This window comes from Vigna unguiculata, chromosome 3, assembly GCF_037176805.1.
Source record: "Vigna unguiculata cultivar grain cowpea cultivar isolate G323 ecotype 2 chromosome 3, ASM3717680v1, whole genome shotgun sequence".
NCBI lineage: Eukaryota > Viridiplantae > Streptophyta > Magnoliopsida > Fabales > Fabaceae > Vigna > Vigna unguiculata.
In genome coordinates, this window is record NC_140794.1 from 54,640,885 (window position 1) to 54,785,063 (window position 144,179).

Below are 144,179 nucleotides of genomic sequence, written 5' to 3' on the forward strand. Positions count from 1 at the left end.
GGGTCGGAAGCAGAATAAAATTACCTTATCTTTTATTTTATGTTTTTGTTTCTCGTATAATTATATTTTTTTATTTTATTTTAAGAGTTATGATAAAATTTTATTCTATCATAATATTAATATTAATTAATATCAATATTAATAATTTAAATTAGATTGCATTGTCAAATAATATTTTTAAAAAAACAAATAATTCTTGACCAGATGATTTTTATAAGTATTTTCGTTTAGTGATTTTTTATGAAGACTTTTTTAGCTCCGATCATATAGGTTAAAGTAAAATTCAATCATCCAATCAAATTGACATGGCTAAGATAAATAAATTTTTTTAAAACTTCACAATTCTAGGATAGATTTCAGTTTTAGATGTTTAAATTAATTAGTTACCGCGAATTTATTTTCTTTTTTTTTTTTTACATTTACATCTTTAATCTGGTACTAAAATATATTTTACTTCTTTTAAAATCCCGTGTTAAAATACTAGTTTTGTGTATACAATTTTGATTTTTAAATGTTCAAACGGATAATTTATGATGATAATTTCTAAAGAATCTTGAGATAACAAGTATCTTTATATATAATATAACTATAGATATTAAAACCTCGACGCTGTGATAGATTAAAGAAATATATCACAAAACAAAAGAGATATTTAAAATAATAGCACGAAGAAAAAGGTAAGAACAAATTATATATAAAAAAAACAATTCATGCACGTGTGTTGTATCATTACTGTCAAAAGAGGTTCTAACACGTGTTATTAATTGTCTCCTTTTATTTTTTTTATTTTTCACAAATTATTCAATGTATCTGATCCGCAAATATTATATATCATTATTCAAATGTTGTTCTGATATAATATCAAACCAAGTAGTGCATATGGGAAATCATTCAACTTAATATGTAAAAGTGAAAATCAAAACGTAAGTGACTCGAGTTGTAGGGTTTATATCGTATGTTTCACAATTATTTTATCAATGTTATTATTACTATTTGTTTTTGGAAAAATTAACGAGATTCAATTTATTAATAGAGAAATAAAATAAATACATAATATTTTTATTATAAAAATATAAAATATAAAAATAATTAAATATAAATTTAAAATATCTTTAACTTAAGACAATGAATATTATAAATTTAAAATCTATTATTTAGTTATTAAGATGAGACATTTCACTAGTCCAATGGTCTTAAATAAAATAATAACATAGTTCACTTAAATTTATTAATTTTAAATAATATTTTAACTTGTAAAAAATCCTATATTCAATATAAAATATCTATAAATGTTTAATTTGGAAAAAAAAATTATATGTACGAAATGAAATGTTTATCTTTTCTCAAATGGGAATATATATATATATATATATATATATATATATATATATATATATATATATATAATACACTAAAATCATTTATAAAAAAAACGTCATATATGATAATTTTTTGGAACCGGCGAAATTCGATAATTTCGAAATATTGACGTTCCCTATATATTTAGTGCGGAAATGTTACACAATTTATTTTGAATAAATTGATTCTATAAAATTGATTTTAAAGTTACGTAATTTTATTTAAATATTTTTATTGTAAAATTAATTAAATATCAAAATTTAATATTTTTTTTTATATAAAATGAAAGTTATTGAAATTATTTCAAGTCAAAATCCGTTATGTAGTTTTGATTTTTTTTTTCAAAATCAAGTACGTTAGGTTAAATCATGTTTAGACGTAATTTAATAGTATCCAATCTGAAACCAAAATATCATTCAATAACAAAATTTAGAACAACAAGTTCACCAATAAAAGCGAACACACTAAACTACATGGACCAATTTTCTAAATTATATTTACTACATTCAAGTCTCAAAATATTTTATTTTAGTGTTGGTCTCTACAAATACCTTTCTCTTTCTCTTACGATTAGAAAAAAAAAATAATTCATTCTCAACTTTGTTATTTTGCTATATTTTTAAATAAAATTTTTCATTAGTCTTTAAAATTGTTTATGTATATTAATTAGTAAGAGAACAGTTTTATATTAACTAAAAAATATAAAGTTAAATGGTATATACGGAAAAAACATCCGCAAATAAAAAGTATTAAACTTTTGGAATAAAGATGATATTATATATCATTTATATATAGATAACTCATGCTTTATTAATGATGAATTTTTTTTAGTTTTTCTGGTGAAAAGATTTCTCAATAGTGGTATCATAATTGATGATAGATTCAAATAAAGATAAATATGTTTTAAGAGCACATACACCTTTTTTCATCCATGTTTGGACAATCATGTCTTGAGTATAAGGTTCTTGTTTGAATAGTCACACAATTCTATACAAATAATATTTGTCTTGACCTCTTTCTCAATCAAGTTACAAGTTCTTACTTAAACATGCATGTTGGTGCTTCAAATACCGAGTGGTACATGTAACTAATACCACTTGAGCAATATAACATCATTTTTCAAACCATATTAATGAATATAACTACAAATTTAACATCTAAATTGTACTCATATTCATGTAAAGTATCAATCATATTGATAATCATTTCCAAATTAATTACTATTATTATACACATTTCATATCACTCTAAAAATCACAAGCAAATGTATGAACAACAACTTTCATATACATCATAAACAAACTATCACATTTAATGTGATCTTGAGAAGGCCAACAAATTTTAATTTTCTTTGTACTTTTTATTATATTTTTAATTATGTAGTTGAATAATGGCATGGGAAGATAAAATCAAGAAGATAAACCATTCATGTTTCATAATGACAAATAGTGAGAGAATTAAAAGACTATTGGGAGTTACTTAGAGTGAAGTGGACATTAAAAGTTACACAGTAAGAACTAATACGAAATGTAATACAATTAATATCAATCACATGATTTATCACTTACATTATCATCTAAACAATAATTTTATTAATTAAATTCCAATATTAACTCCTCTTATCTAAATTGTAACATTCTTACTTACACAAACATTTCTTTTACACTTTCATAAATTCAAAAAGCTTTAAGTAAAACACTAAATATAAAACCCTACCTCAATAATATATCATCTTTACAAATACTAAATGAAAAGAATAAGATAAATAAAATAATTAAAAGAGATTGAAAAAATTAAGAGAACCTAACTTTGATTAACCCAATAAGATTTTGGTCTTACTATTTTTTCTACAACAAATGTAAGATTCTAGAAAATACTTTAAGTAAGATAGAGATTTTATAATAGACACCCAATTATTTTATTGTTAAAAATAGTATAAATATAAATTAGTTAAATTTAGTTCATTTTTATAGAAAGCTATCATCCCTCTAAAAAGTTGAACCTTCTCATTCCTCTATGTTATCTCTAATGTTTCTGACCTTCTATCTGCTTGTTTGAAGATCAGAGCATATTGTAAGACTTCTAGCTACGAAGCCTAGATTTCTCTATGATCACTTCATTTGATAAAGTAATTTCCCTTTTGCATTTTTTAGAGTCGCTAGTTTTGGGATTTGCATGTAGAGTCCTTGGGTTGCATGCTTGGTCTTAGAGGTCCTGATGAATTTTTGTTCAATTAGGATTGTTAGAGTATGATCAAATCATTGCTATAAGCCTTTTTTGTGCAAATAGTGTCTTTCTTTGTGATTAGAGGTGCTTAGAGACAAAGGAGAATGTGTTGTGCTATTAGTAACATTAAGGAATTTATTTATTTAAATTTTATTATGTTTTGGTATAGAATTGTGGTTCAATTTTGAATTGGACTTGCAGAAATTGATGTATGATATGAAATAGTTGGTTTTAGAATGTGATTGGGTGTTTGGATTGAATCAATGATTTTGGTAAACTTTGATATGTGTAATTGTAGTTGGTAAGTCTGGTTCAATTGGTTTCAGAGGGTACATTTTATTTGGTAACATTAGTTTCGACTTGTGAGAAGAAAGAAACAATTATCGTTTGAAGACAAGGAAACAAATTCACCAATATGATATCACTTATGAATGATGTTGATTCATTGGATGAGTGTTTTACTTTCTGAGTGAGAACATAATTCACAAAGTCACAGAGATAAGGAAGGATTCACTTATTGGATAAGTAATATCCTTACTAAGTGAGAATCTAATTTATAAAAGTTAGAAAAACATGAATGTCTTACTTTGTTCAACGAGATTGGACTAGTTAGACAAATTTATACAAATTATTTTCGGTAATCCTATTTGCTAAGCCAATTAGATACTCAATTAACAAATATTGAAGAATTTTATTTCTTGTTGGACAAAGCTATGATTGAATTGTTACTTTATTAGTTTTATTATTAACGAATTAATATGAATTGAAATTACTAAAAGAAAACACTAAAAATATAAAAAGTTTAAAATAATATTTTATTTCAAATATTGGAACCAAAAATAATAATATTGGCAAGGATTTAAAATTATATTTTATATTTTTATTCTTTCTTAGAGATAAAAAGATAAATGATAACATCAAATCACGACTTTAATAAGTAAGGATTTTTAAAATATATCGGCAAGTTTTAAGCTCTTTTTATTCATAAAACTTGTTAATATGTTCTAAAATATAAAAATTATCTTATATGACAAGTTATCGTTATAAAATATTGTACGCTTAATTATACGGCGAATCTTTATTTTATAATCAATCCTTAAACAATTAAGAAATTAATGTTTATCACGCAAAACATATCTTGGTAGTGAGTTCACTAGAATTAGAAGGTTCAGTCACTGCTTTAGTTTTCTTAAAAACATTAATTTATTAATATATTTTATTTTATATCAATTAATTTTTCTTTCCATTATTTAAAAACTCACTTCAAATATTTATAACAATTGAACTGGAAAAATATTAACCATATCCAACATGCCATTTAAGAATATATTATTTCCAACATTTTTATTTTGTTTATTAATCCAGTTAAATTGCTATTTTTTTGTACTCCTAACACGATTTTCAATTATAAAGCATTTATTGGCTTTTTACTATTATTTCAACATTAAATAACAAGTATGAAATTGAAAGTAAATTCCTTAAAAATGTAATAAAAAATATTAACAATATTTAAAAAACTATTGGGGCATTTGCATTTTATTATGATAGTATATGAAAATAAATAAATCATTTGTACGAAAAATATATAATTTAATGAATACTAACATAAAAGAATTCAGCCACCAATACAAAATGATTAACAAGAAGATAGATGGAGTGACAGGATAAATTTAGGGTGAAAAACAGTATGAAAATAAGAATTATAAAAACAAGAAAAAAAGAAAGCGACAAGGACAAAGAAAGACCCCACACGAAGACCCCAAAAACAAAAGAGAAAAATTTAAAAACAAAAAAGAAACTAAAGGGCAGAAAAGTGAGGAGCGGCGCGTGTTCCTTACTACCCAATCATCAGCAACGTGGGGGTCGGGTTCCCGGAAAGCTGTTTCCCACGCGCAGACTCCCGCGCGTGAAAAAGCGTCGCCCTTTTTCTGTCATTCATCTGAGGGTGGAGTAGCCGTACGTGTATCTGCTCCACTCTCATTCGCTTTGCTATTTCGGTCTCATTCACTTCTTCACTCACTCACTCACTCTCTCACACAGCACAAACCTCTTTTCCCTCTCATCATCATAAGCCATCTTCTTCTCCGATCGCATGGACACTCGCCGGAAACTCAAATCCCGGCCACTCTCCGGCTAAATGCTCCCTTCCCCCGAGTCCCGGAGCGACGACGACGACGATGATGCAGAATACGTGATCGTGATCATCCCTTCCATTCCAGAGACCACTGTTTCCGTGACAATCTCATCCGCACTCTCTCGCAATGGCGGCGACGAACGCCGGCGCGTTGGTGGAGTCGTCCTCCGCCGACGAAGCGGCGGCGAAGACGGCACAGAAGCGCTACGAGGGGCTTCTGATGGTTCGAAACAAAGCGATAAAGGGAAAAGGCGCATGGTACTGGACACACCTGGAACCCTTACTGGTTCACAACACCGAAACGGGACTCCCCAAAGCAGTGAAACTCCGTTGCACCCTCTGCGACGCTGTTTTCTCCGCCTCCAACCCTTCACGCACCGCCTCCGAACACCTCAAACGCGGCACGTGCCCCAATTTCAACTCCGCCGCCAAACCCATTTCTTCTGTCTCCCCTGTTGTCGTTCCTTCTTCTTCGCCCTCTTCAGCTTCTCCCTTTTCGGCTCAGCACAACCATCGCAAGCGAACAACGACTTCGCCTTCTGCTTCGGGTTCCGGTTCGGGTTCCCTCTACCACGCGCCATCGCGGTTCGGGTCGGCTTTGGTTCCGCAGCAGCCGCATTTGGTGCTGTCAGGTGGGAAAGAGGATTTGGGGGCTTTGGCCATGTTGGAGGATAGCGTGAAGAAGCTGAAGAGTCCCAAAACTTCTCCTGGGCCCGCTTTGAGTAAGGCCCAAATCGATAGCGCGATTGAGTTTTTGGGCGATTGGGTATACGAGTCTTGTGGCTCCGTGTCTTTCGCGAGTTTGGAGCACCCGAAGTTCCGAGCTTTTCTGTCACAGGTTGGTTTGCCGGCGGTGTTTCCACGAGAGCTGACAGGGGCGAGGTTGGAGGCGAGGTTCGAGGAGGCTAAGGTTGAGTCGGAGGCGAGGATCAGGGATGCGATGTTCTTTCAGATTGCGTCTGACGGGTGGAAGTGGAATGGGAATGTGAATGAGAATGGGAAGAGTTACGATTCTGGGTTGGTGAATTTGAGCGTGAATCTTCCGAATGGGACCAGCTTGTACAGAAGGGCGTTGTTTGTTACTGCTTCTGCGCCTTCCAAGTATGCGGAGGAGGTTCTGTGGGAGACAATAACTGGCATTTGTGGGAATCTCGTGCAACAGTGTGTTGGGATAGTTGCAGACAGGTTCAAGGCCAAGGCTTTGAAAAACTTAGAGAATCAGAATCATTGGATGGTTAATCTCGCTTGTCAGTATCAGGGCTTCAACAGTTTGATAAAGGACTTCGCCAAGGAACTCCCCTTGTTCAGGGCTGTGGTTCACAATTGTCTCAAGCTCGCCAATTTGTTCAATTACACCTCGCAGCTGAGGAACAGTTTCCACAAGTACCAGCTGCAGGAGTACGGCCACACCTGGCTCCTGCGGGTTCCCCTGCACGAGTTTGAATTGGGACCTGTGTATGCTATGATGGAGGACACGTTGAGCTCGGTTCGGGCCTTGCAGTTGGTGCTGCTGGATGAGCCGTTCAAGATGGTGGCCATTGAGGACCAGGGCGCCAGGGAGGTTGGGGACATGATTCGGGATGTGGGGTTCTGGAAGGACTTGGAAGCCGTTCATGGTTTGGTGAAATTGGTGAAGGACATGGCTCAGGAGATTGAGGCAGAGAGGCCTCTGGTTGGGCAATGCCTTCCCCTTTGGGATGAATTGAGGGCAAAAGTGAAGGATTGGTCCTCCAAGTTCCACATTGCAGAAGGGGTGGTGGAGAAGCTGGTTGAGAGAAGGTTCAAGAAGAATTACCACCCTGCTTGGGCTGCTGCTTACATTCTTGACCCGCTTTACTTGGTGAGGGACACCAGTGGCAAGTACCTTCCACCATTTAAGTACTTGACACCGGAACAGGAGAAGGATGTTGATAGGCTCATAACTAGGCTTGTTGCTAGAGACGAAGCACATATTGCTCTGATGGAGCTGATGAAGTGGAGAACAGAAGGGCTTGACCCGGTATATGCTCAAGCTGTTCAGATGAAGGAGAGGGATCCAGTTACTGGGAAGATGAGGATTGTGAATCCACAGAGTAGTAGGCTTGTGTGGGAAACTTATTTGACTGAATTCAAGTCCTTGGGGAAAGTTGCAGTGAGGCTAATATTCCTTCATGCAACCTCATGTGGCTTCAAATGCAATTGGTCCTTGTGGAGATGGGTTTGTGCTCATGGCCATCACTCCAGGACTGCACTCAACAAGGTGCAGAAGTTGATATTCATTGCAGCACATTCCAAACTTGAGAGAAGGGATTTTTCCAATGATCAAGACAAGGACGCAGAGCTGTTCACCTTGGCAAATGGTGAGGATGATGTGTTAAACGAAGTTCTTGTTGATACATCCTCAGTGTAACATTTTTTTTTATTTGCCCCCTTTTTTTTTCTTTTTGGGTTAATTTACTCAGTTAGGAATTTTAATTTTTTAGGATTTATTGAATTCTTTCCACTACCCTTTTCTTCCATCTTTCTTTTTCACCCCTCTGCATTTTGAACACTCACTGGAAGGACTTTGAGCAACTCTCCATGTTTATTTACCCTGCCATGATCGTCAAGTTGTTAAATATAGGAAAGCGGGAAAGATTGTAATGCCCGAACTGGAAGGATGTTGTAGAAATTTTATTCCTCTTGTAGTTTGAGATAAATAATATTTGTTAAGGGGAAATTTTTATCGATTCTCCTTTGATTTTAAGACCTTTTTCCCTCTCAAACTTTCTCACAGTGTTTGTAACTTAAGAAGCATGCTTGCATGCATGCATGCATGTTGAAGAGTACTTAATCGTGAAAACATTGTTCATCTGTGATCGATGCCTGTGAATGCATATTTAGTTGTAGTTTGTGTAGTCTTTGGCGTTAGAAATTGTCTTGATGGGATGTGTGGTTTATTTATGTCGTGTTTACGTAGAATCTTCAAAGGTGTCCACTGCATTTGTAAAATCTGGAAAGGTGCTTCGCTTTCAAGCACTCCTACATTGAAGTCTGTTCATTCCAAAGGCAATCAGCTTTCTGTCCCTAAGTCAAAGTTGAGAATGAATCATCCTAATCTCCTCTTCAACTCGCATAAACCATGTGATGCAACTTTATGGTCACTTAATGAGTCACCATGTTGATTCCTTAATCATCTTCCATGTCCAGATTTTTTGTCAGCAGAATATAAAGAAGCTAGGCACTAAGATCCGTCCTCGTTTGTTATCAAAAGCTGTTGTCCGTCACAAAATAACTTAACTTTCGGCTGGAAAAAGTCTCCTGAATTCAGTTTACAGGGAATCTCATACAAGGATATTAATCAATCTTTATGGGGTTGCTAAAAAAAAAACAGTGCCGTTTCTTCCTGTGATTTTTCTTCACTCAAATCATTTTTGTCATCTAATAAAGAAGCAAAACGTGAAGGATTCTGTTCTACTTTGAAGTATGGTTAACCACTGATTTATGTTGCTATTATATAAACAAATTCATGGATGTAACTTAAGGGAACCACATGAAAAAAAGAAAAAAAAAGCGTTGTACTTTGGAAGAGGTTTCCTATTTAGGTGCAGAAAAGAGTGACTAGAGAGGCATGGAATTGTTGGTTGGTGGTGGAACTCATTGGACCATTATCAAGAGGAGTTAACCAAAAGTATCCGATAATGGAATTGACTTGAAATCTTTTTGGCACTAAGGAGTCCTTACCAGTCAAGCGTCAAACAAATTATTCTCAAACTCAAGAGAAAAGGGTTTGGTTCCAAGTGGCAGGTCTACCTAAATCTTTCCAATCTTGCTCTTCTGGTCTCAACTATGAACCCACCTTCAAACAAATTAACCAAAAATTATTACGTGTTCATGAAGCACCCATTAATGCATGCTTTTTTTTAAAGTATTATATACTCCTCCACGTAGATTTTAAGCACTCATAACTTAAAATTAACGGTGGAAGATCTTCTTGAAACATTTACTTACCTGTTGCTTTTCCGACAGTATTTTATAAATCTATCATTTCTCACACAAAGTGGTGTAGTCTTTTTCCAAGCATTGCTTGTTATACGTTAGATATCAAAGTTTTATTGAGTCAAATCATTAATTTTTGTGCTTTGGCTAACTTCTTCTTTAAACATTCCAAAGGTTTTGAGGTTCATGCAGAGCCATTGGATGATGAATGAATCCCATGACCATGATATTGTGAGAAATGTTCTGAGAAAACCTACAAGGGAAGAGTGTCGGCATGAAGCAGCACAGAAGATGCTGAGGAGCATTCTTCAACAACGAAGATTACCAAAGTTCCTTCCTTTTCGTTTTCCCTTCTCTTTTCTCTTTCAAACGCTTATCCCCACTTTACATGTGGTTTGTGGGGTTGAAAGAAAATTTATTAAATTCATTTGTCTGCTAAAGTTCCATTTCTTAAAGTCTTAAACCGCTTTCAAAAACTGTTTGTTGAAGGAGATCAAAGGTGCTCGTAACAGTTTTATAACAAAGTAAAAGGGAAGGACTTATGTTGTTGTTATCGCATGTATCAAATCAAAGGACAACAACATAGAAAAAGATAAGTCCAATACGTAGATTAGTTTTTATTTTCTGCTTACAAATTCGACAAGAGACTTGAAGATTTTATATCATTTTTCTTCTTCCCTCCTTTAGGTTTGAAAACTAGGCTGCACTAGATTCAATACTGCAACCAAAGTAGTTAAACTGGCTTTATGCTCTCCTTTTCATTTTGTTTATAGAAATTAAGTGATTATTTTTTTCAAAATAATTTAAAACGAACGTGGAAACAAAATTGATCAATGGAAAACGAGCTCAACTCAGTTCTTTGTTTAGTTAGAGGTGTTAAATATAGCAAACCCATCTTCATTAAATTAGTTTATATATCGAAACACACAATTTTGTATTCAGACTCTTCAAACTAAAAACAATGGAGCATGCATGCAGTTAGTTTCAAATTAAGGGAGTTAACACAACTTTTGATGAGGGTTTTGTTCCTAAGCACTGCAGTTTTTTATCATTTAATTCTGTCATTAGGTTCGCTTAAGTGGCTTAAAACAAGAAAAAAACATTGATTATGTGTAATAATTTGATGATGTGCTTTGTATGTGTTCCTTTTGGGTAAAAAAAGAAAGGCTAATTGATAGTGTACTTATTATGGTCATATGTGGCAATTATGCTGCCATCGATAATGGCTGAGATGGACCCTCTTTTCTTTTTGGGAGAGTGGATTTAAGTTTTCGATCATTTTCCCTCATGAGCAAAGCAGTTACTCATTATGGAAAAGCTGCCACTACTCTATTTCACTCTTATTTTCCACAGAAAAATTCCTGATATATACTACATATACTTCTTCTTCTTCCCCCAAGATAAAAAAAAAAGAAAAAAAAACTTAACGTATTACGTCGTATAAAGAAGTAAAACGAAAACAGAAACCTGACAGACCCTCTATTCCATAATGTCATTATAGTCATAATATATATCATCGGAACTGTTGGAAACACGAATCTCTCTTTTGGTTGATGGTTTTCACATTCACACACCCACCACTGCAAACAGTAAAAAGGTGAAAGGATTAACCTAAGTGGGGGAGTCTTTAACTTTAGGAGAATATTGTAACAGTGGTGTCATTTAAACATAAAAAATGTTATAGTAAGAGATATATATGTAATATTTTGATTTAAAAAATATAGCTAATGTTTATAAAAGGCGTTGGTGAATGAAGTGAGTAGAAAAGTAGGTATATAGAATGAAGAAAAATGGAGTGATATTGTATTATCTTAATGATGTGTAGTTGTAATTAGTGATTTAGTGGAGAGACAGAAATGATTGTCGGCAAAGGCTTAGCAAAGGTAAAAGTGGTGTAGAGGTTGAGGTTTTTGACGAGTATGGTATGCATTGTGGTTTGAAGGGAAAGGAAAGGAAATATAATGATTAGTATTGGACGACAGTGTCTTTATACGAGAATCTTCTCCTGTTCCAATGCTCTAATTATGCAACCTTTTTTAATCTTTGGTTCCCCATTTATTAATTATTATTGTTGGTTTTACTTAATAGCTGACTTTATTTGTATGTCCTTTTCCTCTCGGAAGAGCATTGATGCTTGACAGAAAGGAGAATGGCGTTGTGACTTGTGCTTCAAGATGGGTACCCACACGAGCTACTACTATAGCCTGACATCTCTTAGTTTTAATCTTACTAATCATTCCATTGCAGCCTTTGTTTCGTTATTTTTCACAAAATTTAATGTCTCACCCCTTTTACCATTTCCTTCTAATTCCTCACTTTCATCCATCTTTTAATACTTGCAAAACTCCCCAAATTAAGCAACCACCCCATACCTTTTCCTTTTACTTAACATGGCAACAAACAACTGCATCAAAACTATAATCTGCTTCATTAACTTCAACTCTCTCTCTCTCTTTCTCTCTCTTTCTCTGCATGCAATTAAGGTTTCAACTTTGTGTTCACCGGGAGAAAGAAAGAAATCAAGAAAGACATAAAAGGAAAAGGTGCTTCGCTAATTATAATTGTTCATTGACTATAGATACAAGAATCAACAGTAAACAAGATTTAAATGGAACCATTCACGTCTTAATTAAGTTGCATGTCCCTATATATGAATTGAAAATGGTTCAAAACAGTGCATGAAGGTGTGGACCACCCTACAATTTTTATTTATTTACCATTCAATACGCTCTTTCCGTTCTTAGTCAAAACTGGACATATATTTATAACCTGAATTGAAAATGCTTGCTCTTTGTAGAGAAAGATACGATTTGAACTACTTGACTACTTGTTCACTGTTGTTTCACATGGAAGTATGGTACACAGTTTTATAGTACCTTTGGCTGAGAAATTTTATTTTTCTCTCTCTCTCTCATAAACACGAGTCCGAAAAGTCTTGGTTCTTTTATGTATTTTCGACCACCCCAGACTGAAGTTGGTTTTCCTTATACGTCTTTGCTTTGATTATGTTTATATTATATTATATAATATATTTGTCTGTGGTCCTTCCCCTTTACGCTCATGTACATATATATAACACTACATTATTGTACTATTGCTCCCTCCACAGTGACTAGTCAGAATTAATTATTGTTCCTTTTAACCAATTCTAGCTAAAATTTTCAGGCTCACAGCAGCAACTAGCAAGCATGAATGTTTTCCTACTCAGAATGAGATGAGAAGTATAAAGAAAACCAAATGGCAGTTCCTTCAACAGATTGGATTTAAGTCGTGAAAGAAACACTTGACCTTTTTTTCTTCTGTTCCTTTTTCTGAATCTCTTTCATGAAAGTAACCCCTGTTATGTTTCCTTCTCTATCTTGTCGTTTTTACACTTCTCAATATCATTTTTTTATTTATTTATAATTCACCAATTTTATTATAAAACAAATACTCTAAAATATAATTATAATAACGGTTGGAAGGGGTGTTTAAGTAAAATCATTGATGTGTGAGAAAGTGCTTATGACTCACTTTTACGGCTTTTTAAAACCTTCACAGACCTAATTATATGGCGTACATATCAGGCTGGCCCTCAAAATTTATTCGCACCAGGTCTTTCTTCTTTTTGTAAGACAACCTTTCTTTGTTCTTAACATCACTTGGACTCAACTTAATTAAAATTAATTTTAGAATTATGAAAACAAAACCTCTCTCACGTGCTCAGATTTGTCAAGTTAACCAAACATAAAGATTCCAATAAAACAACACCTTCTCTGTCCGAACTATAATCGAGATCAACAAGACACATATCCAATTAATTAATTGGATGAGGTATGTGTCGTAATCACTCAAACTGTGTTAAACAAATGCTGAAAATATTTTTATAGCAACTTTGTGTGGGTCGTCACAGGTTCTCATACATTAAACTAAAGTGGTAAATTATTATATTATTATAGCAGTATAATATGGTAGAAGTGTGTAATTGTAGAAGTAGATATAGGGCATGATGGGTGGTTTTGTGAAGTGACGAATGTGGGCTTGGTAGAATGGAGAATCCAATGCAACGAGGGAAAGGGTGGAAAGTGTAGTTTGGGTTTAAGAAGAAGTCTTTTTATGGGAATGAAATTGCTTTTGTTGCCTGTTTGTCTCTGTACAGAATCTCAAAACGAGATATGGTGGGTACGAGTATGGCCACTTCATTGGCTAGCTTAGTGCTAAAGAAAATTTTGGTTGGATTAGTTATCCACTTTCACATGATATGATGGCTAAGCACCTCTTTTAATTTTTGCTCAAATTACAAGTCACCTCCCCCACTCACTAGAGCAAACACTAAAAATTATTTCTTACAAAACAAAATAATGAAAAACAAGGGCTTCATTATTTTTTGAGTGACGGTGGTTTTCGGTATTTGATAGCACTAGCAACTCATGTCAAGTAGGTTTTTTGTGTCTCTCATAGAAACCGAATATGCGAGGGTAAAATCTTATTTTGTATAAATCAATTTTTTATATTAAATTAGACTTAAAGTTATGATATCAAAACCATTTAAAATAAGCTTGTCAGACTATTATCATATTTACAAACATATATATACTAAATGAGAATATGTGTATTACAGATCTCATAAAATAATATCTTATTAGTAATCAATTTTAGAGATGAAAAATAATTAATTATTATAGTGACAAATTTAGATATTAATTTAAAAACTAAATTTTTTTTCTAACCAAAATAATTTCTAGATTAATCTCTAAATTGGTCACTATAGTAAATTTGTGTAAATTGATCTTTAAATTGGTCACTAATATGAGTTATCGAGTTAGTTTTTTAAAGTTGTCTAATTAGTGACTGTAACGATCCACAAATTCTACACAACATTTAGCAATACTTAATTATCATACTCTAGCATTAATAGGTATTTCAATTCTTATACTAGATATACTAAAAAAATGCATTTAAAATGAACTCATGAATACTTCAAAAATATACACTATTAGGAAACTTAATACATTTTTTTCAAAACTACAATCCATCATCCTTATAATATTCCTATTCTAATCCTTCATTTCTCCTATCTCAGCTCTAGTGACACTATCACCATCAACTCTTATATTCGTTCACGTGTATGTGTGTGTGTGTGTATATATATATATATATATATATATATATATATATATATATATATATATATATATATATATACACACACACACACACAATCATCGTAACAAGAAAAGAAAAAGGCGACATGAAAGTGAATATAGACTTGCATGTAAGGAAAAACAAGTTGCTCTTATAAAATGGGTAAAATTTTCGAACTCACCACTAAGAGAAATTGATTGGGATTGATTTTTCAAGAAGGATGGGAGCTGATTCAAAATTTTGGAAGAGAAAGAAAAGTTTTTGGAAGACCTATGTTTACATAGAAGAGAGAAGAAAAGGGTTATCTGAAAAAGGAATTTTTGGAGTTTTCACAATGACCAATTTATATACAAATTTAGATACCAATTTTTTTGTAGCTAAAACCTTGGTTGTTAATAATCAATTCACTATAGTTACTAATGTTAGTCCACTGTAAAAAGTATTTTAGTCACCTATCATGTTTAGTTATAAATTGGTCACTAAAGTGACTAATTATTTTTTGCCGCTAAAATTTGTCACTAATAAGATATTTTCTTGTAATGTATGTACACGGTGGTCATCTTCATAAGAGGTGCAAAAGATCCAAAACAAGGAACCATATCAAAATAACAACTTCCAACATGAACATACTATACATATAAATCTACACATAAGTGTAAACAAACAATAATAAATATTCTATATCATAAATGACGTTTATCCAAATCAGAGTTTCCTTTCAATATTACCGTGAGGAAACTAAAGTCTCAATATTGATGTATAAACTTGTCCTTCAATGTGGGTTAATAATACGTTGAATGGGTTCAACTTAACGAGGATGATGATTAGGATTTTCAAGGAGAGGCTTCTTGTATAAAAATATGTCCACAACTCTATGGTGGAATGGAACTATATTTAGATGAGTTTCAAGTAATTACTGATCGTTCTTTTAAACTAGATCAGAATATTTCAGTTTAGAGTATGTTTGGAAACACTTTGAAAAAATTGATTATATTTGATGTGACAAAATCAATTTTGATTGATGAAGAAGCTATAAAGAGTTGCTTCTCTTTGATGTGAATTTTTCATCTTTAATTGATTTTGATATCTCCAACAATTTATTAACAAAAATTGATTTTAAGAATTGATTTTGGATGTTTGTACAGTGAACCAAACAATACACTTAAACTAATAACAATTGATTTTGTTATATATATATATATATATATATATAATATAAAGGATTAACCAGTATCATGTTATCCATTCTAATGATATTAAACGTTTCATTAGAATGAGAGAGTAGTTTAAGAAAGAAACAAAAATAATTATTATGCTTTTTGTTACTATCAAAATAAAGTATTGTGTGGAAAACTAGCATTAATTAAAAAATTCCGACCTGCCGGATTCGAACCAGCGACCTAAGGATTACTTTGAGTAATTAACCCACTACAGTCCTCCGCTCTACCAACTGAGCTAAGGTCGGATTATATTTTTAAGTTCGATCTTCTTTTACAAGACTTATAATACATAACAATTTCTAAACCCCCTGCGCAGAGTGACCCAAACACCAGGAAGCACAATATCCACAGGTTATTGATTTTTTTTTTCTTGTGTTTTTTTGTTTTATTCCCTTTATGACAATTTATAAAATACATAACTTAGTGGTTCTTTTCTAGTCAAAAGTTTCTAGCAAATTTAAATAATGCTATAAACCTTCTAATTTTCATTGTAATTTTAACTTTGTTCCCACAAAGGTAAACTTTTATTTTTGAGTTATGGTTCAAATTGTAAGTAATCTGTGAATCATATCACAACTTATGTACATCTAAAATGAAGCAATCAAATATTGTGTGAATTCTTTAGAAATTTCCAAATTTCCAAACGTTCAAATTTTACTACTAGCATCAATAATAAAAAAAGACCTTTTTTCTTTAAGAAACTCTAAACCATCAAAATATAATAGTAATTGGACTTGTTCATTTCAATTAAAAAAAAACTAAAGACTATTTAAGTACAATATGTGTGTATATGTGTGTGTGCTAAAATAGTTTTTAAGGTTTTTGAAGGTGTGTGTCATATTTTAATTAATCCTTAAAAGAAATGTCGAAAATAAAAAATAGTATTTCAAAGTAAAATTGGTATCTAATGTTGGTCCTCCGTATAATTATGTTAATTAGCAGAATTAGTTTGCTAACGTAACCTTATTAACTTAACATGACATTATATATCATGTAAGTAGGGATTCCATTGAAATGTGATTTTTGAATTTTAAATTACTGTATATTTTGAAAATAGTGTTCATACCAATTTTGAATTCTCATTTGAAGTTTTAAACGTGTGAAAATGTTTATTTTTGAATATAATGTCAATTTCCATTTGGAAGAATCTTTCCAAAATATGCTAAATAATCGACAGAAGCGCTAGAACTTGCTCCATTCCTCAACTTTAATGTACTAACAATTTTTTACATTAATATTTTCATCACAAATTATCATGTATATATCAAAAATTTAAAATTTAACAATATCCTCTTCAAAAATCATACATATCAACTTTCATGTGTCAACAATTTTTTACATTAATATTTCCATCGCAATTTATCATGTATATATTAAATTTTTTAAATTTAAAACAGTATCCAATTCAAAAATCATATATATATATATATATATATATATATATATATATATATAGTTAAGAACAAATTCATGAGCAATCTAAACATTGCAAAATGGGATTCATAAAGGTAGCATATATGTTCATCCTTTCTATTCTATTGAAAATATACTAAATATCAAATACCCAAAAACACATTAAGATTCATCCATTTTGGTGATAAGATAATAATGTTAACGTGGATTCCAAATCAAAACCCTAATTCACCAAAGTGGGGAGTGGGGAAAGTTGCGTAGGCAACACTTGCTAGATTGAAATTTAACAAAATTTTCAAAATACGCCGTGGATAGAAAAACCATAAATTACAATGAAAATAAAAAGAGAGAATGAAGCTCAAATATGGAAAAGAACATTGAAAGTAAATTCATAATTTTCATAGATGATAATTCATTCTTCGAATTTCTTCATCTTAAAAAGTGGTCATCTGCCCTTCTTTATCAACTAGGCTTTTTGAATAAGTATTTTCCTTTACAACCTTGTCTACTATTCGTAGTAGTTAATGTTATCTATACAAAAGGTCATTGTAAAAAATAAATCTTACTTGGAGTGTTAATTTTTTATGTCAACACTTTTAAAAAAATTTAAAAGTATATATATATATATATATATATATATATATATATATATATATATATATATATATATATATATACACACATACATACTAGTTTTTTACTCGTACAGGATTCAATAAAATAAAAATTAGTATTTAATTATAATTACAAATTTTATAATATATAAATAATATTGATTAATTATATTTGAATTAGAATTATATATACACACACATTAACTGTAACCTTTGTACCACAACGTAAGAAAATTTCAACGTAACCACAAATGAACTATTATAGCACTTGTAATTAAAATTCAAAAAACAATTCCTTAGGCCTTTTAGGCGCAAAATATTTAGCCATTTTTTTTATTAATTTACCATACTTCTTGTTTGTGGACTAAAAAAAAAAAAATTCGCCAAATAATTAAAAACAGGTTGGTAAAAAATAATTAGTTATAGAGGACACAATTCAAAACAAATCTTATAAAAATAACAAATTTCTCAAAAGCTTTCTGTATTTTAAATTTTTGTGATGATTAGGAAGCACTTATTGTTCACCTATTTATAGTATAAGTATCATAACTTTTGTTCCCACCCTAAAGAAGTCAAGGTCGAATATCATGAATACTTAGCCTGCACCGCACATATTTCTTGAATCACCTCCCATTTATCTTGAAATAGGTTTTCAGGATGTTAAAATTACATTTCGGAAAAGCCATTCTGTTGAAGGTGACCCAAAAAATACGCGGAGTGAAGGAACAAACTCCCTTTTCGGTATCGAATTCAACTAAGTATTGTAAACGACTATTTAACAAAGGTGTTGCTCCAAGGAATAGCATTTACCAGAATTTTTTTCAAAAACAAATTGTTTCTGACAAATGAAAATTCCTAACATATATGCACATTTTTTAGCAGTCAGTGGCTTGGCTATACCACAGCTCAAATGTCCAAAGAATTTGTTACGTTAAAAGAATAAACAATATGGTTACAACACGTACATTAGACAAGCAGAAGATCATCTCCCAGTGAATCTGTGAAGTCATATATGGAGATCATCCAATGAAGGTTCCTGTGCTGTTAGCATCTTCAATTTCTACAAGACCAAAGGCGGTATACAATTATACAAAATTGCAATACAAGGAACACTCTTGACTTGAACAAAAAGGTAAACACTTCAATACCGTAATATATTGTGCAGGATCATCAATACTAGACGAGCCCAGAATAACTTCCCTCCTCAGCTTACCAGTAAGCTTGTGACAAGTCCTAAGCTGATGATTAAACAACACATCAGACCAGAAAAGCTGAAAGGAAAAAGAGTGAAAGCAATTTTTTTATCAAAGTACTATTCAAACCTCAGATCTGGTCGCTCCACCAACAATGAATATAAATATTCGTTGCCCCATCTTCTTGAAATCACTGGATGCATGTCTTAAAACCGGATCGCTATAGGCCAACAGAAAAGGATTATAAAATTAATTTGAGCTTTGAAAAGGTAGATTCTAGTTTGCAATTACAACAGAAAATCATTAGTCCTTTACAAATCATCTAATAGCAAACTCGTATCTAACACAAATACAGAGCTTAGAAGATGGGAAGAATACGGTGGTGGCAAAAAGAGACCAGGGTTCATAAATGAAGAGGAAAAAAATTAACTGATTTCATTAGAACTATTCATATTCATGACTTGTAATAAGGAAAGGAAAGTAAAACCTTGAATATCCATCATCATCAGAGCCTCTAGGTTTAGCCCAAGTTGGTGTGCGCCTTGATCTCATCGAATGAGCAGGAGGATTGTGAGTTATTGGTCCAGCTAATGATGTACCATGGAAAGTTGGACTTGGGTCATTTAGACAAGGATAGTCCAGTTTCGATAGTTCATTTTTGCTAACTTTTTCTATGAGTTCCTGAAAAATGTGAACCATTCAGTCACCACATGATGCTCTAAAAGTTTTAACAGCAGCCAATCAAATCATGATAAAGATAACATTATAAATTTAAAATATCATGCATGAAAATATGGTGTCCTTCATTTTCTTAATAATACGGTGAGACTCGGACCGTGAGACAAAATAGAAAATAACCAATTGCTGAGTAAGTGCCCTTTCTGTTCAAAACCCGGCTTGTAAAAATACTTAAATAACCAACTACATCTGATCCTTTAGGGCTTAGAAAAAAAAATCATAGGATGACCTATCATGCCAGAAGTTCATAAATAAATAAGGAAAGGAGATTGTTCAAACCTAGTTTTACATCCTCCCCATAAAAATTTAAAAAATAATACATTTTATGTGGGGAAAATTTTTTGAACTCATTCCCTACCTCTACTATGGGATAAAAACGTGATAACTGCCATGTCTCCTCTTCGCCAGAACGATCTTTCCTAGCTGCACGCTTTTTCTGACAATATAAAGAAACACTTTTAAGAAATAACTTATCACTGAAAAATCATACAATTTAAACTATAAATTACCTTTACCTTGTGCATATCAAAGTTCAGAGGAAAAGAACTCATCAAAGTCTTTTTGGTCTCAGGTTCTCCCTCGAGCATCCTCAAATTATTTATGGCAATCGCATCATCATCTGTCAACTTTGCTACCTGAAAAAGCATATGAAAGGTTACAAGAATATTGCACAGTACCATCATTGGTAAACAGTATTTATTATTTGACATTAAATGAATAGCAGGAGGGAATAGTTGACGCCAAATCTAAATAAACTGCACCTTTATCAAATTCAGACCCTTTTCACCCTCAAATTTCTCAGGATAAATGGACGCGAGAATCATTAACAGGCGTAACTTATTTTCACGAGTTGTATCCTGCATTAAATGAAAAACAACGATTTATATCTAATTTCATGACAATTTTTCAACAGTACAAACATCCTTATCCCGTCCACTAACATAGTAGAAGGTAAACCCTTTTCATTTGCCATCTTACTTACTTCATTTGAAGTCAAAAATTTGATCACTTCTTTCATTCCTGCATCCCCAAAAACAAGATCTTGCTCCAGCTGCCCAAGTTCCCGAAGTCCGGACTCCCTAATAATTCTGTTAATTTTTCCTGCAATCTGGCCAAAGAAGCTCATCATCATTCATACACACGTATGAAACTCATGATCATAATCCACTCCACTATTATAATAAAATAAATGCATTTAACAAATTAAAATCTAATGGCAATTGCTGAAAAAAATATCAGAAATAGGCAGATATCTAAACTTAGCAAATATAATGCATAAATTGTGGGGGTGGGGGCTCTTTGACCATAATCTTAATGTGTAGGAGGATTACCCTGGTGAGCATAAGATTATTGCTTCACTTATTTACTGCAAGATAACAACTAAAATTTTGAATAGACATCAAGTTTTAAGCAATACTGTAAAGTGTTCACACTTCTAGCTCTAGTTAAATTGGGAAACAACTTCAATGCTTTCAAAATAGAAATGAATTATGAAATTGTTAAATCAAGGTTAGCTTTTTCTTCTATGTTGTTGCTCATAGATACACAATAGTACAAAGGAAATTATTAACTTGGATAGGGTTAAATGTTTTTTGTCTCTATAAAATTCTTAAATTTTTATCTAGTCCCCAATAACATCACCCAAATGTTGTCCATTGTCTGGGCCACTCGTCCATTTAACATTCTCATGCCCACAACATAAATAAATAAAGGCCATTACTTACGGTAACACTTTCCTTTTCTTTCTCTAAATAGGGAGGTGGTAATAAGGGCAAAAACAAAACTCAAAAAAATGCCCAACTAACCTATATGCAACTACAATATGGTATTACTTACGTGTAAAATAAAATTCCAAAAGGTATACATTAGCACATCTTAGAAAGTCTCGTGCAGAGCTTTCAAGTGAAGATAACACATTCTTTTTAAAAAAAGCAAATATATCATATAACAATAGTATTGTTTGGAGAGGACATCATTGATTGCATTACAGAAGAACTAACCTCTACATGGAGGGAGAGCTTGTCGATTTGCTCACTGTATTGTGGAAGTGCTTGAACCATCTTCTGTAAGTCTCTTGTCGACATTTCACCACTACCTCTAAATGAAATGCAAAGTTATGTGAAGTTTATGATGACAACAGCTAGATAATGAATAAATAGATCAATAACAGATCTAGGCTTACAAGGGCTAAACTATTTAAGCAAGAAAATTAGTACGCGTCAGGTTATTTTTCAAATCAAGGACTTGACCATTTTACAATACAGTACAGTATATGTTAGCTTTTAGAAGAATAGGTCCTTGATTGGTATCAAATCCTTTATGAGCAAGTGGTCACACAAGTTTGACCATCCATCCCTATTCTTTGAAAAAGAAAAATTGATTCTTAACAAAATTGATTCTCCATGCTTTTAGGAGCTCATGCACGAAGAGGTGTGTCAACTGATATAAAAATATAAGAAAAATGCTATAAATGGTACAAATGTGATTTTGTAAAGGCCATTCATGAATGAAGAAAGGTGAAAAATAGAGTGTTTGTTAGTTTCATGTTTACTTTTCAACTTAGATTTTTCCTCTCTCCAACAATTATTTTACTAGACATTCATGATAAAGTTTTAAATTGTGCAACTCGGCCATGCCAAAATACATACTCAGATATCCATATTGTTGGATAAAACTGCTTGAGTGAAAAAATAATAACAGTAAAAGAAAATAAAAAAGGTTAGAATGTCCCATGGGAAGTTCAAGACGTGACCAAGGTGGTTCTCTTAAAACTTCAATTCAACCCACATTTTGGACAGCAGCTAAGTAAGTTCAAACTGTTCAAATTATACACTCGCATGGTCTAAATAGCATTGTGAAATGGTATTCAAATGTGATATTTGTGGTAATTAGAGGTGTGACTACTGACTCTAATATTAAACAGTGATAGATAAACAGAAGCATCAACACAGTGGGTATGTGCCTTAGCAGCACGCACACAAACAGACAAAAAAAAGTTTCTTTCTAACATGGCTAGACCATTATGCATCAAAAACAACAAAAATTTCATATTGCCACAAGTCACTAAAAGCTCTGGAAAAGAATTACAACATCAGTAGTACAATTAGGTGAAAATCAATATCCTCCTAGATCACAATGTGTCAATAATGAAAAATTCCCATAAGATTAGGACTGACCTTGAACCATGTTGGATTTGTGCAGCTTTGTTCTTTGAAATGAAGCTGGTCATCTTCTCATGCAGTCGTTCACTAGCCTGGCAAAGCCATCAATATCATGTTGCTAATTGGTAAATGGAAGAGGTGACCCTAAATAGTAAGCAATAAAGCCAACACACTACAAACACCAAACAATAAAAGCAAGACATACATCTGCAATATGTGCATGACGAAGTTCAACCCATATAGGATCATGATCCTCCAAGAGAACCTCTTTTCGCTCAGGTGGACCACCAGTCTTGCTAGGAACCTTAAGAATACAATAGATATGCGTTCATAACAAGAAAGTGAACATAACAATTCAGAGGGGAAAATTGAAATTGTAGAATACCTCATGAACAAATTTATTTCCCTCCATATTCAACAAATCATGGCACATGGCATCATATGTCCATTCATGTATCACAGGAGCAATCTACATATCCAGAACAGCATCCCTGTTATAAGCAATATGGTAACATTTTATTGAAAATACATGTACATGACAGGAAAATGGAGATAAGTAACCTGATCGATTGTTCTATCAATGATGAGTAACTCGCAGGTCTCAGTCTGAGGAAAATTAGGTATAGTTTTTTTATATTTCATAAGACAGTCCCAGACACCAGCAGCAAGTTTTGTAGGAATAAGATCATGGAAGGTAGTCATTGTGGTTGCATCTAGGGACTTTGCAGCACGAAAGCGGACAAAAGGAAACTCCTATAAAGATAATTACATAATATAGAAGAGTTATCAATCTTTGTTTGAACAATTAAAGATTATTAATTACAATCTTCGAATTTCTATCACAAAGAGCAAAGCATTGACTACATACTCTTAATGAAGCAAAAACGGTAGCAATTCGAGTAGCCATCACATTTAAACATGCAACTGCTTTACGATTATTCTCCTCATCCCCAAATAGCTCCTCTAAAGCTCTTTCATTGTTTGTAATGAAGCCCTATTATCATGACAAAGAATACCGAGCAAGAGAATGAGGACACAGAATAATGGGATGATGATGACATAAGAGATTGATAAATAAATCCTAAAAAGCACACTTATGGAGGTTAATAAATTTTCCTTAGGGGAAAGAACCTGGTTTCACGAATTTCGTGTTACAACAATGTAGCTCTACAATCATTTGTTTCTGTTAGTGGAGAGATATTGCAAAAGCAATATGCATGAATGACTGAAATTGCCAACTTGCACACAATAGGATTTACAATCCAAATATCTCATACTACTTCCAATTTTCTCAGATAAAACATCTATTTACTTACTGTGAGTAATCCTTATAATTTTACAGATGCAGCAATAAAAATATTTTGTCTGTCCAATTTATTTAGCATTGAATAACAAACTTTATCTGAACTCTAAGGAAGGCTTTCTTCTACAGATAACAAATTCTAATCAACTTAACTAAGAATATTGCGATCCATCACTTGACACTCTCATTCATGGCTTTTGTAACTATAGAAATAACGAGCAGATTTTTTATAATCAAGAATATTAAGACTATACATGTTGTATTATTAGGAACACTTTTATTTATTCCCTGTATCATGTGTTTATTATTTGTGAATATCAAATCTCCTGTATTTATTGTATTGATTCCATTTTCTCAATGTAAAGATAGCACTCATGCCGACTTAGTAACATAGGCTTCAGCTCAACTCTATTCCTATAGTTTAAAAAGGCTATGTGGAATTGGACAAACACATGTAGCGTTCCAACATGTCATATATTTTGAAACTTACTAAGTCATTATCATCTTTTAGTCCTATACCTAAGTTTCCACATGAAGCTTTATCTCATCCTTCAAAGTAGTGGTATTTTGGAGTTGTTTTCTTTTCCAACTTGGGAATCAATTTTTGGGTGTTAGTTATTGTACACTCTTAAAACAGAACCTAATGTCAAAATTGCTCACTATAAAGCTCACTTGGTTGCCAAAGGAACAATACACACAAATCTATGGACAAAATTACACTCACTTTCTCTTTTGTTGCCAAACAATTAGTTGGTAAGCTAAATTACCTCACTGTAACTCTTCTAGATATTGTCATTACAATGAGCCTAGTAAGTCAATGCTTAAACTCTCCTCACCAAGACCATTGAGATGCTGTGTACAGATCCCAATATATATAAGAATGCTCCTGGTAAAGGCCTTATTTATGAAGATGAGGGAAACACTCAACTTATTAAATATTATGACGCTGACTTGGGTAGAATCATCAAAAGATAGATGCTCCACTCCACTTAGGGTATTGTGTTCTTGTTGGAAGTCATTTAGTGTTGTGCAAAAATAAGAAACAGAATATTATGGCAAGATCAAGAGCAAAATCATAATACGGAGCAATGACATTAGTCACTTATGAGTTCATATGGCTTAAACAACTCCTTAAAGAGCTTAAATATGAAGAAAATTCCCAAATGCACCTTATATGCAACAACCAAGCAGCATTACAAATTGTCTCTAATCTTGTCATTCATGTGGACAAAAAATATTGAGATAGATAGTCATTTCTAGTGAACAATTGGCAAAAATATTCACCAAGTCTCTAAGAGAACCAAGGATCAATCATATTTGTAGCAAGTTAAAGACATATGACTTATATGTCCCAGCTTAAAGAGGAGTGTTATAATAATAGAAATAAGGCACACATCTTTTATAATCAAGAAAATATTTATAATCTTTTAGAATCAGGAATATATGAATTATACATGTATTATTAGGAATATTTTTATTTATCCATGTGTTATATCTTTATTATTAGAGGATAACATATCTCCTTTGTTTATTATATTGGATTCGTTTTCTCAGTATAAATAAAGCAGTCTCAGAATCACACGGTTTCAGCTCATTGTCTCTCTACTCATCCAACTTTAGATTAGCTGAATCTTTTCCTTATCGTCAACCTTATATCTATATAGTTGCGTACCACTTTTACACATCAATCAACCAGAAAATACAGCTTTTCGATTCTTTTATCCAATCCCAATGAAAACAAAAGGACAGTAATTTTATTCATATGAAAAGTGATTACACAATGACACTCATCGAAGACTACGGTAATCAAGCAGTGAAATTGCCTACTAATGCACAAGCACATACCTGAGTGTCTATGGTAAAATACTCCAAGTTCATCTGCATTGAAATGAGGTCACAGAATGACAATAAGAAAATTTGAATTTTTGGGGAAAAATTCAATTTCCGTCTAGAACCAAAAAAAATAAAAAAACACTCACCTCTCTTAGAGCACCAATACGAGGCAACACCTGCGCATCTTTTTTAATTTCCATAACCAATTCTCTGGCAATAGGTGAACTAAAGAAAACAAATGCCCTACAAGAACCCAGAATAAAATAGGATTGAAAACCAATTAGCAAATGTCAATATGAACTTCCACTCACTGGAGATGTATAAAGATCACATACTTCCTGTACAAGGGCTTCCTTCCAGACATGTCTGACAAAAACATAATTATGCTGCCAACAAAAATGAACAAAGAAATCATTAGGCATGGAACAATTCACAAAAACCTACTGTGCATAGGTTAACTAAAACCACAACTAAAGCTGAATAAAAACATTTTACATCCACAAAAGCTAAAAATATTTTTCATTTTAACTTGTATATTTGCGCATCAGTAAAAAAGGGAGAGAAAGTGACAGAGTGATAAAAAGAATAACAATAAAATAGTTATGTTTAAATGATACATTTTGCAGATAAGAGAAAAAAACACCGTACAATTATGAAATATTAAATAGTAAACACGAGGGAGGAATTCATCAAATTCATAAAGAATAAAATAAAGAGTTAATTGCAAGAGACTATAGGAAAAAAATAATACTCTCAAATTTAGAACCCTATAACCACTGAGATTTTATTTTCAACCAAGACATTGGGAGTTATGCTAATAAAAATAACTTTGAAACTGCATATGTATAGACATTACAGACATACTTCAAAAGAAATTCTGAAACATACATACCAAAATAGACATGCACCACAAAATTAACTACACATTTTCAGTACATTAATGCTAAAACTGAAAACTATCAACAACACAATCTCTCCTTTTGTTTTCTTGGCCAGTATGAACACAAAACCTCTTTTGTACGAGTATTTTTTACATGTTGCCAAACAATAACCTTCAGCATGAGGAACTTTAACTTTTCCTGTAGAACTAACAGAAATCATGCAAAAAGCAAACATGACAGACCAACAAAAAAATCAACTTCTAGGTCCTCTTCTATTGTGTTTCTGATCCATGAGCAACCTCAAATTAATTAAAGATAAATCAATAAATATGCCACCACAAACATGAGAGAAAGGACAAGTACTTCTCTCTGGTTGGCTGTATGAAGTATATAGCATCCATTGCGGGCAATGGCTGCCTTCGCTTGTATATGTCTTCAACCACTGCAAATATAAAAACATAATACACCGTTCAAGAATTAGAAAGTGATGCAAAATACAGGTTACGAAATAAATATCTTCCATAAACATGTTAGTTAAATCCAATATTGATAGCCAAGAAATCTGTTAAACTACATTCCCCAAAAAATTGGAATGTGAACCAAAGTAGAATTAATTAAATTTTTATAATGGTTGTATTAAAAGTTTACAACCCCTTTAACTTTTCCTTTCTTGTCTGGTTAATTATCCAAAAAAAGGGAAGGCAACTCCATTCCATTTCATTTTTTTCCTTCCCTTTCCTTTAATTTCTCATATATTTCGTTTCCATTCCATTCTCACTTTCAAAAACAATTTTAAAAGCAATGCCTAAAAACAACCAGTTGATTAGAACTGCCAATAAATTCCAAAAAGAAAAGAAAGGAGAAACAAGTTCCTCTGCGTTTCTTTCTGTCAATCAAAGACCTCTACGAGTTATGACAATTAATATCAGCGATTAGTACGTTAAGGATCATATTTCTCCCACAGTTCAAATGTCATATAAAAAGGAATCATATCACACATAATTGAACAAGGTAAAGGGTGTAATCACATTCCTTCATTTATAACTATATTATTTTTCTACAAGATGAATACAATAGAAGAACATGGAACCACCCTGTGATCTATATATTTTACCACTCTACCAGTCTCGTCATTACTGCTACAGTCAAAATCCTGAAGCTAGAAAGGAAACAACTGTTCTTTTTCTCTTTTTGTTTAGTTAACTTTTTTCTTTTAACAGAAAACTAACCACATTTAACAACTTGACTAGCATATATTCAGATTGCATTCCTTGGAGTATAAATAAAAATTTTACATTTGAATATCAGAGAATAACTCAAGAACCATGCTATTAAACCCAAAACGTAGAAAATTAATAGGTCTTTCACAGACAGTGGACAGAACAAAAACGGTAAATCAAACTTGTGATTCTTACATGACACGCCTTCATCAGTGATATCAGCCATCTTGCAAGAATGAGACATTATCTTTACAGTGAGTTTGTCCATTATTAGTACCTGCAGGCAAGCAGCTCATGAACCATACAAGATGGTAAACAAATGAAGCATGATGTTTTAGTCATTTTCAAGCTCAAGCAGGTTCCTTGGAAAAGAAATGAATGTGTGGATTAAAAGTCATTCTCCCTGTGAAGAACCAAGAGTCCCAAAAGCTTATATTATTAGGAGAAGGCCCATGCATGGTTTTACATCCAATGCAGTCCTGTGCACTATGGTTTTTTAAGCTTCAAGAGTGAAAAATGCACAAGACCAATCAAACTCTAGACCACTTCATCATCACTCTAATGCCATGTAATGAAACCAACTATTGCAAAAGATTATGCTGTCTAATAAAGGTTCATGAATGGTTTCAAAAATTTAACAATCCTATACCAATAGTCTATCATAACAATGTTTATTGGATTTATTGTGCTATCTACTATGAAGTCATTATCTGACCACACAAAAATATTTAATTTCACACTCAAGATGTTCACTCTCTGGCACGAAGAGGTGTGCTGAAAATTCCATATTGGCTACAAATATAGCCAAATAATGGTATATAAGTGGGATACAAACCTCACCTTATAAGTCAATTTTGTGAAATTGTATATGTATTGGGCTTACAATTCACTTTCTAAGAATATAATAATGGGAAATATTGGGTAAGATATTTCCCAATCATATCATATCTCCCTATTGGGATGGTCCATCTGTATCTAAGGCGAAGTAAAAATACTTAGGCAGAACTCATTTAATTAACAGCATCTTATACCTTCCATGTAGATTTTGAATCCCCTGTTTTTGCTGACCTGAGCATTTCATGTAATAATCCTGCAGAAAGTTTAACATAAACAGAAATTAAGAATAATCAGATCAGAAAGCAATTGGTCAAAGCTAAATTTTAAGCAATTTACAATTAAAATGTTAAAAGAAAGAAAAATTACAAAAGTATGCAATCCTTGCAAATGAATTACTGACTTCAAATATCTGTGTTGAGTTTACAACTTTTATTCAGTCTATCAGCTAGAAGGATAAAATGGTGCTATATTGAGTTTTCTGCGTTATACTGAATGTACAGTATCAGAGTAATCTATGAACTCCAAGAACTATAACATTATTTCGAGCGATTTCATTCATCATGTAGTTTCCTCTTATTTTCTTTCAGGGAGACGTAAGTAGATTTACAGTTAGAGAATAAATGTGATGCACAAGAACAAACAAAAATGGTGATAAACTAAAGAAATGAAAAGCATAAAAGACCAACAAAAAAGAAAGACATATAAATAACCCAATGATTGTAGTTTCTCTACATGTTTGCTAAAAGGACCCCTTTAAAATAATTATGATCTGCATACCATAAAGACACTAGGAATAAGGAAGACCACTTTTATTTTGAATCTTGAATGGATACAAAACACAAATTGCAAAGCAATTTAAGCTTGAGTAAAAAAAAATGATGTGGCAGTGTAGCCGAGATTCAGACAAGCTCTTTACTCCATAGAGACAAAATGGTTAATAGCAAGAAATTATCCCAAAACTCTATCATTACTCTCTAACTGCAAGCATCTAGATACACGCTACAATAATAGCCTTATCCCACTAAGTGAGTCAGCTACATGGACCACATGACACAATTCAGCCCAATTAAAGACCAGATTGATACCATTGACCATGTGATTCCTGATATTAACTTCCCCAATTAATCTTTGTCTATTCCTTTTTCACAGGATTACAAACCGTGCACCCTACTCTCCTTACTGGTGCTTCCAGTGGCATACTTTGTAGGTGTTAAAGCACTGTAACTAATCCTCAGTACTCAATCATACTACACCAATATTTTCTTGTAATCACCTACATTCATTTTGAACATAAGCCATCTTAAAATTCTAATTTCTACTACTCTCACCTACCTGCCCAAAAAACTCACTCTCTTCAGTTTTCCCAAAACCCCTGATATGGCATTTCAAATAGTGCTCCAAACTCGATCAACAGATCCAGCTTTGAAAAAAAAATACCAAACAACTTAAACAACAAATATCTGGCAGCTAGACAGCATAAAGATAAATGGCTACAAGTCTCAAACTGAAGAAAAACACATAACATCAACATTTAGAGAGAGGTCAGTGCATAAAAAACCAACAAAGAAAGACTTTGCATACAAAGGTGAGTATAAATTTCTAAAAGGAGATTACGGGAAGGAATTAGGAACCAGAATTTTGCTTCCAACTGTACATCCCAAAGAACTCAAAAGTACAAACTTTAATATCCAAGAAATACGATCAAATATCAAGCAAGCAATTCAGACCATTGCATATTATAACATATTATAACACAGCATACTAATCTCACATGGAGAAGTCCTATTCTTAATAATATCCATTGCGATATCCTTTGACAATTGGCTTCCACATTCACTAAGGAGAACATCATATCCAAGAGACTACTAGCATTAACCTCCTATTTCTTGCAGCTTGGGTAAAATCATCGGTGAAAAGAAAAGCAGCGATTTTCATCCCAATCAAGAAAATTGTAGAAACTAAATACTAATGGCTCTCGAGCAGATTCCAATCCCCTTTAAGTACCATCTTCGCAGAGTTCCCATAAGCAGTTGAATACGTTGCTCACCATTACCACAACACAAGAGGCGCAGTGCCAACACGCTTCACATTTTAACGCACCAGCTGCTGACTTCCATTCACTTGCTCTGTCATTTAGCAGATAACACTCCCAAAAAAAAAAAAATAGAACATACACGAAGAGCAAATTGTATTTTCATTCACCGAGATCAGAACCAACGAGTAACAAAAAACGCTGAGCAAACACTATATAGCCTCCTTTACAAAACCAAAAGCGAAAAAGAGAACCAAACAAAAAAAAGAGTTCTACTGGCTTACAGATACTTGAAGCGATTCGGAACTCAATGCGAATTGATGAGAGAAGGGAATTGGGAATCAAATTAACTAAGATAAGGGAGAGATACTTACGCTCGCGGCTAACTTGTTTGAGGCTTTTGTAGTCAGCGCCATAGGAGGAGGAGGAGGAATCGGAATCCGACACGGACATTTCGACCTCTGACTCGGTGTCCTAAACCTCAATCGTTGATCGATCGCGAACGGAGGGAGATCGCCGGCAAATCGGAGAAGCTGTTCAGGCTGCGAGCATAGAAAGCAGGAGAGACGGAAACGGTTTGTTCAATTTCACTGAAATGGAAACGGCGAGGGAAAGGAAACAGGGACACCGGAGGAGCTAATTCAGTAGAAGAATTATAAATAGAAGCAAAGCAACAACATTACCGAGAGTTGAAGAGAGCATGACGTGTTGAACGGTGCAAAGGTTGAAGGAGTTCCAATTCGAGAAGGCCAGGGTGAAAGACGAAGAAATTTCGCAGAAGCGAGGTGGACCGATTGAGGACGAGGTCCTGAACCGGAACCGCATGTCGCTGAACCGCCAGCGGGACCCACCCCTAAGGCCAACTCATTGCGCTATCATGCGCCTCGGTGTACAACTGCCTCCCTTGCTATCGTCGCATTCGTTTACTTTTTACCCAATTTGTTAATATTTTTAGGGAAAAAAAAGATATGATTGCTCATCCTATCTCATCTCATGGTTTAACATCTCAACAACCTTTTTCTTTTCTGCGTGGACATTTCGTTTTCTAGTTTTCTTTTTTGATAAAATGTAGGGTACGGAAATGGTGTAGAATTACTAATTTCGTAAATGTCAGCACGCTTAAACAGTAATTCGTAACTTCATATTTATTTTATCCTTCAAAAATTGACAGAAGACTGAAAATTCAGTTATGTGTGAGCTTGTTTTCTTTGCCTTTGGAATAGATGATGAAAATATTTAGAAAAAAAAAAAGAAATTAGAGTTTGGATTATACGAAAAAATAAACGGTAATAAAAGAAGATCTTTTTATTATTTTAATAAAAAAAATGTATTTATTATTGTAAATTTTTTAAAACATGCATATTTATAAAATAACGATGGAAAAAACAATAACAGTAACTAAATATAACAAAGTATACACAAAAAAAAAATCAAAACTTGCAAACATATATATAAGGAACAATAGAAAAAAACATAATAAGAAGAGAATACCAATATTTTTAATATAACAAATTCTCTTGACATTAGAAATCCTTACAAATATAAAAAATAAGGAAAGAGAAACTTAAAATAGAGCAATAGTGTGAAATTGGTTTCTCTAATCATAAATCTATAATTAATGATCTCAACTGTCAAAATGAGAAATTTTATGCCGCGAACATGCTATCAAAATTTCAGCCCAATTTAACAATGTACGAAAAGAAAATGAAAATTTTTCTCAGGTAGTTCCTTGAATATACCAACAATTTTTCTTTCTCTTTTCTCTCTTTCTTCTAAGGACTACAAAAATAAACTTCTCTCTTGACCTAAAATACCCCTCTCCCTCTCCACTTCAATTAAATAGTGAGACAAAATGAGTTAAACTAGGTTTCTTTTTAGATACATACTAGGGAGCCCAACCCAACACATGTCCTCACTCATAACTACGTGGAGGTGATGATCTTGGCAGTGCCTTATTCATCATATCAACAACATTGTCATCTTTTCGAACTTTATCCAACTTCAACAACTTAACATCCAAACTATCACATATCCAATGGTGTCTCACATCAATATGTTTGGACCTATAACGAAAAGTTAGATTCTTACTAAGATGGATACACTTTAATTATCCACAAATAATGGATAGTTGTTTTACACAAAACCAAACTCCTACAAGAATTTATTCAACCATAACAACTTTTTACATGTTTTTGTAATAGCAATGAACTATGCCTCTATAGTGGACAATGCTACACACCTCTTCAATCTTGATTGCCAAGTCATAGCTCTCACTGCAAACTTAATCAAATAGTTCAAAATTTACATTCTAAAATCAATGTCTCCAACCCTATATAAGTTTGAGTAACCCATTAAAGTAGGTTTATCACCTCCAAAACAAAGTCTCAAATCACTAGTACCACAGAGATACCTAAAAATCCATTTCATAACATTTCAATGCTCTTTACTTGGATTTGACAAAAATGATTGATTGTACCAACAACATGTGCAATATATGGTATTGTACATATCATTACATACATCAAATTGCCCATTATAGATGCATAAGGAACTTTGTTCATATATATCTTCTTAACTTCATTTGAAGTACTCTATTTAACACTTAACTTAAGATGAGTAGTCATCTATTGATTTAACGGTTGATTTCAACTTTTGATAAAATTAAACAAAGGTGAAGAATATCCTATCTTGTTTAAGTTTACGGTCATTAAATATGATAATGTAGAATACAAACATTCACAACAAAATCAACCAATTTTTACTACCAATGATGTCTTTTGGCTTAAAGAATGTTAAGACTTCATGGCTTAGACTCGACAAATTCTATACAATCATTAACATGAGAAACCCAACAAATATAAAGGAGGTACAACAACTGACTGTGAAATTGGTATCATTGTCAAAGTTCTCATCAACAATAGGTGACTTAGAACTCCCATATTTCCAATGTCTCGAAACGAATGAGAAGTTTTGATGGACTAAAAAATGTGAGGAGGTTTTCTGAAAACTCAAAAAGGCTTTTTCTCATCATTGATTATGTCAAAACTGCGTGGAACTCTATCAATAAGTGTAAATTACAATAATAATTCGAGATAAATAAATAGATCTTTATACAAGAAATCTCAGACAAACAATGACCCATGTATTTTTGACAATGACAATATTTCAAGAACAAGAATTGAGGTAACAAAAGAAAGGCAAAGAATTATTCATAGCAACAACAAAAACTCAACAATGAAAAATAATGATAAAATAATTAGATACAACAATCATTGATTGGGTAGTTGAATACAAACCTTCATTGCTTTAGCAAGAAAAGTAGTGCCTCAATGTCAATGACATGGAGGAAAATTAAAGTAATGTCAACAAACCCAATGAGATGGAAAAGGAATATGAGAGGCTTATAGGGTGGTTAGGGAAGACCAATCTAGAATACTTAAAGGTGGAGGAAACATAATCGATGAGGGGGAGCATGGTGAGAGATTCACATGAAGTTTGTAATGGAAGGGATATCTTGATGTATACTTTAGTTAAATAACATGATTGTAAACAACTTAATGGAACACTGATTTGTGGAGATTTCAAAATTTGAATTTTGTTTAAATATGTCCATTAACATGAAACAACTGAGAAGATGAAGACACATGCCATAAATAATTGGGTAACATTAATCTTGTTCAGAGAGAGGATTACGACTTTTGTAAAGATTTTAGCCTTGTGAATTTGTGCATTAATTTATTTATGTGGATATTAATAAATTTAATAGTAGTTTTGGTAGCATTTGTTAACAAACTTGTACATGTACATGCACTGACCAACTCTAATCAACATGAATGTCTCTCTCAATTTATGATATAGACTAAACAAATTAGCATTGAATATGTCATCTTATTTAAGTTATATATTTCATAAGGTGCTAAACAAAGGTCACACATACAAAATATGAGAGTGACAAGAATACTTAATAAAACATTATCATTAAGTAAGGTTATTTCATATAATAACAATATTTTACTTATCACAATTTTACCAAATTTTTAAAATAATATATATATATATATATATATATATATATTAAAAGTCACCAAAATTCTTTAAATGCTTAATAAACTACTATTTCAAGTATGGTTAAAACAAGTAATTTTTAATTATTAAAAAGGTAAATGATTATGATAAATATAATACAATATACTAAAATTTTTTAATAGAACATTAAATTACTATTTTACGTGTTTTTTCCATTAAACTAGATAAACAAATATTTGTAATGGACATAATATATATTTATGGTTATATACAAGTGATATACACACGCACATACTTTTTACTAGTTTTTATAAAATTTTATAATTTTAATTTGTTTTATTTTTCTTTATGAATTGAAATTCTCTCACGTGGATTGTAGATTAAATTAGAAATTAAATCTTTCAAAATCGATTTTGCAAAACGATATTTGTCACCCTTCAACGGGTGTGTCCAAAAGCCAAACCTTAGTTTAGCAGGAAGTTATGGAGGCGCCAGGAACAAAGAACATGTTCTTCTTCCTGTGCTGAGGACACTAGATAGACAACAGTTTCAGCTGCATATTAGTTTCCTCTAAAACGACAGCGACATATTCATCACTATGCGCATTGTTACCGCGGCCAACTCTCTCAAATCACTCTGCAGCCTCCACTTTTTCAGAGTCACCTCTTCTCTCCCGTTTCCGTTCAAGGGTAAGCCAAACATCTCTTCCAATTTTCCCATTTTCATTCTTCAGTTCCATACTTACGATGACAAAACGAGGATCAATTATTATGTATTTTCCCACAGACAAACAGCAGTTTGAAACACAACCACACAGCGTCACCTATTCACCGGATAATGGTCACACTGTTGGAAAGTCAACACTGGTGATGAACATCGCCTCTCTACTCGAGTGACCGAAACCGAAACCCAAGAGTCGGATGGAGCTTAAGTGGTTTTTCGAGCTCCGAATAAAAAAACGGGTCAAGGAGCTACCCGCCAATGGCAAGTTCCGCGACCTTATGACAAGTTGAAAGAAAAAAGTGGAGCTATTCACTCTGCAAAAGGTGGAGGCGTGGAATTATAGGACAGTTAGAATTGGGAAGAAATGGTTGGGTCATGGTTTGAAGAAAGTTAAGGAATCAGAGATCAAGCATTTGGCAGATAGTAGCTTCCTCCTGAATAGGATTTACAACACCAATAATGCCAATCACATTGAGATTACTCTGAACTCAAAACCACAAAATAATGGATTTATGATCTTTATCTTTATACAATGCTCATGTTTCTCATTTTTAACCGTGAAACTTAAACTTATACTTAAATTTCTTATAAAAACTGAGATTGTTGCTCCAATCAATGCCATAAAGATGGATCTACTGTGATATGGATTGACAACAAGGGGTACCCACGGTCTGCTAATTTACTAGTCATGCTAGATACAACTGAAATTATTGACTGGTTTTTAGGGATTTCTTGTCGGTGGCTGAAATGGTATGAAAATTGTGCTAACTTCGATGAGGTAAAGCTCTTGATTACATATCATGTTAGGAAATCATGCATTCGTACTTTAGCAGCAAAGTACAGGGTAATCTAGATTGTCATCTTAATCTAGATTTAATTTTTCTGTAATCTTTCTCAAGGTGAAGTGTTTCCTCCGATGATCTTGGCGCATTTTTAACCAATGGCCATCTACTTAATGGTTGATGCCAAGGCTAATGGATGGAAAAATAGTAGTTTTACTATGATATTCACTCGTGTTACAGACCCAGGTGAAAGAGATTAGGGATAAAGGCGAGAAAGAATAAGACCAATTCTGTCGATGGTTGATAGATTGGTGAACAAAACAAGGAGAATTCTCTGCCCAATGGCTTCCCTTTTAACCAAAGGTATTCTGCTACCTATTTATGCATTACTAACATATCTGATTACAAATGCTCTGCTATTTAACCTTGTTTGAAAGAATGTTCACTGTAAATTTTAAAGTGAACTAATTACTTTTTAAAGTGAGACTAACCTAAATTTGCAGAGAGAATAAGGAGCTGTGAGAGAAAAACTCTGTATGCAAAACTCTTCTCTAATACCACTATTTATTTATAATAATAAAATGTTTTTCTGTAACTGCAGAAGGAGATAAGGCCAGGCTAAGTCTAAATGACTGAGTGAAACCAAATATTTATTTTTATAATTACTAGAATAAGTTATTTGTTTTCAATATCCTGTCAAAATAAATTAAAAAAACAAAATTTAATCTTTTGAACCATAACACAACATATTAACAAAAGTATCCAGTTCAACCACAATTTAATCGCAATTTAAAAACCACAAATTGAACTGCTTCAACTATCAAAACTAGGATCCGGATATTTTGTGGTTCTATCTCTGCTTCTTTTATTTATTGATTTTATAATTATTAAGATTTTATTGAGTAAAACAAAGTCTCCTAACCCAAGCAAAAAGATGGGACGAAAATATAAAATTGGAACTCTGATAAATAATAGATTCTAACAAGGTTTATAAAGCACTTCTTAGGTTGAGTGATTTAACACAATGTACAGTCACATTTTCAATTCTTAACAAATAAACACCTAAAAATATATTTTTTCAATTTTCTTAGTTTTTATAGGGTAACATCATTGCTAATAACATAAATCTAAGCAATTATCCTTAAAAAAATAGGCGTTAAAAAATTGATAATAATAACAACAAATGTTTTACAGCTCAGCCATTGTGGGTAAAAGAGAAGATATGAAATATTTAATTATAATAGTATGTAATACTGAATATGCATTTAAATTTTTATATAGGATTATAAAATATACTTGTGGTTGCTGGGATTCGCGTCCAGGTCTCCACGGCCACAACGTGGAATTCTCACCACTAAACTACAACCACTTTTGATTATCATTCTAACCACTGACTTTTATCATTTATTTATTATAAAGAGAATATTTTATAAAAACCGATTGTGGTTGCTGGGATTCGAGCCCGGGACTCCACGGCCACAACGTGGAATTCTCACCACTAAACAACAACCACTTTTGATTATCATTCTAACCACTGACTTTTATCATTTATTTATTATAAAGAGAATATTTTACAAAAACCGATTGTGGTTGCTGGGATTCGAGCCCAGGTCTCCACGGCCACAACGTGGAATTCTCACCACTAAACTACAACCACATTTTCGGGATAACTTTATAATAAAATGATAATTGATCTTGATTTTATATATTACTATGTAATTAGAATGAGTTTATTGAGATGAAACTAGGGATGTCAAAAAAATTCGTACCCGCGGATAAAATCCGCAACGGGTAGGAAATGGATATTAAAAATGGATACCCGCTACCCGCGGGTATGGGTATTTTTGATACCCGCATGTTAACGGGGCGAGTACGAGTATCATAGTATCCATACCCGTGGATACCCGTACCCGCTAAACTTTACCTTATATATATATATATATATATATATATATATATATATATATATATATATATATATATATATATATATATATATATATATATATATATATATATATATATATATATATATATTAGTAAACAACATTATGAGTCTTCGTCCAATAATGGTGGTCAGATTCTTACCCCACAAATGAATAAATTACTTCCATATACTGTGGAGGTATTGATGTGTCTCTAAGACTGGTTATGGACCAACATGGAAGGTAATGAAATTAACACTTTTACTTAGATATTTTAATTAAGTGATTGTTAGAAATTTTTACTGAACTTCTTATGTTTTAAAGCTTTTCTAGATTAAAATTGGACAACATGAAACTTTATACAATGTTGCAAGAGGTGGACATCGATGAAGTTAGTAATTTCTTTAATATTTTATTCAAAAATAAACTACAATATAAATTGGTAGTGATTTTTTATTTGTTTGTTTTTCAAGAATCAATCGGAGAAAGGAGACTTGTTGATCTAAGCACTAATTATGGTTAAATATTTTTGTAAATACCCGCGGATATGAAAAAAATAGATGGGTACCCGCATAACGGATACCCGACGGATATGGGTACGGGTACGGGGCAAATATTTTTCCAGCGGGTAGGGTACGGGGGAACTACTACTTGTACCCTACCCGCCCCGTTGACATCCCTAGATGAAACTCACAAGGATTTGTTTCTTTTGGTTTGTTGTATATAGGGTTATAAATACCCAATCTGACAGTTTAATAATAAGTTTTTTTATTACTTTAACTGATTAAAATATTCAGTGGTCCAAAATTTTAAATAGGTTTGTAGATTTTTTTTTAGTTTCAACTAGATCTATATTTTAAAAAATGTGTAACAATTAGGTTCATTATGTTAGTATGGTATTAAGCGCGTTAATTATATGTCATGTATCAACTCCACGTGTTTCTAAATTTTTTTATTAATTATTTATTTTTTTATTTATTTTTGGTTAAATTACTCCTTTGATCCTTTTATCTGTCAAGTAATATTAGTTTGGTCCTCAAGTTTTCTTTTGTCTCAGTTTGGTCTTCATTTTCTTAAAAATAATTCAAGTTAATTCTTACCGTTAGTTTGATCAGACGGGGTTAAAGTCAACGCTACCTGTCAATATCTGGTATTTTAAAACTTTTGAATTTTGTTTGAATTTTTTTTATTTTTTACCTGTATCACTTCACAATTGTGTCACTTGTCAAAATGATTTAATTTGGTCCATTTATTTGTTTTTAGTTTCAATTTTGTCCCAAACCAATTTTTGTAAAAATGAAACAATATTATCCCTCCTTAAATTTACTTTTTTATAACTTTTATGTTATTATTCTTACTAAAATTAACGTTTTTTTATTAAATATTTATAGAAATATGTAAATACACAAAGTAAAGATATGAATCACTTATGCTTTGTTTAAAATACATTAAATACATTCTTAATCATACAATTTAAAAAAAAATCATTACAATCTTACAAACTTACGGTAGTTTTTCAATTAAATTGAACAAATTTAACTAAAATAAACACTTACTTGAACAAAACACAAACAATCATAATTAGGACAGTCCACCCAAATAACGTGAACAATGTTAGCTTATACATTATGTTGTCATCAATTTAAACGACATAAACAAAAAGTACATAATTAAATATATTGTAGCAAATCAAGATCAAACTAAAACAGGAACCACAATAGTATTTAATTTTTTTTTATTTTAATCAAAGAATTAAAAAGTAACTCCTTCTCTTAACATATTTATCAAATTCTTATAAATAGTTTGAATGTTTATTATTTAAGAAATAATAATAATGATTATTTGTCTTTATTTAATTATTAAAAGATGACCGTTTAAATATTAAAAGATGGACGTTAAAATAATCACAACTGATTAAGAATTAATAATATTTGTCTTCAATTTTTTTCCATAGTTTAATGAAAATTAAATGTATATTAAAATTGAAGAGTTCATAAACTCTGTTGAGTTCTATATAATTATTAACACGTCAGAAAATATTAGAACACCATTGAATTTTTTTTTCATTATTAAAAAATGGGTTAAGTATGTTTTTAGTCCCTGAACTTTGACCCAAAATTGGAATTCGTCTTTGGTCGAAATTTTGATAAATTTTGGTCCCTAAACTTTAAAAATGAATGAATATAGTCATTTTAACCCAACTTTGTTAACTTTTTTTTTTAGGTTTCGAATACATTTCTCAGTAAATATTGAGTCAAGAATGTGTCAAACGGCGTAAACAACTCCAATATTTATTGAGAAATGTATTCGAAACCTAAAAAAAAAAGTTAACAAAATTGGGTTAAAAGGACTATATTCATTCATTTTTAAAGTTTAGGGACCAAAGTTTATCAAAGTTTCGACCAGAGACAAATTCCAATTTTTTTGTCAAAGTTCAGGGACTAAAAATCATACTTAACCCTTAAAAAATTGATAGACATCTATATATGAACAAATTTCAATTTAATTATAAAATGATGAATAAGCAGATGTTGAATCATTATTTTTAATTCAAAAATATATGGTACTAGTAATACTGCATGTTTCATTTAACTATATTGGTGATTAGTATATGGATAAATAATAAATTAATAGGAATTTCACTTTTAAAGGAAGGGGATTGTCATAAAAAAATTGAGTAGTATAAAAAAGGCTTAAATACCTTTTTAGTCCTCATTTTCGTAGTGTTTGTTGCAGATGGTCTTTATTTTGACAAAATGTTTAAAATGGTCCTCATTTTGACAAAATGTTTAAAATGGTCATCATTTTGACTGAATGTTTAAAATGGTCATCATTTTCACAATTCGTGTTTTATTTGGTCCTTTTCTGTAACGTCATTTAAATCATTAACGGAACATTGTACAACTGACACAGTTTGTATTAGGGTGTGTTACGTGTACTTAGGGATGACAAAAATACCCGTGCCTGCGGATATCCGCGAATAAAATCCGCATTGGATAGTTACTACCCGCGAGTATTTATTATCCACGGGTAGCGAGTAGCGGGTATTTTAATGTCTGCTTATAAACGGTTCGGGTACGGGTATCATATTATCCGTACCCGTGGGTACCCGATACCCGGAAAATATTAAAATTAAAATTTAATTTATATTTTTTTAAGTTAAATTTAATTAAAATTAAAATTAATAGTATATTTTATTATGTCAAATATAATTATAATTTAATTTATATTTTATTTTTATAATTTTATATTAAAAAATTTATAAAATATATATTTTTTTGAATATTTGCGGATATCGGGTATCCACGGGTACCCGCGGATATTTTTAAAACCCGCCAACTGCCCCAACATTCCTTACCAAAACCCTAGCTCACTTATTTATCCTCAAATATCTAATTACCACACATGTACAGTACACGTAACACATTCTAATACAAATCGTGCCACCTGTACAATGCTCCGTTAATGATTTAAACGGCGTTACAAAAAATGACCAAATAAAATATGAATTGCGAAAATGATGACCATTTTAAACATTATGTCAAAATGAGAACCATCCGTAACAAACATTACGAAAATAAATACCAAAAAGTTATTTAAGCCTATAAAGAAATTGACTAGTATTCCAAATTCGAGTAATATCCACAAAATTTACTTCGTTTCTTTATATGTGAAAAAAGCATTTTCTTTGTATAAATAAGATTAATTACTCAATGCTCACATTGTAATTTGATATTATTTTATTGAGTGTCAAATTGAGTAGATAGATGTCTATTGTAGATTTTGAAATACCTATTTGAATACAATATCAATGGTTCTGTTTGCTGTTTTTCTCTTATTATCATAAGTTAAATATTCTTAAACTATTTTTTATTTTGAAAAATGCATTGAATTGATCTTCTGATTTTTTTAATTGTTATGCCATATTAAACAATTTTAGATTGTGTGAAATGATAAGTGTTAGTTATCATTATATTATTGAGTTTGTATCATGTAGCATAATCTTAGTTTGACATGCGACATTTTTTTACACAAGAAAAAAAAATTAAGCAAACCGAAAGTCGTCACATGATACATAGTTAATGTCATTAGTGCATTACTTAAAAAATATCTAATTGCAACAAATTTTTCAAAATAGAAACTTAATTGTGACAAACAAAAAGAAAGGAACTTACTTGATATTTTTCTACGAAAATGAGTGTAACCTAAAAATAAAATTGAAGTGCTGAAATTCACTAAGGTGGTGAAAAGGTTGTTGGGCCCTTTTTGGTTAAAAGAGGCCTATGTATGTTCGTGCTCAATGGATGCTGACCATGATATATGTTATCTGATATATGATAATATATATATATATATATATATATATATATATATATATATATATATATGGTTTTGTTAATTTGTGTACTAAGAGTACTGGTTAAGGATAATTAATATACACTAAAATCTAGAAAAGTTCATAGTTAATTGTAATATTAAATGAAATCTGACCTAATCACAATTAATACAATTTTATTTATTTAAAAGATAAGAATAAGAATACCTATAAGTATTATACGATTGTTATAATATTTTATTTTAATGTTTACCAATAAAATTTTAAAAATAATTAAATAATAAAAGAACTATATTTTAAATGTTACTAAAAATTTAAATATAATTAAACATAAAAATATTTAAATAACAGAAAAATCAACAAAAAATAATATTAAACATCTAAAAATTTTATAAAAATATCAATTTGAAATTTAATTGAGTTTTCAAAATGCTTATTTTTATTGCTTAAATAAATTAAAAAATATCCTTTTAATTTAAAACATAAACAATTAAATACATTAATTAAAATAATATAAATGTATATTACAAATTTTTTAAAGACAAAAATACCCTTTTAATATTTAGACAATAATTTTTTGATACAAAACAAGGACTTTAAATTTTTTTTAAGTCTCTACTCAAATTGATACTTTAATTGTTTTTTTTATAATTTTAGATGTTCAACACTATTTTTTTCCTGATTTTTCTGTTAATTTAAATTTTCTTATGTTTAATTATATTTAATTTTTAGAAATATTAAAATATATTTATTTTATTATTTTATGATTTTATGATTTTTTAATTTTTATTAATGAGTATTAAATAAAATATTAAACACACATGTATAACATTTATGTCCTTTAATTAAAATAAAATTGTATTAATAGTTGTTGGGTCAAATTTTAGTTAATATCACACTTAATTATGTACTTTTGTAAAATTCTGTGTATATTAACCATCCTTAACCAATATCCTAAGGGTAGTAAGACCCTATTTTAATTAATAGAATTAATTATTTTATCTTTTAATATAAAAATGACAAAATCAATACATATTTATTATTTCTTAATCAATATCCTTGGTGCATTGATTAACATTCTCCCATATATATATATATATATATATGGTCTTGTTAACTAATGTTTTAAGGACACTAGTTAAGAATAATTAATATACATTAAGATATAGAAAACTTTATAGTTAATTATAATATTAAATGAAATATTATCTAATCACAATTAATGTAATTTTATTTTATTTAAAAGACCAGAATACCCATAAGTATTACACTGTTGTTATAAGATTTAATTTAATATTTATCAGTAAAAGTTAAAAAACAATTAAATAATAAAATAACTATATTTTAATGTTATTAAAAGTTAAAATATAATTAAACATAAAAAAAATAAATTAACAAAAAATAATATTAAACATCTAAAAAATTTACGAAAATAAAAAATAAAAAATAAAAATATCAATTTGAAGTTTAATTAAGTTTTCAAAATACTTATTTTTATTGTTAAAAATTTTAAAAATATTTTGCTTTAATTAGTTGGATGATACTCATTTTCGTTTAAATGTGTGAGTTTGGTACCCGCTTTAAAAAATATGTTAATCGAGTCCTAACTTTTGAAAATGTTTTTCAATTATGTCATTTTCAGACAAAAATTATTAACAGTTAATTTGATTCAAGACTTTTACAACAAAATTTGAATATAAGTATCAATACTTAATTTTGTAAGTCATTTTAAATATCAATATTGTTAACGACGTTAATAATTTTCTTTCTGAAAGGGACCTGATTGAGACAACAACTTTTCAAAAGTTGAGACTCAATTGACACATCTTTAAAAGCGGGTACCAAACTGACACATAAGAACAAAAATAGTTATAAAGTGACTAATTAAATCAAATATTTTTGTCTTTACAAACTCAATTATATGTATTTATATTTTTTTAATTAATAAAATTAATAATTTTATCTTTTAATATAAAAATGAGAAAATTAATATACATTTATTATTTTCTAACCGATGTACTTGGTACATTAATTAGCGTTCTCCATATATATATATATATATATATATATATATATATATATATATAACTCTATATAAAGGGGATTTCCTCTTTTGTGTCCACATTTCATAATTCCAATTTTACCCTTTACAATTTAATTATTTATTAAATTTTTAAAAATTAACGGTTACTTTTACTAGTATATATATATATATATATATATATATATATATAATTGTGCTAGAAAGTTCTGTTTTCATGAAAGAATTACGAATCATATATAACTCTATATATATAATTCTATATAAAGGAGATTTCCTCTTTTGTGTCCACATTTCATAATTCCAATTTTACCCTTTACAATTTAATTATTTATTAAATTTTTAAAAATTAACCGTTACTTTTACTAGTGTATATATATATATATATATATATATATATATATATATATATATATATATATATATATATATATAATTGTGCTAGAAAGTTCTGTTTTCATGAAAGAATTACGAATCATCCAGTGAATGTGCATAAATTGGGAACACAGTTCTAGGTTTCAAGTAATTCGGTTCGTCTTTCAGCACTCTTCTTCGATTTCGCCCTCTCTACTCTCCCATTGTCTCTCTGGTACACCTCTCTGTCAAATCTCCCCTTTTCATTTTACGGATTTTTAATTTGAATTATGTTTATCTGGTTTCGTGTTATGCTTCAACATTTTCCGTTCTTAGTTATTCATTTGTGTTGTTTCACCTTTCTTCCAGTTTAAATAAACTAGTTAACATGTTTTTTGGTTCATTGGTTCTGTAATTGAAAGTCGGTATATGCAAATAAGCCCGTTGGCCCTATTTTCTGAGGCCTTTCTAGGGATTATCAGGAAGTTGCTAGGGTTTAAAGCATGTGTTTACATTAGAAAACAATGATTAATATTCTTATATCCTCTTACAAGTTCATTTGCAGCAAGAATTTAATAAAAATATATAATCATTTATTATGAAAAGATTTTTCTGAAATAGGTTGTATTAAATCCTTGATTAATATTTGAATGGTTTATTGAGTTTTAATTACCCTGATTGCAACCTGTATTTTCAGTGAATACTGCGCATAGAGAGAATGCAAGGACGCGGGGGAGGCAGGGATCCTTTCTCCAATTTTGGTGACCCTTTTGGTGGGTTTGGAGGGTTTGGTTCCTTTGGACCTCCCAGGAGTTTACTGTCAAGCTTTTTTGGGGGTAGGGACCCGTTTGACGATCCTTTCTTCACCCAGCCTTTTGGAGGGCTGTTTGAATCTAGTTCCTTTGGTAGTTCTACTGGATTTCCTTTTCCACCAGGTATGCATCCATCTGGGTTTCTTCAGCGTCAAGTCCCAGAGATGCATCCATCCGGGTTTATTCGACATCAATTCCCGCGGGTGCATCCATCTGGGTTCCTTGACCGTCAAGCTCCAGAGCCTAGTAGACAAAGGGGACCAATCATTCAGCAATTGGACTCTGATGATGAAAACGAGGACACAACAGAAGAGAGGAAAGAAAATCCAAGAAAGCATAGTAGGTCAAATGATGAACCTTCTGTTGAACATCCAGATGATGAAACTGAAGGTAATGCATGTCTTCTCCTTCACCAATAGGTGCTTTTGCTCTATCTCAAAAATGTGCAGCTTGGTTTTGCTTACTCTGATTATTTATAATTCAAGTTGCAGGGAAGAAGAGCAGACATATGTACTCTGGAAATGAGTACAACGGAGTCATTACAACTGGGCCTCAGCCTCAATCTCAAGGCTTCTTCTTCCAGAGTTCAACAGTTAGCTATGGTGGTGCAAATGGAACATATTATACCTCCTCAAGGACAAGAAGGAGTGGGAGTGATGGAGTAAGCATTTGAATTGTTGACTAATAGCTATAGTGAAAGATTTGCAGAATGTTATTTTTCTGATGCCATTTTTTCTGTTAGGTGACCTTCGAAGAGAGCAAGGAGGCTGATAGTTCAAAAAGAGAAGCTTCTCACGTAATTTCTAGAGGCATTCATGGCAAGGTATTCTTATACTATTCTCTTTGGTTGCTATGGTAGATTCATTTGTTTTGGTTTTGGAATAACTTTTGCTGTTAACTTTTAATTCTTTAACTTTTAACAGGTCTCTTACTCATGTGGTTTTACTTATATGTGATGTTTTGTAGGGTCATTCCCTCTCCAAGAAACTGCATTCTGATGGTAGGGTGGATACTATGCAGACTTTGCATAATATAAACGAAGGTAGGTCATGTATCCGATTTTCATGGAAGTATGGTGTGATATCATATGACCATAGTAGTCAACGGTTCATCATAGTGTTGCTATAGTAATGTTGCAGCTATGGGTCCTTTGATGGAATGCTGGTTTGTTTTAGCTTTCTATAGCAGTGACTATTTAATGCAACCATCTGACCCGTAGCTCTCCTCTGTTTCCAGCTAACCCACATTCTTTGGGACTCTTTCTGTGGTCTTTACTCTGATCACATCCTTGGGGTTCTGTTCACCTCAAAGAGGGACTTATGTTTAGTTTTTCACATTTGTGCGTATGATATGTTATATGTCTATGTTTTGTTTTCTCCTTTTTCACTGTTGTGTTCAGTTCAGATAAGTAAACCTTACAGTGACCTTTGTCTCTCTACTTTTTTTTCCTTTTATTTTACTTGCATTACCCTTCTTGTTATTGACTCCTGTGTTTGGCTAGAATTATGACTAACTATTAATATGCAATTAATTATGGCTATTTTTTAGGTAATGGAAATTATTTGTTATGTATAGAAATTTGGTAGTTGTGATCATCCTGCTATCCACTATCGTGCTATAATGGTTTTGACCACTATTCGTGATATATGAGATTACTTTCACACTTTCATATTCTTTTATGTCTGCATTCCTGAAAGGTTTTTTGATATTGTAGAGGAACTTACTGGCTTTGAAGAAGAATGGAAAGTGAAGGTTCAAAACTATATGCCTGGATGGACTGGGAGTATTGGTGAGTAATTATCTCTATTCACTGGAAGATATTTCTATTATTTACAATAGGATATTTACAGTTATATGTTTACTATAATATTTACAGTTATATGTTTTCATATATGTTCCGATAGCTTCCTTAACTATATTTTTTTAATAAATATCTGCTAAATATTGTAATTTACTCAATGGATTATAACTATTAATGTACTTGAATAACTACAATTGAACAAAATAAAATAATTTACTGTATTATCCATAGTGTGGTATAGTGGTAGAGTGGCTAGGGCTGCTGTTTGCACAGTATAATAGCACACGGTTTAGTGTCATGGCTGTAAGCGCCTGTTACGCACCTGTGTGCAACAGTGAAGTATTCCTAAAAATTTTAAATGCCCTTAAACCTTAAGTTTTGAGTTTTAACAATGCACTAGTTTTTTTGTTGACCAACGTCTTCGTGAAGTGCTCTGCGGCCTGAGTGCGATCCCCCACTTCTCACAGTTGCATTTTACCCCTGTTCTTTTGGTTTATAGTGTTCTCTTTTGTTAATTTTTCTTCTCTTTTCTCTGTGAAGAAAAAATGTGCGTATTAATTACTTACTATGCGTAAATAATTCAGAATAGTGGTCATCATTATTGTTTTTTTTTCCATAGAAATCAGTTTTATGAATGACATGCATTTTTACTATTTTTCAAAGCTGCTAGGTTTTCCTTAAAAAAAACTAATAGATCAGCTTTCTGTATTTCCATTTTCGTAGCACCACTGTTTCTGTATTTCCTTTTTGGAGCTCTTTTTCTGCAATTTTCCTTTCATTTTTCCTTCAACTCCCACATTCGCTCACACTTAGAAATAATTCTTCCAGTATGTTGCGGGTATGCTTCTTTATGTTCATATACTTTTGGTTATATATTGCATTTGCAAATTTGCTGCTTCGGAGCTATCATGCATACTTCTACAAAATCTGGAAAAGAACCAAACAAAATATGAAATTGAGTAAAATAATACTGTGACATGGAAATAAGTAGTAATAATCACTGGGGGTGATCTATATTTTTGTGCTAAAAGACTTGCATCATGTCGTTGGAAGTATATTATTCACTTTAAGGAGCTCGGTTGAATTGTTGTTTGTCTTTTTAAGTTTGTGGTCTTTGTGTTTCAGAAGCTAGCGGTAGTAATGGCGAGGCTGTGCAGGCGAGGCGGGGAGGTTGGGCACTTCCTTCATCGGAGCATGGCCATCCGGTGACCGGAATATCTGAATCAAATGATGTTGATTCTTCTGGCGAACAGAAGAGAGCAAGGGCACATTCAAATGGTAGCAGTCCATACAACCTTCCAGGAGTAGGGCGTGGCCGAAATTAAGGCTTTAATGTTGCTAAAATACTTAGAATCAATTATCAATGTACACAGCGTCGTCATGTTAGTTAGTATTGTCACTGTTATGAGTTTCTTCTTCCCTTTCCCTACAGGTATATGACATTAGTACTGTTACTGTCGTGTGTTTCTTCTTCCCTTTCACTACAGGTATATCACCTCATTGCTCTTACTGTTAATAATATGTTTCTTCTTCCCTTTCCCAATAGGTATATGGTGACTTTTGTCTTTTCTCTTATGCTTCAATAGGGGTTTAAGACCTACATTATGACCTGAATACATAAAATTAATAGCGTCCTCTATCGTCATGCATGAGCTGTTTAATGTTTAGATGTTTTCTGGTTTTCGTGAGATGTTTTCTTGCCAAGAACCTGTGCCTGATGTTTCTTGCTCTATGTCCAGAATCGATTAATCCTACTTTAATTAATTCTTGTTATGTGATTTGAAGAACTGTGGTTGTGTAGGATTATACAAATCAATCTACTAATTAAAAATGAAAATTATTCAACTGGATCATCATGTCTTGTTAGATAGATGATGAGTCTTCCAATATAGTTTTGTGACTTTTTTAGACCAATGAAATTACTCATCCTTTAAGATTAGGCCGTTATATATCTGCATAAAATATTAACATTTTAATTTCTTAAAATTGTATGATTTAGTATTATTGAAAAGTAGGAAAAAAGTTGTCTATTATATAGATTACCTGGTTGTAAAATTAATATTGTTAATTAATGTGAAAATAACACGAAAGAATTACAAATGTTAATCAAAATCACTAACAGATGGTGGAATACCATTTGTGCATGCATAACTCGGAGGCTCATCTTTTTAAAATCTTATGAATTTTTAATATTTTATTAATTTATTAATTGCAGTAAAAATTATAAAATAAATCTTATGTCACTGACATATGTGAAAATAATCTAGAAAATAAATATTACTTTTGTTTTTTTTTTTTAAATATTGTTTCATTAATGTTCGCAGAAAATTTATTTTGATATTTTTCTATAATGTTAAGGTTTATAGTAAACATGAATTTAATTTAAAAAAGATTAAAATGATAAACTAATTGATTTAACTTGTTTTGCAAATATAAAACAGTAGATCGATTTTCTGGAAATAAATGATGAAATTAAACTTAAAAAATAGATAAAGTATCCAAAAGGAAAATTCAATTTATTTATTCTCGTTAAATAATATAAATGTAATATATTTAGTATCTAGCCTTTTGAGTTTCATCAAAACATAATGTTTAAATTCCTAAAAGTTTATTGGTGAGTCAACATAGAAATCCATACCAAGATATTGCAAAATTTATCATTCGGTCGGATTGATAGATTGCTCAGACAATTTAGAATATTTAAAGGATAGAATAATATTGACTTCTATATTAGGAATAATAAGTTCAATTAATAAGTTATATATTACATCATGAACTCATTGAATATGGAAAGCCGATAAGATATTGATATTCAACTTGGTTGGACAATTTTTTGTAATTTATTTTTTTATTATACTGTTTATAGTACGAATTTTAAAAATTGTCTAAACGAGATATAAAATTACAAATTAATCAGTAACAAATGTTAGTTAAGGCTGACAAAAAAATGATTATATATTATCGGCAAATAAACTTAAAAAAATTATGAGAATGGATACATTGTTTGCAATGTAAAAATCTATGATATTGCAAATAATTAAGTTGGAAACTTGCTCACCTCTTCCCGAAATAAACTAAATGAAGATTCATACGAATATACCTCCAAGGTCATTGGGTTAATCAAGATAAAGAAAAGCTAAAAATAGTTTTTGAACATTGTGTTCATTATGTTTGGGGATATTTAATTTTAAATTTTGTTGCTTTAAGTTATATTATCTTCAATTGGTTTATATTAATATCTATTTTATAATACATAAGTTCAAGACATTATTTCAAGCTGCTTACCCAAATTTTCTAAAGTTCGGTGTTTTGAATTAAATCTAATAATATTCTTATTTCTTCATATCTTTTTTAATTTTTTTTATGTCTATTCTCGTACTTATGATCTTAAAAAAAAAAACTTATTTGAAACAACAATAAGTTCCAAATTTTATATTCCTCTAATGATTTTTTCCCCAAAAACAAAGTTTATCATTGTTTTTTATTAACGAAATGTATGCTATCATTACGACTAATATACATTTATGAATTATTTTGTTTCTACCATTTCAAAAAATTAGTTACTATGATCATTTATCATTAAAAAATAGAAATTTTGCATCATTCAAATAGTTTATACATTTGTATTGAATGGAAGGAAATCTAATATTAGATAACGATCATTATATTAGAATTTAAAAGATCGAAGTAAATAAACAAAATACAAGAAAAGAAAAAAAATAAAACAAGAAAGAAAAGGAAAAAAAATCCAAAAAAGAACAAAACAAAAGCAAGACAAAAATAAAAATAAAAATAAAAATCAAAAACAGAAAAAAAGAAAGAAAAAGATTACGTTAAGAGATAGTAAGATATAAGAACTACAAAATACAAGATATAAGATACCAGAAATAATATCAGATATAAGATATAAAGGATGAGAAATGAAAGATGAGAGATGAGAGATAAGAGATAATAAATATAAGATATAAGATAAGAGATGAAACACAAGAAACAAGAGATAAGATACGAGAGATGAGAGATAAGATATGAGAGATAAGAGATGAGAGAAGAGAGAAGAGAGAAAAGAGAAAAGAGAAAAGAGAAAAGAGAAAAGAGAAAAGAGATAAGAGATAAGATATAAGAGATAAGAGATAAGATATAAGAGATAAGAGATAAAATATAAGAGATAAGAGATGAGAGATAAGGGATAAGAGATAAAAGATAAGAGATAAGAGATAAGAGATAAGGGATAAGATATAAGAGATAAGAGATAAGAGATAAGAGATAAAATATAAGAGATAAGAGATAAGAGATAAGATATAAGAGATAAGAGATAAGAGATGAGAGATAAGGGATAAGATATAAGAGATAAGAGATAAGAGATAAGAGATAAAATATAAGAGATAAGAGATAAGATATAAGAGATAAGAGATAAGAGATAAGAGATAAGGGATAAGAGATAAAATATAAAAGATAAGAGATAAAAGATAAAAGATAAGAGATAAGAGATAAAAGATAAGAGATAAGAGATAAGACATAAGAGATAAGAGATAAGAGATAAGAGATAAGAGATAAGAGATAAGAGATAAGAGATAAGAGATAAGAGATAAGAGATAAGAGATAAGAGATAAGAGATAAGGGATAAGAGATAAGAGATAAGAGATAAGAGATAAGAGAAAAGAGAAAAGAGAAAAGAGAAAAGAGAAAAGAGAAAAGAGAAAAGAGAAAAAAGAAAAGAGATAAGAGATTAATCATAAGAGATAAGAGATTAGTGATAAGAGATAAGAGATAAGAGATAAGAGATAAGAGATAAGATATAAGAGATAAGAGATAAGAGATAAGAGATAAGAGATAAGAGATAAGAGATAAAAGATAAGATCTAAGAGATAAGAGATAAGAGATAAGAGATAAGAGATAAGAGATAAGAGAAAAGAGAAAAGAGAAAAGAGAAAAGAGAAAAGAGAAAAGAGATAAGAGATTAATCATAAGAGATAAGAGATAAGAGATAAAAGATAAAAGATAAGAGATAAGAAATAAGAGAAAAGAGAAAAGAGAAAAGAGAAAAGAGAAAAGAGAAAAGAGATAAGAGATTAATCATAAGAGATAAAAGATAAGAGATAAGAGATAAGAGATTAATGATAAGAGATAAGAGATAAGAGATAAGAGATAAGAGATAAGAGATAAGAGATAAGAGATAAGAGATAAGAGATAAGAGATAAGAGATAAGAGATAAAATATAAGAGATAAGGGATGAGAGATAAGGGATAAGATATAAGAGATAACGGATGAGAGATAAGAGATAAGAGATAAGAGAAAAGAGAAAAGAGAAAAGAGAAAAGAGAAAAGAGAAAAGAGATAAGAGATTAATCATAAGAGATAAGAGATAAGAGATAAGAGATTAGTGATAAGAGATAAGAGATAAGAGATTAGTGATAAGAGAAAAGAGAAAAGAGAAAAGAGAAAAGAGAAAAGAGAAAAGAGAAAAGAGAAAAGAGAAAAGAGAAAAGAGAAAAGAGATAAGAGATTAATCATAAGAGATAAGAGATAAGAGATAAGAGATAAGAGATTAGTGATAAGAGATAAGAGATAAGAGATAAGAGATAAGAGATAAGATATAAGAGATAAGAGATAAGAGATAAGAGATAAGAGATAAGATCTAAGAGATAAGATCTAAGAGATAAGAGATAAGAGATAAGAGATAAGAGATAAGAGATAAGAGATAAGAGATAAGAGATAAGAGATAAGAGATAAGAGATAAGAGAAAAGAGAAAAGAGAAAAGAGAAAAGAGAAAAGAGAAAAGAGAAAAGAGAAAAGAGAAAAGAGAAAAGAGAAAAGAGAAAAGAGAAAAGAGATTAATCATAAGAGATAAGAGATAAGAGATAAGAGATAAGAGATTAGTGATAAGAGATAAGAGATAAGAGATAAGAGATAAGAGATAAGAGATAAGAGATAAGAGATAAGAGACAAGAGATAAGAGATAAGAGATAAGAGATAAGAGATAAGAGATAAGAGATAAGAGAAAAGAGAAAAGAGAAAAGAGAAAAGAGAAAAGAGAAAAGAGAAAAGAGAAAAGAGAAAAGAGATTAATCATAAGAGATAAGAGATAAGAGATAAGAGATAAGAGATAAGAGATAAGAGATAAGAGATAAGAGATAAGAGATAAGAGAAAAGAGAAAAGAGAAAAGGGAAAAGAGAAAAGAGAAAAGAGAAAAGAGAAAAGAGAAAAGAGAAAAGAGAAAAGAGAAAAGAGAAAAGAGAAAAGAGAAAAGAGAAAAGAGATTAATCATAAGAGATAAGAGATAAGAGATAAGAGATTAGTGATAAGAGATAAGAGATAAGAGATAAGAGATAAGATATAAGAACTACAAAATACAAGATATAAGATACCAGAAATAATATCAGATATAAGATATAAAGGATGAGAAATGAAAGATGAGAGATGAGAGATAAGAGATAATAAATAGAAGATATGAGATAAGAGATGAAATACAAGAAACAAGAGATAAGATACGAGAGATGAGAGATAAGATATGAGAGATAAGAGATGAGAGAAGAGAGAAGAGAGAAAAGAGAAAAGAGAAAAGAGAAAAGAGAAAAGAGAAAAGAGAAAAGAGAAAAGAGAAAAGAGAAAAGAGAAAAGAGATAAGATATAAGCGATAAGAGATAAGATATAAGAGATAAGAGATAAGATATAAGAGATAAGAGATAAGATATAAGAGATAAGAGATAAGAGATAAGAGATGAGAGATAAGGGATAAGAGATAAGAGATAAGAGATGAGAGATGAGAGTTGAGAGATGAGAGATGAGAGATGAGAGATAAGAGATAAGAGATAAGAGATAAGAGATAAGCGATAAGCGATATGAGATAAGAGATAAGAGATAAGAGATAAGAGATAAGAGATAAGAGATAAGAGATAAGAGATAAGAGATAAGAGATAAGAGATAAGAGATAAGAGATAAGAGATTAGTGATAAGAGATAAGAGATAAGAGATAAGAGATAAGATATAAGAACTACAAAATACAAGATATAAGATACCAGAAATAATATCAGATATAAGATATAAAGGATGAGAAATGAAAGATGAGAGATGAGAGATAAGAGATAATAAATAGAAGATATGAGATAAGAGATGAAATACAAGAAACAAGAGATAAGATACGAGAGATGAGAGATAAGATATGAGAGATAAGAGATGAGAGAAGAGAGAAGAGAGAAAAGAGAAAAGAGAAAAGAGAAAAGAGAAAAGAGAAAAGAGAAAAGAGAAAAGAGAAAAGAGAAAAGAGATAAGAGATAAGATATAAGCGATAAGAGATAAGATATAAGAGATAAGAGATAAGATATAAGAGATAAGAGATAAGATATAAGAGATAAGAGATAAGAGATAAGAGATGAGAGATAAGGGATAAGAGATAAGAGATAAGAGATGAGAGATGAGAGTTGAGAGATGAGAGATGAGAGATGAGAGATAAGAGATAAGAGATAAGAGATAAGAGATAAGCGATAAGCGATATGAGATAAGAGATAAGAGATAAGAGATAAGAGATAAGAGATAAGAGATAAGAGATAAGAGATAAGAGATAAGAGATAAGAGATAAGAGATAAGAGATAAGAGATAAGAGATAAGAGATAAGAGATAAGAGATAAGAGATAAGAGATAAGAGATAAGAGATAAGAGATAAGAGATAAGAGATAAATGATAAGAGATAAGGGATGAGAGATAAGAGATAAGACATAAGACATAAGAGATATAAGATATGGGATAAGATATAAGAGATAAGAGATAAGATATAAGATATAAGAGATAAAAGATAAGAGATAAGAGATGAGAGATAAGGGATAAGAGATAAGAGATAAGAGATGAGAGTTGAGAGTTGAGAGTTGAGAGTTGAGAGATGAGAGATGAGAGATGAGAGATGAGAGATGAGAGATGAGAGATGAGAGATGAGAGATGAGAGATGAGAAATGAGAGATAAGAGATAAGAGATAAGAGATAAGAGATAAGCGATAAGAGATAAGATATAAGAGATAAGAGATAAGATATAAGAGATAAGAGATAAGATATAAGAGATAAAAGATAAGAGATAAGAGATGAGAGATGAGAGATGAGAGATAAGGGATAAGAGATAAGAGATAAGAGATGAGAGTTGAGAGATGAGAGATGAGAGATAAGAGATAAGAGATAAGAGATAAGCGATAAGCGATAAGAGATAAGATATAAGAGATAAGAGATAAGAGATAAGAGATAAGAGATAAGATATAAGAGATAAGAGATAAGAGATAAGAGATAAGAGATAAGAGATTAGAGAAAAGAGGTAAGAGGTAAGAGATAAGAGTTAAGGGATATGAAAAATAAACAAAAAATAAAAATATTATAAAAATATTAATTATATTAAGAAATAAAAAATAGAAATAAATACAAAAGTAAAAGAAAGAAAAAAATACAAAAATAAAAATAAAAACTATACAACAAAAAAAGTAAAAAATAAAGAAATTTAAATAAAAAATTAAGAAAATAAAAAATGAGAAAAAGGCAAAATATGTTAAAAAAACACTAAAATAAAAAAATGAGATAAAAAACAATTTTTTTTATAAAAATAGAAATAAAATATTACAGATAATGTAAAACATAGAAGATACAGTATAAGATCAGGGATATAAGATTTTATATAAGAGACAAGACAATATAAGAGACGAAACACATGATACAAGGCAGAGGAGACAAGATACAAACGAGAAGAGATAATAAATACCATATAGTAGATAAAAGAAAAAAATAACAAAAAAAAAACGAATAAAAAAAGAAGAGATATGATAGAAGATAAAATATAAGAGATAAGAGATAACATATAAGAGATAATAGATAAAAGATAAAAGATAAGAGTTAATAGATAATAGATAATAGATAATAGATAATAAATAATAAATAATGGATAAGAGATAAGAATATAATATTATAACAAAATGTAATAGAATATAAATATAAAATATTTACATCTTGATTTCCTAATTTTAAAATAATAATTAATTTCTAAAACTCAAAGATATTTTTAAAAATAAATATTTTCCAAAATGTAACAGAATATAATATATAAAATATTTATAATATTTCAATCTTTAATTTTTAATTCTAAAATAATAACTAATTTTTAAAATTGAAAAATATTTTTAAAGACATAAATATTTTCTAAAAACTAATTTAAATAAAAAATATTTTAAAAAAATTATTCTTAACAATGGGTCATATAATAAATTCTATATTTTAAGGTTGTAATTCCCCCTTCATCGTATTTTACGAGATGATCAATCGACAATCACATCACGTTGCATTTTACGTTATCTTTTTTTGGAAATAAAGTCAAAATTATTGATCCAAGAATTTCCCCTTTCCAAATGCAGATTTAGACGGGGAGCAGACTTAAATAAGTACGAACTTAAACGAATGTTTACTGTAGTTTAAGGCAAAGTAGGATATTCTTGATTCTTTAAGCACAAAGTAGCCTTAGTAGAAGGAGTGATGTTGATGTACCGTGGAGAGATGCATGACTGGGTTCTTGCGAGTACAAAATAGAAATGACAATGCAAACCATGTCGGACCGGTTGGCCCGTAGTGAAAAGTGGGACAAACTAGGATATTAAGCCCATTGGCCCGTAAAAGTTTGGCCGCATAACCCGTAACCGGCACGGGCTAGAGATGGGGTGAGCTAGCTTGCTGACCTGTAACTTAACCCAATTCGACAAAAACTAAGGATGACAATGCAAGTCGTCCCACTCCGTTTTGGCCTCCCCGTATTTGGCCTGCAAAAAGCGGATCAGACTGACCTGCCCCCACATAAAAAAATACAAACTAATTTCTTGGCCCACCTTATATAATGTTTAGTCATGACACGTGGATTACATAAAAAAATATTTATTTATATTTTTTCACTGAGGTGTAGGATATTAATAACTTTTTTTAATTAATTAAATTAGTAAAAATAAAAAAAAATTATACGCTTATTTCTTAAAAAAAAATAATATCCAAATTTTATAATTTTTTATTTGTAAATATAAATATGTTAAAAAATAAAAATAATTTTGATCTATATTAAAAAAAAGAATAAACACAAATAATAAAATTACTTTTGGACGAACTAAACAATAAAATCTAATGAATAACTTACGGTGTCAATGAATTCAAGAGATTTAAGTAAATGGGAATTATATGGACTAATGTCATTAAATTCTATAGGGTTAAATATGTTTTTGGTCCCTCAAGTTTTAGCGAAATTTGGAATTAGTCCCCATTAAAACTTTTGACCAATTTAGTCCTTCATCTTTCAAAATGCATGAATTTAGTCCTTATAACCAAATTTTGTTAAGTTTATCTGACGTTTCAAACACATTTCATGATAATATTTAAATTATTTACACTGTTTGACACATTTTTGCTTCAATATTAACTTAAATACTATCATGAAATGTGCTTGAAACGTCAGATAAACTTAACAAAATTTGGTTAAAAGGACTAAATTCACGCATTTTGAAAGATGAAGGACTAAATTAGTATAAAGTTTTGATGAGGGACTAATTCTAAAATTCACTGAAACTTGAGGGATCAAAAACATATTTAAACCAATTCTATAAGAAAAAGTTACTTTAACACTATCATTCCCAAATAATTATCATTTGATACCAACTTTTTCTAATAAAATATTATTAATTAAATAAATTATTAATTTATGAGTATGAAATAGGAGTATTGGTGTCAATTAGTGATGTCAATAAGGCGGGTAGGATACGGGTAGTAGCTCCCCCGTACCCTATCTGCTGGATAAATATTTGTCCCATACTTGTACTCATATCCGTCGGGTATCCGTTATATAGGTATCCACCTATTTTTTCATATTCGCAGGTGTTTACGGGTACCCGCGGGTATTTACAAACTTATTTAAAAACAAATATTTAATCATAAATTCAAATAAAATAAAATAAAATACATCACTGTCATAAACTCATTTTATAAAAATAAATATAAAATTATGATCAACACAATGAAAATTATTTAATTAGTGCTCTGATCAACAAACTCACTTTTGCCAATTGATCTCCGAAAAATGAACAAATAATAAACCTCAACTCTCACGTGCCAAATATTCTTATTTTGATTCTATCATTTGACAACAAACATACCTACCATAAATGTCACTATCTATATTGGGTTTGTTGTATATGACAATTTCAAAGAAAGGAAAAAGAAGAATGTCAAAGGGTGTAGACAAAGTACACTATTTGAAGCGGGAAGAATGAAGACAGAAGACAAGATATGCAATTTAGAAAAAATTAAGTCAAAATATTTTTACTTATATATATATATATATATTGGAGTATTTTTGTGAATTAAAATTTAACGAATACGAGTATCCATGAATACGGATACTATAATATTCGTACCTACCACATGCGGGTATCAAAAATATTCCGAGAATCTGTCACCTCCATTTCTATAAGCCTATTATATGGACCACTGTACATCGGCTCGTCATTGACCCGCTCGAAACATATTTTAAGCGGGACGAACCTAAATGAACCCGCATCGCCGTCCGCATTGGCATCCTAATGAAAACCCAATTTGCATTTCGTGCAGCTTGTGCCCATCACTCACTCAGTCACTCTGTTACGCGTTCTCGTCCCTCACCTCACCTGACCACCACTCACCTCACCTGACCATCACTCATCTCACACCACTCACCGCAGCAAACGCAAACGAAGACGCAGGCGCATCCCCCACCACTACCGCAGACGAAGACCCAGGCGCGAAGCAGCCATCTCTTTCTCGCAGCAGAGCAGCGCAGACAGCGTCGGCGGCGGGCTCTTCACCGGCGACGACGAGCCTCTTCTCTTGTCGTAGTCGCAGTTGCAGCAGCTCCTCTTCACCGGCGGCGTTTTCTTCTCTTCTCGCAGGCGCAACTTCACCGACGTCGTCATTCATCAATTCAATCCTCTCTTCGATTCGTTTTGGAGACTTGTTGTCCTGGCAGGTCAGCTCCTCTTCTTCGATGCAGTTTCCATTCTTTCGCAGTTCCCATGTGATTATGTTATTTTCTGTTTGTGTGATTCCGGTAAGATAGGAAAGGTGTTAGGAGTAGGATATTGCATATTTTCTGAGTGCACACTATTTTCTCTGATTTTGCCAGCTTTTTGTTAGAAGTTAGAATGGACAAGGATGATATTAATATACCATTTGTGAAAGTGAGATTGAGGAAAATGATACTGAAAAACAATCTGATATTGTTGAAACTGAAAAGAAAATGGGATAAGGCTACTACATCTGATTGTTGTAGGTATTTTGGATGCGATAAGGATGGCAAAGAAAGGGCAAAGTGCAAGCAACAAAATATTTTTGTTTGGTGGAAGAAAATATGTCATTTCAATGTCATGCTATGAAATGTGATAAAAGTAAAACTGAGGATATCGGTCAAATGATGTTAGACATTTATGGAAGATTGAAGGAAAAAAAAAAGATCAAGTAGTGCACGTCAATTGTTGTGTGAACTAATTGTCCAACACGATTTGCCTTATAATTTTGTTCAGTATGCTTGACTTAGGAATTGGATAAGCTACCCATGTTCGGATGCAGTTATGGTTTCTAGAAACACTATTAAGACTGATATTGGGAGAATGTACATGAACGAAAAGATAATGCTTAAGGATTTGCTTCTTTTCATTTCTAATAGAATTTGCTTAACTTCTATTAATACTGAGGTTTCATATCGTTGATGTATATAATGCTGGTAACCAAAGCTGTATTAATGATCATTGAACAAAACCAATTTATAACTCAAAGCTGTAACCTAATTTTTGCCCACAACACGGGTCAGCCAAGGGACAGGGTGGGCCTAAACAGGCCGGGTCGGTCCGCATTGACATCTCTAGTACAAAGTGATCACAAAAGCTCTTGAGTAATTTTTCTTGTACACTGAATTCTTGAACTCAATGCAACTGGAGTTCTTTTACTGTTAATTCAATTTTAATTCTACATTTTACTGATTGAGAGTTTAAATTTCTGTTTCTTTTATCTGTCTTGCACTTTATCTATGGTTTCTTGTGAGAATTACTTTTGTGTTCATCCCTTTTTCCATTTGGCATTAATCCTGCTTTTCTTGCTATATAATAGTCAATTCTGTTTTTGTTTTGTTTTCTGCATTGCATCTTAGTATTACGGTGCTCACTCAAGAAATTTAATTACGTTTTCTTTAGCAGCATACTGTTTCTGTACCTTGTTTTATTAGCTGTCGTGTATCATGGTTGTTGTGTCCAAATCAATTTTCTGTTGTGGGAATCTAAGGACCCCAAAGTGAGCCTTATTCATCAAGAGGTCTTCTTGAGCACAACATTGATTAATTCGCCAATTGGGAAGGAATTTTTATTCAGAGATTGTTAATCAACTTACTTTCTGTTCGGTCTTTTATTTTACTGTTTTTAGGTGATTTTTGGTTGTTGTGGTTTCAATCTTTATAGCCATTCTTAGTTACTACATGAGTCTGTTCTTAGGAATGTGTTCATTTGATTTCCTTTTCTATCACTGCATATTATCAAGTTCTCAAATTCCAGTTTTGCTGCATGTTAACTGAGTACCCATTTGGTGATTTTAGATTCTTTGCATTTTGTTTAACCTGGATAGGCTTTAAGATCATCTCATAATGCACTGATTTTGCATCTGCAACATAGTTCTGATTTTAAATTTCTTGCACTGCATTTTTCTTAATTCCCTATTTTCATGCCTTCAGTTGATTACCCAATTAGGAGTTTTTGCTTTTACTCATATTGGAGGCATTTAGGATCATTTAATAGTACATAAAACCTGTTCATAACATTCGCATAGCATTAGATCAGTAGGTTGCATAAACTTTGTATTCAACGTTTGATTCATTATGCTGATACGTGATGTTGCTGCAATTTAGAATCAATGGTAAATTTTCATGTCTGCAGATAGCTCAATTGTCCAGATGCATCATCCATTCATAAACACCATTCTAAGTTTGTCTGAATCATTTGCATAATAATTGACTTGCATCAGTACTGTATTTTAAGATTGGGCAGTCATGCATCAACTCCACTTGCTGTCATTTTGCAGTTTCAGCTAGTCACTTTGAGAGTTGGTCCAATTTCATTTCATGCATTACATCTTTATTTTGAGTTCATCATCTCAGATTTGCATGAGCCAATTTTCTGCAGTAAGCAAATACTGTCACATTATATATTTACTGTCATTTAATTTCTGTTACACAGATTTAAATTCAGCTTTCACATTTCTTTGGTCAAGTACTGTTACGGGTTTTTGCTGCTGCCAAATAGGCTCAAGTAGGCAATATTCTATTCTGCATGTTTTCAATTGTGCATCTGGCATTCCTCATTCATAGATAATATTACACTTGTTTAAACCATCACATCTGCATTAAAAGTCCCAGAATTATAAATCTGTTTTTAGACCATCTTTGGTGCAGCCAAGTTTGCCTTTTCGTGTTTTGAATCATGAATTTTAGATCTGCACCTGGGTTCTCTGATTAAGCATTTTAATTAATTCAGATTAGACATTTTATAACTGCATGTGCATTCATTTAGATATCTATGTATTGCATACAAATTCTGGATCATATTAGCCATTTAATCATCATTCTTAGATATATTTTGTAATTGCATCTCATGCATTCAGTTCCTTTTTGCATTTCATTTTATTATCCCCATTGCATTTCTTTTTAGCAAGGTTAAATATACAAGTTAGAAACTTAATATACACCATCTCCTAGGATTCAATACCCAGGGTTTTCCCTATATCAATCACATTAGGGGGATTTTGGATTTTTTTGTTGACCGTGATGTGACTAAAATAGGTCTCAACAGGTGCCAGATGCGAATAACATGTTCTTCTTCCTGTGCTCCGACGACAGTAGATAGATACCAGTTTCAGCTACGTTTTTCTTTTGTGTGAAACGACAACGACGCATTCATCACTATGCGGATTGTTACCACCGCCAATTCTCTCAAATCACTCCACAACCTCCACTTTCTCAGAGTCACCTCTTCTCTCCCCCTTCCGTTCAAGGGTAAGCCAAACATCTCTTCCAATTTTCTTCAATTCCATACTTACAATGACAAAAATGATAATCAACTAGTGTGTATTTTCCCACAGACAAACAGCAGTTTGAAACACAACCACATAGTCCCACCTGTTCACCGGATAATGATCACATTGGAAAGTCAACACTGGCGATGGACCTCGCCTCTCTACTCGAGGAACCGAAGCCAAAACCGAAACCCAAGAGTCGGATGGAGCTTAAGCGTTTTTTCGAGCTCCGAATAAAAAAACGGGTCAAGGAGAAACATGCCAATGGCAAGTTCCACGACCTTATGAAAACCGTGATTTCCAACGCAGAAACCCTTCGCGATGCTTACAACTGCATCAGGATCAACTCGAACACTCTGGATGCGGCTTCAAGTTCGAGTCATGACACTTCATTTTTGTATGACCTAGCTGAAGAGCTCGAGAAGGGGGATTTTGACGTGTGTGCAAATACGACGTCCTTCTCGACAAGGAGAGGTTCAGTGAACAAAGAGATATTAGTGCTTCCCAATTTGAGGCTGAAGGTTGTGCTGGAAGCAATGAGAATAGCTCTGGAGATTGTATACAAGCCACATTTCTCGAAGATCTCACATGGATGCCGGAGCGGGAGGGGCTGCGACGCCGCGTTGAAGTTCGTGTGCAAGGGTGTTTTGAGTCCTGATTGGTGGTTCACTGTGCTTGTGGTTAAGAAATTGGATGCTGCTGTGTTGGAAAAGCTGATTTCCACAATGGAGGAGAAGATAGAAGATCCTAGTTTATATGGTGTCATTCGGAACATGTTTGATGCTGGAGTGTTAAATCTAGAGTTTGGGGGTTATCCTAAGGGACATGGTCTCCCGCAGGAAGGGGTTTTGTCCCCTATTCTGATGAATATTTACCTTGACCTCTTTGACAGTGAATTTTGTAGGCTGTCGATGAAATATGAAGGCATATGCGGTGGTGGTCTAAATGAGCGGGACAGGTTTGGCTCCGCGTTGCGAGATTGGTTTAGGAGACAGTTGGATGGAGATGATGTTAGGAAGAGTTCTGGTGTGAAAGTTTATTCTTGTCGCTATATGGATGAGATGTTTTTTGCGGTTTCTGGTTCAAGGGATGCTGCTGTTAATTTTATGTCTGAGGTCCACAGTTATTTGAGGAGTTCTTTGCTGTTGGATGTGGGTGATCAAACTGATGTATTGCCCTGTGATGGGTCTCATGGTATCCATTTTTTGGGAACTTTAGTGAGAAGAACAATTAGGGAGAGTCCTGCTGTAAAAGCTGTTCACAAGTTGAAAGAAAAAGTGGAGCTATTTACTTTGCAAAAGGTGGAGGCGTGGAATTATGGGACAGTTAGAATTGGGAAGAAATGGTTGGGTCATGGTTTGAAGAAAGTTAAGGAATCAGAAATCAAGCATTTAGCAGATAGTAGCTCCCTCCTGAACAAGGTTTCCTGTTTCCGTAAGTCTGGAATGGAAACTGACCATTGGTATAAACACTTATTGAAGATATGGATGCAAGATGTTCAGGCAAAAAATGTCAATAGTGAGGAAAGTATCTTATCTAAGTTTGTTGCAGAGCCGGCTCTTCCTCAAGAGCTAAGAGATTCCTTTTATGAATTTACGAAGCAGGCAGAGCAGTATATATCTGCTGAGGCAGATTCTATTCTCAAGCTTTTGCCAGATAATAACAGCTCGACCGAGCATCCTGTGGCAAAAACTGAGATTGTTGCTCCTATCAATGCCATAAAGATGCGTCTATTGAGATATGGATTGGCAACAAGTAAGGGGTACCCACGGTCTGCTAATTTACTGATCATGCTAGATACAACTGAAATTGTTGACTGGTTTGCAGGGCTTTCTTGTCGGTGGCTGAAATGGTATGAAAATTGTTCTAACTTCGATGAGATAAAGCTCTTGATTGCATATCATGTTAGGAAATCATGCATTCGTACTTTAGCAGCAAAGTACCGGATACATGAAACTGAGATAGAAAGGCGGTTTGGTGAAGAACTTATCAGGATCCCATCAACACAAGAAACAGAGAAGGAGATGAGAAATGAAGCCTTGGATGTTCAAGCTTTTGATAACGATGAGGCATTAATGTATGGAATTGCTTCTAGTGGTGTGTGTTTGCTGTCTCTAGCAAGAATTGTTACCCAGGCAAGACCATGTAATTGCTTTGTAACAGGGTGCTCATCTTCAGCACCTAGAGTCTATACTCTACATGTCATGGAACGACAGAAATCTCCTAGCTGGAAGACTGGATTTTCAACTTGCATTCATCCAAGCTTAAATAAACGGCGATTAGGGTTGTGTAAGCAGCATTTGAGGGATTTGTATCTTGGGCATATATCACTTCAGTCTATTGATTTCAGTGCATGGAAGTCATAAATTATATTTGTAGATTTCTCAAGTTGTTTGGATTTAACTCGCTTATTGCTTCACATCATTGATAATGAAAGTAACTATTGAAAACGAGGTATGAGATGGTATCCGATACTTTCTCCTTACCAATAGATTTTCTTAAAGCACAAAGGTGATTCTTGGTCCTGCATTATTGAGATTTTTATTTTATCTAATTGTGCTGTATGTATTTATTTTAGAAGGCATCAAAGCATGACAACAGCCGTATTGGATAGTTGGAGTCGGCTTTCTAGGGTTTTTATTGTCAACCTAATCTAGATTTAATTTTTCTCAAGGGCAAGTGTTTCCTTCAATGATCTTGGTGCATTTTTCAAATTACAGATGGAACACTTGCGGCCAGTCACTCATTTATTAATTCTCCAAGAACTGAAGTTATTTATGGTGCGTATGGGAATCAATTTAGAGGCTTCCAAATGGGAAATCCCACTCTCCAAAGCAGCAAACATAGAAGGGAGGACAAAGATCCATTTTCAGTTCAATGTAATTTAATTCCAAATTCTTATTATGCTTCAGCATTTTTCATTCTTATTTATTGTTTGTTTTGTTTCACCTTTCTTCCTGTTTAATCAACCAGTTAATATGTTTTTTGGTTCATTCGTTCTGTAATTGAAATTCGGTATATGCAAATAATCCTTTTGGCCTTCTTTTCTGAGGCCTTTCTACGGATTATGAGGAAGTTGCTAGGGTTTAAAGCAAGTGTTTACATTTGAAAACAGTGATCAATATTCTTATATACATTTGCAGCAAGAATTTACGAAAAATATATAATCATTGATTAAACTTCAGAAGGAGGATTTATTATGAAAAGATTTTTCTGAAATAGCTTGTATTAAATCCTTGATTAATATTTGAATTGTTTATTGCATTTTAACTACCCTGATTGCAACCTGTATTTTCAGGACGCGGGGATGGCAGGGTACCTTTCTCCAATTTTGGTGACCCTTTTGGTGGGTTTAGAGGATTTGGTTCCTTCGGACTTCCCAGAGTTTAATGTCAAACTTTTTTGGAATAGGGACCTGTTCGACGATTCTTTCTTCACCCAGCCTATTGGATCTAGTTCATTTGGTAGTTCTACTGGATTTTCTTTTCAGCTGGGTATACATCCATCTGGGTTTCTTCAGCATCTAGTCCTCGGGATGCATCCATCTGGGTTTATTCGACATCAATTCCCGCGGGTGCATCCATCTGGGTTCCTTGACCATCAAGCTCCAGAGCCTAGAAGACACAGGGGACCAATCATTCAGGGATTAGACTCTGATTATGAAACCGAGTACACAACAGAAGAGAGGAAAGAAAATCCAAGAAAGCGTAGTAGGTCTAATGATGAACCTTCTGTTGAACATCCAGATGATGAAACTGAAGGTAATGCATGTCTTCTCCTTCAGCATTACGTGCTTTTTCTCTATCTCTCAAAGGAGCAGCTTGGATTTGCTTACTCTGATCATTTATAATTCATATTGCAGGGAAGAAGAGCAGACAATTGTACTCTGGAAATGAGTACAACAGTCATTACAGCTGGCCTCGGCCTCAATCTCAAAGCTTCTACTTCCAGAGCTCAACAGTTAGCTATGGTTGTGTAAATGGAATTATACCTCCTCAAGGACAAGAAGGAGTGAGAGTGTTGGAATAAGCATTTGAATTTTGACTAAAAGCTATAGTGAAAGACATTTATATATTTGTAATGGAAATTATTTGTTATGTATAGAAATTTGGTTGTTGTGATCATCCTGCTATCCACTATCGTGCTATAATTGTTTTGAACCACTTTCATATTCTTGTATGTCTGCATTCCTTTTGTTCTTGAGTTGTGATATTGTACAGGAACTTACTGGCTTTGAACAAGAATGGAAAGTGAAGGGTCAAAATATCTATTCACCGGAAGATATCTCTACCATTTACCATAGGATATTTACAGTTATATGTTTACAAAATATCTGCTAAATATTGTAATTTATTCATTGGATTATAACTAGTAATGTACTTGAATAACTACAATTGAGCAACATAATGTAAATATACCGTATTATGAATAGTGTGCTCTGGTGGTGGAGTGGCTGGCGCTGCTGTTTGCACAGTATAAGAGCACACGGTTTACTGTCATGGCTGTAAGTGCCTGTTGCGCATTTGTGTGCAACTTGGCATGCAGCAATGAAGTATTCCTAAAATTTTTAAATGTCCTTAAACCTTAAGTTTTAAGTTTTAACAATACATGAGTGTTTTAGGTATGTGCACAAGTTTGTTTGTTGAGCAACTTCGTGAAATGCTGTGTCCTGAGTATGACCCCCGACTTCCCACACCTGCATTTTACCCCTGTTCTTTTGGTTTCTAATGTTTTCTTTTGTTAATTTTTCTTCTCTATTTTCTTTGAAGAAAACAGGTGCATATTACTTCCTATGTGTAAATAATTCAGAATAGTGGTAATCATTATTATTTTTTTTTCACAGTTTTAATGAATGACATGCATTTTTACAATTTTTCAAAGCTGCTAGGTTTTCCTTTAAAAAAAACTACTAGATCAGCTTTCTGTATTTCCATTTTCGTAGCACCACTGTTTCTGTATTTCCATTTTCGAGCTCTTTTTCTGCAATCTTCCTTTCATTTTTTCCTTTAACTCCCACATTCGCTCACACTTGAAATAATTCTTCTAGTATATTGCAGGTATGCTTCTTTATGTTCATATACTTTTGGTTGTCTATTGCATTTGCAAATTTGCTGCTTCGGAGCTATCGTGCATACTTCTACAAAATTTGGAAAATTACCAAACCAAATATCAAATTACATTGAGTAAAATAGTACTGACATTGAAATAAATAGCAATAATCACTCGGGGGTGATCTATATTTTTGTGCTAAAATACTTACATCATGGCTGTTGAAGGTATATTTTTCACTATAAGAGGAGCTACGGTTGATTTGTTGTTTGTCTTTTTAAATTTCTGCGCTTGGGTGTTTCAGAAGCTAGCGGTAGTAATGTTAAATTACAAATATTAACACATAAATTATTAACATTTTTCTTTTTTTTTTCCTTTTTTAATTTCATTCCTTAATCTAAATAAAACAATATAATATCTCCAATAATACATGAATCTAGTGAAAGATCTTAAGCTTAAAATTAGAAGATATCGAATAAGTTGTTGGAGAGATTTTACATAGCATGCCCAGTTTCATTTGACTTAACAAGAGTTTAATAGATAAGAAACATTTTTCTTAAAATAAAAGCATGAATTAACAAACAAGATTAAACAAATTTCTAAAAAGAAAAAATTAAAACATAATCTTAAAAATAACTTTGACATAGTGATGCTTTTTAAAATAAAATAAATCTAGGAAAATATTTTATAAAACCATTGCATTTGGTGACATACTTATTCTAATGTTTATGCCTTTCAATTCTAAAGACATAGTTGCTGATATTGAAAAATTACCTTTTATTTTAAAATTTCCCATTACGCATCAATAATAATAGGATAATAGGATAATTACTATGCATGGGATATACTTTTCCTTATTGTGAAAAAAGAAAATATATTATTTTAATTTATTATTAAATAAATGTTGCAGAAGGACCGTGTCTTTAACTAATAAACCTGATATAGATTTTTTGATATTATATGTTTTTTTCACTCTAATCACTAATTTTCATTTTCACAATTTTATTTATATTTTTTAACTCATTCAAATTCTTTAATCAAAGCACTCATTATTTATTTGTTATGTAATTATTATTAATATCATATTATTGTTTATAAATATTTAAATATAAAGACACACCATATAGGGTTAAATATGTTTTTGTCCCTTAATTTTCAGTAAATTTTAGAATTAGTCAATTTCAAAATTTTGAACCAATTTAGTCCTTCATCTTTTAAAATACGTAAATTTAATATTTTTAATCAAATTTTGTTAAGTTTATTTGATGTTTCGTACACATTTCATTATTATATTTGAGATTTTAATAGTATTTGACACATTTTTGCTTTAATGTTAAGTTAAATATTATTATGACAAACGTTTGAAATGTCAAATAAACTTAATAAAATTTAATTAAAAAAAACTTAATTCATGTATTTTCAAAGATAAAGAACTAAATTAGTCCAAATTTCAAAATAATATATATATATATATATATATATATATATATATATATATATATATATATATATATATATATATATATATATATATATATATATATATATACGTGTGTAGTTTTTTTTCAGTAAAGGATTTTAAAAAAGAAAAAAGCGGTAGCATAATGCAAATTGAAGAGCAAGAGCAACCACAATCTGGGAAAACGAAAGACAAAAACTGGGGAGGGTTGAGGCTGTGGTTTATAATTGATACTTGTTTGATCTATGGCTACAGGCACTACTAGAATGGTATTGGTGGTGAAGGAGATGTTGCAACTCTCTTCTTCAACACTTCCCTTTACTTCGCTTCGTCTTCGCGGGGTTTCTCCTCCTTCGCACTTCTCACTGCAATTTCGACGCTCGTTGCGCCCTGCAATTCGATGCGCTTCCTCAGACTCCGATGGCGCCAACAGAGTTTCGGCTCGGCTGTCGCAGGTCAACCAGCTTCTTCAACAAGCCGAACACCGCGCTCTCTCCGCCGACCAAACCCCTCCTCCTAAAATCACAATAGGTTCCTTATCCATTTCTCAATTTAGAACAAAAATGACCAAAGAGATAGAAAGGTAATAGCTTTTGTTTTGTTTTTATTTTTATTTTCTTGGTTTCAGATCATGTTGCAGTGAGTTTTGCTAGAAGTGGAGGACCTGGTGGTCAGAATGTCAATAAAGGTTGTGTTCCTTGAATGTTTTGTTTGTTCCTATTTTATTACATTGGGGCTCATTACGCTGATTATTGATTGGACAGTGAACACCAAGGTGGACATGCGCTTCAACGTTAAAAATGCACATTGGTTGAGTGAAAGGGTTAGGGACAAGATTTTGCAAACGGTATTTTCTGCTGCAAAGTTTTCTCGTCATCTGTTTACACAATCCTTAGATGTTGTGTATCAAAATTTTATGTGTACATCTATTAGTTCTAGTCTTGGTTTGAATGATCATCTACCTTGTCTTTTTGAATAATATTTAGTTTTGTTGGTTCTGGGTAGGAGAAGAACCGTATTAACAAGGACGGGGAGCTTGTGATTTCGTCAACCAAAACTAGAACGCAAAAGTTTGTTTCTTCTCTTTTATACTATTTGCAGTCTCTTTCCGTTTTATGATTGGTTGCCTTATTCTACCATTTTTGTTTTTCTCTCAGGGGTAACATTGAGGATGCTTTGGCAAAGCTTCAGGTAACATAGGAAAGTTTAGATATAATTTTTTTTTTTAATTGAAACTGTTCAAAAATGTTTTATTAAAGCATCAGGTGTTATTGTCAAAGTGTATTTTTTACTATAATTCCTTTCTGTTCTTCTCTATTACTTATTTTCTGTTTTTTCCTTCATTGTTGATTTTCATTTCCGCATTTTGGAACTTTCATTCCAATTGGTCACTTGTTTGTGACCCAATTGTGATCCAAAATACCCATTGTAGCGACTAGCCTCCCAGTATTGAGACCTTGTGGAACATAGAACAGTGACTTTACTCTGCTTCTGCATATGTGACGCTTCACTGCTTCTGTGTTTGGGAAGGCTCTGCAATCTGTGTCCAAGGAGTAGGCCCCTAGGAGATAGATAATATCTGGATGATTCTTTTAAAACAAAATCTAACTGATGCATTGTGCAAACAAATTGCACAACATCACTTGTAATGTACCTAGTGCAAGTACAAAAACTTTCTTGCTTCATATGTTGTTAATTTTAGTATTTATTAGTATAGTAAAATTTAATGTCTTGTACTTCCATATGAAATAGCAAACCAAATGGGTTTACCCCTCTGTTCCACATATCTAGAAAAGTCTTGTCCCACGTACCAAATTCTACTGCGAACCATGTATACCATTTCTCCATGGTATAATTGTTTGAATCCAGTATAAGGACTATTGAGGAACACGGAATGGGAAGAGAAATTTCTTAGTTTTATTGCAGTTTTAGCAAAATATTTTGAGAGAACACGAATGCTAGCGTCTCCCTTTAAAAGTATTATTATGCTGGATCCCTCCTGGTTAGCGTCATCTTTGATATGATGTGCTTATTTGGATGTTAAACTTAAGTTATCTAATATCCCCCTGCTTTTAAACAACACAGATTGATTCTATTCACATCTTTTCTTGTTCATGAAAGCTGGCTTTTACTTAGCAATGGTGCTTTTCTGAATATTTACTGGCAAAAAATAGGAAATCATTGATGCAGCATCTTATGTCCCGCCACCTCCCTCAGAAGAGCAAAAAAAGAAAATTGCCAAGATGTAATAGCACTCACTTTCTATGTTTTCTATCCCTTCTTTTAAATACAATTTCTTATTTTGGGTACAATTTTGCTTGTGTCTTCGATTACACTAGAATCACTTGGTGGTGAAGAACATGTAACTGACAGCTGTTAATCAAATTTGCAATTTTGAAGGGCTGCTATAGGCGAACAGAAACGCCTTAAAAGCAAGAAGGTGCTTTCAGATAAGAAAGCATTTAGGAGGAGTAAAAATAGCTGGGACTAACATGACCAGAATGTTGAGACTGTTATATCAATTTAGTAAGTTCTCCACTATTGGATGCTTTAGATTCATTTGCCAAGCATCATATTGTCATTTTCATTATGTCTATATTCTCAATTGGTGCCATTTCTGAATCTCTGGGCTGCAGGTTGCAGAAGTACAATCCTCTTACACTATCATACCGGATACACACATTGGATTAATGGTTGAAATATAACCATGAATTCGCGGAACAATTGGAAAGACCTTACAAATGGTTTGTAGCTGCTTACTTGTAGTTAGCCAACATTGTGATGTAGCTAGGATTTGGACGATTACGATATTTTGAAATAGAAACACCATATATTGGTTGAATCTATATTGTTTTCTGTGAGCATTGTCCTCTTCGTTCGCCTTTGACACGCGTCATCTATTCACATTGAAAGTCAACGACCTTGGAAACGTGCTTCTCTTGAAAACATGTCGATGGATAATGCCTCTGTTATGGCAACGAGTTTTGTCATTTAGGTAAGGTGGAAGGTTGGTTCCTTCGAAGATTCGTTTTGATACATTTCCGTGACAGAATTCTTTATTTTATGGAAGTGATTGGAAGAACAGGGCCATTTGTTTACATAGGCAATTTGCTAAAGATTGGATGCATTGTTCTCAGTTGGTCTAAAACAAATAAACATCATGTCGGTTTTTTTTTTTTTTTTTTGCTTTGAACCATAACTCATAGCGGTCCTATAAACTATAAGATTCGGGATGTCATGACTAAAATTCGTGTAGGGGCTAGGCCAATTGCCATGATCGGACATCAAATTGGATTCTCTCTTCCATTGCAGTAGCTCAAAGACATTGTAAAAGTAAAAATTATGAAGAACAAAATAAGTAAATAACAGAAGAAAAGTGACCATCACATGAGATTTATGGACCGTCCTACGTAAGTCTGATATTTAAGAGCATGTGAATTATAACTGATAAAGATGTATCATGTGTTAGCAAAATTTTACCTTTATGAAACTAACTTGGAGTAAGTTCTTCATAGTGGTTTATTTTGCAAGACCATTTATCTCTGCAAAATATCCTAACATAATCATTATATTATAGAACTTATAAATAGATTTTTAGACTGGTCTTTAGGGGATTTCACATTATAAGTTTATGATTTAAGTCACCAACTTTTTGCTACAACATTTTGAGAAGCCCATTATTCTTAGAGAGAAATTGATATAAGTCTGGTAAAATATATATATATATATATATATATATATATATATATATATATATATATATATATATATATATATTATTGAGATCACCATTTGATAAAGATAACATTTTCATAGTTTCTTAATATATTAGAGAAGAGAAATTAAATCTACTTATAGTTTAAAATTAGAGAAGTAAATTGATCGAAAAGAAAACTCAACAACCTTGACCTCATAGAGTGAAAAACATAAGACTAGAAATGCGTCTGTTCTTTAAGAAGTATCAGATCAGATCAGATACATATACAAGAGAATTTGCAAAATAAAAAAAGAAAAAACACTTGGGTTTAAATAGGGGGATATTTACAAATATGAGAGTAACGTGTTACATAATGAAATATAAAATAAAACAAATGGGTTGTGTGCAACACAGAATTTCGTGCTGTATGCATGTATGTATGAGTATATATTTACAAAGAAAAAGCAAAATTGAATACTGGAACGGGCCTTTCATAGAATCACAGAAAAAGAGAAGAGTATGTATCTAGAGACCTATGAAAAAGTGTTTTGTGGTAATTAATTAGTATCCTAATGGTAATAGAGGCAAAACTAATAAGAAGGTAAGATTCATCGTCTAATAACGTGCATCTCCCCTGACTCATGGTCAACATGTTTAATCCATTTCTTTGAAGCAGCAGAACTTCCAATGGCAGACACGTGTGCTATGTCGAGTCCCTTCCCCACAGGAAGAAACACGGAACGAACAAGACGACGCGACCCTTCTTCCAGAACATTCCGCCATCGAAAACCAGCAGAAGCAATAGAACTATTGCCGGAGTGGCACGCGTTCTTGCATATCAGCACTGCGCCTTTGTTGCTCAGCTTAGCCAGCTTCAGCACTCTGGAGAAATTGGAGCGCCTGGAATCCACCACCATAAACTCTATCCCCGCCAAATCCTCCATCACCTCCTCCGCATCCCCCACCACGATCTCCGGCCACATCCCCGCCTCCCCCATCCGCTCCGCGTATTCCGATCTCGACCTCTCGTCCGGCACCACGCACACGTGCCTCCCGCACGTGTGACTCCTCGCCACGGCCAATCCCACGCTCGTCGCCATCATTCCGCCCTCCGACCACGTCTCCACTATCAGCTGCGCGTTCCACCCCGCCGCCATCGCCGACACCAGCTCCGCCACCCCCGATTCCTGGAAAATTCGACACTGCACGCAATAAATTAACGGTTAGGGAGGGATAGAACACGAAATTAGGTTGCGGCAGAAACTGTAAACACCGAAGACAAAGTGCATGCGTGCTCACTGATTTCACTGTCTGGATGTATGCTTTGGATGCTTTCTCTGGGGACCAAACTAGTTTCATTCTCGTTCCGGTTGGTTGGGTCTCTGCCTGGGATTGTGAATAATAATGAATATGGCAGAAAATGAGTAACGAGGGAGTATTATATATGAATATCGGTGGCGTGACAAATAGATGGAGAAAGGAAGGGTTAGAGAGAGAGAGAAAGGGGAGCGTTGACATTTATTCCGCGCCAATCTGACGTGTGTGTTGTTAGATTCGGATAACTCCTGTTTTGTTTCCCCAGTGTGTTTTTCTTGTCTCTCTGTCTCTCTTACCTTTTACAATGCTTTCTCTGTCATGTCTTACGTGTACTCTGTCCCAAAGGAATTTTTACTTGCACATTCCTAAACCATGAATGGACAGACACATATACAAAATATATATATATTTTACTTAAAGCATTCACACGACCACATGTTTAATTTCACTACATATGGAAATCAAACAATTTCAATTTTGGACATATATTTCAAGTTTGAACAAGATAAATAAGATCCCAGTCATCTTTATCAAATAATTTTATTAGCTAATTATTTGAATGCATTAAATTTAGAACAACGGTGTGTTCTTCTATTGCTTTTGAGGAAAATTATTAATATATATTTACTTCTTATCCAATATTATCCATGACAACGGAGAAGGTGGATAAAGAAAAGAAGTTTTCCTGTATGTTATAGTGCTTTAAACTGAACTGATTGAGTGGAGATACTCTTCTTACGTTTAGTGCTGTTCCTGCCCTCGGTTTCAAGTGGCCGCCGCCCACTTGCTTAGGCCAGTGGCCCTTATGAGTAACCAAAATTATGATAGGCTTATAGGCCAACGCCACTGAAAATAACATCTAACACTAACCAAATACCAATGTCGCAGCAGAAAATGCCTATTTTACAATTACTCATGTATTCATATTCATAAAAATGTTTCATCATTATCAAAGACTTCACGCATTGCATACTTTACGCTAGTATATTTTGTTTTCTACACTGAATAAATGATAGAATATCTCCATAAATGCGCAACAAGTATTTAATTAATGCAACAATAGTTAAAAGGTGGTAATATGTTTTTCCGTAATATATAAACCTCAAAAACATATCGGTGTTTGTTAATTATAACTAATCTTTACAATACTGATAAGAAAAACTTTCCGACGCCGAGTCGGAACACATTCTAGATCTGTTTTAATACAAAAGAATATAAGAAAAGACAGAAAAAATAGATAGACGATGAAGGGTGACGAGTGAAAGGAAGATTAGAAAAAGAAGAATTAGAAAAGGTCAAATGAAGACTTTTAGTCTTGGAGAATGAAAATGTATTAGATTATTTCCAGAAGCATATTTTTTTGTCTAAGGTGGAAGTTAAAGGTCACCGCGTCCATAACAATGGATCTGATCTGAGTCTAATTCAAAATCGTATTTTCTGAGTAAACAAGTATCGATGCTGACCAGGTGCTGATATGTTCGAATACCTCACAAGCAAGATTCAATTTTAAAAATTTGCAACATTCTCTTAAAAAAGTGCCACTTAGCTTCTATGCTACGCTCACAGTAACTCCACAATGCCAACTATAACATAAGAAAACACATTCCATGTGTTAATTAACGTCACCAAGTTAGGTTCTTATCCTCCCCTCCTTATCACTGTATTGGGACCACTTGGTTGCAGACATACACAATTTTTTAACGTCTTAAACTTATAACCATACCATATCATATTTCAATTAATAAACTTAACCATGTACGATAGTCAAATCATTGTTTTAAATAATGGGTTAGCATATGGTGGCCCACTTTCTGATTATGACCCTCCAAAGTTATAATCAGCTCCAACAAACAATTCACCACCTCCATTTATATAAAGTATATTCCTTCGATGATTCAAAACTTATATATATACTTCACTGTTGTCAATTTTCAAGTTATTTCCTCTCTCATTTAATCAATAACACTTTTATGCATAAAGGGCACATTTTGATTTTTTGTTTCTATCCTTATTGGATTGCTATTTGTTTTTGTATATAGGTTTTCTCAACTACGGTTTGAAGTTACTTATCTTGGTCATTCAAGTTCATTGTGGATTTATCTCTGTCAAGCATTAGAAATATGGGATTGTGCAACAATAATTTCTTTTATATATAGTACGAGTTAATTTAAAGGTTTGAAACACTAAGGGATTTTATCAAAACTGTACACGTCTCTAATTCAACTAATCCAAGCCTCAACCGGAAGACTCTCCACATCCATTGATGTATTTACGCATGCATCATCCTCTATTTACATCATATTGGTGATCGTAACAAAAGAAAAGAAACATAACACAAGACAAACAAGAAAATAGATAAGGTAAGCTGGTTGAATAAATGACACAAGTGCATTTTAACACCTTCCATATGCATACAAGTTTTCATTTTAAAATATACAACACAATCATCCGACATGTCATATTAGGAATTAAACTCTTCTAAACTTAATATTATCTGGATAAATGCACTTGAATTAGACTTGTGAAACCAAACATATGTGATGATATAAATTGTTCTATCTGAGTTGTGACTCACAATGTTAATCATGTACCATTAAAAAAAACAAGGGTCCTTAAACAAATTATTCCGTATAAACTTTCTTAAAAAAGAAATAAGAAGCTTTTTTTTTCTAAAAATTAAACTAATTTGTAAAAATTAAAAAAAAACAAATAAAATATATATACGTAATTGTTTTTACAAAAATATATATATATATATATATATATATATATTACTTTTAACTCAAGAAAATAATTTATTTATTTGTTTTTCCAAAAGAAATTCATGTTTCATGTTAGTCGTGGTTACGATTGACCTGTGCTCAGACATCATTTATTCTTTTTCATATAAAAATTTGAATAATACAACAATAATACTGATGCTCTTCGTTAAAGCGAACTTTTCCTCCTTCCTTTTGTTTCAAAATTGAAGAAATAAAATATATTGCGTTTATTAAGAATGTGGTCAAAATATTCCTTGAACAATTAAATTAATCTTTCTTTTTGAATGAAATTTTAAGAATAAGTTAGGTCTAGTCGATTTTTAAAACAAAGTATCGTTTTTTTAGTTAAAGAAACAGGAAAAAATAAGGAGAAAAGTTCCTTTCGCTTGGTTCCGAATTTCTTTCATTCACATGTCCACCGGATTAAGATAATTGAAACTTTCAATAATTTTGTTATTTTGGATCTATTTTTCTTTTTTTGTCCCCTTATAAATGAGCAACGGCAAACGATACACACTTTTTAAAATTAAACTAACTAAACAAATTGAGCACCTTTGCCAATTTTTAGCATCTTTGGAACAATTAATTATATGCATCATTATTAATATTTTAATTAATTAAAATCAGTTTTATTTAGATAAATTTTTTTCAAAAAGATTTTTGAGATAATTAATTTTGTTTTGTTGAAAATCCGTTTCTGTATATAAAAGGAAAAAAGTATCAAAAAATCATGATAACACGTTTGTTAATTTTTCTTTTTTTCTAAATTTCAACTGCAAACATTGAACTAGTTTTATAAACGACATATTTTACATTAAAAAAACTGAAAATGAAAGCAACAAGTTTTCCTAAACACACTATTTATGACAAAAACAAACAAAACTAAAAAATTTGTTGCACGGCAATCAACTTCTCTATTCATATAAGATTTTGATCAAGCATCTCAACTACATTAATTCAAATTTGTTAATATCATGTCATATTAATATTAATATTAGATGTACCATAAAATAAATTTTACTAAAGTTTAAATAAAAATGGACCAAAGAAAAGTAAACCCTGATTTTGAATTCAAGCACAATGTAATTCATGAAAAACTATTATTATTAAAAGTTTCATATCGACTAGAGATAAGGCTAATTCACAATATATAAGTGGGTACAATCTTCATCTTATAAGTCGGTTTGGTGGAATTGATTTGGGCTTAAACTTCACTTCTAACGTGGTATTAGAGCTTATCCTAGCGAACTTTTTTGAACATTCTGTTTCATCCGATATCGGGCCGCTAACGGACCACCCACATGCAATCCTCACTTTACAAACTAATTTTGTGGGGTTGAATTAGACTTAAATTTCACTTCTAACAATTATTTTGAACTCACACCACGTACATATGAAGGAAGTGCGAGATTTGGAGAAGGAAATAATCATAGAATCAATCGTAATGCATGGAATGGAAAAGCCTGATCATTGGACAGTCGTAGATTGAATTGTTCAATTCCATGAAAGCAGACCAGTCTTATTTATCAGCTTGAAGATTCGAAGAAAGATCGATAAAGTGATTACTTAAGAGAAGTGATTAAGTACTATAAGAAGCTTCTGATTAAAAATAATATTAATAGACTAGTGATTTTTAATAGCATTTACTAGTTTAAAAAAATTATATTAAGGGAATACAATCGTCTATTTTTCTCCATTGTGGCCTTCAAGCTATAACAAGAATATTACCAATATTTTGTTTATCGAAGCAAAAAAAAGAAGATATTTAGCAAGATAAATTGAATAAGGAAACTATAGGAAATTTCAACTCAAAAATAGTAAAAGAATTTTAAAAAATTAAATTACATGTCAATATATATCAAACCATCTTATCTTAATTAATTAATATATTCAAAGTGATAATTTATTTTTTTATTTTTAGATATATTTATACACACACGTATGTCTAAACCAAAATTCAAAAGTAAGAAACAAAAAATGCACGACTTGTATCAGAAGCAATGTACAGATAATGCATATACTAACACAAATATTTGGTACTATATATAAATTTCTTTTAGATAATAATAAGATAAAATATATTGATAAAAAAAGGGATACGTGCTTAACCCAAGTATAAGTGCATTGTTGTCAATAATGTGCAATGCATAATCTTCATTACTAATCTCTCCCCCTTCATATGTATTTGAATATTCTCCTATGTAAATATAATCTTTCTTATAAAACAGATCAATTTCTTCTCATGATCTTTGTTCATACATATTACATAATACTTACAATAGACATAATGTTGAGTGTTGGTAGAAAAGAAATGGTACAAGTCAATTTTGAGATTGACTTAACACCGGAAGGATATGCGCTTTAAAGCTAAAGCTAAAAAGACTTTTAAATTCTCATTTTGATTCAATTATTATTTTATATAGGGTTAAATGTGATTTCGGTTTCTTAACTTTAATCGAAAATTAGAATTAGTTTATTTTCAAAATTTTGGATTAATTTAGTTTTTCAACTTTATAAATACGTGAATTTAATTATTTTAACCTAATTTTATCAAGTTTATTTGATGTTTTAAACACGTGTCATAATAATATTTGACTTGTTTACACCCTTTAACACATCTCTGCTTCAATGTTAACTGAAATGTTATCATGAAACACATCCATAAACTTAACCCACCCATAAACCAACTCACTCAGAAATTTTAAACATTAAATTATATTAAAATGAAAACCATAAACGTTCTTATACCTTTAATACTCTCTCTAAACTGGTGTAACTAATTTTTTTTTGGCACAAAATGAACTATACAACTTTATATAAATATTTAGAACAAATACAACTTAGTAAAAAGGTATGAAATAAAAATTCAAAAGGTAAAATGTTATACAGTTATTAACTTAATGTCACTTTCCTTTGACATTTAGTACCGCTGAATGTAATTTTTGTGAACCTACATATAATATACTTTAACTTTATTTAGATTTTAATCAAAATTATAATTTCATTTTTTTTAGTATTGAAGAAAAAAATTATATATATTTTTTAATTAAGTGAACTAACCTGTTTAACCCACCAATCTATGGTGGGTAGGGTCAAGTTTAAATTTTTTAGACTCGTTAATAAGTGAGTCGAATTGGGTTGACTCACTAAGTGACTAACTCATGTGACCTGTTTTGACAACTCTACTGATAATTTAATTAAATTTTATTCTCAAACATAAAATTATAATTAATTTAATTAAGGTATATTAATACTAAAAAAAGTTTTGAGATTTTGTTTTCTTAAATATAATTTTATAATTAATTTAGTAGAAGTATATTATTACTAAAAAAAAACATTGATATTTTTTTTTCTTAAACATAATTTTATAACTAATTTAAGATAAAATTATTAATATTAAAAAAATTAAGATATCTTTTCTTTATATATAAAATGAGTGTTATACTTATTTCATCCTCGATCCTATATAATAAGGCAAATAGTATCCAAAAAGGAGTTTAAATTGAGTAATAGAAAATTTTATGCATTTTTATAAACTCTTTTAAAAGATAAAATCAACTTTTTAATAAAACCTTTTAAATATAAGATCAAGGACATTAAAGAGTACACACATTTTTATATTGTTTCATTTCAACTATTAAGTTTAATTTCATTTCTTGTTATCACTACTAAGTTTTACTAACACTCAAAGATATAGGTTTTCTTCAACCTTCAATCTTGACCTTAATCTAAGTATTATTTTTACTTGTTTCTTCAAGAAAAACCCTAAGTATTATTTGTCAAATAACCTCTTCAAAGCTTGTACACTCTTCTAAAAATTGAATACCCCATTTGTTTAAGAGAAATATGAAAGTTCCACTTATTTTGGATATTCTCACAAAGAAAGCATGTAAGAGTACTCTATACAAAATATATATATTAATACAAAAGATTATTAAATAACAACAAAATTAAGAAGAAAAAGAAAAGTAGATGACCATAAATTCCCACATAAAATTACTATGCTCTCTACATTTGTTTTCGGTGGCCATGAAAATAGCAATTAGAAAAGAAAAAGAAGCAATCATTTAGTATTCAAAACCAATCATGTTTTTTACACAACCAATTATGTTTTAATATTAAGATTTACATTTTATATTATTAAATTCATCAATTCATTAATTAGAATATACTTTTTCAGTGATTTTTTTTATCTAGCATTGACTTTTCGTTAGTATATCGGTATAATTGATTTTATAACTATGAAAAAAAAAAAACATAAGATACTAGAAAAGTAATATTAAATAAATTTAGATCAATAAATGTTAAATTCAAGCCTAGACTTGAAATAATACTTTTTAAAAATGAATTACATATATTAAGTAACATAGAATTAAATCAAAACATTTTTTCATAGAATTTTTTCCTATATTTCCATAAAAATATAAAAAAGTGTATAGTTATTGGATAAAAAATTAAATATATCTAAAAGATATTCAAAAGATTCTTTGTCGTATGTATCTAATGAAAGCAGAAGTTAATGTTCGCCTTAAAACCATGTAAATAATTAATATTATTTTAGTTAAATCTAACCTTATGCATCAATTTTGAGTATATGGCTAACATTTACTGCTCCTAGGCTTGCATTATTCAAATAAAACACGGTAAAGTGAGAAAATCATTGAAATAACTCCAAATGTGTCAATCATCTCACAAAATCGAGCAAGTATTCTCCGTATCAGCATCATTGATCATCATTGGATTTTTGTACCAGGATAAAAGCACTCGATGCCATTTTCCTTGATCTTGAAGTGAAAATTGTAACTCTTAATGGCTGAAATTCCATGCTGATGTTGTATTTCCTTATTTAACACCATCAACTACATATAAAATGAACAATAAAACATAATCAACAAAATGAAATAATATAAAATAACAATTTTGTCATAAGCTTAGATAATGATGGAAAGATAGGAAAACCTATATGGTGTCGGTGTCAACTCCAAAGGAAGTTAAACGGGTTATTTTTAATAAGATAACATCTAGAAAAACTTGGAATTGTATAAACAGTTTCAGTATGAATTTATTATAGTGCAGTACAAGTCTACCTGACCATGCACATCTTTTGCTAAACCAGTGGCCAATGGTTCAGCCTTGACCAAAATGTCAGCAAGGTACTCCATTTCTAAGATAACAGCAGTCCTGTCTCCATTGAAATAAATATCTTTATGATCAAGTGCAATAAATGCACAACCCTGTGACACAAATACAGAAATGAAGAACTAAAAACATTGGAATAGATTTCAAACACAAAGGGGGTATTATCTTACATATTCTGATGTTAACGTATGACAATAATGCAACAAGTTTAAAACATCATCTGAAGAACCATTAGCAGCAACTTCAAAAAAAGATATATCATCTATAATGATAGAGATGGATTTCTTGTCTTGATGTAACACAGTGACCACTCTTTCGATTTGCTCAAACACAGAAGAAAGCCCATCATGATTGGGTTTTCCTTCACCTAGGCATCAATAAAATTTGTTACTCAGAGATGTATATAATCCCACAGACTCTACATTTCTTAATTTCATTATTGTTCCCAAAACTATGTTCGAATTGATAGATACGCATGGAGTAGACAGAACCACACAAGGCTTCGAATTGGGGGATATGGAATGGAACTAATTGTTTTTCTTATAATTATTAACTTAGTCTCATTAGATGAACTTCATTCACGCAAAATTCACACCTCATATTATGATCAGTCACTAATTTACAATTATGGGATGTAAATGCTTAAATGGAATAGAACTTTCCACATTACACCAAAATAATAATTTTGACTTACCATTCTATTGACTCTTAACTACTTTGAGATATTCATCAATACCATGGTCACTAAAACTTTGTACAATAATAGAACTGGAAAAATATTCAGGTATAACATTTTGCTAAATTTTTCCTCTCCTACAACGTGAACCACACCACTTTTTCTATCACCACAGTCATTAAGTTCTTGTCATGCCTATAGCATGATCTTTGGATATATCGTCACCAACTTCTATATATCCCTATCAGTATCAATTATAGGAAGCAACCACCCAATTTTGTTTCCATCAGTGGATGTTCTCTTTCCTCAATCTAAAGAGACAATGGATCATCTTGAAATATATAGTCAAGATTAATTAGATTAAAATTAGTGCTATTTCTTCTTGACATCTCCTTTTATGACCCATTCTTAACTTCATATAATAAATTGTGAAAACAATCTTTTGCAACTTTTTAATAACTTGGAAAGAAGACTTTAAATCTAACTCAACCTCACAAAATTGGTATGAAAAATGAAGTTTGTACCCACTTATATATTATAATAAATTGTGAAAACAATCTTCTGCACCTTTTTAATACTTGGAAAGTAGACTTTAAACTAACTCAAAATCACAAAATTGACATGAAAGATAAAATTTGTTCCCACTTATATATTATAATTTGGTCATATCTCTAAAGATGTGGGATTCAACACACTCCCACTGCCAAAGAATGAACATCTCAAACATGAGAATAGATATTTATGGATGGATGGTCCAATATCGGCCCAATAGTGACATAATGGCCCAGTATACCTTGCTAGTATGCTCCAATCCCATCTTACAAAGTAGAATTTAAGCTTAACTACACTTAACAAAATCAGCTTAAAGTTGATATGGGATATCTAACAATCAAACAAAATAGTCAACTTTATTTCCTTAATTTGTATGAATATAGTAAACACACTATAAGTTCTTTGACAATTTCAATGATTTTATTAAAAACTATTGAAGTTTAGAAGCACATGAACCAAATTTCAAGTGTCTTCATATGTAAAACACATTGTTGGTTTCTCATCTCTTGACTACCCAAAAAACCTTTATATAAGCTCAAATACTTTTCGTATATCATTGATTTAATCTTTAACACAACATTTCTTTGGTGCTTCAAACACTGGGATGCTGATTCATTTTTCTTATTCAAACCTGAACCATCAAAACATTACTCCAGAAAGTGGAACTATGAATACAATATGTAACCAAGCTTGTGCAGCAAAAACACTTAGAATGATGCACCAGAATTTTTGACAGCCAAAAGTAATGAACTCTTGGCTAACTAAAACTAAATGAGTAAATAAAATCATGATTTTAACATCTAAATCTAGTTAGAATGGTGCTAATGACCTACTAGAACAATTATTTCAAAAATGCAAGTTTTGGTTCATAGCCCCAAATTTACATATTCTAGAAAACCTAAACTATCAAGGAAAGGTGAGATTTGTGTATGAAGAATCAAGGAGGCAATTGGCAATGCAAACACGTTTGGAATTCATAAAACATAGTAAATTTCCGATTAGAATTATGATTAAAAGGCAAAATCTAAAAGTCACATCCTAAAACTCAGATTATTAACTAACAGGGTAAAAATAACTATCCTAACCTAGATATCGAACATATTAAGGCGTAAATTGAAATGAAAATAGAGAGTTAGCAATTGATCCTAGTTACTAATATTATAAAACGTGAATACAAATCAACTAAGACAGAAAAGAAAGCAACTAATAGCAATGAAACATGAATAGCAAGCAAACCAGAAAATTATAAAATCAGAAAATCAGTGGATTTGCTTGAGCGAAAAGAAAATTATAAAAACGTGAATAGGGCGAAAAGAAAGTAAACCGAAGACAGAAAACCAGAAAATCAACTAAAATTATAAGACGTGATTACAAATCAAGAATTGAGCAATGAAACACTAATATCAAGCATCATAATCGGTGAAAGTAAAGGTAATTGCATATGAATCAAATTTAATAGAAACTAAACTTCAGAAAACAGAAATCTAATGCAAATCCAGGGTGAGTAGATGATGAATGTACAAATTAAAGGGAATAATCAACGCGAATCCACCCAATGAACGAGCAATTCGAACAAGCAATTCAAAATAAAATTCAATAGAAACTTTAGAAAAGATGAAGAGCGGACACCTTCGTTGACGTGATTTCTCTTCTTTCCTATTCCAATCTTCCTTCTCCTCTCTGACTCTTCAAACCCTATTACCTCTCATTTTCTCCGTTTCCCTCCCCTTCAAATTCAAAATTCCGGAAAAAAACTCCTTCAACCCCTATTTCTTTATTTTCCTCTGCTTTTATAGTGTCTTCCCGAGTGAGTGAAGTGTGCATTGGTTAGTGAAGTTAAGTGAGTGACTCTTAGTGAATGTTAGTGTGTGCGTGTGTTATTCGTAAGGATGAGTGAGTGACCGGGTTAGATGAGTATTAGCGTGTGCATTAGGTGTTAGGATGAGTGAGCGACTGAGGTGGTGTTAGTTTGTGCGTGAGGGTTTTAGGATGAATGGGCTTGAGTGATGTGAGGATTTGGTGTGTGCGTAAGCAGTGTGTGGTGTTCTGTTGGTGAGGTAAGGCGTGTGTGGATCCTCCATCTAGAAATGGATGGTCCTTCGAAATTTTAAAATCGAATGTAACAGAATATTCAAAAAAATTTGATAGGATAAGTTTTAACTTAATTCTCATACCATATTAAAAATATGTTTTAAGTTTAATTTAATTCTACAAACTCAATCTTATAAAATTGGATTGTAAAGTGAGATTTGCATCCCACTTATATACTATAATACGTCCAATCATATCATCTTTCCATTTTATTCTAACTATAATTCACAATTTTAAGAAACAAATAGCCTAATCCACTTCAAAAAGCAATGGTAACAAAAATATTCAACAAGCAATGGTAGCAAAAAAAAGTCAACAATTGAAGATCTAAGAATATATCTTATTTGAACCATCTTTTGAGTCACCTCATTCATTTCCTTTGACTTTTTTTCTTTTTTTAATGTGATGACACAACATGCATTCTTAACATGAACAAAATTCTCCCTCCTTTAATATTATAATTGTGAATTAATATTTCAAATATATATTTTTCATGATCGCTTAATTATTGACCAAGTTGCTTTAATAACTCAACAGAAGACTAAATTGATTTTTTTTTCTTTTTTAATGTTTCTTACCAAAATTTTGATGTTGAATAGTTACAAGGCAGAGAAAATAATTTAAATCCCAAAATGTTACCGCAAATTAATTTTAAACATAAAGATCAATTAAATACATATATAATTGCATACATCTTTTACATCAAATAAACTCTTTAATACTCCCAATTATAAGACACCTCTTATATAGAAACCTCGACATATACTCTCCTATTAACACAAATATTGACTATACAACGTTTTTATGAACCAATTGGAGGCACGCATAAATGCTAGTATGACACTGAATAATTTAGCACTTGGTGTTCAATTGCTTTGTTATCTTTTTATTTCTTATTAGTTATGATGGATTCTTAAAAAAACCAAAGAAAATTTTGTTTTATTGAATAATAAAACAAGATCAAAGGCATTAAGATCACTTATCGAATAATGTAAAAAAAAAACGTCTTAAATAACTTTATGTATATATCTCAATTGTGACATAATTATTTTTTAAATATTAGACAATTTACATCATTTTAAAGATTATAAGAGTATACACTCATACTTATTAGAGAAATTTAATTAGTAGTAGAAATAGTTCAATTATAAACATTAGTAGAAGATCACCTAATTTTAACTATAGACACGATTCAACAAACAGTGTTTTGTGTTCTTCATTATATGATCATAATTTAAAGTTAATATTCACAAATTTCTTCTTTAATGTTTATTGAACAACAAGAAACGATGACGGAGGTCTAGGTTTAAAAAAATGGGAGGATTACAATAAGTCAACAAAATTGAAGTTTGGATTCTCATCTTCATTTCATTTATTTATTTATAAAATACATCAAATAATTTTATTTACTAAAAATATGAAACTAAAATTTAGCATGTAATAATTACCATGCTAAGTCATGCTAAAAATTAGCATTTAAATTCAAATTATCTATTAATATTTGGACTAAAATTAGTTGCAAAATGGAACCGTCCAACCCATTATGGTCGTTAAAGTGGATTGAGTCGAGCTGACTTGCTACTAATAAATGGGTAAGAAATTGCAATTTGTCTCGTCATTTTTTATTTTTTCATTTAAAAAAAATATTTTATTTTTAATTTTTTTGTATATATATTTATAAATAAATATTTAAAGCATATTTAATCGTATAAATATTTTATAAATTTTTAATAGATTAATTAATATATTTAATTAGATAAATTAAAATAATTATTATATTTACATGTTCAATTACTCTGTTATAACTTTTAATTGAAATTTAATTTGTAAATGTTAATGATTTAAACTATAATAGTTTTACATACTTACATCTTTATAAAAATATAATATAAAAATTTAATCTTCTTACTTTTTTTTTTAATTTCAAATAAAGAAAAATAAAAAATAAAACAAACCGGGTTAGTGAGTCCGAGGCAAATCGACCCATCTTTGACCCACAAATATAACAGATTAGGCAAGTTGGACAAAAACAAACTAACGAGTTAAAAATTCTAACCGAACCGGACCAATACCATTTAGGCAGAAAGACCCACAAATAATAATTTATTTTGACACCTCTAACTAAAATGTCAAAACATGCCAAAACTCACGGGTCATCATAAGATCTATTAAAAACTAAATTTAGTGTGAATTTAATGAGGGACAATATTACTTCATTTTAAAATAGGACTAAATTAAAACTAAAAACAAATATAGGAACCAAATTGAATCATTTTGACATGGTCCACAACTGTGGAGTGACACGTGTAAAAAAAATTCAAAAAAAAATGTGGCGTTGACTTTAACATTGTTTGGTCAAAATTAACGGCAATGACCAAATTGAATCATTTTTAAGAAAATGAAGACTGAATTGAGACAAAAAAAAACTTGAGAACCAAATGATATTACTTAACAAATAGAAGGACTAAAAGAGTAATTTAACCAAAATTTTAATAAAATATTGTTTTTACTCTTACACAAAGGCAATTTATTAAAGTAACTAAATTTATTTTAAACAATTCCGAATATCACATCATAATTCTATATATTAAACATTCACTTAACTTCGCATTTTGATAGGAAAAGTTTAATGTTGATTTAATTGGGATGCCGGTTTATGAAATTGTAATAGTCATATAATTATAGTATAGAATATTAGACTCATATAATTACAGTACCAAACATTATCGGTGTTGAGAATTGTTAAGATTATGAAATTATGAGAGATATGAGATGTATGATAGATATAAAAGATATATAATATAAAAAAATTTGTTATTATATATAACAAAATGTAATAGATTATAAATTTAAAATATTTCAATTCCCTAATTTTAAAATAATAACTAATTTTTAAAATTGAAAGATATTTTTAAAAAATATAACAGAATATAATATATAAAATATTTACAATATTTCAATTTTGATTTTGATTTTTTAATTCTAAAATAATAATTAATTTACACAATTGAAAGATATTTTTAACTTAAAAACTAATTTAAATAAAAAAATATTAAATAAATATTTTTAACAATTGATCATATGATAAACTTTAAATTTTAAAGGTGTATTATTCTCCCTTCATCGCATTTTACACGAAATGATCATAGGTAATCACATATAAATAAATCAAAAATAATTTTACGTGATTTTTTTAAATAAAGTAATTCAAGAATTTTTAATTTCCAAATATAAGCGAGTTACGTACGTAAACGAATGTTTGTTGAGGTTAGAAAATGTTATCTTAAATCCTTCCAAAATTTGTGAAAGACTAGTATTTACAATGTATTTTCTATTGTATTTTTTCGATGTTTGTTTATTATGTATTAAAAGTTGGTTGTTAAATTAGAAATAATTACTTGGCATAAATTTGTAGTTTTGAGAAATAAATTACCATGAGCATGACAAAGTCACAAGGATTTTCAATTACGAGATGTAAAGTTACCATTGGATTTGTGGATTTACAGTAAAAGAGTATCCTTCAACGAAATCAATTAATGTCTAGAATAAACAATTATTTGGCAAAAGATATGTTAGGAACAAGACATAAAGTGGTAGATTATGAAGAATGGAGAGGAAGCATGGCCAGCTCCTGAATCACCTCCACCATGGTTGGCCTTAGCTCTGGCACTTCATGGGTGCACACAATTGCAAGCTTTGAAAGAATTGCAGCTTCAGACTTAGAATAATCTCCCTTCAGATTTGTGTCAACAAAATCTTCAAATCTAAAAGCTTCAACTGCAACCCTGATTGAACCCCCTACCAATGCCTTTCCAGATAGAACTTGAAGGACAATAACCCCAAATGCATATATGTCACTCTTCTCAGTAAATCGCCCAGTAGTAATATATTCTGGTGCAAGGTACCCCATTGCAGCACTTGCTTTAAGAGCTGAGAAAACTACATCATCTGCAAGAAGCTTCGGGAGCCCAGCATCCATGATCAAGGGGTTAAATTCATGGTCCAGAATAACCTTTTCAACTGAAACGTTTTGGTGTACTATTGTAGGCTTGCTTGCTTCGTTGCTGTGCAAATAACCAATACCTGGTAGTGAAGGAAAAATCAATATCAAACAGATAAAGTAGATACCATCTGATGCAGAAACGGGAGAAGGGAGAAGAACTAACCTTTTGCAATACCCCTGATGATAGAAACTCTCTTGGACCATTCAAGTACACTGTCACTTCCATCTTCCTTGTCAAGATATTGAGACAGATTACCCCTGGTGGCAAAGTCATAGACAAAATACCATTCACCTCTGCTCCTTGAGTAACAGAAACCTTTCATCTTAACGATATTTTCGTGTCTCAGAGTGGTTAATAGGATCAACCCCTTCAAAAATTCATCTTCCTCGGTTTTGCAGCAAGTCACGCTAATGCTTCTAATGGCCACAAGAGAACCGTCTCTATGAACACCTTTATAGACTGCTGAGAGTTTGCTCTTACCCAATTGATTGGCCTCGGAAAGGTGTTGTGTTGCTGATTCAATCTCATCGATATTAAATCTGAAACGGTTCAGATATTCGAGGGATAATCCACTTGCATTTTGACCATCAGCTACTGAGTCCCAACCACTGTAGTAATTCTCAAGATTAACAAGTGGAGATGAACTTCTGTAGAAATCTTTAGGCAGGTAAGGACTAGGTTGGCTTTCAGAACATTCGGACGTGTTCCTAATCCTCTGCCTTTGGCGGCGGTATCTGACAAACATGAAGATTCCAGAACTTAAGAATGTTATAATGGTAGTTGTCACACTTGCTGCAATGACAAGATGGAGAAACCCTGCTGATTTTGAGCAATGGATCTGGCTACAGTTCAAGTGGGTATTTGCAGGATTCGAGAAAGTTGCTGAGGGATTATTATTTATGGATTTATTTGGGGAACTAATCTGACCCACGCCATATATTTTATCACTGTTGCAAGCTTTCAAAGTAGAAAACCCAACTCCGCAGAGATCTGGGTTGTTTGCACCTTTGAATCCTTCCCTTAATCTCTGCAATGCTTCATTTTTATTTTAAGGCACTAATCAGTATACGTCCAAGTGTATAAAAACAGGTGAATAAAAAAATAAGAATAATGGCATACCAGAAGGAACGGTCCCCGAAAGAGAATTGTTTTGAATATCTAGAACTTTCAAGTTTGCAATATCAGCTAGTGTTGCAGGGATTATGCCAATGAAGTTGTTAGAGCTCAAATATAGCATCGTTAGGTTCTCCAAGCTACCCAAGGATAGTGGAATCTGACCGGTTAGTTTGTTATGTTGCAAAGATATAGCGTTAAGCTGCTTCAACGAACCCAGTTCCTTGGGTATGTTCCCCTCTAACTGGTTATAGCCTAACTGCAGCACTAAAAGTAAAAAGAACAAGGGAATTTGGATTAATATACAAAACTCTAACTAAAACCCCACAAATAAGCATGTAATGCAGAAATTCATCAAACTCTGTAGATAACTTGATACATCAAACTAAACAATAAACTACCACAAAACTATATACTAACCTCGGAGGCTAGTCATGTTCCCGATATCAGTTGGAATTTTTCCGGATAGATTATTAACGTTGAGATAGAGATCCATCAATTCTGTTAGATTTGCAATCTCTCTGGGTATGTCTCCAGAGAGGTGGTTGAAATGCAGGTATAGACCTGACAAGCATCTGAGTTCAGCCACAGCTGGAGAGACACGACCAGAAAGACCTCTTCCTGGCAATGATATATTGGCCACTTTGTTATGCTGGTTGCACGCAACCCCCAAGAACGAACCACTGCATGGATCACCATCACTGGTCCACGACCCAAGCAGCGTGTCCTCTGGGTCAAGAGATTTTTTCAGGTCCATCAGAGCTCTTAGCTCGGCATTTCCACGAACCAGGTGTGAACTGCAAAGTGCAACCAACACACACAGAAGGAGGAAATGAAGGAAACTCATTTCCAATTCTGGACTGAAAAATCTCCAAAACTAAACATAAAGAGAGACACCCATATGAGCTTTTGTCTCAAAGATTCTAACTTTGGTTTGGGGTTGTTGGTCAATAGTCACCCAGCATGACTTTGTTGGTCTTTGTTTTTGAGACTTCATCTAAGACACTGAATGTGGTAATTTAGTTTGTGCTTGAGCATAGAGAAAGAAGTGTGGAAACAGAGCGTCTTGAAGGAGAGAACGTAGCAAATTAATTAACTTTATGAGTTGCTGACAGACAGGTTGGTTCACATTGCATTTCCTAGAGGAGATGACGGTCAGCAAGGATGGTTGCGCCGCTGTATAGAAAGCGTTTTTTGTATAGTAGAATATTAAAGCCACAATGAATGATTTTGGTATTGTGGACCACCTCAATTTGACTATGTTGTGTTTTTTCAACTTTCCCATTTGGCTATAAAAGTTGAAAATTTATGCTATAAATGAATTCCCTTTTTATTGCGCAAGAGAAACATAAGGATGATGTTTGAAAAAGCATCACCGACCCTGAACCCATACGGCAAGGGAAGGATAAGGATGATGTGCGTTCAAAACCTGTTTGAATTGTGATGATACCGATTCAAATACTAAGGAAGAAACATTGCATTATTCTTAACGATTATAGAATAATGTGTTTGAATGAACATGATGGTTAGAAAAATTAGTGTGAAAAAGGACAAACGTGTGGATCACTGTACCAGGCTTAAATTATGGCTTTAAAAAGGTATACTTTGGGATGATCAAATTTTTTGAAGTGGAAAAAGGGAGGTAGTGATGATCCTTTTCAATGCTCTCCACTTTACCAAACACCATTTGGTATTTGGGCATTAGCATGAAAAATAAGGTTGTTTATTTGGCAGTGGAAAGGAAAAAAGTAGTAATGGGGATCTTTCCACTTTGTTTTTGTTTGTTTGTGGTGAAAGAGACTTTAATTGTCCTCAAGTCAAGACTACATCAAAGTTAAAAATCATGTCGCCACTCAATCTCTGCCACCATTCTCGATATGATTGGGATAAGGAAACATAAACAACTCTAGTAAAATTCAGATTTTTACTCTTTTCAGACTTTGCGAGTGTTGACATCTTTTTATTCAAATTATATTTTTGGTTTAAAGTAGTTTTTAGTGTTTTAACCAATATAAGTGGATGGTCGTTTCACTGCAATCTTAATATGAACGAATTGAGATTTTTTTTTTATGGTAAGACGGAAATTGTTTCTGAAATATGAGTAGAAATAAGTTATAATCTGTTGAGGTAGCTGTGTTTTTTGAATAATGATATACAAATATTATTACAGAATACCCTATTGTTTTTTTATATAGCAATTTTATACATAAAATTCCTATCATGGCGTAGTAAAATAAGATGATAAATTTTAAAATAAAAATTTTATTCTTTTAAGTTTCAAGCTTTGAAGGGTAGAATTTTGTTATGGTTTTATTTTTAAAATGTTTTTTTAAAAATAAAAAAGAATGAATATTTAAATTTTCTTATATCTTTACTTTTTTATTGGACACGATTAAAACAAATACACCTGATGCAAAAATTTTAATCTAAAAGGTAGAAGAAGACAATGACATATGAAAGGAGATGGAGAAAAATGATAGGAGACGAAAGAGGGAGCAAGAAAAAAAATATAGAAATTACGTGCAGAGGATAATCCAAATATCAATACGTCACACATCAATTGATATTTAACATATATTAGAAATCATGTCCAATGAATAAATTTATAACTAAATTTACTTTTCAAATATTATTAACCACTCTTACGACTATCTAATTTAAGATTATATCTCCTAAAACATTACCCTTAACCAATTTCAGCCGTCAATGATATATATATATATATATATATATATATATATATATATATATATATATATATATATATATATATATATATATATATAAACTATAAAAATAGCAATGTAAGAGTTATAATGAATTTATTGAAACAGTTTATCTTACATAAACAACGTAATTAGTTGTAATTTTTTTAAATTATATTATTAATTCGTAAATAATTTATAATGTCATGTAAGAAGATGTTAAGTAATAGAGTTAAAAACAGTGTAATTGTCGGATAAATATAATGAGAAGAAGAGATCAAATAAAAAATAAAATTGCGCAAAAAAATAATAATAATTCAGGTAGTCCTTACAAAGATAAGATAATAATAATTACAAAATATAAATAATAAACCAGTATATTTCCTCTATATGTAATATTATAAATAATATTATTGTTTTCAGATTTCAATTTAATTTTTCATACAAAAATATATTATTAAAATATCTAACAAGCTCGTCTTAGAATTTTAATTTAAATAATGTTTTATTCAAAATACAAAAATTAATAAATTTTTTAAAAATTCAAATAAAAATATATTAATTATTGCTACTGTACATGTGTGTTATTATCCTCACTTGGTCATTAAATTGTTTTTATTGTCTTAAAAACACTGTTGTTATTTTATACTATTCAAATCAAATTAATTGTTACTTTGTATTGAGTTGATTTGCTAAAATAATACAAAAATAATTTCAAATATAAAAGAATAATTATAATTTGTATATAAAAAATAGGCTTAAATATACATTTGGTCCTTATTTTTGTTGATTTTATTCAATTTAGTCCCTATTTTCGTTTTATGTTTAATTAGGTCCTCATTTTCGTCAAATTGTGGTCAATTTGGTCCTTTTTACTAACGGTGTTTAAATAGTTAACGTTTTTGAACAGTACATGCCACGTGTCAGCTCCTGGTTTTTTTTATTTTTTTTTATTTTTTTTTATTTTTTTTTATTTTTTTTTTAATTTTTTTTAATTTCAAAAAATGGTCCACGTGTCAAGTCACAATTGTGCCACGTGTCAGTTTGTGGTATTATTATTTTTTTTGTTCAATTTAGTCCCTATATTTGTTATTTTTGTTCAATTTAGTCCCTATATTCGTTACTTTTGTTCAATTTAGTCTGACACTAAATTTAATATCTTTTCTAAAATTGATCTTTAAATTTATTATTTTTTAAATTCAATTATAAATTATTAAATTTAATTATAAATTGAATAAATTCTTATATTTAATTTCTAAATAGAATATAATTATTTAAAATATTATGAAAATATAATTTTTTTTTTCTAATATTTATATTCTAAAATATTTTTAAAATTGATATATAAAAATATTTTAAATATTCAAAATAAACTAATATTTGTAAAATTAACATTTACATATAAAATATTTTAGATTTTAATATCTAAAATGCAATAAAAATATTAAATATTTTAAATTTAAATGTAAATTTTACAAATGTTAATATATATTTTTAAAATTTTAATAATTATATTGTAATAATATTTAAATAATTATATTTTAATAATATTTAAATAATTATATTTTAATAATATTTAAATAATTATATTCTATTTAACAATTGAATCTAAGAATTATATTCAATTAATAATTAAATATTATAATTTATAATTAAATTTAAAAAATAAGTAATAATAATGTCAATTTTAAAAATTAAATGGTTCTATTTTCACAAAATTTGGGACTAAATTAAACAAAAATAACGAATATAGGGACGAAATTGAACAAAAATAACGAATATAGGGACTAAATTGAACAAAAAAAATAATACTATCAGAAATTGACACGTGGCACTAGCATTGACACGTGGCACAATTGTGACTTGACACGTGGACACTTTTTTTGAAATTAAAAAAATTTAAAAAAAAATTTAAAAAAATAAAAAAAAACAGGAACTGACACGTGGCATGTACTATTCAAAAACGTTAACTATTTAAACACCGTTAGTGAAAAGGACCAAATTGACCACAATTTGACAAAAATGAGGACCTAATTGAACATAAAACGAAAATAGAAACCAAATTGAATAAAATCAACAAAAATAGGGACCAAATGTATATTTAAGCCTAAAAAATATTATTACCCTAAGCATATATGACTTGAAGTCTGATTTACTTCAAAAACAATACGAGTTAATTTTCAAAATGGTAAGTGGATTGAGACAACTCATTCTTAATCATGAATAAGAAACTAGTTTACTATTTTTATTATTCTTGCTATTTAATGTTTCATTTTGAGGTATCAAAGTATTGTAACAGACAAAGACCACATGTATAGCAAATAAGCCCTCTTTCGTTTTTATTGTTTGAATTTATCCCTGGTTGAACGGATCATTTTTGTATTAACTAATTATGGGCATGAGTACGGAGAATTTTTGATTTTTTTCAACTAGGTAAGAGGATGAATATAGGATGTATTGTAATGAAATTCGTTTGCATCTTCGATATATTTTTCATCTAATCATAATTTTTATGTAATTATATTCAAATGATCTATGTCAATTAGATATTTTATATGTCTCACATTTGAATATTTCTCATTTTTTTAATATTTTTATTTATTGTATATTTTTCTTTTACATGAAAATGTTTAACAATCTCGATTGAAGTGTTCAATAGAATAAACCTTTCATTTACTAGGTAATATAAAAAAAATATTTACTCTATTATTACTAACTTTTGTTTCACTATAATAACTCTTGTGTTTCGCTAAAATAATTTTCATTATTTCTCAACCATTGGTTATGTTGATATTTGAAAAATTTTCTTAAATTTTTAAGGGATTTTTCATCTTATCATACTTTTAACTATACATTTATTTTCCTTTCAGCGATTTTATTCAATAGTCTTTCAAATTGTTTCTAAGACACACATTTGATACATTTTTAATATTTTCATTTATTGTTTATTTTTCTCATGTAGAATACTATTTTGATATATTTTATGTAATTATTTTTTATTTTCTAACTCATTATTATATTCATTATTATACTGTAATTTTGTATTTATAATTATATAAATAAGTTTTATTTAGTGTATTAATAAAAAATGTTAATGTAATTGCCATAAATTTTTTTTATCATCATCAAACACATATCGAAGTTCAAAAAATACAAAATTTATACTAAAATTTTATTATTATTAGTTTAATTTTTGTTCTTTGATTGAATTTTTTCAAGTGATGTATTATAACTTTTATTAGTATATACAAAATAGATTCATTAGAATTTAAAAAATTGAAGTAAACAAATATTTTAAAATATATTTTATTTTGAATATTTGTTTTCCTTTCATTTTTTAAATATTTTAAAATTTTATCAACTAAATTTCGTTAATGTTTACAAATTTAATAAATGTTTTGGTTTTCATGAAATTTTATTTAGTATTCTAATTTGAAATGTATACGATTATAATTTCTTTCTAAATATTTGATATCAAAAAAACAACTCTCCCCTAAATATTGAATATTTGATAATATTATATTTCTTTTACCATAATTTTTTATTATTTTATAAAAATTAATTAAATAATATTGAAATAGTAATAAAGCGGATATGAGTATAGGTACGAGTATATATCCGTTATCCGATAAAAATGGGATGAGACAAAATTTTGATACCTATTGAATTTGAGTAAAGGAATAAGGATGATTTTTTTTATGAGAATGTCTCACTCTATTGTCATCCCTAATCATAAAACCCAAATTAGTGGACAAGTGTAAACTTATGGGACAAGGTTATAAAGTGTAGTCTTACCAGACCATTAGTTTTTAATATAAAATAATTTCTGGACCATTATTTTCTAATATACGATAATTATTTTCTTTTATAGGATAATATAACATATAAACAATTGGAGTAATGTATAAAATGCATGGAGATTATGAGTATAGCACCATCTTGATCACAAAAATATCTGAATAAAATTGTTATCTACAGTTAGAGTGCATTGGGCCTGCTATAAGTAACCCACACAGGTCCATTTACATTCAGGCCATGCTTCCGTGATTTTAATATGTATTTCTATAAAAAAAAATGTATTTTAGAATGTATAATTTGAAATACAGTACATTTTTTCTATTTTAAAGTGTACAAAATATAAAAAAAGAATTGAGTACGGAAATAATTTTTTGGAGGTAAAAAACAAATTGCCTTAAGATTCATTTTCTTTCAGTTATTGGTTCAACAGTTCGTACAATGGCCATTCAAATTAGAAATTGCAACTATTGCACTGCTCCAAATAACATTTTCTCTTAATTTTGGAATGAGATCAAATTCCATAAACAAGTATCGATAAAATTCCATAAATAAGTATTAAAATTTATATCTTTAATAAACATTTTTATATAATATATTAAAATTTACATCATTATAATTTGTATATAAAAATTAAACTTGGTCTCATCTTTGATAAAGATAAAATTGATCAATTTTAACTAAAATTTGGACTAAAATGAATAAAAATAACAAATATAAGGATCAAATTGAATATAAAACATTGACTCTAACACATGACACACTACTGGATTGACACGTGTGGACATTTAAAAAAATTAAAAAAAAATCACGAAGTGATACGTGACCATCACCATTCATGACCGTTAATGATTTAAACGATATTAACAAAAAATATTTAATTAAACAAAATTTGCGAAAATTAATATCTATTTGAACACAAAAATAACATTAAAACTGTTTTGACAAAACTTAGCAAAAATTAGAAAAAAATTTATTTTAACCAATATAATATGATATATAATTAGATCTGTTTGTTATTGTCACTTTTATTACTATTCAAAATTAAGTTTATCTGACGTTTCAAGCGCATTTCATGATAATATTTGAATTGTTTACACCGTTTGACACACTTTTGCTTCAATATTAACTTAAATATTATCATAAAATGTATTTAAAATGTCAAATAAACTTAACAAAATTTGGTAAAAAAGATTAAATCCACACATTTCTAAAGATGAAAGATTAAATTGGTATCAAGTTTCGAAAAGGGACTAATTCCAAAATTCACTCAAACTTGAGGGATCAAAAACATATTTAACCCTTTTAAAACCATTGATGGGACAATATAAAGTTTGACTGTAGTTTAGGACACTATTGCTATAATCCATTAACTGAATATTGAAGCATAGTTATACAGCCAAGAATTTGTGAGAAAATAGTAAGTCAAACTCTTAAATATACAAATTGGAATTGGATTTACATATAGTATGCTTGGATTTAACTACTTAATAGTCACAACTTGTGACTTATGTATATCTATTTTAATTTATAGCACATGGAGGAGAATATTTCTGAGACCCGTATACTATTTTACTTTCATTTTTTTCTCCTTTTTCTATTATTTTTTCTTTCTTTTTATATATGTATCTTTCTAACTTCTTGTTTATTTTTTTAAAACTTTTGAAGTTATTTATAATTTTTTTCAACAAACTCCAACAACTAAAGGTGACTAAGAATATAATATTTCTAACTAATCATAATTTGATTCAGAACATGTTCTGTTACTTCAAAAATTTCTTCACCCATATCTGTGTGACTCTATTTGCTATTTTTTTAGGTTTCAAATATTATTTTAATTGAAAAATAAGATTCCCTCAATGGTTGATTTGGTGAATTTTTTTTAAGCCTTTTAAGAGTTTATTATAATTTGAGTTTTTTATTTTTAACTTTTGTGAGTAAGAACTATTATTTGTGAATCATAAATGATTTATACTCTAATGATGGATAATTGCTTGAAATGATTTAGTTTTAGTTTGTGTTAAGATGTTCAAATTGAATTCATTGATATTATGATTTTCATTTGTTTTTAACTTAATAAATAGTTGGTACGAACAATTTTAGTTATAATAGTTATAACATATAAGTTATTTACTAAATATGTGCAAAGTGAATCTAGAACTTGTTGGAATTAGTAGACGGGTTAGTTTTGAATTTGAAACATGTTTTGTGAATAATGTGGAATTAATAGTTTTCATAATACTTTATATTCATCTCATTTAGGAAGAGTAGCGCCCCTATTAACAGAATAATTCTAGCAAAAGAAGCATCACATAATTATAAATAATTAGAGCACGAGATATGCAGTATAAAGGGTTAGTCATAATAGTTATCCCAAATTATACTGTAAAGGAGAACTTCGACATAAAACAATGCCAACAAAACTAAAAGAACAACGGTTTATCAAAGGATTGCTCACAGAGCAAGAAATTACAAAAGCAACAAGGTCCTAAAAGAATGCCCAAAAAGAGTAATAATTAAACACATAAACTAGACAGCAACATCACCATCACCTGTACGATCACCAAGAACTTCCACATCCGCTCACACCAAAAATTGGTGATCATCGTAAAAAGGAAAACCAAACAAAGAACACAAACACATAGAGAAATGGTAAGCTAGAGTAAAAAAAAGAAAATTTTGAACATGTTATGGCAAGCAGTTAATTAAAACATATTATAAACATGCAAAACAGTAGGCACTCAATCATGTGATAGCAAATAAAAAGGACTCTATGACTCAATTATCCAGATACATATAATAAGATCAGATTCACTAGATGTCTGCACATGTGGTGGCCTCTAGTGCTTTGCAGAGCCATTGCCAATGGGTTTCACCCTACCACGCACAAAGTTAGCCTTCATTCATCTAGGACTATTATCCTGCCAAAGACTAGGGTCTCCTACTACTCTCACCACTTGAATGAGTACGCTCTGTATGAGACTAACTTATTCTGTAAAGTTTTAGGATGCAACCTTACTTGAATCCTTATCTAATTATATACACTACAACACCACCATGAAATCTCACCAAGAGATTCATGAAATTACGTCTAATTCATGTCACATACATGTTCTCACACCATATTCCACATGTTATCTCATGACATCCAAATCTCATGCCAATACTCAACCAACCAGCCATGATTCATTATTTAATTAATACCAAGCTCACCAATTCCAGTTTATAAAATCTCATAAGACATGCATGGTCCTATACTTCATGCATTTTCAAGATATATATCCAATCACAAATTGAACAGGGGAATTAAAAACAAGTTTACATCATCCTCGCTTAAGCTAGAAGCCTTCGCCCAAGCGATCAAAGACTCTCTCGCTAAAGCTAGGTATTCTCGCTTGAGCGAGAACTTTAATAGTGGCATAGTGAGTGTTTTGCGAGTTCTCGCCTAAGCGGGACCTTCTTACCTGAGCGAGATTGCTCTTTGCCCAAAATTGAAGTCCCTCGCCTAAGCGACAACTCGAGCAGAGAGCACAACAAGTTTCCACGAGTTCTCGCTTAAGTGAGAACTTCTCGCCTGAACGAGATGATTCATCACTAAAAATGAAAGTTCTTAGCCTGAGCGAGAGGTCAAGCAGAAACCAGGGCGAACTTCTGATATTCTCGCCTAGGCGAGACATGCTCGTTTGGGCGAGAATACCAGTTCTCACCCTTGTTCATGCATGCATGGTAGAAAAATAGCACAAAACAACATCCAGAAATGCAAGCAAGATATTTTCACGCAATCATCAACATTATTCAAGCATCAAGAATGTGTAACAGATCAAAAACAAGCAAAAATAACTTAAAAACATGAAACCCTAGCTTCCCTTACCTTAGACAAGGATTTAGCTAAGCCAAACAAGGTCCAACAACATAGCACCACAAGAAGACCCCTATTTAAGGAGCTGAAAACCAAAAGCAAGAGGGAATATTGAGGTCATGGTCACAAACAGAAAAAGGCCAATACCACATAACAAAAGCAGAACGGAAAAAAGGTTCGGGGTTTAGTTCAACTTACGTGAAGGAGGAGCGTTCAAAGAGTTTGAGCTTTGTAGGAAGGAGTAACTCAAAACCTAGTAGAGCTTTCTATCTTAGGAGGTGGGGAAAGGGAGCTTAACCTTTTTTTTTTTGGAAAATAGATAGAAATGAAAGTGAGGGGGGCTGAATGAGGGTTCTGGAGACAACTAGTGGGCTGACCTGGACCCTCTAATAAGGTTAGACCCAAACCTTATTAGAACAGAAAAAAAAAAAAGACTTACAAGGAACAAATGATTATATATATATATATATATATATATATATATATATATATATATATATATATATATATATATATATATATATATATATATATCAATAAATTTCATACATTTTGCCAATGAACCAAGATTCAACCAATAAAATTTGAGAACAACTAGTTGATTTATAGTTTAAATTTGCTTTATTCTTAAGAAGTTTATAAAATTTACATATGTTTAGAGGTGTTTAAGTGCTTGTGCATATGAATTTGACATGTGTATTGACGTAAGATTTGACGAATGGATTAAAATTGATTATATTTATGTTTTAATCGGATGAGAAGAGTCACATACCTAAAATGATATATCAAGAATGGGAAACTTGTCTTTGAAAAAATATATTTACTTTATTGATATTTTAAATTACATTGAGGTAATAAAAACTAAGAGTTTTTTATCCATTAACATACTTTTTTATCACAAAATAATTTTTGTGATGAACTTACCGTGATTTAAATAAGTGAAATATGTGTAGATCAAAAGTGTTTATAATGAACTGACTTGTGATGAAACAGATTGAAGACAATGTATTACAATATGATTGGTTATTGTTTTGTATTCATTAGAATTAAGATTTTTAGATAAATAGCATGTTAAAGTAAAGTATATAGATTTTATTTGATGTGAATTTATTTGTTTGAAGTTATAACTTGCACATGTATGTATATTGTTTTTAAAATATGTATAATTTTATCTTTTTATGTTTTCTATTATTAATATTACTAATAATAATATTATACTTACACAGGTAAATGGGGTTGAATATTTAGCGATTGGTTTTGAATTAACATAAAAGGTTTATGTTATATGAATATTTATAGCATTTTGAAAAACTCATGTAAATCTTTTGTTAGTTATATCATATATGTATATAGTGATACTTTTCACTATACAGTTAGTATGGGGTGTTAAAATATTCAAACAAAATATTATTTTTCAAAATCATTTTGTTTTCTTCCTTTGCAATTAGTTTATATAATACGTTGATGGGACAAAAATATTTTAGTATAATTTATCAAGCATCATTCTAAATTATATATATATATATATATATTAAAATAGAATATAATAAAAAATTTACTGAAATGCAAATTTATAATATAAAATATTTATGAAACATACCTTCATCATTAGCTGAGACAATGAGGTAGGAGGAGAATGAGTTTTGTTATACCTGTACCACCTTGTATTAATCTTTAGGATGTGTTTGTTTTTAAGGATAGAGTTGAGAGAAACTGAGTACATAAATTTGAGAGATTGAGAGAGAAAAAATGAGGTTGTTTATTTTGAGGGATGAAAAGGTAAAAGTGAAAAATTTTGAAATTAAAGTTTTTGAATGATTTGATAGATGTAATGAATATAAAATAATGTCTTAAAAAATAAAATTGTTAGATTACAATTATATTCTTACGTTTAAAAGTAGTATAAAATAAAATTTTAGTTTAAGTTCTACCACAAGTATTTGTTTATGTTCTATTTTTATTTCAATATTATTTTGTTAGTTGGTGTTTGACATATTATTACACTTTTTTATTATTTTTTAAATTTGGTTTTTTACCATAATAATTAATATATCTTTTGTTATTAAAAAAAATTATATATTACTCTTTAATAATTTACATTATATAATTGTTGTTACAAATTAATATAAGAAAATATTATATGTTATACAAATAACAAAAAGAAGAAAAAATATAGGTTAAATTACTCTTTTGATTCTTATATTTGTCAAATTGTGCCAAATTGGTCCTCCAATTTTTTTGTCTCAACCAGGTACTTGTTTTTTAAAAATGATTCAATTTTGTTATTGCGTTAGTTTGGTCAAAGTTAATTAATACCAAAAACTTCAAACTTGTTATAAAAAAGTTTAAAAAGTAATTATAAATTATAATTTTTTTATTAAAACTTTTTATAAATACTTTTTATTAAAATGTGTTATTTTAATTTTTTCATTTTAATATTTTTTTCAAAAGTAAATCTAACTTATCAAATTATAATATTAAATTACTCTTAAAATCAAGGACAATTTGGTAATTTCATTTTTTTCCAACAAAATAAATTTTTAATATATCACATCCATCACATAACTCATAAATCTTTACAAACTTTATTCTGAAACCACTTACTTTCACCTCTAAATCCCTAAAAGTGAACAACATAAATTTCACCCTCTAATCCACCTTAATTCATCCTCTCCCACAAATAAGTCTTCAGGGAGGGGGAGAAAGAAGGAAAGGAAGATGGAGATTCTTCTATTTTATAATATTCTATCTTATGTCATGATTTGAAGGGTATATCAGGTAGATTACATTACATTGATGTCCTTAATTTATTTTTCAATTTAATTATGATAATAGTGTAAAAACAAGGCTTTTTAAATTATGTTTACAAAAATAATTAAATTTAAAATTTTCAAAGTTGATATTTAAAGAAGTTTAAAAAGTAATTATTAATTATAATTTTTTTCATTAAAATTTTGTATAAATATTTTTTTATTAAAATATGTTATTTTAATTTATTCATTTTAATGTTTTTTCCTAAATTAAATCTAACTTATTTAGTTATAATTTTAAATTACTTTAAAAATCAAGGACAATTTGGTAATCTTGTTTTTCCTTCCATTAAACTTAATTTCTAATCTATCAAATTAATCACATAACTCATAAACTTTCACAAAGTCTGCTATAAATCACTCACTTTATAATCCACTTAAATTCATACTCTTTGTCTCCCTCAAAGCAGTCTTGAGGGAGAGGTAGAGAAGGAAGAAGGAGATTCCTCTATTTTCCAATTCTCTCTGTTATGCCATGATTTGAGGGATATATCAGGTACATTACATTTATGCCCTCGGTTTAGTTTTTCTATTTAATTACGATTCTAATATAAAAAAATGGCTTTTGAAATTATGTTTATGAAAATAATTAATACCAAAAATTTCAAATTTGTTATTAAAAAAACTCTAAAAAGTAATTATTAATTATAAATTTTTTATAGTTATAGTAACACACATTAGACAAGATTGTCCATATACCTAATACTACATAGTAGAGGAGTTTGATCATACATTGATTAAACAAGTTTATATATATATATATATATATATATATATATATATATATATATATATATATATATATATATATTAGACGAGTCTATTAGTACTTATTAGAAGAGTTTGTTCCTCACGAGTATAGGAATACACATTCTACGTCTCTGTTCATACATTGATTATATGAGTCTAGCAATATACATTAGAAAAATTTGTTCATACATTGAATATACGAGTTTAGCAATACACATTAGATGAATTGTTCATTCATTGTTAAATAAGTCTTGCAATACACATTAGACGAGTCTATTCATACATTAATTAGATGAGTCATTCAATAAACTTTAGACAAAATTGTCTATTCATTGATTAGACGAATCTTATAATACTAATTAGACAAGTTTGTCTATACACCAATCATAGGAGTCACACACTAGACAATTATATTCATACACTAATTCAATGTGTCTATTGATACATATTAAACAAGTTTGTCAACGCATTGATTAAACAAGTTTAACAATACACATTAAATAAGTTTGTCTATATTTTAGTCAGATGAGTCTATTAATACATTGATTTATCCAACATAATTCTACCCATTTATCAACATGCACCAGTTCAATTACTATTGCAAAATTAACTATTTACAATTGCATTCGTAAATTAATATTTTGAAATAATAACAAAATAAACAATTTTGAAATTTATAAATATATATTTCATACATATTTTAATCATCTTCGTTAATTATTTAATTATTTCTTTACATTATCAAGCTTTTTATTCCTATATTTTATTTACAAATTATAAATAATTATAATACATAAATATAATAACGCAAATAAATATTTATTCAAACATAATAATACTTATATATTTATTTTTGAATTAAAATATTAAATATAAATAAATAAATAAATCTGCACGGATCACGACCTAGTTTGTATGCATGAAAAGGAATTTCTGGTATGTGATAACAAGAGGTGATTAATCCTTGAGTTAATGTTATTAATTTAATTTCTTTTAAAGGCACACATTGGTGGAAACTATAAAAGGGACTCTTCATTTTAGCATCTTAGGAGAAAGGGTGTGAAGTTGAGAAAAAATGGGTAAAGAGTTAAGCGACGAACAAGTTGCAGCGATGAAAGAAGCTTTCACGTTGTTCGATACAAACCGTAACGGTCTGATCGCTCCATCGGAGCTTGGTGTGTTGATGCGATCTTTGGGCGGAAACCCAACCCAGGCCCAATTAAAGGCCATTGTGGCCGAAGAAAAGCTCACGAATCCCTTTGATTTCACACAGTTTTTGGATCTGATGGCAAAACATTTGAAGGTTGAGCCTTTTGATCGTCAGCTACGTGATGCCTTCAAGGTCATCGACAAGGAGAACACTGGCCTCGTCTCTGTCGCTGAGCTTCGTCACATTCTCACCAGCATTGGCGAGAAACTCGAACCTTCTGAGTTTGACGAATGGATCAATGAGGCTAACGTCGTCTCTGATGGCAAGATCCGCTACGAAGATTTCATCACCAAAATGGTCGCTAAGTGAGATCAAATTCCCAATTTTTCTTTTATTTCATTTTCACTTTAATTCAAATTCATCGTCGTTTTTTTTCATTCATTGAAGGAATTCAGCTATGTTAGAATTTTTTTTTTGAGTCAAATATATTGCGCTCCTGTTATTGTTGTTTGAGTATGGAAAACAAAATATGCTCTATCAAAACCGCGAGTATCACCGTGCACTATCAACGCTCTCGTACAATTATCATGGCATCATAATCCTCTTCATCTTCCATTCATCCAACCTGCACAAAATAATTAAAACCAGAGAACCACCATTCATAACAATCCTTGATTAACATCCGATGATCCCCATTGATAGAACCATCATCTCCAACCTGCACTCAGAAAATCAAGTAGACGCACTTCACCACTGAACCAGCACCACACGCATCTCTCACCCGGGCCAGAAAACCACCACCCCATCTTCTACGAGATTCACGTGCCCACACTTACCTCCAATTCACCCGAATCTGCATACACAGCAAGCAAATCAATACAACATTCCAAACCCACCTTTCTACCTGCATCATTCATCATCCTCGAGCCATATACAGCAAAACACCCAAAATCACCATAAAAACCCCAGCACAAATCAGAAACAGAGAAGAAAGAAAATCGCCGGCGAGTCGGAGCTCTGAACGGCGAGTCTAGACACGAATGGTGGCGGTGAGGTGGTGCGACGCGAAAACAACCACGACGGGCTGGCAGCGAAACGCGCGAAGCCTGGGCAAGGAAGAAATCCTCAGCAAGGAAGGGGAGTTGGCACCATTGGCGACACGCTTTGGTCGCGGCAGCGGCGGCGTTCACGGTAGAAGTTGCAAGCGCTGCGTCGGCGATGGTCTCTCGGAGTTAGGTTCCGATGCGTGAGTGAGAACAAAGTGGTTGAGCCACCGAGAGGGAGGTCGACGTCTCCGGCGTCGATTGGCGTCGCCGGCAAGCCAGTCGTGGGGTGGCGTGGTGAAGCAGAGGTGAAGGTGGTGTGTTGGTGGGCAGTGAACCGTGCGGACGTCGAGAGGGAGAGAGGGAGGGGGCTTGCCTCCTGATTATTCACCAGTTAGGTTTAAGGTTTAGGTTATTTGGGTTCCGCATGCCACGTCTGAGCCCACCTCTCGTGCACCCCTTCTTTTCATTCTGCACCCCGATATATGGACTGTGTTAATTGTTTGCTGCATTTATTGGATTACTACTTACACCACACGTTTGGCTTGTGGGCTGGACAGTTATTTATTTCATACACCTTCATGATTGTTAACCAGGCACATCCTATGTCTTGTTTCCTACTTTGGGTTTGTTTTACACTTTACTTGCTTGCACCCCACCTTTAATAAATACACTTCAATTTACTTTATGTACCTCTTATTAATTATTCATATATTCTCCATATTTGGTTTTCCACTCTTATCCTTCTTAAATTATTTTATCCTTTTATTTATTTATTTTATTATTATTTAAAAAAAAATTATATTTGAAAATTATAAAAATTGTAAATATAGAAGAAAAAAAATCAAAAAAAGTTCTCCTTCTCCTTATTGTGTCTATCTGGTCGCTTGCACTCTATGGTCTATTCGGTCGTTTGCTCGTGTGACACCATTTTTCAAATAATCTCAAAAACATCCAAAAAATACAAACATTTCAAAAATGCAAAATATCAACATTTTCCAACAAATATCTTTTTACATCCTTGATTCTCCATTGTGAGATTTTTACATCTAAATTCTCCATTGTGAGATACGTAGGAGCAAGGTCGGTGTTTGTCATGTTCACTTCCAAAAATTAAATCATTTTCCAATTAGTTTTTGAAAAGAACTACTTAACCATCTGATTTCTCATATTGAACGTAGGAACAAGGTCAATTCTTATATATATTTGTTTCTCTTATATATTTTGTCTTATTATTTTGGGGGAATATTAACATTTTGAAAATCATATCAACTTTGCATATTTTAATTAAAGGTGGGCGGACACTATAGGGTGTTAACGCCTTCTTTATGTTGGTTTTCCATAGTTTTCCATAATAACTATGTGACGACTCCAAATCTCTTTTTAAACCTATTTTTTTAGTTTGTCGACCCCTCACGATTCCAGTTGCGACAATCACCAAAATGGTCACTAAGTGAGATAAAATTCCCAATTTTTTATTTATTTTATTTCACTTTAATTCAAATTCATCGTTGTTTTTTTTTTTCCTTCATTGAACAAAACATTAATTCAGCTACGTTAGAATTTTTTTTTTTCATTTAGTAATTTACTATTGCTATGGTTAGTGATTAATAAGGTTTTTGTAGTGGTTATACTTGTTTGTTTGCTATAATTCAAAAATTCTGTATGATTGTCCACCGTGAAAGAAATAATTCAATTTAAGATAATACAATTGTTCTGTTAGAATAAATTTCATTTTAAACTTATAATGTTAGAATGCAATAATTTATTTTATTTTTCGTTGCAAGTTAGCTCCAAGCACATTACCTCACATTTGTTTGAGATGGTTGAATTACAGTATGTGCATAATTCAAACAAAAGATTACGCCAATAATAATTAAACAATGAAAGTTGTGATCCAATACTTTTTAACATTAAATACCCAAATCCTTACAATATTAACGTTATATATACATAATGCATCAATTGTGAAGATTATTTTTCGGATAGATAAGAAGTATATCTTAATTTTAAAAATCATTGCTAAATAAAGTAGACAAATGCAAACCAAAAATTAGATATATGTTTTTTTCATTCTAATTCTAACTAGATTAAATCATTTCAAAGATTTTTTTTATAATAAAATCTTAAGTATGTTTTTTTTTTTTATATTTGACTCAATTAGATTCCTATTTTGAAAAATTCGTTCTAATTAAGTCATTTTTGTTAGAAGTACACTAACGATGTTAACTATGTGTCACGTGTCACTATGTGTTTTATTGATTTTTAAACTTTTTCTTTTAATTTTTTATTTTTATTTTTAAAAATAAAAATTGTTACGTATCAATTTGACGTTGTGCCACATGACATAAACGGTGTGATTTGACCATGTCACGAGTCATTATTGGATGTGAAAAATCTCAAATGTAATCCATGTATTTGTTATTATGTCTCAATTTGGTTCTAATTTTTTAAAGACTAAATCAATTTCATCCCTATACCAAATATAATTTTTCTATAAATTTTACAATGGTATTTTCATTATAATTGATATTTTTAACAAAATTAAGTTAATAAATGTATATTTTGCATTGAATTTTATTTAAATTTTGTTTTAAATATTTATATATTTATAATTTATAGATAAATGTTAGAGTTGCTTTAAAAATAAAAACTTTATAAATTCAAATATAAAAATTTAAAACAATTTTATAACTATTTAAAATAAAAATATTTATTTAAAATTTTATAATTCAATTTATAAAGTTGTTATTTTTAATCCAACTCTAACACTTGTCTATAAATTATTGATATATATTTGAAATAATATTTAAATAAAGTTAAATGTAAAATAAAAACTTAATCTTGTTAAAAATATCATTGTGACATTTATATAAAAGTAAAATTTTGTCTCAATTTGATTAGGAAATGAAGTTGATTTAGTTTTAATAAAATTGGGACCAAATCGAAACAAAATAACAAATACAATGATTACATTGAAACTTTTCACATCCAATAGTGACACATGACACTATCACTGTCACATCACACTGTCTTTGCCACATGGCACAACGTCAGATTGACACGTGACATTTTTTTAATTTTTTTTTAATTATAAAAAATAAAAAAAAAACAAAAAAAAAAACAACGTGCTAACACGTGACACATAGTTAACCCCGTCAGTGTACTACTAACGAAAATGACCTAATTGCAACGAATCTTCCAAAATAGGTATCCAATTAAGTGAAATAAAAAAAAAAAGAACCTACTTGAAATTTCGTTACAAAAATGGAGACTAATGATTTAACCTTCTAATTAGTTTATTGTATATGGTTTCCTGTATTACAATTTTGTAAAAGTTTTTAACTAGCAATTTCTTCCCAACTTAACTTTTGATATGCATATTCCAATATTAATAAATAACTTTGCAAACTTAGACATGTCAAAGTGAATCAACCCGTGCCGGGTTGGCTCACCACGAGCCGGGTTGAAAATGAGTGAACCCAACCCGGCTCACTTTGTGGTGCGCCAGAAATTTTGCAATCCGGCTCAACCCACCACGGGTTGATGGGTTAATGGGTTGGCTCACCAACCCACATAAGAAATTATTTATGTATTTATTTTTAAGTATTCAAATATTTAAATATTTTTTTAAGAAATCCATGAGATGACAATATAGTAAAATCAAGAACCAATGTTTTCATCATGCTCACCACCAATATATGATGAATTATTTCCAAGAAAGTGTCCATATAGTCCAAGAAAACATGGCTAATATTACACATTGCTATTCAACAAAATATAAATAAAAAAATTTCACATTTTTGTCATGCTAATTTAGAAAAAAAAATATTTAAGACGGTTACTTGAGTAATCTACGATAAAGATTATAGTTAAAGATTAAAGTATCAATGTATATAACTTGACAATCAAATTAATTAAACATTCAAACTATTCAAATATTATTGAGCAACATTCTAATATTTAAAAATATGAAATTATGAACATATATAATTAGTAATAGTAAATAATTATTAAAAAAAATTTAAAAATTGTAAAAAAATATTTGTGAGTTAAGTGGGTCAACCCATCATCAACCCGGCTCGAACCGTTTAACGGGTGGGTTAAGTGAGCCGAGTTGAATTCAACTCACTTTTGAAAAAAAATAATTTTTTCTCAACCCAACCCGGTTGGAACCCATGGTGAGCCGGGTTGACTCACGGATTGAAACCTATGACATCTCTAATAATATAAATAGCAAACTATATTAAAATTACTTTTATGTTCTTTATTATCTGTAATTCTCAACATATAAATAGCAAACTAATACAACGTATATTAAATAGCTTTGTATTTTTTTCTAATATTTAAATAGATTCTTTAGTGCTTAAAATATTTAAATTATTATAAGCAAACACTTATGGTTTTACAAAAAATAGAAGGTCTTACAAAACCTTAATGACAAACTATTCAACGGTTCAATTTAAAAGGTTTCTGATACAGTATATAAATATAAATTACAAGAATACGATAAAAAAAAAAATGTGTATGATGAAGTAGTCAAGCTTGGAAGTTGGTAAATTACATTTGTTTCTCTTAATATTTTGTGATTTTTTTCCCAAATCTATCGGTTTTTCAATATCTTTATTTGTTTGAAAAACATTACATAATGTGAGAAAAAGATATTAAACCTGCCTACCCGATTGAGTCAACCTCAATCAAAATTTAATTAATTCAGTTAAAATATTCGTTTAATTTGGTTTCTTTTTGGCTCTAGTTATTTAGTTTCAAATTTGTTGAAACTTACGCATATACATATATAATTAATAATAAAAGCATATTAGTGCCAAATGCTCTAAACTTGTTATATACAAAAATGACGTTGAAACTACACTTCTTTTTATTTATTTTTACTACAGTAAGAATTGTTTTACATTAATATTTTTGCTTTTTGTTAAATCTCTCTCAAAATATTTTTGCTTTTATGATTACTTGAATCATCCTTTTTTTAGTTTATTTTTCACTTATTATAAATTTGTGAAATTTTCATTATTTTTTATTCTTCTTATGTTAAATCCTACATAAACTAAAAAACTTTATTCTAACACAAGAGAAATTATAATAAAAATTGAAAATAATTTATTTTTATGTGCCAAATTTTGACCTTATTTTTTCTGAATGTTAACATTTAGCAAATTTAGAGATTTAGAAACATAAAACACATCGATTCTCATCTCACCCTCCAAGCCATTCCACATAAAAAATGGGTCGTAGAAGAAGAGAAGAAAACGAAAAAAGTAACGAGAGAGGCCAATGGTGTATCACATAATTTAAAATAACAATTAAAAAAACTAAATAATAATAATAATGGAAATAATGAAAATAATAATACTCTAAATAATAAAAATAATTATAATAAAAAATAATAATATATTTTATTATATTTACCTATTACCTATATGCAATGGGACCTTTGAACGAGCTGTGGTCCCCAATTTGTTTGAAATTCTTTTATTTATGTGTGTTATATTAAAATTTATTTGTTTTTTAATTTTTTAAATTAAATGTAGGAAATATAATTTTTTGGAAATTTTTAAATAATAGGAGTATATATTGAAAATTTATGAAAATTAAATTTGATATATTTTTATTTATTTTACAAAATATATCATTTAATGCTAATAAATAATAACGCATAAAATCAAATTTAATAAAAAATAAACAAATTTATTAATATATTTTTTTATTTTTTCTCTCATTGTTTTATGAGTCTTTTACATATTGTATTTACTTTAGACTTTTACTTGTTTTATTTTCTTTTGTTTAGGAAGAAAGAAAGAAAGTTGAGTATAAATTTATTATGTTGTGCTCTTATTTTTTTTGTATGTTTTCTTTCATTATTGAAAAAAAAAAGTAATTTTTTTTCGATTGACAATGACATATTAGTTTCATAATTAATATTATTTTTTTATCAAGCATTTAGTATATTCATTTTTATAAATATAGAATAAAAAGTAATGCACTAAGTGTTTTTTCATAATTGATTTTTAATTGTGATTTGATTATCATATATTTTTCTTTTATTAATTACGTAATGTAATTTTTTATTAGATTATGATAAATTATCTTTTTTTTAAAACATAGGTATATTGATGAAGAAATAAAAGAATAGATTAATTATTTAGAAGGGATAAAAGGAAGTTACAGTCAGATATACAAAATTCTAAAAATAAAATAAATCAAATATTTAGAATAATAGAAAAAAAAAATAAAAAGATAAATCAATTGAATATATATATATATATATATATATATATATATATATATATATATATATATATATATATATATATATATATATAACTAAATTAAGAATTGACAAATTCTTTAAGAATTCTAGATTTATTATATAAGTCATTAGCTTTGTAGGCTAACGATTATAGTCGACGTTGATTCATCATTTTGATTTAACATCTCTAATTTAAAATTGAATGCGAAACTTTTACCGAAATTTTGATTTTTGTTTACGGGATGAAGAGATGGACAATAAAAAAAATTGAGGAATAAAATAGAAAAAATCAATCTTTAACAAAAACATGATAATTATATCTACTTGATTGATTATTTAATTCGTTTCGTCTTATTTTAACTCTTCTTGTTTTTACCGTCATAGCAAAAAGATAATGATGAACATTATCAGAATAAGATTGCGAAATAAAACGGATGATGAATTTTTTTTTTCCAACGACATGATTGCTTACATTGAAAATTAACAATCTTACGGAAAAAGTACAATCCATAATTAAATATATACATTTTAATTGTATTTTGACATCTCACAAATATTGACAAAGATGTGATGCTACATATATATATATATATATATATATATATATATATATATATATATATATATATATATATATATATATATATATATTATTTTTATATAATTTGTTTTTATTATATTTTTATAATAAAATAATATATATTAATTTATTTAAATAATAACACATATTTCATAATATACTAACTATATTTATTTTAAATTATTTTACAACTAAGAATAAAAAAATAATCTTTTATTTTCATCCATTAAAATGTATTTTTATCACATAATGTAAATCATTATTTTTCATAAACCTTTATTTTAAATCGTTTCGTTTTAAATCTACTTGTTTAAATTTATCTTAAAAAAACAAATACATTATCCCAGCAGATGACGCGAATGGAGGAACAAAATTGATATGAAAGTGAAAATTTTAATGCTAAAAATACATACACCAATGCCATTATTATTTTTTTGGTTTAAATATACATTTGGTCTCTGATTTTGTTGATTTTATTCAATTTGTTCCCTATTTTCGTTTTATGTTCAATTAAGTCCTCATTTTCGTCAAATTGTGGTCAATTTGGTCATTTTCACTAACGGTGTTTAAATAGTTAACGTTTTTGAACAGTACATGCCACGTGTCAGCTCCTGGTTTTTTTGATTTTTTTTTAAAATTTTTAAATTTTTTTTTAATATTTTTAATATTTTTAATTTCAAAGAAAATGGTCCACGTGTCAAGTCACAATTGTGTCACGTGTCAATGCAAGTGCCACATGTCAGTTTGTGGTAGTATTATTTTTTTTATTCAATTTAGTCCCTATATTCGTTATTTTTGTTCAATTTAGTCCCAATTTTTATTAAAATAAATCAATTTTGTAAAAAAACCAGGAGTTGACACGTGGCATGTACTGTTCAAAAACATTAACTATTTAAACACTGTTAGTGAAAAGGACCAAATTGACCGCAATTTGACGAAAATAAAGACCTAATTGAACATAAAATGAAAATAAAGACCAAATTGAATAAAATCAACAAAAATAGGGACCAAATATATATTTAAGCCTATTTTTTTTAACTTTCACCGTAAACTTGCAAATATTTGTGTAGGAAGTGTCGATCGTTCACCCTATTCAGTGATACAATAATTTTAGTAAATTAAAATAAATAATTAATTAATTATAAAATACTATATAAAATAAAAATATTTTATTTAGATTTTGTAATTTATTTTAATGTATTTTAATTAGAGTTAAATTTATAATTTTTTTAATTTTTAATTTTTTTTATATCACATCAATCAAATTATTTATAATTTTTTTATTTTTTATCATCTTTTTCTTTATCTAAACAATTTTACTTTTATCTTCATTTCTCTTCAAATTCACTCAATTTTATCTTTTAAATCTATCATTAAATCCAAACATAAACCTAGATAAGTAATGAACTATAATATGAAAGTACCTTCTTAATTTTTTTGGCCGTACTTGTTAAATAAATTTTTTATTAAATTTTTTTTAATGGTTTTTAATTTCTTTTAATATCGTGTTCTTATTTAAAAATAATTTATCCGATGAAATTTATATTTTATTAATCTGAAATGAGGTTTAGATATTACTATAAATTTTGATATTTTAGATACATTATTATTCTTGAAAATTTATTAATCGTTTGTCATCCACCTCTTACATAATAGAAAAATTTTAATGTTCAAAACTATTTATAATTTTTTATTATTATTTCATTAATAAACTTTTTAGGATTATTGACTTAATGTTGCACTTATTTAATTTTACTATTTATTTATTGAGAAATAATTTATTTAAAATTCAATTGATACATTTTTGTTTAGATTAAAAAAGTTTAAAATCAATTTAAAAAAATATAAACCTATAATTATTGATGTGACATCTCATTTCTAATAGAATAACTTTACTAGCACTCATACATCACATGATTATAATGTAAAATAGAGCACGACATAAAACATACTTGGAATGAAAGTTTAGGCACACCACGATATCATAAAACATAACAAAAGAGTGTTATCGTTTTGCAAAAGAATTGTTCCATGAGCAATGAATTTAAAACAAACTGAAGGTTCTACAAAAGGGCTAAACTGTGAGCCACACCCTAACCACGAGGACCGCTCTACTCAGCAACATCTCCACCATCCTGAGTACCTCCAGGGGTTTCCAGCTCTACTCACACCAATAAGTTGGTGATCATTGCAAAAAGGAAAGACCAAGCAAAAGAACATACACCAAAAGAAAGGATAAGCTAGATAAAACATTTTAACATGTAATGGAGCAAGCAAACGATAAAACATATTATTAACAAATAAACAACAGGCACCCAGATCATGTGAGACAAGCAAATGCAGGACACTACGACTCAATATCTGGATCATACTCTTGATATAGAATTCTAAAGGAAGTATGCACCTGTGTTGGCTTCTAAACTATGCAGAGTCTAGACGCAAGGGGTTATCACCCAACCACACACAGGGTTAATCCTCTGATGTCTTGGGCCCAAATATGTCCCAAGACTAGGACCTCCTGCCACTCTCACCACATCAATTATTCTACCCTATGTGAGCGTGAATAATTATTAGAGTTCATGATATCTTCCTTTATCTAAACATCTCTTATATCAAAGTATACACTAACCATACACATCACCAAGAGTTTCCCATGAAACTTTTTTACCAACACATTCCACGTATTATATCAATCACCCAAACCTCATGTAAATTCATCTTCCACCCACCAAACATATTATGTTTCCCATTTCATGCTCAACATAACATGATTTTCATTTCCTTTCATACTTTTCACATGCATAACAATATTAAATCCACTAAGTCATGGCTCATTTCATAATGACACATTCATTTCAGTACACTCAAGCATCCATATCAAGTATGACCACATACTATGAGCAAAGAAAATAATTAACACAATCATGGAGCCTCATCAGCCAACACAACAGCCCCTGCCAGGAGTTTTCGCCCAAGCTAAAGGTCCTCGCCCAGGCGAAAGGGTCCCTTTCGCTCAGGCGAGCCCTTCTCGCCTAGGCGAGAGCTCAACAGTGGCAAGTGCAAGGTCCCAACGAGTTCTCGCTCAGGCGGCAGCGTCTAGCCTAAGCGAGACTATGCCTCGCTCAAAAATAAAACCAGTCGCATAAGCAACAACTCGAGCTAGAATCCAGGGGTGAGTCCCTGCTACTCACGCTTAGGCGAGAGTCACTCACTTGGGCGAGATTAACAGGTTTCTCATCTGTTAGCACATGCAACTTCTCGTTCAACAGAACATACATATGGATCAAACATTTTCATACAACCATCAACAACATTCAAGCACCAAAAACACAAGAACAGTTCATAAATAAGCAAAATACTTCAAAAAACGTAAACCCTAGCTTCCCTTACCTGTATTGAGGGTAACTAAAGCAAACAGGTCTGAAACTAAGGAACACCACAACTCCCAGAACTAGAGTAGCGCTGAAACATGGAAAGCAAGGACAAAACGAGGGCAGGAGGTTAAATCCTAACCAAACCAACGTACCCCAAAAGATGTAGAGGAAAAAACTGACCAGGAATCGTAAGAATCACTTACTTGGGGGTTAGATGGACTTAACTAGCTTGAACATGTGAGTATTCCTCTGTGCCCTAGTATAGCTCTTTTCAGGAACCAAGAGTGTTTGAGGGTGGAAGACAATTTATGAAAATGAGACAAGTGAAAAGTGAAAGGGCTGGACAGGTATTGGGGTCCTACAGTGGCTGGACTTGGGCCTACGAAACGGGCTAGGCCCATACACAAATAAACTGGAAAAAGGGGACTTACAATTGAAACCATATCATCCATTAATTTTTAAAATTTTATTTAATAATTAATCATATATTCAATTTACATCATTTTGTTAAATATGTGTTATTATTTAAAAAATAATAATATTTATGATCTATAACTATTATAATGTGACTAGAGATGACAAATAAACTCGTCCCCGTTTTGACGGGAAATCCCCGCATTGACTGGGTATGGGTATGGATATGGGGAATCCTCGACTTTTCAGTTGGGTATGGGGATGTACATATCCCCGCCATAATACTCGTCCCTGCCATATCTCCATTATCGTTTAAATTATTAAAATATTCACAATTAATTAAGTAACCTTATTTATATATATATATATATATATATATATATATATATATATATACACACACACACACACACACATATATATATATATATATGTATATATAATATATATATATATATATATATATATATTCTATTTTTTATTTATTTTAATTATTTGATTTGTCATGAAACTCATTCGCACTTCCAATATGTAATTATGTTAAAATGATGTATGTTAATTAAAAAAAAAATATGCCTCACATTTGAATATTTTTATTTATTATATATTTTTCTTTCACATGAAAATGTTTATACTCTCAATTTAAGGTAATATAAAAAAATTACTTATTATTATTATTATTACTATTAATTTTTGTTTAATTTGAAGAACTCTTTTGTTTCATTAAAATAATTTTTGTTATTTTTCAACCATTGAGTATATATGTTGATATTTGAAAAGTTTTCTTAGTTTTCTAAGATATTTTTCATCTTATCATACCTTAATTATACATTTGATTTCCTTTGTGCGATTTCTTTCGATAGTCTCTCAAATTATTTCTAAAACACACATTTGTTAGTTTTTTAATATTTTTATTTATTGTTTTTATTTTCATCATCTATAATAATATTTCGATATATTCTATCTAATTATTTTTTATTTTATAACTCATTATTAATCATACTGTAATTTTTTCACTTTAAATTATGTTTGAAGTGGTTAAAATTATATATATATATATATATATATATATATATATATATATAATATTATTATTATTATTATTTAGGAATAATATATGATAATTCACTACAAGAAAAATATGAAATAGTGACTGATTTAGTCAATAACCCATATCAGTCACTATTTCTCGTCATTAGTGGTAGTTGTTGATTTATTTCTGAATCAATGATTAAATTAGTGACCGATTCAATGATCAAATCGGTACTTGATTTAGTGACCAATTTAATTACTAATTTATTTGTAATTTAATAACAAATTTTTTAGTCACTAATAATATTTCTATTTAATTTTAACCACTTCAAACATAATTTAATAATTAGTTCTCTAAGGTATTTTTCATCTTATCATACCTTAATTATACATTTGGTTTCTTTGTGCGATTTCTTCAATAGTTTCTCAAATTATTTGTAAACACACATTTGTTAGTTTTTTAATATTTTTATTTATTGTTTATTTTCATTATGTAGAATAATATTTCAATATATTCTATCCAATTATTTGTTATTTTATAACTCATTATTAATCATACTGTAATTTTTACACTTTAATTGTATAAATAACTTTTATTTATTACAATATAAAAATTTAATGTAATTGCTATGAATTTTTTTTGTTACTATCCAACATATATTGAAGTTCAAAAGATACAAAATCTATGTCAAAATTTTATTATTATGTTTATTCTTTGTTCTTTGTGTCATTTTGATCAAGTGATGTATTATCACTTTTATTAGTGTATAAAAAAGAGATTCATTAGAATTTAAAAAATTGAAGTAAACAAACATTTAAAATATATTTTAATTTGAATATTTGTTTTCCTTTTATATTTTTTTGAAATATTTTTTAATTTTATCAACTAAGTTAATCAATGTTGTAGTTTGCAAATTTAATAAATGTTTTGGTTCTCATGAAATTTTATTTGGTATTCTAATCTAAAATGTAAACAATTATAATTTATTTCAAAGTATTTGATGTGGAAGAAACAATCATCCTCCTAATATTGAATAGTTGATAATATTATGTTTTCTTTACCGTAATTTTTTTCTTTTATAAAAATTAATATTGAAGTAGTTAGAACATGGGTACGGGTATGTGTACGAGATTATACCCGTTACCCAGTGGAGATGGGATGAAACTTTTGATACCCGTTGGGTTTGGATATGAGAATGAAACTTTTGATACCCGTTGGGTTTGAGTATGGGAATGAATTTTTTATGCAGGGATGAGTATGGGATAACGAAACCTGTCTCCGTCCCGCCCCGATGTCATCCCTAAATGTGACTTTCTTTTAACTTATTTTAGTATGCATATCCTATTACCAATATTATATTTATGAACAAAACTGATTTTATTGATATTATTATCTAAATTTTACACTTGCTAACACACATAACTTTTAAAAATATAGAAAAAAGTTAAATAATTATATAGTTATTCTTGAGTTGAAGAATTAGGACATTCTTTTTCGTCAAAAGATTATAGGTTATATATATATATATATTTTTTTTTAAGTAATAGAATTATTTTAATTAAAATAAAAGATAAAATAGTATAATTAAAAATGACCAAAAGATATATTTATATAATGGTACGTAAAAGTCTACTTAGAGTGGATATGTGTAATTATAGAATTGTAGAAGTTAATAAAAAAAAAAACTTATTTTTATAATTACTTTTATATTAATGTTTTTATAATTCTAATATAAATTTTAGTGATTTTTTGGGGTGGCTGTTTCATTTATAAATAATAGACAAGGGTTCAGATTCTAGGGTTTTTCAGAGTGTAGTGTGCCGAAGAGCGTCGCAACCCTAATCAGAAGAAGCAGAGCTTCAACTAAGTCACAGCACCAGCCATGGGTCGTATGCACAGCCGCGGGTTTGTACCAATCTGTCAAGTTCTTTCATCAATTTCGTTCTATTCTTTTCCATTATTCGAAATCAAAGTTTTTTATTTTTGGTTTCAGTAAGGGTATATCCTCTTCTGCTTTGCCCTACAAAAGGACACCGCCCAGTTGGCTTAAGATCTCTTCGCAAGATGTAGCTTTCTATCTCTCTATGTATCAGTGTTCAAAGATTATATTTTTATATCTTGTATCTTGTTTTTTAACCTTTTTTTTATTATGCAATCTTTTTTTCTCATCTGTTGAATTTTCTAGGTGGAAGAGAATATCTGTAAGTTCGCGAAGAAGGGTTTAACCCCATCGCAGATTGGTGTCATTCTTCGAGATTCTCATGGTATTGCTCAGGTGAAGAGCGTTACTGGCAGCAAAATCCTTCGGATCCTCAAAGCTCATGGTTTGTGCTTACTCTCTGCTATAACGCTTACAATTTCTATTGATTTTTTACGCGATTGTAATATGGAAAATGCTAATGGATAGTTGTAAGGAAGAGATATAGAAAGAAAGGAAAGAATAGGAGGAAACAAAGTGATATATGTGATGAGTGGTGTGAATGGTAAAAGAAGCGAGATAAGAAGAAGAGATGGTGTGGGAATGTGAAGTAAAATAGAATGTGTATTTGTTTATAGGTGCCCTACTGATACTAATGATGAAAAATGTTTTGGTGTTTGTTTTCAGGACTTGCGCCTGAAATTCCAGAGGATTTGTACCATTTGATTAAGAAGGCAGTTTCAATTAGGAAGCATCTGGAGAGAAACAGAAAGGACAAGGACTCCAAGTTTAGGTTGATTCTCGTGGAGAGCAGAATCCACCGTCTTGCTCGCTACTACAAGAAGACCAAGAAGCTCCCACCTGTCTGGAAGTAGTAAGTGCATTGAAACCCTTCACCTATATGTTGCATCCATGACTATTTTGATATTATTTTATCGATGCTTTTATGCTGTGAGCAATGGAATGGAAGTGAAAAGAAATGGTTAGCTTCAGTTTTTCTCTGCCTCTCCTAACACAGATTAGATAATTCCTTTGTATCGTTTCTCTGTATACGTTAAATTTATGTGTACCAAATACTTTGATTCTTTTTTGCAAGCACGTTTTCAGTATTTATTTGAGATGGGCGGCATAAATAGTCATTCAACTTGTAGTTTTGTTTTTTAGATCTGTTAATGGTGAAAACTGATTGAAGTGTCATGCTGATAGACATTTTCCTAGAAGTGTTGTATGCATACTTGATATCATTTGGATGTTATATTACATAGAAATGAATTTTTTCTAATTGAATTTAATTTCTACTGATGTTCATTGCTTATGTATTTGTAATCTGAAACCTAATATTGTCTTTTTTGTTTACCTGTTTGCCCTGTCCCTGACCTTCTATTGATGGCTTGTAATATTTGTGCAGTGAATCAACAACTGCTAGCACTCTGGTTGCTTAGAGAATGTATGCACCTTTCATGGGTTTTACTGCCTTGCAGTAGCTGTTGAGCTAGCAATTTGCCAGATCATTTTGATGTTTATTTGAAGGCTGGATAGGTAATGTGGTCTTAGATTCGCTAAGATCTTGTGGTTAGACTGAGAAAGATACTTCCAAGTAGTTAAGTCAATTTATCAATGTGGTGTTTTTATTTTATTTTAGCTGTTGGAGGTTGTCTTTTAAAGAGATGGCTGAATGCGGTTTTTGGTTTTAATTTCGAGTAATATATATGCTGAGAAGTTTTGACTTTTGAAAGATCGCAGTGTTTACTGCTTTAGTACCATATGTCTGTGCATACAATTAGCTTCCGATAGATCGCCACAAATGCAAGTGAAAGAGTTTTCTTTTGAAATTTATCGCTAAATCATACTTCGGGTTTCATGTTTTCGCTTAGCCAATCCTTACGTTGTTCCAATAATGTGGAGTGTCAAGGATGTAGTTTAAACATCGAAATAAATGTCATTGATTTTGTACTTAAAATTTGAATACAAAATTTGGGTTGTGAATTTTATTCTCCCTTTCACTCAACAAAGCGTCTATTATGTTTTTCTTTCTATTTTGAATATAACTTTGCTTATTTTAATCAGTGTAAGGATTTGTTTTTTTATCGGAAAGTTAATAATATATCCCGACTTAGATGCTTAGCTATTATTTAAAATATAACTTATATATTTTATTGAATTTTTATTTATTTGTAATATGTTTTATATTTATATTTATATGGAATTGAATTATTTTGTCTTCGTTACACGTCATTTTTTAATTATATAAAATAAATTAATAAGATAAATACAAATATTTGTCGTGTGCGATTACTTTCTTAGAGATGTCATTTACAAGAGTTCTTACCAAGAGATGCGCTGGGTATATCTGAAAGTCAGAAATTGGTTACCAACTGACGAAGGGTAGAGAATAACTTTCCGTTAAGAACATTGCTAATTGGCTGCGACAGTCCCTGCTTTCTAGAAGTTATGTAAGCACTGGGTTTTGCATCAAGAGCTACTCTTATTTGGATACCACTTCTTAAGAATGGGATACAAATTGTGGCAATATTTTAACTCCTTTTTGTGTGGTGTTTCAGTCATGGATTAGTAAGATAGAAGTTTAATGCGGTACTTGATTACAAAGTTCTCCAGCTTAATACAGAAGAGTCCTACGGATTCAGATATTATGTTCTGCATAAGTCATAACAGCTGATAAACCGATAAAAGATATCAGTATCATCCTTAATACCATAATATAATGCACCACACAAGCCAGATACTTGTCCAGAAAGGTGAATCCAAGCTAATCAATCATATAGTCGCGGGTTTGTGTTAAGAACTTTCAAGATGAGATGTTTGGGTCAAGTGATCAGTCTCATAACGTGGTGAAATAGAGATTAATATCTTCTGGCGATACAAGTTAATACATTTCTCAAGCACATATTTGAGTCATTACAATTTAACCATTTGGTTGATTGATAATCGATATTCTGATTATTCGCAGTTTAGCCAAATTGTGTGCAGAAGTCTGTTGAATTACAACTAAAAAATATTCTGCAATGGTTTATACCTGCGAATTATGTACCAACTAGGTAAATAATCAGAATAACCAATTCCTATCGAGAAACTTGATTTATTGTTTTAAATATGGTTTTTCCTTTCATCATATTATATTTTTATCGGTAAAATTCGAATGCGAAACTTTGTCTAAGAAATTCAAATGCAATATCATTTATACCAACAAACATTGTGGTGGTTTATCATCAATCTTTCTAGCCTGTTATTTGATTTCAATACCTGCTTTAAATAAAAAGGTAGAATTTTACGCGACCACTATCCGACTTCACAGATACATAGAGGAAGAATGTGCCAAATAAAAAAAATATACAGAGGAAAATTTTCACAACATTTCTTGGTCACGTAAATACTTGAAACATGGAAAATAAATTTGGATGAAACAGTTTAAACACTACCTTCAAATTGCACGCAATAACTTACAGCATCGCTATCTCAAGTTCATCCAGCTAAAGGAACTCAACTCAGACATCCAATCCACAATACAGTCCATCTCAATAGCTTTGTTTCACACCCTTGGTTCTCACCACAACACATTGAATCTCCAAAAGAATTCTGACTTACACAACTTGACTAAATTCCAAAGAATAGTTCCAGATAATGTACAGTGAACTGATGTAATGAAGAAGATGTAAAATAGCAATATGGCACATGAAATGTACAGAAGTTCCTGGAATGTTCGTTCTCCCTTTGAATCCACCAGGAAGGGCATATAAGGCGTGTTCATGATTCAAGTGGCAACATTCTGAACTGTCAAGTGGCTGCTTGTCTAAATTACCGGATCCTGAGCTTTCTGGGGTAGGATTTATGTCATAATCAGCAGGTGAATTCTCTGAGCCCCCTCTATCGTCTTCGTGGGACTTGTCAGAGTCATCTTCGTTACTCTCTTTGCTACTAGGACTTCCTCCAAGATCACCCTTAGGTATGTTGTGAACCAAATCTGGCCGAGCTTCCACACCAACACGCCTGAGGTGTAACTGCATGAGGATATAAACATGTTAAAAGATAAACCCATGTGCCCAAGACTGTCAGAACAAATCCCATGTAAAATAAGAAAAGTCAGATACCACATATATACCTGAAGATGCAAGTTCACTTCATCAGGCCTAGAAAGAAATGGAAAATCTCCACCAGTTTTCAAATAAGCGCGCCTTGCCTCTGGATATCTTTCACCCAGTTGATCTTTGAGTTGTTGAGGAATTGCACAGTAGTCATTAGTCTTTAAGAAAGGAGAAAGATCATGTACAAGGATGAAAGTGGAGTTATTAAAAATTTTGTACCATACCACACTTCCATAATAATAATAATAATTGTGCTGATAAAACAGTGAGACATTTTCATCAGTGTCACAAGCAAAATGTATTGATGGTGCATTATAGAAATTACCGGTACCAGAGGAATTTAAGAGTGGAATAGTATTACTCAAAAAAGGAGCTTGTACACGGCACATCAAAACAATGCGATTACAATTGATCTAGAGATTCGACAATTAAGATTTTTTTTAAGATAATAAAGAACTATCCAAAAAAATTCATTTCATATCAGCATTATACAGAAATAAGTAATTATAGATGACATACATCCATTATAGTGATAAACGAATCTGAAAGAAGAAGAGGTCCCACTGAAGCATCATCTGTTGTCAGCGACAATCTGGAGGCCAAATCTTCTCTAGAGAGCGTTTCCACCTGAATCAAGTAAATCAAAGAAAACATTTAACACAATAAGCGCAAATTCTTCTTAAAAACAGGATATAGATTAAATTTTAAGGAAATGTAGTGCTTGATGACAGTTGATTAATCTCGCAGTCTAAAAGTATAGTGCAAACTCTTTATTTATTATCTGAAAATAAATTCTTTCGTACTGAGGCAAAATAGCAGTTTGCCGATAAGCAGTTGATTACGCAAGAAAAGATTACCTGAGAAACAACAAAGTCCACTGAATCTGCAATAAATGGTTCATGGGGACCGTCTCGAATTCCTGTCAACACATACCGCTTAAGCAAAAAGGAAGGAGTCCAACTAACACTGTAAACGCAATAGAAAAGCTGAATCAGTAGATGGGAAAAAAATACACATCTAATGAAAAACTATCACGAAGTATAGCAAGAAATTCCCAACCGGGGACAGATGAAACATTTTGTTGGACAAAAAGCTTAAGGGAAGGGGTTCACCATTTTAGGGTCGAGTATACCATACAGTAAGCTCTCACTATAGTAATCATAGATGATGCTTAGTTTGATGGAATATTACAGGAATAAATATATAATTTTGAAGATATCATTCTAGTTTCCTTGTGACTACCTATCATAATTTCTTGGAAGTGCATATAATTGTCCAACGTGTATAGGTATAGGTAAAGTAATCATTGATGCTTTTATTTGCTACGAACTCCACTAGATGACACACAAAGCAGTTTATCTTTCACAAATATAAAGGACAAAAAGGCACATAGTTTGCTAATTTCTAGCATATCAATTATTACTCGTTACAATAGAATCAGAGAAAAGTACATGGGTGCCCATGGCATTGCAGCAGAGAAACTCCGGGTCTCCAAAAATGTGTTTGATAGAACTAAAGACCGAACTCTCCTAGGACGATGCTGTGCAAATAGCTGGGCTAGGAAGCCTCCAAGTGATGTACCATAAAGATGTATCTGTACGAAAGATTAAACTAATTTACTGACCATTTTCTCAAGTTGTTAAAAGCTATGCCACAAAATTATAGATTCAAAAGATGACATTACATTGACAGACATCTAGACATGTTGAGCAGTTAGTGGAGAGATTTGTTGTGTAAACTACTAAAATCATGCACTGTGTCAGCATATTTTATACTAAGCACTTTCATGAACAGATTAAAATCATACATCATTTGGTTGTATATCGTTAATACTTGATAGATATAACTTCTAGAACAGATTAATCCAACAGGATACAAGCTATGAAAATATAATCGAACAAGAACTTGAGTTTTAACCAAACAAAAAATGTATATTTCCAGTGGCAAACTACATCCACTGAAATGGTTGTGGTAAGAACATTTGAAATTTTATCCAAAAAGACCTAAATCTTAACTATATAAAAAACCATGCACGATATTACAAGTAACAACGTCTCGATCAACCATGAAAACATTGAAAGCAGGCTAACTGGTATTTTAGGTTGGGCTAGAATATTTTTAGGCTCACGTGCTGAGGCTTCAAATATATTGCAAAAGAACATGACTTCATTAATCTGGGATGGAAAAAGATATATCAATTTAATTATAAGCACTCAATTCCTTGCAATTAATAATTTTCAGTGAGAACGTTCAAAGAGACTCGAACTGAGTGTTAAGCCTTGATATATGCAGCTCCATATTTGGGCTGACGGTCCAATACTGTTAGTTGTTTGGGGATAGGATTCAGCTTGGATTTGTAATGTTTGCCAAATAAAATCCTTTATCATTACACAAATTGTTGGAAATGTCTAGGAGCCATTCCCTCCTTACGGTACAGGAGTGTAGACATCATACACAACAATATCCAAATTCGAAAGTAGTAACATATGACAGATCACAACAAAATTATAATGGTGCACAACCAAAGTAAATATGAATTTTGTATTATATATGAACACTAGAGGATGTGCAAAACTGAAGTATAAGAACAACAAGAGATTTAAGAAAAAAATAACTGTTTAATTGAATACCAGCTACGTAGGGCTTTCCATTAACTGGAATGATCAATGTCTCCCACATGGAATAAGTTATCCAATTATACGAAAAAAAGATATATGTGGCTATTAAAGCAAACAATTTATAGATTTAGCATCTGAGTAAGATGTTAGTAGTAGAAAGCAAGATGAGTTTGAGATCATACATGGTGTACATCAATAGCATCCAAGAACTTTTCAAATGCTTGAATCCACTCAGTATTATTCCATACACGAGGTATGTCAACAGATATGACCCTGTAACCCTGTACAAAATAAGGATTAATAAGAAGTAAAGATAAGCATACACCTAATCAATAAAAAAAATTTAGCCAAATCCTGTTAGTAGGCAACACGCAATGAGATTTTATAGTACAGAGCTCAAATTGCATTGCTAATGCTCAATACACCCCTTCTCAGTTGTTATAAGAGAAGTTCATATCAGTTACAAAGATAGAAAGCAAATAGAAATAGCAAAGAAATAAATCTGAAAATGGTATTCTGATTAAAAGTCGGAATGCGAGTAATGCAATTCCCTAAAGAAAGGCTATCAATGCTGGAAACAAATAAAAAAGGAAAAGAACTAAATATATGTCTCAGCTCCCTGAGCTGCGTGCCCAAGCCTGTGGCCGTAGCTTGCACTGACTTCCCTTTCACCATCAGCATACTTTATAAATCCCACTCTGACCCTATCATTCTTCCACTCAGGTAGCAACCTCTTCCTCTCTCTAATTTCCACGTGTCCCCCCTCTTTGCTCTTCTGCAGAAAAATCTCCATGTCTTTGGGCCATGAATGAATTGATCTAACATTTAGTCTATACTTTTGGCATGTATTCTTGGGCTCTATCAACCGTGCATACAACAACAAGAATCTTTTGTGAATGATTTTGTAAAATTCAATCCATTTATTTAGAATTAAACTTTCTTAGTAGTTATGATCAATAAAGAAATACCTAGCAAACCACTCAAATATCCAAAACAAGTTTTTCACTAACTATAAGCCATCCAGCAGTTAGATGAGTCTAGGTTATTGCTCTCTTGTTTAGCAGCAGAACTGCAGAAAAAACATTTTTGAAGTTAGCTACCCGTTGCCTAATGGCTTTGTGGCAAGATAGAGAGCATATCAACTTAAAAGGAGAAGCTTGGATGATGCCATTATAACATGCAAAATATTGAAGTTAATATATGAGTTGGAGTCTAACATTATGGAAAAATCGACAGGTTGAATAATGAGAAAGATCCACACATCTATTTCCTTAAGTTTTTGGGTTGAGATAGTCATGTTCTCTTGCTTTTTGGCCCGTGACTCATTTTGACTAACAAATTGTTCTAAGGATTTGGGTCAAAGTTCACGTTATGTTATATGTCTTCCCAAGATTTCTCTCTTCGGATTTCCCAACTCACAATGTACACAAGTCAAATCTTAACAATTAAGAGCGCATTTGTAAAACTGTCATCACACATTCCAAAGCAGTTGCACGTGACTAGAGAGAAATGGATAATATGCATTGAATGAAAGTTAAAGCGTCAAAACAAACACAACTTTAATCATCCACGAATGACTAAGATTAAAACATGGAGTCAAGAGAACCTTTCTAGAGTGCTGCTGATTTTAAATAAGTTTCACTGCGAATTAGAGTGAGTGAAGATTAGGTAATTGCAAAGCGCATCAGTGGAAACACATTAGATGTGATAATGTTTAGGCAATCAGCATATGCATGGGTACCTTCATGGATAATGACATGATCTGTTTATAATATACATCGGCGGTTCCAGCCGTTCCGGGAAGACATATAAGCGGAGGCACAGCTTTTGGTCCGAAATCGTAATACCGCCACTGTTTAGTGCCAATCTATCAAGAATTTAAAAGCAAGAGATCAAAAGAAGAGTACAAATTCCAATCTGTTGATTAAGAAAGCAACTATAACGGAATCTATGGGTAAAACCTAGAAGTGCAATTGGGAGAAAGAAAAGGGGAAAATAGAAACGTACTGGGATTTTATGAAGAGGGACTTGGGACTTGAAGTGGACGTAATCACCGGGCGCCGAAAAGACGCTTTTCATGGTTAGCACGCTAATTCGCAACGCAAGGGTGGGTGGTTGTCCACTACCACTGCTTATGCCATGCCCATCCTTCAATTTCACCTATCTCTCTCTGTCTATGCATTATTGGGATTGCAGGCACGCACATGCCATCTAACCTATGGCCCCTTTCTGTTGTGACGTGAAATTAAATGACCGTTCACAAATGACGCTATTTACAACACAGAATTAAATATTACGGTCACTCTTTTCTTTCTTTCTCTTTTATTCCCTTCGTTTTAATTTCCGATCAAAACCAAATATCGTGTTGTATTATGACTTGGTCCAATCTTCATTCTATACAAGATTTTTTTAATGAGTAAATCATTGAAAAGGAGATTAGCTATGTTCCGCGTCTGAATAATTATTATTCTTTTGAATATGCTTAAATTTTAATATTTAAAATAATAGAGGACCAGTAGATTAACCACCGAATATTCTAAATAATCTATATTTTAAGTCATTCCTTTTTTTGCTCCTTTTATCCAGCTTAAATTTCTCAACTGATTTAAATATTTGCCATTGAAACAGTTCGTAAGTCCAGAGAATCGTAAGAAATGAACTAGAGGACAAATCTTAGTTGAAGTAAACCATTGCATCGTTCGTAGTTGATGCAATCATTAACAGTTTTTTTAGTAGATCAGTAGGTACCATTTATGAGACATTTTTCGAATTGGTAAGCGACAATATTACAAAGTAATTCTTCTAATCAGTTCTTTTCTTACTATTTTTATATATTTTTCCTTACTTAAAAGAGCATCCAACATGTCACTCAACCAACCACTCGATAGTCAAGAATCTAGTATCATAGGGGGAAAATGTTTTAAGTGTTAGAAAATATCAAAATTATTCAAAAGAAAGTTGCATCAAGATAATCGCGAAGTTGAAAGGAGTTGGCTTACTTAGGTCATTATGAGGAAATGAAATTGTTAAAAGAGAAAGACAACATGACCCTCCATTGAGTGTGATGAGTAAGCCAGCTGCTAACAAAATGAACAAAACTTGATCAACAATTTATTATGAGTTGCTTGCTTATATGAATTGAATTTCAAGATTCACAAGTCATGATGTGCTATAAAGAACAATAGTATCAGTCAGCGATTGGTAAGGTCTGCTATTATTACTTCACCTCTTTCCTTTCGCTCTTCGCATAAAAATGGCTCAGAATTGTAAGTTAGAATCACCTAACTCGCAGAATATCATGTGAGCAGTTGAACTCTCTCAACAAGGCACATGATAATGAGATCAACAGGCGACCCGATGATCCACCCTTGTAGGAAAAGAAGCTTTCGTTTAATCTTTAGAAGAATCATCATTGAGTCGCCCAAAATGAGGAATGAAGACTTCATCACAATCCAACTTAACCGGTATGAAGCTTCTTCAATCACTGTCTGCCAACTACGCAACAGTTGCAACAAGATAGCCTGTCGTAAATCAACTCTAGCTGACAAATGAAGTTTTACTTACCATGAACTCAACAAACTGTTTAAAAAATAGTACAAAATAAAGTTAATAAAAGTCTCTCTAAATGCAAGAATTTTGATCTACCACGTATCGTAACCCCTCATGGTATTACTACCTGATGTGGGCATTCGGCAAGTCAAAGCGAACGCTGCAGCTCACTACCTACCATACCGATTCATCGGTAGGTTGTAACAACTCGCAATTGCAATGTCAATTTACTCGCACATGCACTTGACAAAAGCTTATTTCGAAATCCAGGAGGTACATAGTCGAAACTGATAAGATTAAGGTCACAAAGCATCTGTATCTGATTCTAAATGCGTTCATAGTTTAACCTACTCTTGATCCTTCATAAAAGACTAAACTCAGAACAATATGAAAGAAACTTGTCAGGAAGCATTTGATTCAAATTGAAACCATCAAACTTCCTCGCATATCATCACAAACCACCTGACTACAATGTCATACATGACCAAATTCATTTGTCATTTTATCTTGGTTTCAATACCATTTCATACGTCAGTTGTTAATGACTCCACAGATGGCAGGAACGTTAAATCAAATAGCCTTCTGAATGACAGTTCAACAATCCTGATAATTCAGAGTCACTAAAACAGGTCTATACCTGCACATTTACAACAATACCACTCTCATCTAACATCCAGAATCTGCACCAAACATATGTAATACCCACAAGAATTAGCATTACATGCAGAACACAGACAATTCATCAACCAAATAAAAAGGTAGTTTAAACCAAAATCAAAGCAAAGCAAGTCCATAAGCACAAATAAGTAAAATATGAATTCGATCTCTAGAGTCTCAACTAAAAAATGTACAAAATGGCTAACCTAAAGGCAGGCAGGCATTCAAATGAAAATGAGAAAACCCAAAATTACAAGAAAAATGACAGAACAGAACATGATGGTAGATCACCCTAAACCCCTAATACAACTGTAAACCCCCAAATACAATCATCAACAGGGCGCCAAAAGAATAGGGGCAGGGAACAATGACTTGTGCAGCAAAGCAAAAGAATCACATCACCATTCACCAAGAGCTCTTCTTGGAGTAGAATTCAAGGTACCACTTCACAAACTTCCTGAGGCCAGTCTCCAAATCAGTGGTAGGCCTGTATCCAAGGTCCCTGTAGGCCAAACTAATATTGGCATGAGTGAACTTAACATCTCCATTTGTTGGCATCGGAAGCGCCTTCTTCTTCGCTTTCACCTTGAGAAGCTTCTCCAAAATCGCAACAAGCTCACTCACAGGCACAGGGGAAGTATTCCCCAAATTAAAAATCCTCAATTGCGCAGGCCCTTTCTTCTTCCCGCCACTCCCAGTACTCTTCTTGGCCGTATCCAAAGCCCCCAAACACCCCTTCACAATATCGTCAATGTAGGTGAAATCCCTCGCCACAGTTCCACCATCGGGGGATTCAAATATGGTAATCTGCTTTCCCTTGAGAATATCCTTCGTGAAGAAAAAATACGCCATGTCGGGCCTACCCCACGGCCCATAAACCGTGAAGAACCGAAGTCCAGTGATGGAAAGCCCATATATGTGGTTATAGCTGTGAGCGATTTCCTCGCCAGCCTTCTTCGTCGCCGCGTAGAGACTCGCCGGTTGATCTGTACGGTCCTTCTCTGAGAAAGGAACCTTCGAATTGAGCCCGTAGACAGAGCTGGACGAGGCCCAAACCACAGAGGGCTGCGGGTTCGCGTTTTTGCAGGCCTCTAGAAGGTTCACGAAGCCTGCGATGTTGCTGTGAACGTAGGATCCAGGGTTCTGCATCGCGTAGCGGACCCCAGCCTGCGCGGCCAAGTGCATGACGTGCGTGAAGGGTACGACGTCGAATAGCTTGCGGAGGAGCACGGCGTCGTTGATGTCGCCATCGACGATGAACACGCCGGCGCGGTCGAGGAGGCGTTGGCGCGCGCGCTTGAGGTTGGGGTCGTAGTAGCGGTTGAAGTTGTCGAGCCCGAGGACGCCGTCACCGCGGCGCTTGAGGGCGAGGGAGACGTGCGTGCCGACGAAGCCCGCGGCGCCGGTGACGAGCACAGTGAGGCTAGAGGAGGAGGAGCGGCGCGCGGATTTGGCGACGCGCTTCTCCCAGTGGGAGCCGCCCCAGGAGTCGCCAAGGGCGCGGCGGGGGGAGGTGGAGGGAGACGGCGGAGAGAGGATGAAGAGGAAAAGGATGAATGCGAGAAAGAAGGAGGACCAGAGAGTGAGCTTGGAGAGTGAGGAGTGGATGCGGAGGCGGTGGTGGATGTACGAGGATTTTTCTGGCTTCAATTTCCCTGGCGTTGAGGGCGCGTGGTGCTCATTCACCTGCGACATTTCATTCAACCACCACAGCTTTCAATGCGCACTGCTTAAGTTTTTCTCTTTTATCTGATGAAGATGAAGAAGATGATGATGATGAGGGATACAAAAGGGTTTCTGTGATTACTTTTTCGTTTTTGCTTCTTTCCACCACCCGACTTAGATATGTGTTTTACTTATACCACGTTTCCATTAGGATACTTCCAAAATACACGTGGCATTTTCTTTTTATATTTAAGTTTCATTTCTTTATTTCTACATACTACTCTTTCAAAATTGTTATTACAAAACTGTAAGAAAAGCTGTTCAATTTAATGTCTGGTTTTGTTTTGAATAAAATTATTTCCAAAAAAAATACATGAAAGTAACAAACAATTATATTAATATGTTTAAATTTTAAATAATTAAAAATAATAGTTGTAGAATTAATTTGCTCCCACGTTTAGGAAAAAAAAAATGTTCTTAGATAAACAATGAAAGTTTAGTATGTTAAAGTATTTCTCTTATTTTTATTTCATTTCCTCTGTTTAGTGTGTTAGGGTGCATTTACTGCACCGTAGAAAGCTGGTCCATAGATAAATCAGTAGCAGTCATTTTTTCCAAATAATAAAATCGAAAATAATGGGGTGCAGGTAAAAATGTGATAGGATGCAGATATCAACTCGTAGCCCAGAAAATACAATCTTTAAGGATTTGAGTTTGGTTTTGAAACTATTTTGGTAACTGCAATATATTTTTATGTGGAAAAACTTTAATTTTCAATATATTTTTATATGGAAAAACTTTAAATTGCTTATTGCAATATACTGCAAAGGTGATTATAATGATAACATTTTTTTAATTGTCTATTAAGTTTGTTGGTATATATTGTCACCAGTTATTATATCGTTCCATAAAACAACTAATGTATAAGGCGATAGTTTCAGGATCCGCTTTTGAGCAATAAACTCATTTGAGTAAGTAAATCTCAGGGTATTGATAAATTATTCATTGCAATAAGTAACTGGTGATGAATTTCTAAATGCCACAAATCTCAAACCACTTTCATAGATTATTATCACTGCTTCCTTTCCATATATTAAACATTAATGAATATAAATTAATAATATGTCACAAATATAAATTTGGATAAAAAAGAGTTTTTAATGTCCTAAAACTAGCAACAAAACTTGTTATACATTTGAAAACAATATTTTAACAGGTTGGCAGATAGCACATGGTAATGCTATATTAATTTGACTTTGCTAAAATGTCATTAAGTATTTTATTTTAAATTTAATTGTATTTTTTCTTGCTAAACTCTTTTTGACACAATTTCTATATTATATTTGTCATTCTTCTTCCAGGAATTAGGTAAAACATATATTTCCTAGGTGCCGCTGATTACATTAAATTATATTTTCACCCTAAATGTATATCTACTTATCAATGAAAATAAGTGATTTCAAAAGAAATATACATAATAATATAAATTTGATTGCAAAATACTACAGAGACAATAAAATCTTCGTGACTATATTTCATCTTCTTGTTATTATTTGTATTTTTGCCATTATCTACAAAGTTATGAACAAACAATATGTATACTTAACAAACACGTTAACAAATACTTATTTCACGTCTATATTGGATTGTATGCTTCTTTATTATTATTGAAAATATCTGCAAGATCTTATTAACATCAAAATCTTTTGAAGAAAGTTTAAAAGCTACTTCATGTAAAGGAAAGACAAAATATACACTCTTGAACATCTTCTATTCATCTTGTTCTTACTCTTCAATTTGCATTCTTCTGGCGCTTCTTGTCATAAGGGTTTTTTTTTTTTTTTTTTTTATTATTATTTTTTTTATATCATGATGCCATAAGAATAAACTTTGGTGGTCATGGAGAATATGTTTGTTTTTGAGTGACATTATCACCCCACTATTTCTTATTTTCTTCCTTTCGATCATATATACAAAATAAACTCTATGATTAGCCATGTAGACTTTCCAATTCAGTAAGTTATTAGTATATATTATATTATCTTATCCTTAACTTGTACAAAATTCCAAATAAACTTAAATGAAGTCAATATATTGACTATCCTTACCTTCATTCCAAGGATTTTTCAATGAAAGAAACGGAAGGACTAAGCAAGTTATGAAAATCTTAACCTACTTCCAATAAACTTAAACTAGCATATATTGATCTAATGAGCTCTTACCTCACATGAAAAACAAGAGAAAAAGAAAAAAAATAAATATTCAACAATAAAAAACTTACTTTAAGACAAATTATAATTAATTCAAAATGTCCTAATATTTTCCTTTACAAATTGGCTTCCTACTGAACTAAAAAAAGTAAAATGGTATTAGTATTTTAAAGAAAAGTTTGAGAGAATGAAATAAAGGAGTTTAGAAAGATGATGACGTTTTTAACCGTTTTTTTTTCTAAAAACACCAAAAAATAAAAAATAGCGATGCGAGAAGACATAAAAACATATTTATATTAAAATATTATAACCATAGATTATATACAGATAAAAAAGAAAAATATATATTTTTTTAATATTTTTTAATTAATTGAGTTACCGTTATGCTTTGATGTAAAAAATTTATTTATTCTATAATAACGTATATTTTGTTATAGACATAAATTTATCCCATATCTGTTAGTCATGTAATTAATTATAAACTAATTCGGTGAAATGAAACTATTTGTTAACACAATATATTATTTGGTTGTTAATATACTAAAAAAAATATATTCATATTAAATTTATTAGTGAAAATATATGCACACCTAAGTTTGAGCATTGTCGGACACCGGATACGAGGTTTATAATGTGAGATATGTGTATAATATGTACTGACTAGTCAGATAATCAAGAACATGTGACCATATTAAGGTAGTCTAAAATTAACTTAACATAAAACAATTAAATAGTCGTATTAAGATATGATTGAATTCTTTTTAGATAAATTTTTTATTATAATAATTATTTCATTTTAAAAAATAGTTAAATTTAAAAAAGAAATATGAAATTGAAAAGGAGCTGTTAAATTAAAAAAAAAAAATCATTTAAATGATAAAATAGATAAATTAATTATTTCTATTTAAAAATGTATTTAAAGGATAAAATTTGAAACATAATATGTACACTGTACTATATGTCCCATCGGTCAATCGACCAAAGACAATATTCAGGAAGACCATCGGTCCTACGGTTAAACGAACAAACCACGTAACAACGTTGAATGGCTCGTAAACAAACCGAAACACAACCGGTCGAACGGTTGATAAATAACAGCCACGTAGCATCGTTAAAGGACCATCGGTCGAACCACGTTCATATCCATCGGTTCATCGGTAAAGTAGCAGCGATGGACCTTCTAACCTCGAGGGCCCATCGGTTCATCGGCAAAATAGCAGCGATGGACCTTCTAACCTCGAGGGCCCATCGGTTCATTGGCAAAATAGCGGCGATGGATCTTCTAACCTCGAGGGCCCATCGGTTCATCGGTAAAACAATAACGATGGACCCTCTGAAGTACCTGGCGGCTGATCGGTAAAACACAGATTGTTAGCTTGTTGAAAACATAACGTCTTTAACCCAGCCAAGCGGCCATCGGTCGCACGGTTAAATAACTTAAGTCATTAATTAACGATTTAACGAGTCTATAATCTTCATTAGAGGGTCATTGGGCCGTGATTAAGAAACCCTAATTACAGGCCCATGTCGAAAGCTATAAATAGAGCCCAAAGGTAGGTTGGTAAGAATCTTAATTTCGCATTTATTACAGCAGATATTCTTATACGCCGATCGGCCCTTTCTGACTTAAGCATCAGAGTACTTTAAGACAGGTACCCCGATCGTCTCCCCAACCGATTGAGCTAAGGAGTGGGTTTCGCTGAAGTTACAGGAGTGGAGGAAGGCAGCGCAAGTCGAAGAGGTTCTTTTAGTAGGCTCTTGGCCCCTACCCCGAGACATTTTGGCGCCCACCGTGGGGCCGAGCAGTCTCCTTTGAGAATATACCCATATGGTGACCACGAGGAACCGAAACAGCAACATGGACGGAGGAAGAATGGCTGACGATCAAGCGGATACTAGAGAAATGATAAGGATGATGCAGCAGAGGATGGATGAGATGCAGACGAATTATGAAGCGCAGATGCAGATTTTACGAGAGGAGAATGCCATCCTGAGACAGAAGGAAGAAGGAATCCCGTCGACACCTACCGTACCCGACCCAAACAGGTTAAGTCGGGCACAGCAGCACAGAGACGCCGAACGGGTAAAGAGCCGCCTCCCGCCAACAGGACACGAGCAATCACAGCCAGCTCGGATTGAGAAGACACAGGCTTCAAGGGTAAATCCGTCACGCACGGTAGCAGAGAGCTCAGGAGCAAACGATGGGGGCCGCCCATCACGCCAACCGATCCCCGCGTCGGGATCCTCCCCCTTTACATCGTATATTTTGGAGACGCCGCTACCGGAGAAGTGGAAAATGCCGACTTTTGACAAGTACGACGGCACGACCAACCCAGACAATCACATGCGGGTCTTCATGCATCAGATGATGTTCCACGCCGTCAGCGACCCCATCTGGTGCCGAGTCTTCTCAACTTCGTTGACTGGGGAGGCGTTGGAATGGTTCTCCGAGTTGCCGACTGGCAGTATTGACTCTTTTGCCACCTTGAAAGCAAGGTTCAGCACACAATTCGCGCCCTTGAGACCGGCCATCTTGACGGTCGACAATCTGGTGAACATCCGGCAGGAAGATGGGGAATCGCTGAGGAGCTACCTTGATCGGTATAATCGCATGTCGGTCAAGATAAAGGATCTTAGTGACGAGATCGCGCGGCATCACTTCTCATATGGGCTCCAGCCGGGAGTTTTCGCGGACAAAATAAGCCGTAAGAAGCCGAAGACGATGGAGGAGATGAGAGAACGCGCGGCCAAGTTCATACAAATGGAAGATATGCAGGAGTTCCGGGTAAAGAAGAGGGAGAAGGAGGATGCTGCAATCCCAAAGCCGATCGCGCCTAGACCGGGCAAACCCGTAGCCCGACCCACCGAAAGGAAGCCACCAAAGTTCACAACTTATACTCCTCTGGCTGTTCCCCGGGCCAGGATCCTGCAAGAGGCCTTCAGCGCCGATTCGCTCCCGGCAGTGAGGAAGAAACCCCCCCCCCCCCCCCCCCCCCCGCCCGAGGCTGACGGTAGTAAACACTGCCAATATCATCGCACGATTGGGCATACCACCGAAGAGTGCCACATGCTTCGTGACAAAATAGAAGAGCTCATCCGGCAGGGGCACTTGAAGAAATACATCCGACAAGATCGTCCCCCGCAGAGCCCGGTGAGGCACAGAAGTCCCGTAAGAAGAACCAGCCCGGCCCGGCGAGAGAAGCGGAGGGAGCCCGAACCCGAGAGACGAGGTAGAGGACCTTCTCGGCCGCACCGAAGCCCAAGGAGGAGCCGCAGTCGGAGCCGCGATAAACCTCTCAGAGGTTACATCAATACCATCTCCGGAGGTTTCGCCGGAGGAGGATCGAGCTCAGCAGCTCGAAAAAGGCACCTCCGAGCGTTGAAGTTGATTCATCTGGTCGAGAGGAAGATCCGGTCGATGCCCCCCATCACGTTTATAGACGACGACTTCAAAGCGTCCGACCCAGATCATGACGACCCGATGGTCATCTCAATAGAAGTGGCCGAGTACGGGATCGGGAAGGTGTTGGTTGATCAGGGAAGCTCCGTCAACATCTTGTACTGGAAGACTTTCCGGAAGATGAACCTGTCTGAAGACCTGATCGTCCCATATAACGAGCAGATTGTCGGTTTCTCGGGCGAGCGAGTCGACACAAGGGGCTACCTGGACCTTCGTACCAGGATCGGCTCAAGGAGGGACGGTCGAGAGGTAAGGGTTAGATTCCTTTTGGTTGAAGCTAACACCTCCTACAATGTGTTGCTAGGGAGACCTTGCCTGAACGCCTTCGGAACGATCGTATCCACCCTGCACCTGGCCATGAAGTTCCCATCGGACAAGGGGACAATATGCACGGTGCATGCAGATCAACAAGTCGCCAGGCAGTGCTATGCCGCAGGATTGAGGATCAGTCCTTACAGTCGTCCGCGGAAACAACACCGATCGGAGGTAGCAATGACAGACCTAGACCCCCGAACGAATACAGAGGATCGGCTGCAACCAGAAGGAAAGACCAAGGAGATTCTGATCGGAAGCCAACCTGGCCAACTCACGAAGATCGGCGGAGCTCTGAGCGCGGAAGAAGAAGAACTCCTCGGCGCGGTGATCCTAGAAAACAAAGATCTGTTCGCTTGGTCGAGCGCCGACATGCCAGGCGTCCATCCGGACGTGATGTCCCATAAGTTAGCCATCTTCCGGGAAGCCCGCCCGGTCGCTCAGAAGAAAAGAAAGATGGGAGAAAAGAGAAGGAAGGCGGTCGAGGAAGAAGTGAGAAAGCTAGAAGGAGCTGAATTCATCAGAGAGATTAAGTATACTACATGGCTGGCGAACGTGGTCATGGTGAAGAAGACGAGCGGGAAATGGAGGATGTGCACGGACTTCACCGATCTCAATAAAGCCTGTCCGAAGGACGCATACCCGTTGCCCAGCATCGATCGGCTGGTGGATGGAGCCTCTGTGCACAATTATTTAAGCTTCCTGGATGCGTACTCTAGGTACAACCAAATCCCCATGTATGGCTCAGACAAATCCAAAACGGCGTTCATAACAGATCGAGCAAACTTCTGCTACGAGGTTATGCCGTTCGGTTTGAAGAACGCGGGGGCAACCTATCAGAGGCTGATGGATCGAGTCTTCCGCGGGCAGATCGGTCGGTCCATGGAGGTGTATGTGGACGACATGGTCGTAAAGTCGCAGACTGTCGAAGATCACGTGCGAGACCTCGGCGAGGTCTTCCACCAGGTGCGCAAATATAATATGCGTCTCAACCCAGAGAAGTGCGTCTTCGGGGTGTCGGCAGGGAAATTCCTGGGCTTCATGCTGACTGCCCGAGGCATAGAGGCAAATCCAGACAAGTGCGCTGCTATTGTCGAGATGAGAAGTCCCAAAAACTTGAAGGAGGTTCAGCGGTTGATGGGGCGGCTGACTTCTCTAGCACGTTTCCTACCCAGGTTGACGGAGAAGGTTAGGCCGATACTGAAAATCATGAAGAAGCAAAGTGCAGAAAAATGGGACGATCAGTGCGAGGCGGCGTTTCAGAAGATAAAGGAGATGATTAGCAGTCCCCCCATAATGTGCCGACCGATAGAAGGATCGCCTCTGCAACTATACCTGTCGGTATCAGACGACATGATCAGCGCAGCGTTGGTACAGGGAGCCTCGGAGCAGCGACCCGTTTATTTCATCAGCTGGGTATTACAGAGCGCAGAAACGAGGTACCAGCAGATAGAAAAGATAGCCTTGGCGCTATTGACGGCCGCGCGCCGATTGCGCCAATACTTCCAGAGTCACCAAGTGATTGTCCGTACCGATCATCCTATTGCCAAAATACTCCGGAAGCCCGACTTAGCTGGTAGGATGATCGCCTGGTCGGTCGAATTATCCGAGTTCGGTCTCAAGTACGAACCTAGAGGATCCATCAAAGGGCAACATTTGGCCGACTTTGCAACTGAGCTCCAAGGATCAATCCCCCTATCGGAACATATTTGGACTCTCTTCGTGGATGGGTCATCGGATAGGCGTAATGCTGGAGCAGAGATCGTCATTGAAGGGCCGAACGGCTTCACAGTTGAGCACTCCTTGCAGTTCAAGTTTAAAGCCTCGAACAATCAAGCAGAGTATGAAGCGCTGATCGCCGGGCTAAGGCTAGCAAAAGACTTAGGAGCGGCGAAGTTAAAATGCAACACCGATTCGAAACTTGTGGTAGGACAGGTACTAGGAGAATATCAGGTTAAGGATGATTTGCTGCTCCAGTACTATCACAAAGCTGTTGAAGCCATGAAAGAATTCGAAGAGGTGACCATCCATCACATCCCCCGAGCGGAAAACACCAGAGCCGACAGGCTATCTAAGCTAGCGGAAGGAAAAGAGAAGGGCCAATTGAAGACAATTATCAGGCAAACCCTGATGAGACCTTCAGCGGGAGAGTGTGCCGCAGCAGATCGGACGGCGGATTGGATGAGAGAGGTGCGAGAACTCCTAAGGAGGTGCGAGACCGGAGAAGAGATCAGACCGACGGAGAGACGACGAGCACTCCGATTCGTGATCATCGGAGAAGATTTATATAAGCGAGGCTTCACCGCATCGCTCCTTAAGTGCCTATCAGCAGACGAAGCCGAGTACGTCATGAACGAGGTCCATAACGGCATCTGTGGAATGCACACCGGTCGGAGGACGATGAAAGCGAGAATACTCCAAGCGGGATATTTTTGGCCGACCATGGAACAGGACTGCGAAGCCATGATACGCAAGTGCGAAGGATGTCAAGCCCATGGAAATGATGTAAAGAGGGCTCCGACCGAGTTACATAGCTTAACAGCTCCCTGGCCGTTCGCTCAGTGGGGCATGGACATTGTCGGACCCTTCCCTGTAGGCCGAGCGCAAAAGAAATTCATACTTGTGGCAGTGGACTATTTCACGAAGTGGGTAGAAGCAGAGGCATTGGCTAACATAACCGCTCGACATGTCCACTCCTTTGTCTGGTGCAACATCATATGCCGTTTCGGCCTCCCTCACACGATCATCACCGACAACGACCGTCAATTCATCGACAAAAAACTGAGGGACTTCTATAAGTAGGTAGGGATAAGACACGTTACCAGCTCTGTCGAGCATCCCCAAACCAATGGCCAGGCTGAGGCCATGAACAAGGTTATAGTGGCTGAGTTGAAGAAAAGGTTGGGAGAAGCCAAAGGAGCATGGGTCGACGAGCTACCACAAGTCCTTTGGGCCTATCGGTGCACGCCTCACGGGACGACGGGAGAATCTCCCTTCAACCTGACATATGGCACTAACGCCATGCTGCCAATCGAGGTAGGGGAGCCGACCCTTCGGCGGGAAATGCAAGATCTCGAGGTGAATTGCGGACGACTGCGCGAGGAATTAGACTGGACGACCGAGCGAAGAGAGCAAGCAGCTGTGCGAGCTGAAGCATGCAAGAGAATGGTGGCTAGAAGGTATAACGCGAAGGTCAAACCAAGAAGCTTCGTCAAAGGGGATTTAGTATGGAGGAAAACCAATGGCGCCCGAAAGAAGTCAACACAGGGAAAGCTAGCGCCAAACTGGGAGGGCCCGTTCCGCGTGACCGAGAGCCTGCGGAACGGAGCCTATCGGTTGGAGCACTTGAGCGGTAAAGAAATACCCAACACTTGGAACGCGTCACACCTCAAAATGTATTACAGTTAACTATGAATAAAATGAGCGTTTCGTGCAACTCCATCTAACGATCTGACCGACGGGGCTCCCTACGGGACCCGAGCAAAGCCTGACCGATCGAGGCAGGGACTTCCAAGAGGAAGTCCCACTCTGTCAGCACCGATCCTAGCGATCTGATTACCCTACGGGTAAACGAGTGACACGAGCTGTCCTGGCCGATCGAGATATTACATCTACGATCTAAAACAAAATTAAACGCGCAAAGGTCTCCTTCCGATACAGTTAATAAAGATAACTATGCGAAACTTCAAGTTTATATTCGCTACTGAACGCAGGCAACAAGAATAACAATAAAGTGGCCGATCGCCAGCGCGAAGGATAATAAACAAAGTACGGCCGATCGCCAACGCGAAGAGTAATAAACAAATTGCGGTCGATCGCCAGCATGAAGCAATAAACGCACGAAAATAAAGAAGAGCTAGTAGGCGAAATAGAAGGGCATCTAAATACTTACACAAGTGTTTGTCAAAAAATAACCTAATAACCGATCGAACGCGATCCACCAAAGGGACGATCGTGCGCGATCGGTTATATCAAAATATCCAGAGTCAGATCGTCGAAGCGTCGCTGGAGCTTGCGTAGTTCTTCGGCGGCTTCACCTGCCTTTGCTTGTTCCGCTTTTGCTCGATCGTCGGCCGCCTTCAGCAGTCCAGCACACTTGGCATGCTCAGCTTTAATGCCGTTTAGCCGGTCGAACTGCGCCTTTAGGTCAGCCGCCGATGCCTTCACCTCGTTAAGCTCAGTCTTGGCCACCGCGAGCTCCTTCTCCAAGTTCTCTATCCTGCTCCGGTCGGAGCGAGGAAACTTAGTATACAAGGCGGCAAGCCTAAGGGCAAGCTCCCCGGCGGTTCGAATGGCTTCCTCTTCGGACACATCCTTCAGAGCGTCCGTCACTCGAGGTCCCAGCTGGAGGGAGACCTCTTCGTCAAGGCGGACATCACCGCCGAGGAAAGCGCCAGCCAGGGAACCAGATGTCTCCCCTTTCTTCTGTTTCTTAGAAGGCCGACCGGTTGGGGAGTCGTCTTTCTTTGATTTTTTCCCTTTGTTCGCAACAGCAGCAGCAGCGCCAGAACCGGGAGGGTTCACAATGAAACGAGGCCTTGAGACGGCACCCGAAGACCCGGTCGGAGCAGTGGTAGCTGAAGTGGCACCACCTTCTCAGCGGTGTCCTCTCCCCGTCGTCGAGTCTTTGCGCGAGCCAAAAACTCGGCGTTAGGAGCGGTCGTCCGAGCCATTATATCTGCAAAATAGCAAAGTAAATAAGTTAAATGCGATCAATATAACGATCGGTAATATCAGAACAACTAACCATAAACCGCCCTCGGTAAATCCGGGGAGCGGAGGCATTGGATCAGCGGCCGTGGGGGGATCTTGTCGGGCAGGGTCTTGAGGACGGCCAGGTCAGCCCGCTCGGCCGGGGTCAACCGCTCTTCAGCCCAAGCATCAGTAAGAGGGGGGAACGCCGTCCAATATAACGGAAA

General features: G+C 32.1%; 12 protein-coding genes, 2 non-coding genes and 1 pseudogene across 19 annotated transcripts; 7 read left to right on the plus strand and 8 right to left on the minus strand.

The window, feature by feature from the left end:
• Nucleotides 1-5,378: 5,378 nt before the first annotated feature.
• LOC114178966 (uncharacterized) lies at nt 5,379-8,444 on the plus strand. The gene has a single exon (XM_028065125.2). The coding sequence runs from the start codon at nt 5,847-5,849 to the stop codon at nt 8,106-8,108; it is 2,262 nt and encodes a 753-aa protein (XP_027920926.1). The 5' UTR covers nt 5,379-5,846; the 3' UTR covers nt 8,109-8,444.
• A 7,728-nt stretch (nt 8,445-16,172) lies between these two features.
• Nucleotides 16,173-16,265, minus strand: TRNAY-GUA (transfer RNA tyrosine (anticodon GUA)). Its single transcript has 2 exons — nt 16,229-16,265; nt 16,173-16,208 (listed from the first exon to the last, which is right to left on the minus strand). It is a non-coding gene; the product is annotated as a tRNA-Tyr (tRNA).
• Nucleotides 16,266-18,821: 2,556 nt separating this feature from the next.
• Nucleotides 18,822-32,167, minus strand: LOC114177972 (SNARE-interacting protein KEULE-like). The gene is made up of 22 exons (XM_028063598.2): nt 31,929-32,167; nt 31,620-31,787; nt 29,408-29,466; nt 28,572-28,653; nt 27,520-27,598; nt 26,611-26,661; nt 26,422-26,518; nt 26,288-26,320; nt 24,008-24,133; nt 23,701-23,892; nt 23,525-23,608; nt 23,345-23,443; nt 23,155-23,231; nt 21,979-22,075; nt 20,961-21,086; nt 20,740-20,835; nt 20,494-20,613; nt 20,337-20,414; nt 19,728-19,921; nt 19,370-19,460; nt 19,196-19,285; nt 18,822-19,107 (listed from the first exon to the last, which is right to left on the minus strand). Exons 2-22 carry the CDS (start codon nt 31,696-31,698, stop codon nt 19,054-19,056), a joined length of 2,004 nt encoding a protein of 667 aa, XP_027919399.1. The 5' UTR covers nt 31,699-31,787; nt 31,929-32,167; the 3' UTR covers nt 18,822-19,053.
• Nucleotides 32,168-38,361: 6,194 nt separating this feature from the next.
• Nucleotides 38,362-38,433, minus strand: TRNAH-GUG (transfer RNA histidin (anticodon GUG)). The gene has a single exon. It is a non-coding gene; the product is annotated as a tRNA-His (tRNA).
• A 7,088-nt stretch (nt 38,434-45,521) lies between these two features.
• Nucleotides 45,522-49,588, plus strand: LOC114179226 (uncharacterized). 3 transcript variants are annotated; one of them, XM_085671696.1, is made up of 8 exons: nt 45,527-45,667; nt 46,130-46,268; nt 46,368-46,634; nt 46,730-46,905; nt 46,987-47,067; nt 47,211-47,286; nt 47,959-48,033; nt 49,171-49,588. In XM_085671696.1, the coding sequence occupies exons 2-8, from the start codon at nt 46,151-46,153 to the stop codon at nt 49,368-49,370; spliced, it is 993 nt and encodes a 330-aa protein (XP_085527822.1). In that variant the 5' UTR covers nt 45,527-45,667; nt 46,130-46,150; the 3' UTR covers nt 49,371-49,588. The 3 variants fall into 3 exon arrangements, with proteins under 3 accessions (XP_027921289.1, XP_027921290.1, XP_085527822.1); XM_028065488.2 differs by having other exon boundaries at nt 45,522-45,667; nt 46,130-46,634; XM_028065489.2 differs by having other exon boundaries at nt 45,522-45,667; nt 46,130-46,634; nt 46,736-46,905.
• A 10,247-nt stretch (nt 49,589-59,835) lies between these two features.
• On the plus strand, nt 59,836-65,519 carry LOC114177947 (Intron maturase, type II family protein). Its single transcript, XM_028063565.2, has 3 exons — nt 59,836-60,045; nt 62,909-63,111; nt 63,198-65,519. The coding sequence occupies exons 2-3, from the start codon at nt 63,021-63,023 to the stop codon at nt 65,495-65,497; spliced, it is 2,391 nt and encodes a 796-aa protein (XP_027919366.1). The 5' UTR covers nt 59,836-60,045; nt 62,909-63,020; the 3' UTR covers nt 65,498-65,519.
• On the plus strand, nt 65,304-67,291 carry LOC146887954 (uncharacterized). Of its 4 annotated transcripts, XM_085671473.1 has the most exons (5): nt 65,304-65,585; nt 65,710-65,764; nt 65,852-66,010; nt 66,430-66,892; nt 66,994-67,291. In XM_085671473.1, exons 2-5 carry the CDS (start codon nt 65,723-65,725, stop codon nt 67,158-67,160), a joined length of 831 nt encoding a protein of 276 aa, XP_085527599.1. In that variant the 5' UTR covers nt 65,304-65,585; nt 65,710-65,722; the 3' UTR covers nt 67,161-67,291. The 4 variants fall into 4 exon arrangements, with proteins under 4 accessions (XP_085527599.1, XP_085527600.1, XP_085527601.1 ...); XM_085671474.1 differs by lacking the exon at nt 65,710-65,764 and having other exon boundaries at nt 65,327-65,585; XM_085671475.1 differs by lacking the exon at nt 65,710-65,764 and having other exon boundaries at nt 65,503-65,642.
• A 2,459-nt stretch (nt 67,292-69,750) lies between these two features.
• LOC114176558 (uncharacterized) lies at nt 69,751-72,503 on the plus strand. Its single transcript, XM_028061633.2, has 8 exons — nt 69,751-70,170; nt 70,268-70,327; nt 70,404-70,486; nt 70,645-70,709; nt 70,797-70,830; nt 71,814-71,884; nt 72,040-72,165; nt 72,276-72,503. The coding sequence occupies exons 1-7, from the start codon at nt 69,885-69,887 to the stop codon at nt 72,128-72,130; spliced, it is 690 nt and encodes a 229-aa protein (XP_027917434.1). The 5' UTR covers nt 69,751-69,884; the 3' UTR covers nt 72,131-72,165; nt 72,276-72,503.
• A 1,065-nt stretch (nt 72,504-73,568) lies between these two features.
• On the minus strand, nt 73,569-74,737 carry LOC114176722 (uncharacterized). Its single transcript, XM_028061851.2, has 2 exons — nt 74,636-74,737; nt 73,569-74,538 (listed from the first exon to the last, which is right to left on the minus strand). Exons 1-2 carry the CDS (start codon nt 74,693-74,695, stop codon nt 73,945-73,947), a joined length of 654 nt encoding a protein of 217 aa, XP_027917652.1. The 5' UTR covers nt 74,696-74,737; the 3' UTR covers nt 73,569-73,944.
• Nucleotides 74,738-81,937: 7,200 nt separating this feature from the next.
• LOC114175513 (elongator complex protein 6-like) lies at nt 81,938-86,247 on the minus strand. The gene is made up of 5 exons (XM_085670472.1): nt 86,239-86,247; nt 85,412-85,484; nt 82,725-82,921; nt 82,503-82,649; nt 81,938-82,274 (listed from the first exon to the last, which is right to left on the minus strand). Exons 1-5 carry the CDS (start codon nt 86,245-86,247, stop codon nt 82,149-82,151), a joined length of 552 nt encoding a protein of 183 aa, XP_085526598.1. The 3' UTR covers nt 81,938-82,148.
• A 3,125-nt stretch (nt 86,248-89,372) lies between these two features.
• LOC114178788 (proline-rich receptor-like protein kinase PERK9) lies at nt 89,373-92,242 on the minus strand. The gene is made up of 4 exons (XM_028064878.2): nt 91,411-92,242; nt 90,997-91,257; nt 90,040-90,912; nt 89,373-89,956 (listed from the first exon to the last, which is right to left on the minus strand). The coding sequence occupies exons 1-4, from the start codon at nt 91,835-91,837 to the stop codon at nt 89,472-89,474; spliced, it is 2,046 nt and encodes a 681-aa protein (XP_027920679.2). The 5' UTR covers nt 91,838-92,242; the 3' UTR covers nt 89,373-89,471.
• Nucleotides 92,243-105,866: 13,624 nt separating this feature from the next.
• Nucleotides 105,867-107,837, plus strand: LOC114179238 (putative calcium-binding protein CML13 pseudogene; annotated as a pseudogene).
• A 12,685-nt stretch (nt 107,838-120,522) lies between these two features.
• Nucleotides 120,523-122,424, plus strand: LOC114176030 (small ribosomal subunit protein uS15). Its single transcript, XM_028060923.2, has 5 exons — nt 120,523-120,676; nt 120,765-120,837; nt 120,957-121,095; nt 121,377-121,563; nt 122,098-122,424. The coding sequence occupies exons 1-5, from the start codon at nt 120,654-120,656 to the stop codon at nt 122,129-122,131; spliced, it is 456 nt and encodes a 151-aa protein (XP_027916724.1). The 5' UTR covers nt 120,523-120,653; the 3' UTR covers nt 122,132-122,424.
• A 1,626-nt stretch (nt 122,425-124,050) lies between these two features.
• On the minus strand, nt 124,051-129,703 carry LOC114175746 (alpha/beta-Hydrolases superfamily protein). The gene is made up of 8 exons (XM_028060533.2): nt 129,415-129,703; nt 129,149-129,274; nt 127,590-127,688; nt 126,241-126,383; nt 125,647-125,755; nt 125,309-125,416; nt 124,807-124,947; nt 124,051-124,705 (listed from the first exon to the last, which is right to left on the minus strand). The coding sequence occupies exons 1-8, from the start codon at nt 129,484-129,486 to the stop codon at nt 124,289-124,291; spliced, it is 1,215 nt and encodes a 404-aa protein (XP_027916334.2). The 5' UTR covers nt 129,487-129,703; the 3' UTR covers nt 124,051-124,288.
• A 2,046-nt stretch (nt 129,704-131,749) lies between these two features.
• GAE5 (UDP-D-glucuronate 4-epimerase 5) lies at nt 131,750-133,425 on the minus strand. Its single transcript, XM_028060532.2, has one exon. It carries the CDS (start codon nt 133,306-133,308, stop codon nt 132,019-132,021), a length of 1,290 nt encoding a protein of 429 aa, XP_027916333.2. The 5' UTR covers nt 133,309-133,425; the 3' UTR covers nt 131,750-132,018.
• Between the last annotated feature and the right edge of the window lie 10,754 nt (nt 133,426-144,179).

Bases quoted from the DNA above. Each gene is read 5' to 3' on its own strand.
- LOC114178966 (XM_028065125.2), top strand. From the start codon at position 5,847: ATGGCGGCGACGAACGCCGGCGCGTTGGTGGAGTCGTCCTCCGCCGAC.
- LOC114177972 (XM_028063598.2), bottom strand. From the start codon at position 31,698: ATGTCCGTGTCGGATTCCGATTCCTCCTCCTCCTCCTATGGCGCTGAC. The intron at 26,662-27,519 runs GTACTTGTCCTT...TTTTGTTGGCAG, and splicing joins ATACAGCCAACCAGAGAGAA to CATAATTATGTTTTTGTCAG. The intron at 26,519-26,610 runs GTATGTGATCTT...GGGTTCTTGTAG, and splicing joins AGGAAGCCCTTGTACAGGAA to GGCATTTGTTTTCTTTAGTT.
- LOC114179226 (XM_028065488.2), top strand. From the start codon at position 46,151: ATGCAAGGACGCGGGGGAGGCAGGGATCCTTTCTCCAATTTTGGTGAC. The intron at 46,635-46,729 runs GTAATGCATGTC...TTATAATTCAAG, and splicing joins TCCAGATGATGAAACTGAAG to TTGCAGGGAAGAAGAGCAGA. The intron at 46,906-46,986 runs GTAAGCATTTGA...TTTTTCTGTTAG, and splicing joins GAAGGAGTGGGAGTGATGGA to GTGACCTTCGAAGAGAGCAA.
- LOC114177947 (XM_028063565.2), top strand. From the start codon at position 63,021: ATGCGGATTGTTACCACCGCCAATTCTCTCAAATCACTCCACAACCTC. The intron at 63,112-63,197 runs GTAAGCCAAACA...ATTTTCCCACAG, and splicing joins TCTCCCCCTTCCGTTCAAGG to ACAAACAGCAGTTTGAAACA.
- LOC146887954 (XM_085671473.1), top strand. From the start codon at position 65,723: ATGACAACAGCCGTATTGGATAGTTGGAGTCGGCTTTCTAGG. The intron at 65,765-65,851 runs GTTTTTATTGTC...TTCAAATTACAG, and splicing joins GTTGGAGTCGGCTTTCTAGG to ATGGAACACTTGCGGCCAGT. The intron at 66,011-66,429 runs GTAATTTAATTC...CTGTATTTTCAG, and splicing joins AGATCCATTTTCAGTTCAAT to GACGCGGGGATGGCAGGGTA.
- LOC114176558 (XM_028061633.2), top strand. From the start codon at position 69,885: ATGGCTACAGGCACTACTAGAATGGTATTGGTGGTGAAGGAGATGTTG. The intron at 70,487-70,644 runs GTATTTTCTGCT...GGTTCTGGGTAG, and splicing joins GGGACAAGATTTTGCAAACG to GAGAAGAACCGTATTAACAA. The intron at 71,885-72,039 runs GTAATAGCACTC...GCAATTTTGAAG, and splicing joins AAAAAGAAAATTGCCAAGAT to GGCTGCTATAGGCGAACAGA.
- LOC114176722 (XM_028061851.2), bottom strand. From the start codon at position 74,695: ATGAAACTAGTTTGGTCCCCAGAGAAAGCATCCAAAGCATACATCCAG. The intron at 74,539-74,635 runs GTGAGCACGCAT...TATTGCGTGCAG, and splicing joins ACATCCAGACAGTGAAATCA to TGTCGAATTTTCCAGGAATC.
- LOC114175513 (XM_085670472.1), bottom strand. The intron at 82,922-85,411 runs GTGTCCGCTCTT...ATTGATGCCTAG, and splicing joins GAGAAATCACGTCAACGAAG to GTGAAGGAAAACCCAATCAT. The intron at 82,650-82,724 runs GTAAGATAATAC...TTTGTGTCACAG, and splicing joins ATACGTTAACATCAGAATAT to GGTTGTGCATTTATTGCACT.
- LOC114178788 (XM_028064878.2), bottom strand. From the start codon at position 91,837: ATGAGTTTCCTTCATTTCCTCCTTCTGTGTGTGTTGGTTGCACTTTGC. The intron at 91,258-91,410 runs GTTAGTATATAG...TTTTACTTTTAG, and splicing joins GAACATGACTAGCCTCCGAG to TGCTGCAGTTAGGCTATAAC. The intron at 90,913-90,996 runs GTATGCCATTAT...ATAAAAATGAAG, and splicing joins TTCGGGGACCGTTCCTTCTG to CATTGCAGAGATTAAGGGAA.
- LOC114176030 (XM_028060923.2), top strand. From the start codon at position 120,654: ATGGGTCGTATGCACAGCCGCGG. The intron at 120,677-120,764 runs GTTTGTACCAAT...TTTTGGTTTCAG, and splicing joins GGTCGTATGCACAGCCGCGG to TAAGGGTATATCCTCTTCTG. The intron at 120,838-120,956 runs GTAGCTTTCTAT...TGAATTTTCTAG, and splicing joins TTAAGATCTCTTCGCAAGAT to GTGGAAGAGAATATCTGTAA.
- LOC114175746 (XM_028060533.2), bottom strand. From the start codon at position 129,486: ATGAAAAGCGTCTTTTCGGCGCCCGGTGATTACGTCCACTTCAAGTCC. The intron at 129,275-129,414 runs GTACGTTTCTAT...AATTCTTGATAG, and splicing joins TCCCTCTTCATAAAATCCCA to ATTGGCACTAAACAGTGGCG. The intron at 125,417-125,646 runs GTAATCTTTTCT...TACTTGATTCAG, and splicing joins TGGACTTTGTTGTTTCTCAG to GTGGAAACGCTCTCTAGAGA.
- GAE5 (XM_028060532.2), bottom strand. From the start codon at position 133,308: ATGTCGCAGGTGAATGAGCACCACGCGCCCTCAACGCCAGGGAAATTG.